General features: G+C 43.6%; 4 protein-coding genes and 1 pseudogene across 5 annotated transcripts in view; 4 read left to right on the forward strand and 1 right to left on the reverse strand.

The window, feature by feature from the left end:
- Positions 1-9,888, forward strand: part of dlgap2a (discs, large homolog-associated protein 2a) — a gene marked incomplete at both ends in the record, with an annotated part of 341,967 nt that extends 332,079 nt beyond the window's left edge. The window contains 5 exons of the mRNA XM_084182088.1: positions 4,326-4,411; positions 4,616-5,058; positions 5,168-5,259; positions 9,073-9,228; positions 9,682-9,888. Of these exons, the coding sequence (XP_084038214.1) occupies positions 4,326-4,411; positions 4,616-5,058; positions 5,168-5,259; positions 9,073-9,228; positions 9,682-9,888 (984 nt within the window). The remainder of the gene's footprint in view (positions 1-4,325; positions 4,412-4,615; positions 5,059-5,167; positions 5,260-9,072; positions 9,229-9,681) is intronic.
- An 8,576-nt stretch (positions 9,889-18,464) lies between these two features.
- Positions 18,465-28,279, forward strand: LOC311145479 (protein CLN8-like). The gene is made up of 3 exons (XM_084181723.1): positions 18,465-18,563; positions 19,175-19,928; positions 25,537-28,279. Exons 2-3 carry the CDS (start codon positions 19,374-19,376, stop codon positions 25,849-25,851), a joined length of 870 nt encoding a protein of 289 aa, XP_084037849.1. The 5' UTR covers positions 18,465-18,563; positions 19,175-19,373; the 3' UTR covers positions 25,852-28,279.
- Positions 28,280-48,704: 20,425 nt separating this feature from the next.
- LOC311145335 (rho guanine nucleotide exchange factor 10-like) lies at positions 48,705-119,554 on the forward strand. Its single transcript, XM_084181565.1, has 28 exons — positions 48,705-48,827; positions 57,456-58,022; positions 59,322-59,660; positions 60,564-60,600; positions 60,759-60,838; positions 61,219-61,275; positions 61,658-61,842; positions 63,464-63,580; positions 64,344-64,449; positions 64,640-64,830; positions 64,940-65,119; positions 65,884-66,000; positions 69,206-69,298; positions 69,656-69,826; positions 72,456-72,601; positions 73,621-73,805; positions 79,269-79,384; positions 79,880-80,007; positions 81,024-81,124; positions 81,675-81,796; positions 81,982-82,068; positions 82,970-83,199; positions 85,569-85,726; positions 91,433-91,575; positions 104,909-105,083; positions 116,996-117,118; positions 117,504-118,050; positions 118,155-119,554. Exons 1-27 carry the CDS (start codon positions 48,764-48,766, stop codon positions 118,025-118,027), a joined length of 4,542 nt encoding a protein of 1,513 aa, XP_084037691.1. The 5' UTR covers positions 48,705-48,763; the 3' UTR covers positions 118,028-118,050; positions 118,155-119,554.
- Positions 119,555-130,347: 10,793 nt separating this feature from the next.
- LOC311145438 (kelch repeat and BTB domain-containing protein 11-like) lies at positions 130,348-134,750 on the forward strand (the record flags this gene model as incomplete). The annotated part of the gene is made up of 1 exon (XM_084181676.1): positions 130,348-134,750. One exon carries the CDS (start codon positions 130,348-130,350, stop codon positions 132,502-132,504), a length of 2,157 nt encoding a protein of 718 aa, XP_084037802.1. The 3' UTR covers positions 132,505-134,750.
- Positions 134,751-134,986: 236 nt separating this feature from the next.
- Positions 134,987-139,076, reverse strand: part of LOC311145336 (monocarboxylate transporter 10-like) — a 5,511-nt pseudogene continuing 1,421 nt past the window's right edge. The window contains exons 5-8 of the transcript in view: positions 138,812-138,951; positions 138,431-138,634; positions 135,340-135,546; positions 134,987-135,127 (exon numbers count right to left, since the gene is read on the reverse strand). The product of the transcript in view is annotated as a monocarboxylate transporter 10-like (transcript). The remainder of the gene's footprint in view (positions 135,128-135,339; positions 135,547-138,430; positions 138,635-138,811; positions 138,952-139,076) is intronic.

Raw genomic sequence — 139,076 nt, forward strand, 5'->3', positions numbered from 1 at the left:
AGAGATGATCAGGCAATCCCTCTCTCTATTCCCTTATCTCCCCTCTCTCTATTCCCTCTATTCCCTCTCTCTATTCCCTCTATCTCCACTCTCTCTTTCCCTGTCTCTATCCCCTGTCTCTATTCCCTCTCTCTATTCCCTCTCTCTATTCCCTCTATCTCCCCTCTCTCTATTTCCTCTCTTTAATCCCTCTCTCTGTTCCTTCTCTCTATTCCCTCTCTCTATCCCCTCTATCTCCCCTCTCTCTATTCCCTGTCTCTATCCCCTCTCTCTATTCCCTCGCTCTATTCCCTCTCTCTTCCCTCTCTATTCCCCCTCTCTATTCCCTCTCTCTATTCCCTCTATCTCCCCTCTCTCTATTCCTTCTCTATATCCGCCTCTCTTTTTCCTCTCTCTATCCCCTCTCTCTATTCCCTCTTTCTATTCCCTCTCTCTATTCCCTCTCTATTCCCTCTCTCTATTCCCTCTATCTCCCCTCTCTCTATTCCCTCTCGCTATTCCCTCTATCTCCCCTCTCTCTATTCCCTCTCTCTATCCCCTCTCTCTCTATTCCCTGTCTCTATCCCCTCTCTCTCCCCCCCCTTCTTTTCCCTCTCTCTATTCCCTCTCTCTATTCCCTCTATTCCCTCTCCCTATTCCCTCTCTCTATTCCTTCTATCTCCCCTCTCTCTATTCCCTCTCTCTATTCCCTCTATCTCCCCTCTCTCTATTCCCTCTTTCTATTCCCTCTCGCTATTCCCTCTATGTCTCCTCTCTTTATCCCCTCTCTCTATTTTCTCTCTCTATTCCCTCTCTATATTCCCTCTCTATTCCCTCTATCTCCCCTCTCTCTATTCCCTCTCTCTTCCCTTTCTCTATTCCCTCTATGTCCCCTCTCTCTATTCCCTCACTCTTGTCCCTTTATCTCCCAACTCTCTATTCCCTCTATCTCCCCTCTCTCTATTCCCTCTCTATTCCCTCTCTCTATTCCCTCTCTATTCCCTCTATCTCCCCTCTCTCTATTCCCTCTTTCTATTCCCTCTCGCTATTCCCTCTATGTCTCCTCTCTTTATCCCCTCTCTCTATTCCCTCTCTCTATTCCCTCTCTATTCCCTCTCTCTATTCCCTCTCTATATTCCCTCTATCTCCCCTCTCTCTATTCCCTCTCTATTCCCTCTCTCTATTCCCTCTCTATTCCCTCTATCTCCCCTCTCTCTATTCCCTCTTTCTATTCCCTCTCGCTATTCCCTCTATGTCTCCTCTCTTTATCCCCTCTCTCTATTCCCTCTCTCTATTCCCTCTCTATTCCCTCTCTCTATTCCCTCTCTATATTCCCTCTATCTCCCCTCTCTCTATTCCCTCTCTATTCCCTCTCTCTATTCCCTCTCGCTATTCCCTCTATCTCCCCTCTCTCTATTCCCTCTCTCTATTCCCTTTCTCTATTCCCTCTATGTCCCCTCTCTCTATTCCCTCTCTCTTGTCCCTTTATCTCCCAACTCTATTCCCTCTATCTCCCCTCTCTCTCTTCCCTCTCTATTCCCTCTATCCATTCCCTCTCTCTATTCCCTCTCTTTATTCCCTCTCTCTGTTCCCTCTCTCTATTCCCTCTCTCTATTACCTCTCTCTTCTTTCTCATTCTCCTCTCTTGTAACTATCGATCTCCACTTGTCTCTTTGCCCATTCTTTCTTACCTCCTCTGCCTCACTCTCTCACTCAGTCGCTCTCTCTCTTTCTCCTTCTCTCTTTCTCTCTCTGTTTCTGTTTCTGTTTCTCTCTATCTCTATCTCTCCCTCCCGTCCTCCCTGTCTCTCTCCCCAGGGAGGGTTTGTTTGTGGAGACAGGTGAGTCTCAGTCACTCAGAGATGATCAGGCAGCCCATCCTGAGTGATGAATGATGATTTTAATTGGCTGAGCTGAATGCCGTGCCGCTCACCGTGGTGCCTTGCTGTGCTGCACGCCACGCTATCCAATCACACCACCCACCGTCTCCCCAAATCTGCTCACTAACGGACCCCTGATTCACCACGCTCCTAATCAAATGCAGAGACAGAATAATAGATAGATTGCTGGGGAGAAAGGCAGAAAGAGAGAGAAGGAAGAGATGGTATGGTGGGGTGACAGAGAGAAAGAGAGACATGGGGTAATGGAGAAGGAGAGGCAGGAAGGCCTGAATTACATTGGTTTTCAAATTGGCTCCAATGTTGTGTGTAAAATACAGAAGCACTTTCGATTAGTAATGGCTGGCAGTGTGAATGTCTACATTTATTGAAACATACCAGACGTGCCGTATGCAACACAAAAATGCAGCAAAACCTCCTACAAAGTTTCCCTTTAAACTGTACAGCTAATATTTGGCCAGTGTGGTAAGATCAATTTAAATTCACCTGCATCGTCACAGACCTCCTGGGCATGTACAGTTCAGTATAATTCACCTCTGGCAGTGTAGCCTACAACCCTATTGATTGGCCCATAGTTTGACCTTTCACCCCTCACCTCAGAAAGGACCACAATCTTAATCCTTAGCCTTTGACCGTTTGGGCGCAGTGTTTTGAGTTTTGACGCCTTATGTTCTGGGGGCAATTATAGTGTACGGTGTCCATATTAGGACAGAGTAAGAATGGATTCTGTAGCAGGATCTTACTCTCACTACCTACCGACTGTAACTCACTACCTACCTTTGTCTCAATGAAACTAAGCCATGTCTGAGTAGAATGCTGATGCCTATAGTTTCCAAAGTTTCCACACCTGTGCTGTGTGTGTATATGTGTGTGAGTGTGTGTGTGTGTGTGTGTGTGTGTGTGTGTGTGTGTGTGTGTGTGTGTGTGTGTGTGTGTGTGTGTGTGTGTGTGTGTGTGAGTGTGAGTTTGTGTGTGTGTGTGTATGTTTGTTTGTGTGTGCATAGCGTGGTGTGTGTGTTCACCAAACCAGGTGTTGCTTCTTTTTTCTGTCTCTGCCAGCACACTTTGAAGCTCCCCTAAATATCGCCCCTCCTCATCCATCATAGAGCAGCAACCCATTCTGTCTCTCTGAAGTGGACTTTGCTTTGTGCCTTTAGCAGAAAGTAATGGAGGTCACCTGGACCAGTAGCGACTCACCGCTGATTACCTTTCTGGTAAAGAAAAGGGGGATTCAGAGTGCTTGCTGCCTGAATAGCAATGTGTCCCTCCATAAATGTCACTGTTTGTACCAGGCTACTCTGCAATGTAACAGGCTTGACATTTTACTAGACATAAGCACACTTCTCTGTTCATTGCAAACCACTTAAAGCTAAAGAGTTATTCATGTGAGTTTGGAGCTGTTAAGGCTTAAGGCTCTCAGACAGACAGGCAGACGTTCTAGTCAGGATCCCACTGTGTGGTCACTCAGTGGAAGAGGATTCAAATGTGGGTGAATATATTTTGAAATTACCCTGCTAATAATAAAGTGTAAAATTAGAGGTCTGCTGGTCTCACACTTGTATTACTCAACAGAGAGACAGCATGTCAGTGGGTGTCACAAGGACTAAATCTAGCTACCACACACCTCTACCTCCCAAATATTACTAGTCCCTGCAGACTGTAGGCTATATGCAACTGCAGGGTAAAAGTTTTGTTGACAGTACATGTAATGAAGCGACAATGTTTTGTTTCTGACTCGGATAGTCACAGGATACATGTTTTTGTGTGTGAAAGAGAGACATACAGCCAGACATACAGCCAGACAGCCAGACAGACAGACAGACAGACAGACAGACAGACAGACAGACAGACAGACAGACAGACAGACAGACAGACAGACAGACAGACAGACAGACAGACAGACAGACAGGGTATCCATAAAGGAAGTGTAGAGTAGCATTACAGTAAGGACCGGGGCTCATAAAGAGGATCAGTGCTGCTAGGGCCATTCAATCAGGATCAGCAACTCTCAGGACAAACAGGGATCAGTCTCTACCATCGTTGGCCAGCACCATCCACCCAGCACCATGCTTTAATGAACACTAACAAAGACTTGTCTGTCGTTCTGTTACACACCACCCTGGGCACACTACACATGATCACACGTCTCCACTCCCTAATCAGGTTTTGTAATGTTTTTACATTTTTTTACTACCGTCCTTGTGTATCTCCAAAACGGCTGCTTGTTGTTGGTATAAATCACTGTGTTGTGTGCTGAGGGTGTTGAAGAACTAGTTGTGTTTGATTGAGTTCTCTGCCTCTGTAAATCACACTGCAGTTACAGTATGTTCTGACAGGCCGCTTACAGTTGAGGAGGAGGCACAGCACGGGACCCAAACCAATAACCCCACAGACGTCTGGGAGTGGTCATAATGAGAACGCTGTTGCTGTGTTATTATGTTGCATTAGGTGGAAGCAGCCACCGACTCGGAGTCAGATACCAAAGGGTCGAGGGAATACCATTCGGTGGGGATCCAAGTAGAAGATGACAAACGGTAAAATTTAGTTTTTCATAGATTCCTTTTCTTTTCCATTTCTGGATTCGTGCTCATCTGTAACAATGGCTTTACTACAGGCCTGGCAGAGTGTGTCGTTATTAAATTCACCACCAGCCTTTCCTCTTTCTCTAACTGTGTGTGTTAGTTTACAATATCCCTTGTTGGCCTGAATGTTTGCTTTCCCTAATCTGTGTGTCACAGAGGGCAGGGCAGGTTGAAGCGCTCCAACAGTGTAACAGCCTCCGTTCAGGCTGACATGGAGATGGAAGGGTTTCCCACCATGGAGGACAAGGGCCTACAGTTTGGAGGGGGTTTCCTAGGGGGGCACTCTGAGCCCAGCACACCTACCCAGTACGGGGTACGCACCGTCCGCACCCAGGGCCTCTTCAGCTACCGGGAGGACTACCGGACCCCCACAGGGCCCCCCAGCCCCCAGCAGACCTCCAGTGAGACCACCTGGCAGCTAGAGCCCCCCTCCCCCAGGGAGCCTGCAGCTTCGTCTGGCGAGTCGGGCCGGGTGTCCCCCGCCTTGCGGAGGGATGGAAGCTGGTTCATGCAGCTGCTCCACGCAGAGACCAAGAGGATGGAGGGATGGTGTAAAGAGATGGAGGCGGAGGCGGAGGAGAACGACCTCTCTGAGGAAAGTGAGTGGGATAGGAGTCAGAATGTACAGTCAATTAGGAAATGTTTTATTCTAAAGAGACTCGCAAGACTTTTAGGTAACAGAGGTTGAGTTAATTTTCTGTCTTTCAGTCCTAGGTAAAATCAGGAGTGCGGTGGGCAGTGCTCAGCTCCTCATGTCTCAGAAATTCCAGCAGTTTTACTGGCTTTGTCAGCAGAACCTGGTGAGTAATGTCACTGAAACGTTGACCCTGTGTGTGTCTGTGTACATACAGTATGTGAGTGTGTTTAAAAATATATATTCACTACCAGTCAAAAGTTTGGACACACCTACTCATTCAAGGGTTTTTCTTTATTTTTACTATTTTTTACATTGTAGAATAATAATGAAGACAAATTAACTTTTAAGAAGGCACACCTGTTAATTGAAATGCATTCCAGGTGACTACCTCAAGAAGCTGGTAGAGAGAATGCCAAGAGTGTGCAAAGCTGTCATCAAGGCAAAGGGTGGCTATTTGAAGAATCTCAAATATAACATATATTTTGATTTGTTTAACACTTTTTTGGTTACTACATGATTCCATATGTGTTATTTCATAGTTTTGATGTCTTCATTATTATTCTACAATGTAGAAAATAGTAAAAATAAAGAAAAACCCTTGAATGAGTAGGTGTGTCCAAACTTTTGACTGGTAATGTATATTGTGCTACGCTGATCTATGAAAGGAAAGAACACAGTTACATGAGCATTCCTGCATCCGCCTCTACTGTTATCATGTCTCTTACATAGAATAGCTTAGCAGTACAAGCCCAACAGGTCAGAAGCTACTGAATTCGCCATAAGAAATCTAGCACTTCTGAGATGATAGCATCTTGAACAATAAGAGACTGTGAATGTCTGTGTCACCAATGATGCACTCACAGCTCTGACTAGAATAATGAGACGCCCGCCGTTTAAATTAAGAACTATCTCCGCAGTCCACTATCTCTTCATACTTGTTTACCTCTATTCTTACTCCTCTTTATTGATCTCAGCCAAATATCCAATATTTGAGATTAAGCCGGTCTGGAGTCATGACAAATTGTATTGCTATTTTTTGCCATATGCAGCAGAAATGGCAGTATTCAGAAAAGACTGAAAAGTGCACAGGGGATTATTTAGTTTGAACTAGTCTTTTATATAGAGATTTTCTGCCTCTATTTCCCAGATAGACATTTTCCAAATAATACAGCATACACTTTCTGAACATGGATTTGAGTCCATTTGAAGAAGTGGTGTCCGGCAAATAAGAAAGAGGCTTAAGGAGATGTGTAATTGTGCTCCATTTGTCTTCCCCCCTTTTCTCTCCTGGGTAACTTAAGCCTGACTTGAACAAGCTTCCAAAGACAGCCGCAGACTCTAGCAGCTTTTTATTGTGGGAGGGGCTACAGGATTAAGTCATACTGGCACAGGCAGGGCTTATATTTCCCAGAATCCTTTAATGTGTCGGGCTTTCTAAACCACAAGAGAATCTGTATTTTAAAAAGCCAAAGGTCAAAGGTCACATAAAAGTTGAGTTGATGACCTCTGGAGTGGTATACCCTGCATGATACACTGCAGTATTGTTATGTGAATTTTTTAACAAACTATTTCAGTTTCTCTGTGCGTCTCCCAAAAGGTTGTAAGTCTTTTGGGATTTAAGTAACGGCCAGAGTCCCGGTCTGCATAGTCAGAGATATTTATTCATTGAGAATTCTGCCATCACAATTTCAGAGTCCATCTTTTATACTCATACGTCATACAAAAAGAAATCCCTCCCCTCTGTAGGCGGGCTGTAGTTTTCCACTCTAAAACTGCTCTACTGACCTTCAGTTCACACACACACACATATACACACATACATACACACACACACATATCCTACTCCCTGCATTACTCAGTTATTGCCGTTCTCCCCTCCCTAAATTGGGAGGCCTCTTTATCTTAGTTTCTCAGTTGTCTTTGTTGTCTGGCCTAACTCTTACTCACATTGCTAAATAGTGGCTCAATGCCATAGCCTTTACTGGTCCTACACTCACACATTTCTAACACAATATACACAGTTTCAGGGTGTAATAATTAGTCATTAATAATTAATCTATCAAGTATACGTATGCTTTTGTGTATTTGTTTGCTTATACTGTCTTCTTTTTGAACCCCCAATATTGATGAAATGAGCCCAGTGCTGTCTTCTGCTATTTCCCCTCTGGGTCTCTGTGTATCTCCCCTGTGAAGTTTAAGACAGAGAGGATAAATGAGGTAGCTCTCTGTGACAGAGTGAAATCTCAGCCTGCCACAGCCTCTCCACACTGCTATGAGTCACCCATCAGGCCTGATCTGGTGCTGTGCATTCTGAACACTACCTCAGTGCCCCCCCTCCCCCACACACACTCCCTCTACTTCCAGACCTGCCCCACCACTCAGGTAGTATTCCTGGGTTGCATGTTTCGTCACAATATTGTTTTGAATATTCGTTTTGAACTGATGCCCGACTGAACATTCTACTCAATGCATCGTCAATGACAGCTGATAAAGATTTCTTCAAAAGTGCATTACAGTGGCTTGGAAATACAATGACATTCAAAAAGAGGCAAATAATTAATAGGAAAACCTTTTGTCATCATTTTCATGTTACCAGATTGACTTTAGTATAACGTTAGCTAGCAAGCTAAGATTGAGGGGAGGCCACCGGATTTTAGCTGGCTAATGTTAGCATTGCTAGCTATTTTTGACGAACTTTGCTAGCTAATGACAACATTGCCATCTGTCTAAAGTAAATTTGACGGCAAAGTTGTTTCCGACTAAATATTTGACTACTTTAGCAATGTCATCGTATTTCCAGGCACTGTAGTGTAATTTAAACGAAACAGTAGTTAGCCTCCGTCCAGAATGACTGGATTTATCACCACTTTAGGGCACCACTATGACGCCGCCGATAGAGTACGGCTTGAGAACGTTCATAACAATGTCATGACGCGACCGAGTGACGGGGGTGCAACCTATCAATCCGGCAGCCGAATACTTTATGAATTATAGAACTACCAAAGCTTTACCTGGTATGTATGTACACGTGTACTGTAGCTCTTTGCACCACTTTATAGTGATAGTGGCCTAAACTATTGCGTTAATAACATGCAATTAACCTTTACCATGTACAGTACATGTAGTTCTGAACACTTAGTAAGTACTGCTTACTCTTTTTCCTTTCCAAGACCTTCCACTATATTAACTTCATTGTAATTCAAAGAGTGACCCAGGCCTTTACTTCAGAGCCTATATATTTAGATCTACATTCAGAATGCAGCAGTCTGAAACTCCCCCAGACAGTCGGCTGTGATATTTTTGTGCCCTCCAGCCATCCAATATATGGAGCACATCAAGTCACTGAATTAATGGGGGGAGATGGTGAGCCGGGGTCCAATGGGATGCTATGGATCTTATTTCTCAACTCTTAACTTCATAACAGAGTTGGAGATATGGATTTAGGCTATAGTCTCACTAGTATCATCTGTTGTGTCAATAGTGTGTCTGAGACACTGGCGCTCCAGCTGATTGGGACTCTGGCCGATGTGATGTGATGAATAAGACTGACTGGCAGTGAATGAAATGTGAGCCCTCTTCATGATTTCCCATCCTCAGGGGGGTTAGGAGAGATTGCCATGGATCACATTTTGTTGTGGCTCATTTCAATGAAGTGTCCTCCAAGTCCTGTAGTCTAACCATGAGATGACGATTGGAGAAAAACCTGAAATGATTGTCTTTTTGAAGTTTGACCTTCCTGCTACCATAACTTTGCTGAAACTGTATTTTTATAAAAAAAATTATATACCATAAATCCTTGCAGTTTCCTCTGTTGAGTTCTGATAAGGACATCTAGTGGAAGTTATCAGAAGTGCAACAAATAACTTACAGTCTAAAGCTTCACTGTTTTTACAGTGAACATAGAATATGATCTTGGTCTCAGTCTTAAAGTATCTGTAATTCAGGCACTGATGTGATCATCTATAACCCCTTGCAGGACCCCAGTGCCATGCCCCGCCCCACCTCTCAGGACCTGGCTGGATTCTGGGACCTCCTGCAGCTGTCCATCAATGACGTCACCACCAAGTTTGACAAGCTGCAGCAGATGAAGAACAACGACTGGAGGCCCTTAGAGAATAGCCCAGAGAAGAAGGTGGGTAGCACTGAGGTATAGAGAATACAATATATTCTTATTCTGTTGTCTATGGTGGGTAGTCTCAGTGACTGGTGAGACACATACACAGAATTAGAATCATTGTATTTCTATGGAAACAGATACAGCTACATAACGCACAGTCAGAGCCTTATTAGAGAGAGATGTGAGATTACTCAGAGCCACATTGTAGTAGTGTGGAGTGGTGCTGTTCGGTATGTGAGGTCAAATGCTTAGTTAAGCACCACTGGGTGTCATTGACATGGTGCTTAACTATGCTGATTTATACCACTGGGTGTCATTGACATGGTGCTTAACTACAATGATTTATTTTAAACCACTCAAATGGATGATATGTCAACTACTGCTTATACATGTTGAATTACAGAATAGTTTTTGATACAGTTCAGATTTTGGTTGGTCTAGTTCGTCTCTCTTTCTTCCTATGTCCAGTTGCCACCTGTCGTACCAAAGAAGTCCATGATCGGGAAGAGAGGCGTGACGCGGGAGAAGTCCCTGGACCTTCCAGACCGCCACCGCCAGGAGGCACGCAGGAGGCTCATGGCGGCCAAGCGTGCGGCTTCCTTCCGTCAGAACTCAGTGTCAGAGAGAGCAGACAGCATCGAGATCTACATCCCTGAGGCCCAGACTCGCCTTTGAGAGGATGGGAACAGGGGTCAGGGGTGAGGGGCGTCTCCCCCCTCAGACTTCCCCTCAACTAGACTCTCCTTTAACTAGCCTTTTTCTAGACTATCTACTGTACACTTCCCTCCTTTATCTGTCTCCTCATGACTTCACTGTCATCATCTTCTGAGTTCATCTCCACTCCTCGCTAAGTACGATATCGCAGAACCCCCCTCATCCATTACCAAATATGTATTAGTAAATATATATCTAAGAATTGGTTCATCATTGGTTTATCTTCTCCTTGGTTTTCCCATTATTATTATTTTTTGTTAGTTTAATAGTGTTACATGACGGAATACACAACTCCAAAAGCTCTCATTGAATCATCCTGGAATGGTATATCTGTATTTTTCAAAATTTCCAAAGTGCAGCTTTGAAACCTACCAGCAACTAGAGAGAATACAAACCCGGTTACAAATTGATGACTCCATGAAACCCCTGCAATTATCCTACTTTTGTTTCCAATTGTGTTCATAAGCTAACAAACACACAAAATGATTCAAGTGAACCTATTTGAAAGTGCGGTGCTTGAAATACCTCAACTGTGCATACCACACTGTAGCTTCTGACCAAGGGGCAGGTCATCCTTGTCTGAAATGTCTGTTTTGTGAAGTCACAGTAAGCTCTGGTTTGGTCAATGTTGTCAATGTTGGAAAATGCAGCTTTCTACCAAGTCAGGTAGAGGTCAAAGGTTCAAGTGAGCCTCATGGTAGAACATTTTATTTAAAGATTTCTGAATCAAGCTCATTACCTTTCTCCATTCCAGACTATCCCCTAGAGTTCCCGATACTGTTGACATTTCACATGTAACGACATTTACTTGAAGCAGACAACATGCACATTTTTTAAGAAGATAATTTCATTGCAGTGGGGGAAAAAATGCTGTGGAAGGTTTGCATAGAATAATGCACTTTTGCACTTCTTATAATTCTCTGTATTTCAAAGGGAAATGTACAAAGTTCACAACAGTATTGTTGTATTTGGATTGCAAGGGACTAAATTAATATTCTTAATCACATGGTTGATTTTTCACCTCGTCTCTCCATCCCTTCCTACATATCATGTTGCATCAAAATAGTACTTTTGTCATTTTTTCAAACATCTATCCCTTCCCCTAGCTGTCAACCCAGTAATAACAGTTTCTAAACAAACAACACTCAAACACACAGAAGTGACATAGTTTCATTGATTAGAACACAGCTTGAACAGTCTTGGAGACCATTTTCTTTTGTTGATTATCTACCAGACACGTGCAGTGTGTGACTGTTTCACGTTATTACCTTGTAACGGTTACTCCAAAAGGTAAATACCAAATCAAATCAAATTTGATTTGCCACATGCGCCGAATACAACAAGTGTAGACATTACAGTGAAATGCTTACTTACAACCCCTTAACCAACAATGCAGTTTTTAAGAAAATATGTTAAGTAAAAAATAGATAAGTAAAAAATAAATAAAAAATAATAATTAAAGAGCAGCAGTAAAATAAAATAACAGTAGGGAGGCTATATACAGGGGGTACCGGTACAGAGTCAATGTGCGGGGGCAATGGTTAGTCGAGGTAATTGAGGTAATATGTACATGTGGGTAGAGTTAAAGTGACTATGCGTAAATAATAAACAGAGTAGCAGCAGCGTAAAAGAGAGGGTTGGGGTGGGGTGGGGTGGCAATACAAATAGTCTGGGTAGCCATGATTAGCTGTTCAGGAGTCTTATGGCTTGGGGGTATAAACTGTTAAGAAGCCTTTTGGACCTAGACTTGGCGCTCCGGTACCGCTTGCTGTGCGGTAGCAGAGAGAGTAGTCTATGACTAGGGTGGCTGGAGTATTTGATAATATTTAGGGCCTTCCTCTGACACCGCCTGGTATAGAGGTCCTGAATGGCAGGAAGCTTGGCCCCAGTGATGTACTGGGCCGTACGCACTACCCTCTGTAGTGCCTTGCGGTCGGAGGCCGAGCAGTTGCCATACCAGGCGGTGAGGCAACCAGTCAGGATGCTCTCGATGGTGCAGCTGTAGAACTTTTTGAGGATCCATGCCAAATATTTTCAGTCTCCTGAGGGGGAATAGGCTTTGTTGGTGCCCTCTTCACGACTGTCTTGGTGTGTTTGGACCATGGTAGTTTGTTGGTGATGTGGACACAAGGAACCTGAAGCTCTCAACCTGTTCCACTACAGCCCCGTCGATGGGAATAGGGGCGTGCTCAGTCCTCTTTTTTTTCCTGTAGTCCACAATCATCTCCTTTGTCTTCATCACGTTGAGGGAGAGGTTGTTATCCTGGCACCACACGGCCAGGTCTCTGACCTCCTCCCTATAGGCTGTCTCATCATTGTCTGTGATCAGGCCTACCACTGTTGTGTCATCTGCAAACTTAATGATGTTGTTGGAGTCGTGCCTGGCCATGCAGTCATGGGTGAACAGGGAGTACAGGAGGGACTGAGCACGCACCCCTGAGGGGCCCCCATGTTGAGGATCAGCATGGCAGATGTGTTGTTACCTACCGTTACCACTTGGGGGCGGCCCTTTTGGAGTAACCATTACAAGGTAATAATGTGAAACAGTCCCAGAGTGAAGAGATATGAGGGAAGAAATGTATCCAGCAATTTGATTTAGTGACTAATGCTTTTTGATCCCCGGCTGATAGCAAAGACATGGCAAATGTGAAGTTGGAGAGACTGAGTTGTTGAGGATGGTACTGTAGGGAATATGAGTCAATGTTACACTGGGGTTATTTTCCCCTCACTCAGCTCAGACTTGCAATCCAGGGGCCTAATATGATACTGTGATGTAGAAGTGGAGGGGACTGTAGGGTCCCTGGTTAATAATGGCAGTGACCAGGGTTTGGATCAGTTCCCATAAGAGGCTAGAGGAGTTCTGAAAAGCCTTGGGACTGGAGTTGTTGGGGTGAGGGATGAGGTGTGTTGATTTGAGGGGCTCTCTGTCTGATACTGTGCACGGTAGTGGAGACTAAAAACGTCATTACTCATGATGACAGGCTATCACATACTTGAAAAACTCTGAAACCCCTCTGCTGCTATAGGATATGGTAAAAGTCATATTACACCGATAGCCACAAGGCTGTGTCAGCATTGCCAGTCTCATTGTCGTTGAGTTATCTAATGTTACCAAGACATCAGTCATCAGGACAGGCTGATTCTGCTGCAGACTGATGTCTATTTGAGGTTGTTTAACTAATATACCTTTATTGGTTATATTTTGGGGTTATGAACCAAGTCAATGGTGTTGCTTTTTACTCCGTCGATCCAGTACTGGTTAAACAATCAATGCAACACTTACAGTAGCACTCTCTTATCTAATTGATACAATTCAAGTGTAAATTATCTATTTTTGTGACTGAGAAAATTATGATTGTTTAGATTTGCTAATAGGCTGCCTACGCCTGTCTTCTATTGTAACTGGTGCAGAGAGAGAGAGAGAGAGAGAGAGAGAGAGAGAGAGAGAGAGAGAGAGAGAGAGAGAGAGAGAGAGAGAGAGAGAGAGAGAGAGAGAGAGAGAGAGAGAGAGAGAGAGAGAGAGAGAGAGAGAGAGAGAGAGAGAGAGAGAGAGAGAGAGAGAGAGAGAGAGAGAGAGAGACAGAGACAGAGACAGAGAGGGATTCGTTATATTGCAGTCAGAGTACTGTAATGTACCTTTCAGCAGACTGGAGTCCCTTTGTGTCCTGTTTGTATTGGAGGAACGGTCTTGTTTCGGCACTTTGCTGACGGCTTCAGAAACATGGAGTGACTGGAGGGTCACCGCGCCTCCAAGTCCACTCGCCTATAGCTCCGCAGAGACATAACCCAACTGTCACCCCCTTAGTGTCCTCCAGTCACAGTGTCCCCCAGTCACCCCCAGTCACAGTGTGGCTCAGCAGGGACTCTGACACACACGCACACGTGAACACACACACACGCACACGTGTACACACACACATACTGTTATCTCTGTCATCCTAAAAGATAATGTTTTGATAGCCTTGTCCTGGGGGTCAGTTCAATTATAGAAGTTTGGAAACAACACAAATCAGATGGACATTATGACTTGTATTGCAGCATATCACAGTTGGTTGCAGGATACAGAAAAGGGTTGGATTTCCTTTCAAAATCATATCATTTAATCTTTACCTCATATTTGAATCAGTTATCTTTCTCTTCCATGGCTTAATTTTGTATAGTGACAAGTTAGCGAGTGTGAATGTAGAAACATTCCTTTCCATTGTAAGTGAAGGTCTAGCTTCTGTCTGCATAAATCTATCTGAGGGATGTGATGTCATATCGTTGGAGGGAGGGAACCAACCTAGCCAAAATTACAGTGCTGCAGCTGTAGTGCACCATTGTCTGTCCCGTAGGAAGCCAGGATCTCTGTTGGCAGGTTAGCGATGTTCCCCTGCTGTTCCTACAGTTGTACGCAGACAGACGTGCAACAGTGGCAGAGAAAGACTCACACTGACACATGCTGACCTAGGGGAGGCTGGGGTCTCTGCTTTGAAGTCTAACTGCTGTTGTTCTATCATGCTGCGAGGCTGTTCTGTAGTTATAGAATCTGACAGTGGTGGTGGGCTTTTCTCATATACTGCAGTATGTGGTGACAGAGAAAAGGGCGCTTACGTAAGTGTCATCCCTTAAAGGTCCTTGGAAAGATCAACCAGACAGCCTCAAAGGCCATTGGAAGCAAAAGTGCTGATGATTGTACTCTACTGCCTCTACTGTTGAGGATGACAGGGTAAAGTACATGGTGATCACAGCACTGTATGGATTATATAGATCCGGTTTGGCTCCATATCAGCCCTGGCATCCCTGGAGGATACACACTCTGACATGAGCTCTGCTTCTTTTACAGTGTGTCGCTGAAATGACAGAGGTGTGTGTGTGTGTACTTATATGCAAATTCATCAGGGTTGGTGTGTGTGCGTGCAAGAGTGTGCGTTTGCTTCTATGAGTCTCTTGTTTGCTTTGATGGGACAGCTACTCTACTTTGGTGTTTCCTCCTCCACTCTACAGTACCATTTCCAGTTGGATTCCATCCAGACAACCCTCAATGCTCATAGAACCATTATGAATGGTGACATGGCCTAAGGTATGACAAGTAGCTCAGGCAGCGAGCTAGCAACTCACATTGAAAGCTCAAATTCAATCTAAACACAATGGCTTTAGCAGCATATTCATGCATAGCTTAGATTTTTTCAATAGTTTTTATGTCTGTGTGATGAGTGTTTGAAAGATTGAGGAAATGAAAAGTTGAATACAAAAATGTACAAGAAGGATCGGAGGAGTTATAGTGGATGTTCAGTATTGAAAAGCAGGCTGCATATTTTTTACTACCATTCCATTTATGAGAATAATTATTTCTGTACTCTGCATTTTAATTACTCATTACAGAGTTACATTTTATACATTCCACTACCAGTGCCATTTATAGAATAACAAATTGTGCCATATTCTAAAATCGTATTCTCAATCCTGCCACAGACAACCATTGGTTCTCTACTGTTGGTTAACCTTAGACCAGATCTATTTAGGGTAAGCTCCCTCTCTGAGCCCGGTCCACTGTTACAAAACTGTAACCAATGGGTTGTATTTCTCTTTATCTGGCTACATTTGCTATACTTGATCACTTGTAAGTATAACAGTACCAATTCAGTCCATTAGATGGCCCCCAAGTTCTTTTTTCGGTTATTAATGTATCATTATTTTTAACATGGGATTTATAATATTGTTTCCCCTTGATTTGTTACGCCATATCCTTTCCATGCCCACATATTGTTTCCACTGCATGTCCAAATGTGTAACCCTTGCAGAACACACACAACCAAACAGATCCAGTCTATCAGCTATAACCAGCCAAACAATGCAACCGTTGTGTTCTTCCAGGCTTTAATGTCTATGGGACATTGTGTTAGCTGGTTTGGTTGAGGGTATAAAATGGCTGCTCATTGGGCATGAATTCAGAGGGAAACAAAGTATCTGGTAAATGTGGCATGTAGTTTGTTTTACATTTTATTTTATTTTGTCATCTTCATTTTGACTTCAGATAAAACCGTCTGAAACTGATACCACAGATAAAAGTAGTATTTTGTTTAGCTTCATTCTAATGAAGGCAGCAGAAAAATAACTGCCATATTCTTTAAGAAAATGTGGAACCCCCACCTACTGTAGTTTGCCTCTCTCCCCAACATGATGTATCAGTGTCTAGGACAGTTCCTCTTCATCGATGGCCACACTACTTGTTTGGCCTTGTTTTGTCTATCTGCTTTGGGACCCTAGTATTTATGAGGGGTCTTTTTTTTGCCACATTGTGGAGAAAATACGAAGATGACACACTGATACACCACTTCCTGGATCTCGGAATGTGAAATGACTAGACAAATTCAAAAGGTAGTTGTTTAGCTAAAAACTATTTTCATCTCTTGTATATCATATCTATAGTGAGGATGAATATAATGCCAAATATTCTTTATTTGTAAAGAAATATATATATATATATAATAAATATATTAATATATGATATATGCCTCATTGAAACATTTTTTTTGGGCTTTTACTCGTGTTTTGTTATCAATTTGTTCCTTTGTTGGGGTTATTTTGAAAAGCTGTTATGATAGCATGCAAAATACTGATACTGAATGTATGATTAGTTTATTCATAGTCTTTTTGTATTGACACTGTTACATTGATATGTGTATTTATTCACCTGTTTAGAAAAGATGCATTTATATATGTTTTATATGTTAAAATGTTTACTGATTTTGTCATTGTTATTATTTTTAAATCTCTGTTATTTTAAACACATCACAACTGTATTTCTGTATTTTACTAAATTTTTTGGAAATGAACACTTTGAAGATTTTGCCTCTTAAAAGTAGTTTAATCATTGCTGATATCATCTGATGTAAATACTTCTGCAATTACATTTTTTGATGAAAAACATTTAAAAGTTTGAGAGGGACTGGGTGGTGTCTCATTATTTGCTTTTCTTCACTCCATGTAAACTAGTAAGTAGGCTACTGCATGCAGTGTAATTCAATAATTCACTAATTACTGAACTATATGATAACAATATTTTGTCAAAGGCTGGATAACTTAAACCTCAAAACGTTGCAGATGAGATGCCACCACATAAATTAGGGATTAATAACATTATGTTCTCAGGGCCAATAGAAACACAGTAATACACTTGCCTGAGTAGTGTTGACCAATAGGAGAGCATGGAAACTCATAGGGCGGGATTTCCTGTTTTCTTGCCAGCGACCAAATTGATCCCAGTGTCTGCACTACAGGTGGAGATGGGGGATATGCCATTGCAGATTAGGAGACAGCAGCTGGCAATGAATTATTGGGTCAACCTACAGGGACATGGGGTGTCTCATCCTGCGAAAGGGATTTTACAGGCATGCTGGGAACATGAGCGAAGACAGAATATGAGCTTTGGGTGGGTGGGTAATACCCAGACGAAGGAGATGGGACTGTATGGAAGGGAGTTTAGTCCAACGGTAGCTATTCCTGTAAATCCACCATGGCTACTCCTGCCTCCAGTAGTTGATCTAGAAGTGTTGGAGAGACTACAGAAAGATAGGGAGGGTGTTGATCCATCTGATTTGTTTAAGAGATGTCTGGATACTGTGTATCAGGATTTTTTGTGGCCATTTACACAGATGGTTCAAAAGATCAAAGGACAGGACGTACTGGGTCAGCATATGTAGTGCAGGAATGTGGGGTGGAAGTCAGGAAATGTATTACAGATCATCTGGCTGTATATACGGCGGAGGTTATGGCCATACTGTTGGCCCTGCAGTGTTGTGGAGGAAGTCAAGCTGGACAGAGTAGTTATTTACTCTGATTCATATGCAGTGTTGAGGGGTCTCCAGTCCTTTAGCTCACGTAGCAGACAAGACCTGCTTTATGAGGTGCTACAAACCCATGGCAGGATTAGACAGATGGGTATACAGATAAGATTTACTTGGTCCCAGCCCATGTGGGGGTGGAGGTGAACGAGGCAGTTGATGTACTGGCTAAACAAGCACTTAGTAGTGGGGATGTTGATGTTATAGTTTCAATGAGCAAGGCAGAGGCAAAAAGCCTGATATGGACAGTGATGGTTCAGAGATGGCAGGAGCAGTGGAATAGAGATACTAAGGGCAGGCATTTATTTCAAGTACAGACGAAAGTCGGGGAGGGGAGGACGGCAGGAAGGGACAGAAGAGAGGAGGCTATTTTTACTACAGTATTGCTACAGTATGGGCAGTATCAGAGAGAAAGAGAAAGGCTGAGATCTAGTATGAGGGAGAAGGCGATACAGGAAATTAGTTTAAAGAGTATATTGAGTAGAACGTCATTAGATATAGTCTCAAATATTTTGTTATCTTTTTTAAGAGCAACGGGGCTCCCTATCGCTGGCCCACACACCAGTACAGTAGGTGGCAGTAATGCACCATAACATTGGATGCCAACCGCCGATAAACCCCACCAAAGAAGAAGCAGAAGCAGAAGAAGAAGCAGAAGAAGAAGAAGAAGAAGAAGAAGAAGAAGAAGAAGAAGCAGAAGCAGAACAAATTCATAACAAATTCATAACAAGCCCGTTGCTGATCGGATGGAATATCTTCTTTGATTTCACAGTCCAACAAACTGATGTTTGCCAAGAATGAACGAATAAGGTAAGTAATTATTCTTGCTACAATGGCGATGAGTAGGCATATATGTTGGCTAGTTAGCTCGTTAGCCAAAGCCACAAACAGTCGTTTGTTTGTTTTGTGTCAGGACATTCTGTTCTGTTACAGATGAGAAACAGCATGCAATAATGTTGCAGCAAAGGTATCGCAATTGTGCCTGAGTGGACATTTTTTACAGTGTAAACAATGGTGCAATGTTTCAGATTTTAGTAAACTGGCCTCTGTTTTTCTCTGCCATGTATCAACGTATCTAGCTGATTTAGCCACGTTGTTGCATTTATCAGATTGAATTTCACTTGACACACCATGGTCAGACGATTTTCCTCGGGGAAAAAAGGTGCCCGATATCTTATGTTATCGTCTGTCAAACGAAAGAAGGTGTGAAGTCACTCACTTCTCCTTTCTTGTGCCTCTGTGTTATTTCAAACAGACAGAAGTTAACACACCGACATCACTTATCTTGGGTCAACAATAACTGATCATGTTTTTGGCTAGGTATAGAGGGTAATGTTTAAACGCCATCTAGCAGATGTTGACATGTCATAACTATTTTATGAACATTGACCAATGTGTTTTGGCTTTCATTCCTTTTGCAGGGTGGTTGGCTTTAATTCCTGTCTGTTTTCCATGAGTTTGTCTACAACTCCAGCACCTGCGGAAAGTACCTGGATGTGCCTATGTTCTTCAGCTTTTGTGGTTGATGACTAACCAGTAACTAGTCCTTTCAATGATCACCGGGTCACTCAACTCTGAGACCTCCCAACAGACATCATCCATCCACTCACACAAACTAACATGACCTCCGAGCAGGCCAGCACCCTGCATGCATTCAAGGGCCCCGGCGACCCCAGTCCGGGCTACTTCTCCTGGGGCCTTCGCTTCCAGGTCATCGGCCTGGGTTTTGCCTTCTACACGGCCGTGTTCCTCCTCTCCCACCTGGTGTCCACGGCTCTCTCTCAGACCTACCGCTCTCTGCTGGCTAAGGAGAAGGTGTTCTGGAACCTGGCGGCCACACGGGCTGCGTTCGGCCTCCAGAGCATGGTGGCGGGCCTACGGGCGCTGACCGAGGACTCGGCCATGTCCAGGGACAGGGTCAGAGGTCAGGAGGACTGGTCTTGGTTCACTGTGCTCACCGCCACAGGCTTCTTTCTGTTTGAGAATGTGGCGCTGCATGCCTCCAGTGTGGTGTTCAGGTCCTTCGACCTCCCCCTGGCTGCCCATCATTTCTTTGCCCTGTCAGGGTTCGCTGGGGCGGTGGTCTGGGACTCACTAGGACATTACCTGCCCATGGTCACTCTGCTGCTGGAGATGAGCACACCCTTCACCTGCATCTCCTGGATGTTACTAAAGGTAAAGGAGTGTTTGTGTCTGTCTGGTGCCTTTCATCATATTCTCTATAAAGTATGTTTCTGTTTTGTAGTTGTTGATTGACTCCATTTGTGACACTGTACTGTTTTTTTATTTAACCTTTATTTAACCAGGTATGCCAGTTGAGGACAAGTTCTCATTTACAACTGCGACCTGGCCAAGATAAAGCAAAGCAGTGCAATAAAAACAACAACAACACAGAGTTACATACAGTGAGGGGAAAAAAGTATTTTATCCCCTGCTGATTTTGTACGTTTGCCCACTGACAAAGAAATGATCAGTCTATAACTTTAATGGTAGGTTTATTTGAACAGTGAGAGAGAGAATAACAACAAAACAATCCAGAAAAACGCATGTCAAAAATGTTATAAATTGACTTGCATGTTAATGAGGGAAATAAGTATTTGACCCCCTCTCAATCAGAAGGATTTCTGGTTCCCAGGTGTCTTTTATACAGGTAACGAGCTGAGATTAGGAGCACACTCTTAAAGGGAGTGCTCCTAATCTCATCTTGTTACCTGTATAAAAGACACCTGTCCACAGAAGCAATCAATCAATCAGATTCCAAACTCTCCACCATGGCCAAGACCAAAGAGCTCTCCAAGGATGTCAGGGACAAGATTGTAGACCTACACAAGGCTGGAATGGGCTACAAGACCATCGCCAAGCAGCTTGGTGAGAAGGTGACAACAGTTGGTGCGATTATTCGCAAATGGAAGAAACACAAAATAACTGTCAATCTCCTTCGGCCTGGGGCTCCATGCAAGATCTCACCTCGTGGAGTTGCAATGATCATGAGAACGGTGAGGAATCAGCCCAGAACTACACGGGAGGATCTTGTTAATGATCTCACGGCAGCTGGGACCATAGTCACCAAGAAAACAATTGGTAACACACTACGCCGTGAAGGACTGAAATCCTGCAGTGCCCGCAAGGTCCCCCTGCTCAAGAAGCCACGTATACAGGCCGTCTGAAGTTTGCCAATGAACATCTGAATGATTCAGAGGAGAACTGGGTGAAAGTGTTGTGGTCGGATGAGACCAAAATCGAGCTCTTTGGCATCAACTCAACTCGCCGTGTTTGGAGGAGGAGGAATGCTGCCTATGACCCCAAGAACACCATCCCCACCGTCAAACATGGAGGTGGAAACATTATGCTTTGGGGGTGTTTTTCTGCTAAGGGGACAGGACAACTTCACCGCATCAAAGGGACGATGGACGGGGCCATGTACCGTCAAATCTTGGGTGAGAACCTCCTTCCCTCAGCCAGGGCATTGAAAATTGGTCGTGGATGGGTATTCCAGCATGACAATGACCCAAAACACACGGCCAAGGCAACAAAGGAGTGGCTCAAGAAGAAGCACATTAAGGTCCTGGAGTGGCCTAGCCAGTCTCCAGACCTTAATCCCATAGAAAATCTGTGGAGGGAGCTGAAGGTTTGAGTTGGGTTTTGCCACCAAGTACTAAGTCATGTTTTGCAGAGGGGTCAAATACTTATTTCCCTCATTAAAATGCAAATCAATTTATAACATTTTTGACATGCGTTTTTCTGGATTTTCTTGTTGTTATTCTGTCTCTCACTGTTCAAATAAACCTACCATTAAAATTATAGACTGATCATGTCTTTGTCAGTGGGAAAACGTACAAAATCAGCAGGGGATCAAATACTTTTTTCCCTCACTGTATGGAATAAACAAAATGTACAGTCAATAACACAATAGAAAATCTATATACATGTGTGCAAATGTTGTAAGTTATGGAGGTAAGGAAATAAATAGGCCATGGTGCAAAATAATTACAATTTAGTATTAACACTGGAGTGATAGATGTGCAGAAGATGATGTGCAAATAGAGATACTGGGGTGCAAATGAGCAAAATAAATAACAATATGGGTATGAGGTAGTTGGGTGGGCTAATTACAGATGAGCTGTGTACAGGTGCAGTGATCGGTAAGCTGCTGTGACAACTGATGCTTAATGTTAGTGAGGGAGATAAGTGTCTCCAGCTTCAGAGGTTTTTGCAGTTCGTTCTAGTCATTTGCAGCAGAGAACTGGAAGGAATGGCGGCCAAAGGAGGTGTTGGCTTTGGGAATGACCAGTGAGATATACCTGCTGGAATGCATACTACGGGTGGGTGTTGCTATGGTGACCAATGAGCTAAGATAAGGCGGGGATTTGCCTAGAAGTGATTTATAGATGACCTGGAGCCAGTGGGTTTAGCGACAAATATGTAGTGAGGGCCAGCCAACGAGAGCATACATGTCACAATGGTGGGTTGTATATTGGGCTTTGGTGACAAAACGGATGGCACTGTGATAGACTACATCCAATTTGCTGAGTAGAGTGTTGGAGGCTATTTTGTAAATGACATCGCCGAAGTCAAGGATCGGTAGGATAGTCAGTTTTACGAGGGCATGTTTAGCAGCATGAGTGAAGGAGGCTTTGTTGCGAAATAGGAAGCCGATTCTAGATTTAATTTTGGATTGGAGATGCTTAATGTGAGTCTGGAAGGAGAGTTTACGGTCTAACCAGACACCTAGGTATTTGTAGTTGTCCACATATTCTAAGTCAGACCCGCCGAGAGTAGTGATTCTAGTCGGGCGGGCGGGTGCAAGCAGCGTTCGATTGAAGAGCATGCATTTACTTTTACTAGTGTTTAAGAGCAGTTGGAGGCCACGGAAGGAGTGTTGTATGGCATTGAAGCTCGTTTGGAGGTTTGTTAACAGTGTCCAATGAAGGGCCAGATGTATACAAAATGGTGTCGTCTGCGTAGAGGTGGATCTGAGAGTCACCAGCAGCAAGAGCGACATCGTTTAATATAAACAGAGAATAGAGTCAGCCCGAGAATTGAACCCTGTGGCACCCCCATAGGGACTGCCAGAGGTCCAGACAACAGGCCCTCCGATTTGACACATTGAACTCTATCTGAGAAGTAGTTGGTGAACCAGTCGAGGTAGTCATTTGAGACATTTGACAATTTCGGCGGCTAATTTTTTGAAAGAAAGGGTCCAGATTGTCTAGCCCAGCTGATTTGTAGGGGTCCAGATTTTGCAGCTCTTTCAGGACATCAGCTGTCTGAATTTGGGTGAAGAAGAAGGGGGGGGGGGGCATGGGCAAGTTGCAGCGGAGGGTGCAGAGCTGGTGGCCGGGGTAGGGGTAGCCAGGTGGAAAGCATGGCCAGCCGTAGCAAAATGCTTATTGAAATTCTCGATTATCGTAGATTTATCTGTGGTGACAGTTTCCTCGCCTCAGTGCAGTGGGCAGCTGGGAGGAGGTGCTCTTATTCTCCATGGACTTTACAGTGTCCCAAAACTTTTTGGAGTTAGTGCAACAGGATGCACATTTCAGTTTGAAAAAGCTAGCCTTTGCTTTCCTAACTGATTGTGTATATTGGTTCCTGACTTACCTGAAAAGTTGTATATTGCGTGGGCTGTTCGATGCTAATGCAGTACGCCACAGGATATTTTTGTGCTGGTCAAGGGCAGTCAAGTCTGGGGTGAACCAGGGGCTATATCTGTTCTTAGTTCTGAATTTTTTGAGTGGGGCATGCTTATTTAAGATGGAGAGGAAAGACTTTTGAAGAACATCCAGGCATCCTCTACTGACAGAATGAGGTCAATATCCATCCAGGATACTTATTATCATAGCTTATTCATTTTTTTATAGTTCAGTTGTTTTACTGGCGGACTAGACATAGAAAGCACAGATGGATTTCAGTTCCCCTTTTCTGTTTACATACTCGACACTGAGACCAGCACCTTGACATGATTTGCAACGGTGATAAATGTACAGATGGCCATTCTGAGAAAGGGGAATTTCTAAGGAGAAATAGACCCAAGTCACATGAGATTTCACATGTCACTTTTGTTCTATTTCCCAAGATGTTTTACAGTGCCTTCAGAAAGTATTCACAAAGTGGGATTAAAATGGATTTAATTGTCACTTTTGGTCAACGATCTACACAAAATACTCAACTGGCGACAGGGGTCAGCCCGCAGGCACCCGGCCCGCTACAAGGAGTCGTTGCTAGAGCGCGATGAGCCAAGGAAAGCCCTCACTGGCCAAACCCTCTCCTAACCCGGACGACGCTGGGCCAATTGTGGGCCGTCCTATGGGACACCCGGCCACGGCCGGTTGTGGAACAGCCCGGGATTGAACCTGGGTCTGTAGTAACGCCTTTATCACTGCGATGCAGTGCCTTAGACCGCTGCGCCCCTCGGGAGGCCCTCAAGACGATTTTAAGTCAAAATTATAACTAGGCCACTCAGGAACATTCAATATCATCTTGGTAAGCAACTCCAGTGTAGATTTGGCCTTGTGTTTTAGGTTATTGTCCTGCTGAAAGGTGAATTCGTCTCCGTGTCTTTTGGAAAGCAGATTGAACCAGGTTTTCCTCTAAGATTTTGCCTGTGCTTAGCTTTATTCTGTTTCTTTTTATCCTAAAAAAACTCCCTAGTCCTTGCCGATGACAAGCATACCCATAACAGGATGCAGCTACCACCATGCTTGAAAATATGAAGAGTGGTACTCTGTGATGTTGGATTTGACCCAAACAAAACACTGTATGAAAAAAAAAAAAAAAGTATGAAAAATGTATGCACTCACCAACTAAGTCGCTCTGGATAAGAGCGTCTGCTAAATTAATATGTAAATGTATTCAGGAGAAAAAGTTAATTTCTTTGCCACATTTTTTGCAGTATTACTTAAGTGCCTTGTTGCAAACAGGATGCATGTTTTATATTTCTATTCAGTACAGGCTTCACTCTTTTCACTCTGTCATTTAGGTTAGTATTGTGGACAAACTACAAAGTTGTTGATCCATCCTCAGTTCTCTCATATCACAACTATTAAACTCTGTAACTGTTTTAAAATCACCATTGGCCTCATGGTGAAATCCCTGAGCAGTTTCCTTCCTCTCTGGCAACTGAGTTAGGAAGGACACCTGTATATTTGTAGTAACTGGGTTTATTGATACACCATCCAAAGCCTAATTAATAACTTCACCATGCTCAAAGGGATATATTCAGTGTCAGATTTTGTATTTATTTTATTTTTACACAGTTACCAATAGCTGCCCTTCTTTGCGAGGCTTTGGAAAACCTTCCTGGTCTTTGTGATTTGAATCTGTGCTTGAAATTCACTACTCAATTGAGGGACCTTACAGATAATTGTATGTGTGGGGTCAGAGATGGGGTAGTCATTCCAAAATCAATGTTAACTACTATTATTGAACACAGAATGAGTAAATGCTACTTATTATGTGACTTGTGAAGCACATTTTTACTCCTGAACTTATTTAGGCTTGCCATAACAAAGGTGTTGTATACTTATTGACTCAAGACATTTCATTTTTTATTAATTTAGAAAATGTTCCACAAACAAAATTAGACTTTTACATTATGGGGTATTGTGTCAGATCAGTGACACAATCTCAATTTACAAAATGTAGAAAAGGTAAAGAGGTGTGAATACTTTCTGAAGGCGCTGTACATTGTTATAGATGACGAGGACCCCAAACACTGTGACAGTCTTTATCCCCTGCCCAATCAGTACATTTCCTTCACTAAGTATCCCTCTTCTCTCCCCTCCAGGCTGGCTGGGCGAGGACCCTCTTCTGGAAGGCCAACCAGTGGGTGATGATCCACATGTTCCACTGCCGCATGGTGCTCACGTACTACATGTGGTGGGTGAGCTGGAGCCACTGGGGGGAGATGAACATGTACGTTGCCCTGCCTCAGCGCATCCTCTTCTATACCGGCCTGGCCCTGCTCACAGTGATCATCAACCCCATCTGGACACACAAGAAGACCATGCAGCTCCTCAACCCTGTCGACTGGAACTTCAGCAACAAGCCGCCGTCCAACGGCCCAAGTGGGGAGCAGGAGGAAAAACCTCATGCGAGATAAACGAGCCAAGAACTGTCAGCCTGTTTGGAGAGTTATGGGGCTCTTTTACTATGCTTGTAAAGGAGATTCATTTCTCACGAACTCTTTAGCTTTTAGTGCTTGAGGTTTTTTGAAGATTAAGTTGAACTAAACTAGTGTGTTTTAAAGGTTCTCAGTACAGGTTTTAGGTCTGCTGTGTCTCTACAAGATGTGGATGAAAGGGCTCTTGGTCTTTGGAAGAAATGTTATATTTACATTTACGTCATTTAGCAGATGCTCTTATCCAGAGCGACTTACAGTTAGTGAGTGCATACATTATTGTTATTTTCATGTATTAATTTTTTTCATACCCCCCTCGTGGGAATCGAACCCACAACCCTGGCGTTGCAAACGCCATGCTCTACCAACTGAGCTACATCCCCTGCCGGCCATTCCCTCCCCTACCCTAGACGACGCTGGGCCAATTGTGCGCCGCCCCATGGGTCTCCCGGTCGCGGCCGGCTACGACAGAGCCTGGATTCGAACCAGGATCTCTAGTGGCACAGCTAGCACTGCGATGCAGTGCCTTAGACCACTGCGCCACTCGGGAGATAATAAGTCATCTTAATAAGTCATCATTATAAGTCATCTTACAGTTTTATAGTCTTTGCCTGACCCCTATGCCTTTGGTTAAAATTTGCTGTTTTGGTTAGTGTTGTTTTATTGCGAGGGAGTGCAGACGAACAGGGAGAAAGGTATATTATTGTTCTGTTTACTCTGTTCAGCTTCCAGCAGCAAGGTGTGAATGTGTTAGTTGGGGTGTTGGCTGGTTTGAAGTGCCCTGAGGCACCAGTGGTGTTTGCATTTACTGGTACAGTGTGTGTGGTCACTCAACCACTATGTGCTGAGCACAGACAGGTCCATGAGGCAGCAGATTTACTTGCCGAGAAGAAACACAGTGACAGACTGGGTCATTGGATCTGGCAGATGAGGAAAGTCTCACAGCTTTCAAAGGTCATTGGAAGGCAAGCAACTTTTTTCTGTATCATAAAAAAAATGCTTCCTGACTTGTTTGAGATTAGACCGTAATGTGTGCCGGTAGTGTTGCATGCTCTAATTGAATCTTTATCAATTCTTCTCATCTTGAAGAAATGGTTCCTGTGCTCCGTGGCTGTCAGAGTAGTATCTTTGATAGTGGGGTTGACTTGACTCACGTAGACTCTAATACTAAGACAGTGGATGGACGCTAACGGAGCTGTGAGAAGCATTGCTGTTTTCAAAGGATGCACCGTAGGGAGTAGACTAATAACAAGCACCACCGTGCAGGCCAAACAGACGGGCATGTCGCTTCCCTTTGTAATGGAACTACTCTCTCTACCACTGATCTGCCTGAAAACGAAGTTAGGGGATCATTCTTTACAGTCTCCTTTATGTTACGTATCTCACTGGACCTTCTGTATGCCTGCAAATTAGTCTTGAGTGGACAATTAAATCAGGTTCATTCAAGAGTCACGTGAGATGGAGTGAGTGAGTTTGAACCCTTATCCTGGTCATTTGTGTACAAAGATGTATTTCATGAATATTCTCATGGAAAATTCAGTCCTGCAGTCTAGCATTGAGTTCTTTGGAGTCAACTCGCCCACATTGAACTGCATCCAGACCGCCTTACTGTATTTCACAAAGGCTCTCTTGACTAAATGTACAAATGGAGAGGCATGGAAAACATAGAAATAGAATAAGAATCTCAATGGTTGGAACAATTGTATTTATGACACCAAGGCCTTTTGGTTGGTTTAAACAAGTTTTAATATGCATAGGTTCATGTTATGTCCAATTCCATTAAAATGTATTGCATTAGAAATTTTTATACAAATCAGTATTACATTACAGTCCCAGATCCTAGAACTCAGGCTGTTGGTTATACATAATAAGGGATGACACAAGTCATTTACATGGGAAAACCTCAACAACATCATGACAGTATTTTAGCATTCTTAATAGCTGATGTCAGACTCAGAGGGTAAAGCCCACACTGAGGAAAAGGGGCCATAGGCATCTTCTCTTATGTTTAGTTTTCTTTTATATTTTTTATTACAATATTATTTTATTCAAATTGTTGCAGGACTGAGGGCCTTTATAGACATAATTAACCTAAACTTTACTAGTTTTACTAATATTTTGAATTCGGGTTGTATTATTACAGTTATGAATTAAAAAAGTATTGCTGTTCGGTCAAAACTTTTGACAGTGGCACTCATAACACCATGGTGATACAAGTAATGTGGCATTGGTCACCTTTAATGGGAAGATGACTACTTATCAAGGGTGACAAGTCATTGTGGCACAGTTCCATTTGTTTCTCTAGTCCTTTCCCCTAGGTCCTAGCCTATGGCCTAGCCCTTCTGTGTTCTTTATGGTTTCTAGACATGATGTATGTGTGTGTGTGTGTGTGTATATGTATATATATATATATATATATATATATATATATATATATATATATATATATATATATATATATATATATATATATATATATATCATGTTTTTCCCCCAATTATTTTCTACTTCAGTTTCAACTATTGAAACTTTTCTGAACTTAAATTGGCACAGTGTTGGATTTCCTTACTTAAATATATTTTACATTTCTTCTCAAGAAACCATTATGTTATGCACACTGACACATGGGTACTGTCAGACTGTCTGTCACAAATTATTAACTATAACATGAAATGCCAATAAAACATTTTAACACCAGCAGTATCTTGTAGTTTAGTAGAAAATGTATTTTATTTCTGCCTAAACCTCTCACCTACAAACACCTCGTTATATCATGCAACATTACATTTACATTTACGTCATTTAGCAGACGCTCTTATCCAGAGCGACTTACAAATTGGTGCATTCACCTTATAGCCAGTGGGATAACCACTTTACAATGTTTTTTTTTTCTTTCTTTGGGGTGGGGTAAGGGGGAGTAGAAGGATTACTTTATCCTATCCCAGGTATTCCTTCAAGAGGTGGGGTTTCAAGTGTCTCCGGAAGGTGGTGAGTGACTCCGCTGTCCTGGCGTCGTGAGGGAGCTTGTTCCACCATTGGGGTGCCAGAGCAGCGAACAGTTTTGACTGGGCTGAGCGGGAACTGTGCTTCAGCAGAGGTAGGGGGGCCAGCAGGCCAGAGGTGGATGAACGCAATGCCCTCGTTTGGGTGTAGGGACTGATCAGAGCCTGAAGGTACGGAGGTGCCGTTCCCCTCACAGCTCCGTAGGCAAGCACCATGATCTTGTAGCAGATGCAAGCTTCAACTGGAAGCCAGTGGAGTGTGCGGAGGAGCGGGGTGACGTGAGAGAACTTGGGAAGGTTGAACACCAGACGGGCTGCGGCATTCTGGATGATTTGTAGGGGTTTAATGGCACAGGCAGCGAGCCCAGCCAACAGCGAGTTGCAGTAATCCAGACGGGAGTTGACAAGTGCCTGGATTAGGACCTGTGTAAAGCAGGGTCGTACTCTCCGAATGTTGTAGAGCATGAACCTCAGGATTGGGTCACCGCCTTGATGTTAGCGGAGAACAACAGGGTGTTGTCCAGGGTCACGCCAAGGCTCTTCACACTCTGGGAAGAGGACACAACGGAGTTGTCAACCGTGATGGCGAGATCATGGAACGGGCAGTCCTTCCCCGGGAGGAAGAGCAGCTCCGTTTTGCCGAGGTTCAATTTGAGGTGGTGATCCGTCATCCACACTGATATGTCTGCCAGACATGCAGAGATGCGATTCGCCACCTGGTTATCAGAAGGGGGAAAGGAGAAGATTAGTTGTGTAATATATAAATCAAACATGGTGTAGGTCAGCGAGAGGTGTGCTTTACCAAGGTAGACAGAGATGCTGGAAGTAGCTGTTTATTTTAAATTGTGTAGGAGCTAAAGTCTACGATTGCATAAAAATCTGTCGTCACTTTGTCTCCTCCTATTCATAAAAACAGGAAATACTTGGGAGGTTAAAAAACGATATGGTGGAAGCTCATTAGGCTGGCTTTCACTGTCTGTTCGATCAGAGCAATGAAGGAGAGGACACGAGGAGATTACCGATTTTGTTAACGAAAAAAAACCATTATGTAACATAATTGCTACACTGATTTCTCTATGCTCTTCTTATTGGCATTGCCCCACTCACTGTGGAACAACACAACAACAAGATCACCTTCAGGGAACTCTAATACTTTTTTGTAATTACATCTTTCTTTCACATAATGACCAGTATAATTGTATGAAAAAAACAATGTTTTGAGAAATCCTCAATCAAAAATGTATAGTTATGAACAAGTTTTAAGTTTTGCATAACATGTCCTATATTCGAACTCTCAATTTGATCATACAGGTATGTTTTCAAAATGGAATCCAATGCAATGAAGAAGAGGACAGTAGAGGAAGACATGATGTAACACACTTGCTGCATTCTTCTGTTACTGGATTAACCAGAATAATACTAACTTTCTGGAGGAAGCAACTGATTGCTCCCTGCTCTTCTTATTGCTGCTGATACTGCTGATACTGTTGATACTGCACTCCATCTCTTCTTGACATTTGAGTACCTGTCCTTTTCATTTTGCTGAAACACTTCTGTGTTTCCTGCCACCATCTCCTCTATCTTCTCCAGCAGTTCAACCCTGTTCTCATTGATGAGAACATGATACCTGTTTCCACATTTCTCAACAAGCCACTGGAGGGCCTTCCCTTCACTCTCAATGTGCTGCTCAATGGTTGTGTCTCCCAGCCGGGCTCCATGAGTGAACAGCACTATAGTTTGACTTCAGACTCTCTCACTGAGAAGATCCAGGTGTTCCTCTACTACTCTTTTGTGTTCCTCAATTAATGAAGAATCCACTGCTATGACCAGAAGGAGAGTGTGGGGTCCTGGAGGACACAGAGACACACTGAGCACAATCTCCTGTTTAACCAGCTCAGGCGTCTTCTCTACAGGGAAATTCTTCAACCAGCCTGGAGTGTTGACCACAGTAACCTGCCTCCCTGCTACTTCTAGTCATCGTCAGGTCAAACTCTGCCCAGGAAGATGTTTCCTGCTGAACTCTTCATGCTATATCTATTTCCTAGAAGCACTATCCTCAGCTCTGAGAGATGGAGAGAGTCACCTGTCATAGAGAGAGATATTTCCACTCTGTAAAGGAGTTTATTATACATAGAATGTAAATTGTAGACATTGTTATGTGTTTGTTTGCCATTTAGGTCATCTCTACCTAAATGGCATTTTATTGTCTGTATATCTTCCCCTCTCTCTTTTCTTGTGCTGCTTAACATTTGTACCTTCACAGTCTGCTCTACCGTGTCACACTCAAAACAAAAAGTACATTTTTCAGGAGTGGTCTACCCATTCATTATGTAGTGATATGAGGGAGTGTAATTCTGTTAATCTCTAGTTGTGTGTGCACAAACAACCAAGTCTGATTTCCTCATTACACTCAGATCTTGTTTGATAAGTGAGGGGCAATAACAACAAAAACCATCCTGCATTATGACACTCGGTCTGCTCTCTTTCACAAAACCTGCATTTTGCATGATTTTGCAGACTCTCAAAAAGCTACTGGTGAGCAGCTTTTACTCGTACCTGCAACTATGCAGGTTAGTGTGTTGCATCACTGTAGTTGGTGTTTACTGCACTGCAACACAGTTGAATAATCAAAATGCCCTAAACAGAGACTGACAGAAACTCACCCATTCTGTTTCTGCACCTTCATCAGTCCCTGTTTTGCTCTCTCTTCTTTCTTTCTCTTTTCTGTATTCTCCAGTATCTCTCTCTTTATCTCATAATGTCCTCTGTTTCCTGTCACCATCTTCTCCAGGAGCTCTGTGACCTGAGTGACATCACCCTTGTTCTCATTGTTGAGGACATGATACTTCTTTCCACATTTCTCAACAAGCCACTTGAGGTCCTCCTCTTCACTCTCAATATGCTGCTAAATGGTTGTGTCTTGCAGACAGTCCCCATAGGTGAACAGCAGTATAGTGTGACTCCAGACTCTCTCACTGAGGAGCTCCAGTTGTCTTCTACTGACGTTCTGAATTCCTCAGTGAATGAAGCATCTAACCGTATGACGAGGAGGAGAGTTTGGGCTCCTGGAGGACACAGGACACACTGAGCATCATTTCCTGTTTAAGAAGCTCAGGAGTGTTCTTTACAGGGAAATTCTTCCACCAGCCTGGAGTGTCGACCACAGTGACCTGCCTCTCTGCTACTTCTCCCTGTCTCTTCACAGTGACCTGCCTCTCTGCTACTTCTCCCTGTCTCTTCACAGTGACCTGCCTCTCTGCTACTTCTCCCTGTCTCTTCACAGTGACCTGCCTCTCTGCTACTTCTCCCTGTCTCTTCACAGTGACCTACCTCTCTGCTACTTCTCCCTGTCTCTTCACAGTGACCTGCCTCTCTGCTACTTCTCCCTGTCTCTTCACAGTGACCTGCCTCTCTGCTACTTCTCCCTGTCTCTTCACAGTGACCTGCCTCTCTGCTACTTCTCCCTGTCTCTTCACAGTGACCTGCCTCTCTGCTACTTATCCCTGTCTCTTCACAGTGACCTGCCTCTCTGCTACTTCTCCCTGTCTCTTCACAGTGACCTGCCTCTCTGCTACTTCTCCCTGTCTCTTCACAGTGACCTGCCTCTCTGCTACTTCTCCCTGTCTCTTCACACACTGAGTAGTCGTTGTCAAACTCCTCACTGCCCAGGATGGTGTTTCCTGCTGAACTCTTCCCACTATATCTATTTCGTAGAAGCACAATCCTCAGCTCTGAGAGAGCGAGAGAGAGAAAGAGAGATTTTTAGAGTTTAAATCACTTGTGGAAAACCATTGATTTCAAAGTTAAATAAACCATACAACTGTATGTACAAGGACTACTTTTAACAATTTACATTGCATTTATTTTACAAAAACACGTTTACTGACAGAACTGTGCAGATGCAAAGTTTCGTAGCAGAATTTCGGTAAACAGATATCTCTTGCTTAAATATGGGGATGTTTTTACTATGCTAATTAGATTGACATGTGTCAATCGAATGTAGGGTGTTTTAATCTCAGCATGACCAGTGAGACTATCCACTTGAAGCATGATGCTGTGCACAATGAATTTAATGCAATATGTAATGTTATCCATGAGATGGTGCTATAGGATTAGATGAATGCTCAAGGCCTCTTGAATGATCTCAGTGATGGGTGCTCACTCATTCCAGGCAACTCTAGGGGTCCAATATGGATGATGGATTAATTTGTGGTATTTTGCTGATGTAAGGGGAGCTGTCTATGACCTCATTTAATGTATTACAGATTTTGGATTATTGGTTTATGGAGAGGCTTGGCACTCGGGGAAATCACATTTTTGTCTAGACTAGATGGACATCAGCATGGAGTTAATAAATTGTTGGGAACAGGTCCTAATCCAGGCACTTGTCATCTCCCGTCTGGATTACTGCAACTCGCTGTTGGCTGGGCTCCCTGCCTGTGCCATTAAACCCCTACAACTCATCCAGAATGCCGCAGCCCGTCTGGTGTTCAACCTTCCCAAGTTCTCTCACGTCACCCCGCTCCTTCGCACACTACACTGGCTTCCAGTTGAAGCTCGCATCTGCTACAAGACCATGGTGCTTGCCTACGGAGCTGTGAGGGGAACGGCACCTCCGTACCTTCAGGCTCTGATCAGTCCCTACACCCAAACGAGGGCATTGCGTTCATCCACCTCTGGCCTGCTGGCTCCCCCACCTCTGCTGAAGCACAGTTCCCGCTCAGCCCAGTCAAAACTGTTCGCTGCTCTGGCACCCCAATGGTGGAACAAGCTCCCTCACGACGCCAGGACAGCGGAGTCACTCACCACCTTCCGGAGACACTTGAAACCCCACCTCTTGAAGGAATACCTGGGATAGGATAAAGTAATCCTTCTACTCCCCCTTAAACATTGTAAAGTGGTTATCCCACTGGCTATAAAGTGAATGCACCAATTTGTAAGTCGCTCTGGATAAGAGCGTCTGCTAAATGACGTAAATGTAATGTAAATGGGAATTGTTTATTAATTCAAACAAGAATAAATACTTTTGACTTCAATGCAATGTTGACTCTGTGAACTTACCATAGACCTATAGAATTCACGCATGTGTGAAGAAATCAACAAATGAGTATGTATGTTTGTGTGTGTGTGTGTGTGCGTGTGTGTAGTACCTCAACTTCAAGTTTGACGTGGCAAAGTCAGTTTATGATTAGACTGTAAAGTTGGAATACTTCACACTGATAGGGACATGAAATAATATACACCAATAGTGGATAGTGGATCATTTGAAAGACAGTTTGTAAGTATGAGATTTGTATGCTTCTCTACATCCACACTGATGAAGGACTGATGCCCAGCTGGGGGAGCCGCCTAACTGATCACGTGGTACACACTGGAGCGCATGTACTTCTGCTGCGTTCATAACCAAGTAGCAAGGTGGTAGAGGTCATCATGTGGAAGAAGTCGTAGCTCAGTGACGATAGACGAGTTTTCCACTAGTAATTACGAATTGGAGGGGCATTTAAGTGGTAAATACCACCTTCCCACTTGGTTATCAACGCATTATAAATCCGAGGAGGACCTCAGGAATGTGATTGAGGGCCTCTTGAGCCAATTAAGGCTTCGCACCGCATCTCCACCAATGACTGAGAAGGAGGCGAGGTCTTGGATGGAGTCAGATTGCATTGGGAAAAGTTTGGTTAATTTCAGTAGATAAAAAACGAAAAAGGGACAATTAATTTATAGGAGCAAAATAAGTTCATCCTCAATGTTTGACAGGGATTTGTTTGCACATATTTACTGTGGAACTAGGAGAAATAACGATATTCATCAGGATTCGAAATATGGTGAGTTCTAGGTGTTGTGGAAAATATTCCCGAATTTCAAGAATGTTTGAAAGTGGAATGTCATTTTTATGATTTACAATACAGTAAATAACCAGTACATTATGTTCAGCTGTATTTGGACGGTATGCAGCGAGTGGAAGACATCTAACTTAGATGTTTTCTCTGCAAACAAAGTGAGTGGTCGTTCGTCCGGTTGCGCTGTTATAACGTGGCGAGTTGTCTTTGCCAGCATGTAACGTTATCGGTTTGTCAATTCAGAGGCGGGTGTCTCATAATAATGTATCCTTGTGGGTTCTATTAGTTCGGCTACTATTGTAAACCTTTATGCTTGGAAACATGCAAGGACAATACAAATGAATGTATAATTGTATCTTTCTCATGCACACAGTCTTTAGTCTCTCACGGATTTCAATGTACGAAATTGGCAGGAACGTGGTTGTCACACCAATGACAAACTTGTGATGAATTGCTAGATGTTGTGTACAAACTCAATGCCGAAAGTTATGGTGCCCCTCTGTTCATTTTCAAGGGTACATGTGCATTATATTAAGATAGATTGCATAGTATCAAGTGCAACCTAAATGTAATTATGATTTTTATCCACTCCTGACCAAGACAATTAAGACTTGACAATATAAACAATACTTTCCATCAGAGTTATCACAGGTTCACTGTTTATTACTGAGTATAAACTAGTCTATAAACTAATAAACCAGGCTACTAATTATAAACTCTTTGTGAATCATAAAGTAGTTTTCTGTAGCAGTACTGTATAATACATTACCCTTTAGATTCTGATTAAGTCTAGTTTATAGATTTTTAGACTAGTCCAAAATAGTATTGGAATTCTTGAAAGATCACCAAATATAGCCAAACGTTGTACAGTGTATCATGAAGTTTGATTAAAACAGTGACTTCTTCTTTAGAAAGTGTTCCAGAGCACTCACCCCCTAACTCCATTTCAACAAATTCACTTAGTCATGTATAGCATTCCTCAATAAAGCAAGTGCATGACTCCAATTAACTGAAACTTTCTTTGGTAACACTTGTATTAATCAGAAAAGTCTAATTTTAATCAATCTGTTTGGCCAAGTTGTTAGAGTAGCCTGCCACCACGTCCGATCAAACAGTATTCCAGGAATCTATGCGCCTCGGGCCAGGCTGCTAAAAGATGGTTTAGATACGGTGAGCGCTTTGATCTGCTCTTGTATTGTCTGGCTCCATGCTTGTCCAGTTCACTTTGCATCAGCATGGGGGATAGAGTTTGGAGCCTGTGAGATTTGTACACACTATTGGTAATTCGCCAGGTCACTTGGCTGCTGTGAGTATAGATGCCCCCACCCCCGGTAATGACTCCTAAAAAGGGGTCTCTGGTATTTGGGGAGTGTGAGGACTCTTGGCTGTACCCAGGTCTACTGCAGTAAGTGGTTCTCTTGCTGAGCAGTCAGGTGAAGTGAACCCTAGGCCTGTAGACAGCATGCTCTACTATGTATGACACTTCCTCCTGTAGAACAAACACCACAGGTACATCACCATCATGCCCTAAACTTCCATCTTTATTTTGGCTCAGCAGCTCTGGTTACTGGCTTAGCCTTGCATGCTAAGAATGAAACCATAACTCCTTCAGCATCCCACCTAGTTTGTCCTCAGCTTCATACCAGAGGGTTTATTTCAGATTGGGGAGCCTCTGTTGCTGTTCTTTTCCTGGTTGTTATTGTCGCTCACAGATGCAGCTGGACAGAATCACTAATTTCCCAAAGTTTGTGTGTCGGGTCTGTAAGTCCATCCAGTGGGTAGGGGCTTATGGGAAAGCCTCAGAGTGTCTGGCGGAGGGTGAGAGTCAGGCCAGAGTACATAGCAGTCTGCAGAGAGGAGCATACTCCCAATTTTTCAGAGGACTGTGCGATCATGCACTAAATCCTCCCATTCACCACTGAGGAACCACTGAGATGTAATGTGGATCAACACATCGCACAGCCATAGCTGGGTGTGAAACTGACTGACTGGGACTTCCTTCCTTCGTTCCGGAGGTGGACATGGGACATTTGTCACCAAAATACAGTACCAGTCAAAGTTTGGACACACCTACTCATTCAAGGGTTTTTCTTAATTTTTTACTATTTTCTACTTTGTAGAATAATAGTGAAGACATCAAAACTATGAAATAACACATATGGAATCATGTAGTGACCAAACAAGTGTTAAACAAATACAAATATATTTTATATTTCAGATTCTTCAAAGTAGCCACCCTTTGCTTTGCTTTGCACACTCTTGGCATTCTCTCAACCAGCTTCATGAGGAATGCTTTTCCAACAGTCTTGAAGGAGTTCCCACATATGCTGAGCACTTGTTGGCTGTTTTCCTTCACTCTGCGGTCCAACTCATCCCAAACCATCTCAATTGGGGTGAGGTCAGGTGATTGTGGAGGCCAGGTCATCTGATGCAGTACTCCATCACTCTCCTTCTTGGTCAAATAGCCCTTACACAGCCTAGAGGTGTGTTTTGGGTCATTGTCCTGTTGAAAAACAAATGATAGTCCCACTAAGCGCAAACCAGATGGGATGGCGTATCGCTGCAGAATGCTGTGGTAGCCATGCTGGTTAAGTGTGCCTTGAATTCTAAATAAATCACAGACAGTGTCACCAGCAAAGCACCCCCACACCATCACACCTCCTCCTCCATGCTTCACGGTGGGAACCACACATGCGGAGATCATCTGTTCACCTACTCTGCTTGTGTTTCTTGGCCCAAGCAAGTCTCTTCTTCTTATTGGTGTCCTTCAGTAGTGGTTTCTTTGCAGCAATTCGACCATGAAGGCCAGATTCACACAGTCTCCTCTGAATAATTGATGTTGAGATGTCTGTTACTTGAACTCTGTGAAGCATTTATTTGGGCTGCAATTTCTGAGGCTGGTAACTCTAATGAACTTATCCTCTGCAGCAGAGGTAACTCTGGGTCTTCCGTTCCTGTGGCGGTCCTCATGAGAGCCAGTTTCATGGTTTTTCGAAGTTCTTGAAATGTTCCGGATTGACTGACCTTCATGTCTTAAGGTAATGATGGACTGTCATTTCTCTTTGCTTATTTGAGCTGTTCTTGCCATAATATGGACTTGGTCTTTTACCAAATAGGGCTATCTTCTGTATACCACCCCTACCTTGTCACAACACAACTGATTGGCTCAAACGCATTAAGAAGGAAAAAATTCCACAAATTAACTTTTAACAAGGCACACCTGTTAATTGAAATGCATTCCAGGTGACTACCTCATGAAGCTGGTTGAGAGAATGCCAAGAGTGTGCAAAGCTGTCATCAAGGCAAAGGGTGGCTACTTTGAAGAATCTCAAATATAAAATATTTAACACTTTTTTAGGTTACTACATGATTCCATATGTGTCATTTCATAGTTTTGATTTCTTCACTATTATTCTACAATGTAGAAAATAGTCAAAATAAAGAAAAAACATGGAATGAGTAGGTGTGTCCTAAAGTTTGACTGGTACTGTATGTATTTACCAGCTGTGAACATCTGTGTTCAGAATTGGACTCGAGGTGTGAAGCTTGTAGTTCCTTTGTCAATATTACACACAAACCACACTGGACACGTTGTGTGCGCGAGTGTTGCGAAATAAATGTACACACACTTTATTCAATCATTTGACCCACACTGCTCGCGCACATGAACGAGTGTTTGTGTAGCCAAGCGCTAAAGTAGAACTTGGTTTTATTTTAGATGCTCCACGCGCTGCAAGTCAAATAAAATAAATAAAATAATCAAATAAAATTGTATTTGTCACATGCACCGAATACAACAGGTGTAGACCTTACCATGAAATGCTTACTTTCAAGCCCTTAACCAACAACGCAGTTCAAGAAATAGAGTTAAGAAAATATTTACTAAATAAACTAAAGTCATTTTTTAAATAAAAAGTAACACAAGAAAATGACATAACAATAACAAGGCTATATACAGGGGGTATCGGTACCGAGTCAATGTGCAGGGGTACAGGTTAGTCGAGGCAATTGGTACATGTAGGTAGGGGTAAAGTGACTATGCATAGATAATAAACAGCGAGTAGCAGCAGTGTAAAAACAAAGAGGGGGGGGTTGTCAATGTAAATAGTCCGGGTGGCCATTTGATTAATTGTTCAGCAGTCTTATGGCTTGGGGGTAAAAGCTGTTAAGGAGCCTTTTGGACCTAGACTTGGCGCTCCTGTACCACTTGCCGTGCGGTAGCAGAGAGCACAGTCTATGACTTGGGTGACTGGAGTCTTTGACATTTTTTTAGGCCTTCCTTTGACACCGCCTAGTGTATAGGTCCTGGATGGCAGGGAGTTTTGCCTCAGTGATGTACTGGGCCGTACGCACTACCCTCTGTAGCGCCTTACGGTCAGATGCCGAGCAGTTGCCGGTGATGCAACCGGTCAGGATGCTCTCGACTGGTGCAGCTGTAGAACCTTTTGAGGATCTGGGGACCCATGCCAAATCTTTTCAGTCTCCTGAGGGGGAAAAGGTGTTGTCGTGCCCTCTTCATGACTGTCTTGGTGTGTTTGGGCCATGATAGTTTGTTGGTGATGTGGACACCAAGGAACTTGAATCTCTTGACCCGCTCCACTACAGCCCCGTCGATGTTAATGGGGGCCTGTTCGGCCATCCTTTTCCTATAGTACACGATCAGCTCCTTTGTCTTGCTCACGTTGAGGGAGAGGTTGTTGTTCTGGAACCACACTGCCAAGTCCCCTCCTTATTGGATATCAGGAAGATACAAACCCAAGTGGATGCTTGAAAGACAAACAAGGAGAGATGAATCAAAGATAACTAACTAAAAACAAACTAGGTTTCCCTTTTTATCTGTGGATTATTCGTTGGAGTAGAGAAACTCACGATTTTGTATGACTCCGGGTCAAAGTTGTAGGTATTTTAAACCTGCGTGTCATAATCATGTCTGGTGTGGATGGACAAAATCAACATGTGCACGATGACGCACAGGCGTGGCCGATGTAGTCAGCATGTTAGGGTGACTAACAAAACTCCTAAACACTATCTCCAGTACCAACTCTGAAGTCCGCATAATGTGTATTACTGTAAATGACTAAATACTATTGCTTCACACACTGACCTAGTGTTCTGTACTTCTGAGGACATGTTGGACTCTCTCGAGGCCCCAGTCTGCACTGGGTGGGTGGGGACCCTCTTTCTGAGTGACTGTGGCTGTTGTGATGGCCTCTGTCTTTAATGGGACGTTACATACTGTAGCAACTCCAGTGGTACACTGTCATTTTGCCCAACAACTGCTGTGTTCAAAGGCCTAGACTGGGAGGGTTAGCCTATTTAGAAGGGAATGATTTCATCCACCTCTTCTGTGAAAATGTGTCAAATGAGTAAGATGGCTGGCCTTGCTTAGATCGTATTGGGAGACACAAAAATCAAGTAAAAAGGTATTCTGTATTTTCAGAAAAGGTCTACCGTATTTTCCGCACTATAAGGCGCACCGGAGTATAAGCCGCAGCAGCTAAATTGAATGATATTGAATGTGTACATATATAAGCCGCACTGGACTATAAGCCGCAGGTGTTTTAATGTTTAATTACCATATGTAAGGGTTCGTGCACAGAGGGGATTGTCGGGAAAGAGACAAACTGTCTCGCTCTCGTAATGTCTGTCTCTTGCTCTCGTTCTGTCTCTCGTACCACACTCGGTTCCACTTTTACTTTTGCGCGCTACCTGTCTCACTCTTTTCCGGCCTCCAGCTTTTCCTGCTGGAGCCCGCCGCTTAAAGGTGGGTGGCGCGGACCGGTCATAGAGCCCATAGAGTTAAAGTTGGTGGACTGTAACCTGTAAAATCCATAGATTTAGGAGGTCTTCTAGTGGCCGTTAGCTGTAAAAATCCATAGATTAGCCGCACCATTATATAAGCCGCAGGGTCAAAAATTTGGAAAAAAGGCGCGGCTTATAGTCCGAAAATTACGGTACTTTAATATTCTGCCAGAGGTACTCTTTCTAAAGGTTAGTCACATCCTTTAAAGCACTATCTGAGGGAGGACAAGGTCTGACATGCACTGCAATTTGTCAAAAGCTTGCTGTGTTCTTCAGTGATGGGTGTGTGTTACCTAGCACTGTTGATGACACCACAGGAGTGGATCGCTGCTGTTGTTCTGGACTACACTTCAATTTGGGGATCTCTGATTCATACTCATTCGCAGTGTAGACACTCAATAGTGCCTGATCCCTCCACGTGTCCAAATGTCTATACACCAGGGACCTACCCTAAAAAAGCCAGTGCTGCTTTAACCCTAACCCCAGGGCATGCTATTGAAGTGTATTTCCCACACCCGACACCCATATAGTGTAATTACAGCTGCTGATGTGAAACGCCATACTGCTCCTCTAGCTTAAATTGATCCCTGCATCTAGGCCAGCTAACATGTCAGAGGCTTTAGAAAGCAGCTATGAACATGATATTCAGCTAGGCAATGGTATACATTGAGTTACTGCTAACTTGCTCTGTAGATCTATTTAATTTCACCTTATGGACCCTTATTTCACAGTGTATGCAAACTGCTCTGCTATATCATCTGTTATTGCTGACAAATTAGCATCCCTAAAGTGCGTTGCAACTCTAGATTTCTAATGAGATAAATATCCAATATCCTTTAAGTTCCACTCCTTGAGGGCTGACAGACTGCATGCTGCTCTCTCATCCTCTCTCTCACGGTGGTGTTCCAAGCGCTCCTCCTCAGCATGTCATAAAACTGGCTCTGCCTGGGCCCTTGTCAACACACACAGACAGAGAGAGATAAATACAGAGAGGGGAGAAGGACAGAGAGAGCCTGGCCATTTTAGTATGCTGCAGGGCACTGTCCTCCCCAGCACAAGTGTCTTTGTCATCCCTGCCTGTTGAGTATAATGGACCACTGATTACAGTAATGCTGGCAATGGGAGATCATGACACACTGCCAATAACACAGCCATGCAGAGAGCCCAAGAAGGTGTGGGTGGGTCTGTGTGTGTGGGTGGGTCTGTGGGCTTGTATTACTATCCTCGTGGGTACCGGAAGTCCCCACAAGGATAGGACAATTCTCTCAGGTCCCCACGAGGAAAAAGGCTATTTTAGGCATAGGAGTTAGGGTTACGATGAGGGTTAGGGAAATAGGATTTTGAATGGAAATCAATTTTAGGTCCACACAAGGATAGTAATACCAAATGTGTCTGTGTCTGTGTGGAGAAGGAGAGCTGGGCCTAGAGGATTCTCTCTGCTCTCTACTGGTGCAGATGTGCGCTCCAAAGCAGGCTCTGGGTTTTGTTTGTGACTGTCGTACAATTTATAGAATGCCACTTCTCATTTAAGAGCGTTTCAGATGTTTTTGGCTTCATACAAGTATCAAAAATCTGCTTTGTAGCCTGGCTGGCTGCAGTCTTGGTTTAAAGTCTCCTAGATTGAGCTTTTATTATTATGTAGTAGTGTACTGTATGTATACGTGATAATTCCTCACGCTTTGAGAACATGTTTATTATCATGACTGGTGTTATTACCAATGCTTTAGTGACAATTGTTGTGACTGCACTGTGAACACACTGGGAACAAAACGGCAGCATTATCTGCAGGCCCTAGATGACAGTTTTTCTGTCTGTGCATAGCTAACTACAGCGGTTTACCTGAGTGTTGCTGACTTGTAAAGACATGCTTGGCCAAGTCTGTCATCAGATGGTTCTCTTTTTTCACCCTCTGGTGTCTACAGACCAGTGGCGGCCACTGATTGTCTGAATACCCGGGGCACGAAGTGGTTGGAGTTGTCGACAAAGCAGCATGACAGAAATATGATACCAAGTTTTCGAACTACTGGTAGTTTCTTTGAGAAGATGTATAAAGCGATCTGTGCATTTGAGCAACAGCATAAATACAGCTATCTCACTCACTTTTGCATTCAAAAACAGAATGACCACTGTTGCACATGCTGCCACTGTTTTGAACAGATTATATTATATTATTTAGAACGAGCAGTCAGCTCACGAACGAATGAGTGCACCAGGGAGAATACAACAAGCATGCAATAAGTGAAAGCACATTATCTGGAGATACAGTAACTGGAGATAGCTAACTAACATAATGTCGCAAAGCATGATGCGCTAGCCAGTAAACTTTCATTTTGAATTAACTTCATATTGAAAGACTTGAAATTGGCATGGGAGCTAACTGGCTAGCAAGCTACCAGCTAGCTGCTTATTCAAGGTAGATAACTGGTTCATTTATCCAAAATATCCAAACTATTTGTTTCTCAAAATTACTGTAGTTGGCTAATTCATTTGATCACACCTGGTTTTATGCTGTTTTAGTCCACACAACATGTCACCCTGTCATCTACAGTACAACCTGTTGAACAACATGGGGGGAGGGGGACAATAAGCCACCGTCCTACCAGATCCATGATGAGAAGGTTCTAGCTAGTGTATTCCTCTATCCTTCGACTCTTGTTTGACGTAGATGTCTGGTTTTAGGGCTGTCCCCGACAAAAAAATAATCTTGGTCGACCAGCAGTCGTCTGTTCTTTCAACCAATCGACTGGTCCACGTTTTCTGTGTATTTTTCCATATATAGACACACCCTATGTGTTTTTAATAAAATCAACTATATGTAGGCTGCTGAGCTTGTCTGATGCTTTAAGCACACTGTGATTTAAATAATTAAGACACACAAATAACTCGAGGGAGCCAGAGATCAAGATGGCCTAACCAGAAGGAAAAATCTGTTCCCGAACCACCACCTCCCGCTGCTGCTGGCCTTCGCAGATTCTGCCATTATGTTCCTGAAGTTGTTTCATTTATTTTATAGTAAAGTCTTCGTATCTCAAAATCATTGTAATGTGTTTAATAAAAATTATATCTAAATGAAAATTATACATCTAAAAGTACATTGCCAACTATGTATAAATAGCCTACATAAAGCCAATAAATGAAAACATTGCACACTGAAGGTAGAAAATATCCTGATAAAAATTAATCACATTGGCTACCCATGGCCTATCTGCAAGGAACTTGAAACATTGTATCAACTATCAACTTGGTCCAGCCCAAAGCTTGTGCTAACAAACTTGCAACATTGTATAAAATATCCTGGACCCTCAGGGTTTTCCAGCCCTGAGCTGAGCTCCGGCGAGACACAACTGTAGGCTATTTTGTGCAAGGGATAAGAAGTAATCAGGTAGGCCTATTTTATGACGTTTCCACCGGATCAGAACATTACATTTTTTCCCCCTTTCATGCTGAGTGGTAATCGAAAGGGAGAGCGCTGGAAAGATTTTTCAAATAGGCTACATTGAGGAACTATTGTCATTCTCAATGGATGTAAATACAGACTTTGTTTACTTGCTGTTTGAGGTGAAGAAAAAATTACTTTGAGAAGCTCCACAGTTCATTAGTGGTGGTGAGTTAAGGCGATCAGAAATACTATCACATCCCCAAATGGGCACATTTATAGGCCTACATTTATAAGCCTACATTTATAGGCCTACATTTATAGGCCTACATTTATAAGCCTACATTTGCACGCAGGCCAGGTAGCCTAGGTCTACTTGCGGAATCAGGTATGCGTCCTTACTCAACATTGACAGGAGCGCTCCAAACAAAACACAATTAATAAATTGACAACTCGTAAATAGAATGAAATAAACCAAAACGTATTTCTCACAAGTGTAGCCTAGGTTGTGCGCTCTGCAAACAACGTGTCCATTACAGTAAAAGACTGTAATAATAATATTTGTATTTATTTAATTATGGTAACCAAACAAACCTTGTAGATGACAAATGATGGGAATTAAGGGTAAATGTACTACTGGTGATATTGGTGTGCCATCCCCACGGCCTCCGCAATGGATTAGTCCACTGAGACAGGATGTGCCATAACATTTAATTTTTGTTGTTGAAACTGCTCAACAATAATTTTTTAGGTCGACCAACTGCCTATCGACCAAACAATCGACCAGTCGACTAAATGGGGTCAGCCCTATCTGGTTTATCAGGTCCCAGGCTCCCATTATTATTTATTTACAAGTTCATTACAATTAGCTTTTTGCTTGTACCTGATAGAGCAGATCTAGTCTCACATGCGGAACTAAGCCATCTGGCGCGAGAGACATATTGGGAGGGAGACTAGAGCAGACCCAGAAGTTCTGACTGAACGCACATTTGACCGCCCCAGGATGGTCCATTTACTTTGTGCTGTTATAATTTATGCTAGCAGTTCCCCCTCATAGCAAATAACTGGCTAAACAATTCAAGCAATGTTCGCAAGGCTTATGAGCCTGTGGAGGCGGAGCTGCTGCTGCTGCTGGCAGTCTCTGAGGGGCAGAGTAGAGAGTAACTGATCAGCTTGTTTTACACTATGTGTACAGGTAATTGTGTATTTTCTTTGACCAATCAGAAGTGGAGTGCTGCCCCTAACGCCCTAATGGGTGGGCCGCCGCTGGCTCAGCTGCCTGCCTGCCTGCCTGCCACCAAGACCTACTTTAAAGGAATGTTTGGAGGCATCCAATAGGCCTGATGCTGTGTACTAAGCCTAGGGTGCTTACAGACAGACAAGCAGTGAGTGGTTGTATGTATATGAGAGGACTCCCCCCTTCCCCAGGGAACACGGACTAGATGCCACTAGAGGCCAGGCATGATGTCATTTGGCCGAGGTGCGTCTCGTTTCCGCCCAGCAACTAAAAGAGCTGGGAAGAATAATTCTAGGAGTCAACGGGAGGTAAATGGAGGAATCTCCAGACTTTTTAAAAAGCTGTAATGTCATTATGAGAAAGGCTGTCTGTCTGGACTTAAGTCTGTTGAGTCCTACATTTTAAGGATTTCTGTAAAAATGAGACAATAGGTTTCATTTAAACGTCACGTTAATCAAATAGAAGACATGGGCCATCAGAATAACCATATTAAAGGTATTAATTTGGGAAATGTTTAATGCCAGAAAGGGATGTATTTATCTTTCTGCTTGAGGAAGCCCAGAGGATGAGAGCACACCTGATTGCTGCATTTTGTCTTTACCCCCTCCCTCCCTGCCTCCCTTCCTTCCTCGGTCACAGCTCATACAGTACTCCTGAGGATAGCAATGATGAATCGTTTTATTAGCCAAATTAAGGGTGTATCCCATTCTTTTAGGATTTTTATACGTGTCTAGATCTGTCCAGTTAATCACGTCTAGTTCTTAACTTAGGCCAGTTATATTTTGTCTCCAGGACAAAGATATTCTACCTGACTGTACTCTCTGACATACAGTACAGAAGAAAACGCTGGTCTTGTGGTGTTCACATCCACTGTACTGTACTGCCCTGACCCCGTGCTGCTCTGTACTCTGGGTGGAGACAAACAGAGGAGCTGACATTATTCATAGACAAAACAAGCTTTGAGTCGCTTGTAAATGGTTTAACTTTTGGCTCTTGTTGGCATCAGTGGAATGGAGCAGTATTATTCACAGATTATTTTATTGTACTGTAAGCTTGTTTTATTATGGTGTGAATTGAATTTGAGAGCAGAAGATCTGTAACAGTATGGAACTCACTAGAACTCTACAACGAGACCTCTTATTTTATGGAATGACATCACTGCTATTTCGCCCACCCTTGAGGGGAGACTGACAGACTAGTTGTATTTGATAGAAGTAGGCTAATGCAGGACTTGTTGACCCACTTCAACCTAAACTTGAAGTTTATTTTGTTTGATCTTCCATGTGTCCATTATCTATTTGTCAGACAGTGGAAGAATACACTGTCTCTCTGGTCTCATGTCTGTGCATGTCAGTGAGTTTCCTGCCTTAGCATGCATGTGACATTTCCCACCAGATGTAAAATAAGCCCGCTGTTGTTAACCCCACCCTCACTTTGACCCCTGACCCCATATGCCTCTGCAAACCTGTCACTCTACCCTGTATCTGTCAGCAAATATTATGCCTTTTACAGGCTAAAAAGTATTGATCTGTAATGTGTACATGTGAACAGTACTGTACATGCAGAAGTTTATTAGAAAATAATGTTACGCTAGCCTAGAATAAGCAAACTATATTTCATACATTCTACTGAACATCAGATAACAGCTGTTTGCAATGAATAATTGTAGCTGTTATTTACATTGAGTCATTTCCAGCTCTCATCAACAAAAACAGAGTCTAATTGACAACTGGATTATTTGTAAACTAAATGGGCCTAGTTATTCTGTGAGGAAAACTGGCTTTAAAACAATGAAAACAACTGCTAAATTTGGACAGCTGTTATCAGATGTTAATTAGAGTTGAACCTTGTAGCCGTTAACCCTGGGTTATTGCATGAGTGATCAGAGGGTGTTAAAGGTACGGTAGTAGATTATTGACTATCACTATTTGAATCAACAGGTGACCAGCTGCTTGAGAGCAGCATGGAAGCCTGAATCTAAGCCTGCTTTGAATCCTAAAGGAAGGGATGTTGAACACTCACGCAAACACACACACACACACACACACACACACACACACACACACACACACACACACACACACACACACACTGGTAATGATGACCTCCCAGGGTTTTCTGTCTCCATTCGTTTTCAATCTTCCCTGCAACCTGCCCAGTCTGAAACTGCGAGGAGTAACGTCGTAACCTACAGTGGCTTGCGAAAGTATTCGCCCCCCCCCCCCCCCCCCCCTTGGCATTTTTCCTATTTTGTTGCCTTACAACCTGGAATTTAAAATTGATTTTGGGGGGATTTGTATCATTTGATTTACACAACATGGTGTCAATGGTGTCCTTTAGTAGTGGTTGCTTTGCAGCAATTCGACCATGAAGGACTGATTCACACAGTCTCATCTGAACAGTTGATGTTGAGATGTGTCTGTTACTTGAACTCTGTGAAGCATTTATTTGGGCTGCAATTTCTGAGGCTGGTAACTCTAATGAACCTATCTTCTGCAGCAGAGGTAACTCTGGGTCTTCCATTCCTGTGGCGGTCCTCATGAGAGCCAGTTTCATCATAGCACTTGATGGTTTTTGCACCTGCACTTGAAGAAACTTTAAAAGTTATTTAAATGTTCCATATTGACTGACCTTCATGTCTTAAAGTAACGATGGACTGTCGTTTCTCTTTGCTTATATGGACTTAGTCTTTTACCAAATAGGGCTATCTTCTGTATACCCCCCTACCTTGTCACAACACAACTGATTGGCTCAAACGCGTTAAGAAGGAAAGAAATTCCACAAATTAACTTTTAAGAAGGAACACCTGTTATTTGAAATGCATTCCAGGTGACTACCTCATGAAGCTGGTTGAGAGAATGCCAAGAGTGTGCAAAGCTGTCATCAAGGCAAAGGGTGGCTATTTGAAGAATCTCAAATATAAAATATATTTTGATTTGTTTAACACTTTTTTGGTTACTACATGATTCCATATGTTTTTTTTCATAGTTTTGATGTCTTCACTATTATTCTACAATGTAAAAAAATAGTAAAAATAAAGAAAAACCCTTGAATGAGTAGGTGTGTCCAAACTTTTGACTGGTAGTATAGATTGAATGGTTGTAAAGATGGGGAGAGGTCTGTCCTTAATAAAGTTATGCTCTGCTTTTTTGACACCACACTCCAAAAAGCAAGTCCTGTAGGCTCTAGTTTAGTCTTACCTTGTCCGGTCATGTGTTCGAGTGCTGTAAGGAAAGACATATAGTGAGCAATATGTTTGGAACATCAAATCGCATTATCGAATCTCAATACATATAGAATGAAGAGAATTGTGAGAATCGCAATACATATCGTATCGGCACCGAAGTATCGTGATAATATCGGATCATGAGGTCCCTGGCAATTCTAAGCCCTAACTTATACCATGTGACCTTACCAGGCAAAACTCTAGTTAGGCTAAAACTTGGTCATGATGCCCGGAATACCTCTGGACCAGGTGATGCTTAGGAACATTCTTCTATGCTTAGCTAATTGAATAAGTGTACAGTATATCATAGCGTGCCACCTCTGACATTCCTCCATGTGTGTGTTTCCTCCAGGGCTATGTGTGAGTGTAGAGGACCACCACCACCACCACCAGGCTGCTGAGTGAACCTGTATGCCCAGAGAAACAGCACCCAGTATGGACATCGTGGAAGACTTCCCTCCCCCGCCTCCTGAAAGTAAGTAACGCCAACATCCTCCTCTCCTCCCCTCTTTCTCGCTCTCTCTCTGACTCAATCTCTCCCAGCTCTTGTAAATCCCCCCACAGCCAATGAGAACACATGCTCTGTTTATTGTTTTCCATTCTGAGATGAGTGTGAGGCGCTACTTGGTGATGTCATTATGTCATGTCCGTTGGTGGATTTAGCTTGTCGTCCTGAGATGTTATCAGACAGTGACCGTCTCTACTTGTCCCTTTGTTACTCCCAGTGCAGTATGTGTATTATTGTTAATGTTTTTGAGTAGTCAGCTAATGTTGCTCAAACTAACAGGTCTTAAAGGCTGTTTTGGCTGATGATGATGGGGATCTATGTATAATTTTTCCGCTAGTCCTGTTGATGGTAACAGGTTTGAAAGGTCTGTTTCAGCTGACACATTGATGGTCAGTTTAGCTCCCAGAGGGCCTTTTCATGATGGGCAGAGCATGTAAACAACACATTCCTCTCCTCTGGAGCTCGTGGGCCATGGAACGAAGGAGTGAGGAGGAGGAGGACGAGGACAAGGAAGAGGAGGAGAAATGTGCCACAACTGCGAAGGGCAGACAATGTGCCTCAGTATCCAAGCCCTGGTTGAATATTGCAGCATCAGGCACACACACACACAAACGCACCGCAGGGAATGGAGCAGGCCAGAGAAATGCCTAGTCTCCAGCTGGGCAGCCACTTGCCTTGTTGCCATGGCGATGCTGGAGCACATTGTAAGCCAGTGACTCATTGAGCGGAGCAGTGTGGCGGAGCGGAGAGGAGGCACGGGAACAGAATCCATATTGTGGTTATGAATTGACAATGGGCGTTCGGGACAGGCCTAGTTCTCTCTCTGTCTGTGTGTGTGTGTGTGGTGTGTCTCTGTGTTTGTGTGTCTGTGTCTCTGTGTGTGTGCTAGCTAGAGAGAGTATTGGGCAGACTGCAGGCACGCACATTCTCACAGCACCAACCATCCATGGCTTCATCATTTACACTCGATCGTGACCAAATTATGGAATGGGCAATTGAAACGAATAATCTGTTCAAGCTTTTATACGAACCCTGTTACATCACATCCAGCTCTGCTTTACTTGGCCCAGCCTGTGCGTCAGAGAGTGGAGACGCACAATAATGAATATTCATCCCATGGCTCAGCAGTGAAACAGCCCTCCAGGCAGTGGCTAGCTGTGCCTTATCTTTCTAACTGGTCCAACACAGCTATTCATTATCACAGGTGGGAACAGCAGATAACACCTATTTCCAGGTTTTCCCTCCTAATGTTCTGCTCTAGCGCATTCATAGTTTAGTTCGGGGTGTACATAGAGGTCAGAGGTCACAGTTAAACCCAATAGCATAGTCACAGACCATTGTCATAACTCCAGACTAGAACACTTCCTGTCAACCCCTTAGGGAGTCATGATGGGTATTTAGACTAAAGGGCTCACAGTGCTGTAGAGCTTCAAAGCCTTTTGGGTCTCTGAGTGGTTGGTCTGTGTATCAGAAAGACCGTGGGTAAGGACATATTTAGGCCTGAGGGGTTAGTAACTTATGAGTGATGTGGTTGATGGTTAGTGGGCTTAACCTGTAGCCTTACTTACCCTTGTGTATTTATATTAGACAGTGTTGTTTCTAGTAATGGCTGTCTAAATGTCAGCTTAGAGTTTACTCAATCAAACAGGAAGTACTTAGCCAGGACAGGAAATTGAATTTATGTGAATGGGGGTCAAAAGGAAAAAGGTGTCCGTCTATACTGAGAAATCTTAGTAGGAAATCTTCTCATATAGAAATCCAAAGGGGGATAGGAATTGTTACCTCTGGTTTGGTCATTCCGGAAATTGGTCCAGAACTTGGGAGAGAAAAGGGAATTTTCCTTAGTTTCTTAGCAGGAACAGTCAGGATATGAGAGTTTACCTTGGTTAACCTAGTCGTGGGGAAACTTGAATCCTGAGTAGTGTTTGTACTGGGACTGAGTGGCGTGAGGAATCTGTGGTATGTTTAGGAGCAGAGGTGTGCCAGTTTCTGTTAGAAACGTCCGCCCGGGCCAGGGAGGTAAAGTAGCAGTCTCAGATGGGGTTGTGACCTCCTAAACTGGAGCTCCCGCCTCCCATAGGGAAACTGTGGTATAGGAATCTGGATCCAATAGGAAGTCCATGTACTTGGACTCCTGTAGAGAGAAGGGGATGTTTGAATGGGCTGAATACAGAGCATTCCTTTAATCTATTCCACTGATGAATTCTGGCTGTGTCACCTTCTGTGAACCCTTTGCCAGCATTCCAGTAGGGATTCTAATGTTATGGCTTTTTATCTTTCTTTAGGCTACATACTTTCCTCTCCTTTTTACACCCCTCTCTCTTTATCTGGCCTATTTCACCTCCTTTATTCAGTATGTCAGTTCCTCACTCCCCTCCGCTGTCAGAAAGTACCAGAGATGTGCTCTCACAATGCCTTTCGAGATTTGATTTGACAGGTCTTTTCCTACGCCTTACACAATTGTGTCAGTCGGTGTCCTCAATCTGTCACACGTACAGCTGAACAAACACCCTGTTACTAAACCAACACACCACCCTCCCAAAGGAACCTCCATATAGCAGTGAAAAGAACAATAAACTGGAGAGCGAGATCAGGTTGCCTCTAACCCAATACCTCTGAATGAGGTCTATGGTAGGACATTTACATTCCATATGCATCCTCAGCACAGTTTAGGTCAGAGAGAGAAAGCCACCTCACATAGTGTTTTATGGACCATGCTTCACCCACATTCTATTGTAGCTGAGTCAGAACCTAGTCATACAGGGATGCCTGGGCCTCCTCTGGAACACTAGTGCTACATCTCAATAGTATCAAGTGGCTTTCTTTCCTCATCTCTATTCCTTCATCAACATTGATCTGAAATTAGATAAGGAAGGAAAGCCAGTTTGGATTATTGAGATGCAGCCCAGGATTCATGGGAAACACAGTTGTTTTCCTGGTCATTGGGGGTGTGACAAAACTGTTTCCTGTTTGCCTAATTGCATCGTGTGGATGATGTTAAAAATATTTGTTGGTCTGATGTGATTAATAAGGAGCATCCAGACGCTGCATTTTATGCATTTATGAAATTGCTTCTTCAGATTATTGATAAACTTGCACCTGTTAAGAAACTGACTGTTAGAACTGTTAAGGCTCCATGGATTGATGAGGAATTGAAAAACTGTCTGGTTGAAAGAGATGGGGCAAAAGGAGTGGCTAATAAATCTGGCTGCACATCTGACTGGATGACTTAATGCAAATTGAAAATTATGTGACTAAACCTAACAAAAAGAAGAAGAAACTGTATTATGAAGCCAAGATCAATGATATAAAGAATGATGGGAAAAAACTTTGGAGTACTTTAAATGAAATGATGGGCAGAAAGACAAATTAAATCAGATGGCTTATTCATCGCAAAACCATTTGATGTTGCCAGTTTTTTAATGATTACTTAATTGGCAAAGTGGGCACATTTTAGGCAGGAAATGCCAACAATGAACAGTGAGCCATCATACTCATGCATAGAAAAACAAATAATGAAAGAAAGCATTGTAAGTTTGAATTTTGTAAAGTTAGTGTGGGTGAGGTGGAAAGATTATTGTTATCGATCAATAATGACAAACCTCCTGGCATTGACAACTTAGATGGAAAGCTACTGAGGATGGTAGCTGACTCTATAGCCACTCCTATCTGTCATATCTTTAATCTGAGCCTAGAGGAAAGTCTTTGTCCTCAGGCCTGGAGGGAAGCCAAAGTCATTCCGCTACCCAAGAGTGGTAAAGTGGCCTTTACTGGTTCTAGCAGAAGACCTATCAGCTTGATGCCAGCTCTTAGCAAACTGTTGGAAATGTATTTTGACCAAATACAATGATATTTCTCTGTAAACAAATTAACAACATACTTTCATGCTTATAGAGAAGGGCACTCAACATGTACTGGACTGACACAAATGACTGATGATTGGTTGAAAGAAATTGACAGTAAGAATATTGTGGGAGGTGTACTGTTAGATCTCAGTGCAGCCTTTGGATATTATTGACCATAACCTGTTGTTGAGAACTTGTGTTAAGGCCTTTCAACCTCTGCCATATCATGGATCCAGAGCTATCTATCTAATAGAACTCAGAGGGCTTTCTTTAATGGAAGCTTCTCTAATGTCAAACATGTAAAGTGTGGTGTACCACAGGGCAGCTGTCTATGCCCTCGACTCTCTTCTATTTTTACCAATGACCTGCCACTGGGATTAAACAAAGCATGTGTGTCCATGTATGCTGATGATTCAACCATATATGCATCAACAACCACAGCTAATGAAGTCACTGAAACCTTTAACAAAGAGTTGCAGTCTGTTATGGAATGGGTGGCCAGTAATAAACTGGTCCTGAACATCTCTAAAACTAAGAGCATTGTATTTGGTACAAATCATTCCCTAAGTTCTAGACAGCTGGATCTGGTAATGAATGGTGTGGCTGTTGAACAAGTTGAGGAGACTAAATTACTTGGTGTTACCTTAGATTGTAAACTGTCATGGTCGAAACATATAAATTAAATGCTTTTTTGACACCACACTCCACAAAGCAAGTCCTGCAGACTCTAGTTTTATCTTATCTTTGTTGTCCAGTCATATGGTCAAGTGCTGCAAAGAAAGACCTAGTTAAGCTGCAGCTGGACCAGAACAGAGCTGCACGTCTTGCTCTTCAGTGTAATCAGAGGGCTAATATAAATACTATGCATGCCAGTCTCTCTTGGCTAAGAGTTGAGGAAAGACTGACTGCACAGTTTGAAAGATATGGCAAATAGTATTCAAACCGGATGGACATCAGAAATAGATGGGAGAGGTTGAGGGGAGAGGAAGGACAGGAGTAAAAACAAACAAAATATAACTATTGTAAAATGGACCGTGTCCATAAAATGTATAAAGTATGTATAAGCTGGAAGTAGAGGCCTAAGCGTTGTTCTTCACTAGTTTATAATAATAATAATATAATATGCCATTTAGCAGACTCTTTTATCCAAAGCGACTTACAGTCATGCGTGCATACATTTATGTGTATGGGTGGTACCGGGGATCGAACCCACTACCCTGGCGTTACAAGCGCCGTGCTCTACCAGCTGAGCTACAGAGGACCACAGTTTACTCCAATTAGGGGAGGGGTGGTAGGGTTAGAAAGTAATAAAGGAAAATATATTTGAAAAAAAAGATATGTATGTATGCATGTGTATATGTACAGTTGAAGTCGGAAGTTTACATACACTTAGGTTGGAGTCATTAAAACCAGTTTTTCAACCACTCCACAAATTTCTTGTTAACAAACTATAGTTTTGGCAAGTCGGTTAGCACATCTACTTTGTGCATGACACAAGTAATTTTTCCAACAATTGTTTACAGCCAGATTATTTCACTTATAATTCTCTGTATCACAATTCCAGTGGGTCAGAAGTTTACATACACTAAGTTGACTGTGCCTTTAAACAGCTTGGAAAATTCCAGAAAATGATGTCATGGCTTTAGAAGCTTCTGATAGGCTAATTGACATCATTTGAGTCAATGGGAGGTGTACCTGTGGATGTATTTCAAGGCCTACCTTCAAACTCAGTGCCTCTTTGCTTGACATCATGGGAAAATGATAAGAAATCAGCCAAGACCGCAGAAAACAAATTGTAGACCTCCACAAGTCTGGTTCATACTTGGGAGCAATTTCCAAACGCCTGAAGGTACCACGTTCATCTGTACAAACAATAGTACGCAAGTATAAACACCATGGGACCACGCAGCCGCCATACCGCTCAGGAAGGAGACGTGTTCTGTCTCCTAGAGATGAACATACTTTGGTGCGAAAAGTGCAAATCAATCCCAGAACAACAGCAAAGGACCTTGTGAAGATGCTGGAGGAAACACGTACAAAATTATCTATATCCACAGTAGTAAAACAAGTCCTATATCGACATAACCTGAAAGGCCGCTCAGCAAGGAAGAAGCCACTGCTCCAAAACCGCCATAAAAAAGCCAGACTACGGTTTGCAACTGCACATGGGGAAAAATATCATACTTTTTGGAGAAATGTACTCTGGTCTGATGAAACAAAAATAGAACTGTTTGGCCATAATGACCATCGTTATGTTTAGAGGAAAAAGGGGGTTGCTTGCAAGCCGAAGAACACCATCCCAACCGTGAAGCACGGGGGTGGCAGCATCATGCTGTGGGGGTGCTTTGCTGCAGGAGGGACTGGTGCACTTAACAAAATAGATGGAATCATGAGGAAGGAAATGTATGTGGATATATTGAAGCAACATCTCTAGACATCAGTCAGGAAGTTAAAGCTTGGTCGCAAATAGGTCTTCCAAATGGACAATGACCCCAAGCATACTTCCAAAGTTGTGGCAAAATGGCTTAAGGACAACAAAGTCAAGGTATTGGAGTGGCCGTCACAAAGCCCTGACCTCAATCCTATAGAACATTTGTGGGCAGAACTGAAAAAGCGTGTGCGAGCAAGGAGGCCTACAAACCTGACTCAGTTACACCAGCTCTGTCAGGAGGAATGGGCCAAAATTCACCCAACTTATTGTGGGAAGCTTGTGGAAGGCTACCCGAACGTTTGACCCAAGTTAACCAATTTAAAGGCAATGCTACCAAATACTAATGGAGTGTATGTAAACTTCTGACCCACTGGGAATGTGATGAAAGAAATAAAAGCTGAAATAAATCATTCTCTCTACTATTATTCTGACATTTCACATTCTTAAAATAAAGTGGTGATCCTAACTGACCTAAGACAGGGAATCTTTACTAGGATTAAATGTCAGGAATTGTGAAAAACTGAGTTTAAATGTATTTGGCAAATGTGTATGTAAACTTCTGACTTCAACTATGTATTTATATGTGTGTATGTACAGTACCAGTCAAAAGTTTGGACACACCTATTCATTCGAGGGTTTTTCTTTATTTTTACTATTTACTAAATTCATGTAGTAACCAAAAAAGTGTTAAACAAATCAAAATATATTTTATATTTGAGATTCTTCAAATAGCCATCCTTTGTCTTGATGACCGCTTTGCACACTCTTGGCATTCTCTCAACCAGCTTCATGAGGTAGTCACCTGGAATGCATTTCAATTAACAGGTGTGCCTTCTTAAATGTTAATTTGTGGAATTTCTTTCCTTCTTAATGCGTTTGAGCCAGTCAGTTATGTTGTGACAAGGTAGGGGGGGTATACAGAAGATAGCCCTATTTGGTAAAAGACCAAGTCCATATTATGGCAAGAACAGCTCAACTAAGCAAAGAGAAATGACAGTCCATCATTACTTTAAGACATGAAGGTCAGTCAATACGGAAAATATCAAGAACTTTTAAAGTTTCTTCAAGTGCTGTCGCAAAAAACATCAAGCTCTCACTGGAAAGGAAGACCCAGAGTTACCTCTGCTGCAGAGGATACGTTCATTGGAGTTAACTGCACCTCAGATTGCAGGCCAAATAAATGCTTCACAGAGTTCAAGTAACAGACACATCTCAACATCAACTGTTCAGAGGAGACTGCATGGATCAGACCTTCATGGTGGAATTGCTGCAAAGAAACCACTACTAAAGGACACCAATAAGAAGAGACTTGCTTGGGCCAAGAAACACGCGCATTGGACATTAGACTGGTGGAAATCTGTCCTTTGGTCTGAGTTATTTCATAGTTTTGATGTTTTCACTATTATTCTACAATGTAGAAAATAGTACAAATAAAGAAATACCCTTGAATGAGTAGGTGTGTCCAAACTTTTGACTGGTACAGTATGTAAATTGTAAAGTATTTTGTTTGTAATGTATTTTTCGTTATGTGTTGGACCCCAGTAAGTCTAGCTGTCGCCAATGGTGTCGGCTAATGGGGATCCTAATAAATCAAATCAAATATATTATTCGGCTCCCGCGTCTCAGTTAGTCATTGGTTTCCTTGAACAGAAAGTAGCATGTAAATTTTTCACTCTGTCATTAGCTTGTATCAGCAAGACCTTCTTGTGCACAACCTCTTATGTACATTATAAGTAAAGCATTTGTTTTGTCGTAACATCACCATGTTGCCATAATATTTTCCATAATGTTTGTGTAAAGTGGGCTATCTGATGTTGTGTTGGATCAATGCGCAAATGTTCTTCAGTTCATTGAATCAAATCAATAATTTGCTTTCAACATTGTAATGTAACTACCGGTAGTTGTCTTACATTACGTTTGGATTGAATTAGCTAAATGATATTCAGCTTCCTGTATTTTTTATTCTAGTATATCATTTAGCCAGGGTTCAATTGAAAACATAGACGCACCCTTTTTCTAATTACAAACCTGCATTTGGTGAAGTCATTTATATTTCACTTAGTAGAGGGTCTCAACTTGACCCACCACCCGCTTTGTGGCTATGAATAGACATTGGTGGGGGCAGGCTTCGGTGACCTCACATTTTTGGAGAGAAGGGAAAAGTCAAGCCACTACTGTGAATAACTACATTTGAGCATAATGATTAAACTTCAATTATTCTACTTCCATATGTCTCATGTTCTCTCTCTCTATCCAAAGCCATACATAGGTAAGCTGTATTTATCGGACTCCAGCTCTCTCTTTTCTCTCTGTGATTAGTGTTGGCGGACGAGGTGCCCTATGCGGATGAAGAAGAGGGGGAGCAGTTTGAGTTTGACGACAGTGGGGATGAGGCCCCTAAGGCAGACCGGCCGCCCCTTGCTCCTCCAGCCCCAGACTACAGGGCCCAGGGCCAGGCCCAGGTCAATGGTGTGGCCCTTCACCCACAGCAGGAAGGACCATACCCCCAGCCCTCCAACCCGGAGCCCCCAGCAGCTGCAGCGACATCTGACACAGCTCCAGTGGCAGCAGCACCGGAAGCTCCAGTAGCCATGGCCACAACAGACACAGTGGCAGCAGCACTGGAAGCTCCGGTAGCCATGGCCACAACAGACACAGTGGCAGCAGCACCGGAAGCTCCAGTAGCCATGGCCACAACAGACACAGTGGCAGCAGCACTGAAAGCTCCGGTAGCCATGGCCACAACAGACACAACAGCTCCAGTGGCAGCAGCAGAAGTGGACAAGGCTTCATCAGTCCCAGTCCCAGCTGACACAGACAGTGATTTACCCCCTCCTCCACCTCCAGAGGACTCCACTCCTGTAGGCACAGACTCTGTTAACACAGGTTAGTGAAAACAACTATTCCGTTTTCTTCTTTAGCACCTGGATGTCTGAGGATGGATCCTCTGTCTCACTGTAGCCTAAACATACACAAATAATGTACCACCACAACCATATCATTGCTCCACACTGAGTGGGCGCTGTACAGTAGATGGTGTCATGCAGTCCATCCTAAGCACATGTTGTATTACCTCATTCTGACACATGCTCCATGTCAGGCTGGAATAGACATTAGTGTAGTGGAGCCCTGCCTGTCTCTCTCCTGACGCCTGATATCACTGGCTGGCTGGTTCAGGGTGGCTCCTGACATTCATCACACACAGCTTGACTCCACCAGGACACTACCACTCTCTCTATCAGACTCTGTCAGAGGAGAGAGGCCCACCCTACTACCCCATCACCCCAGTTAGACTCACCCCACATTTCAACTAGAGACTCCAACAACCTCTTGCGAACACATACATTCCAAGCTCTTTCCTCTCTCTAGCACTCACTGCCCAAGTTGCTGTGTCTCTCCCCCTCTGACAATTACAACCCAGTCCAATTGCGAGTCCAGGCCCCTCTCCTCTCCAGTGGCTGACCAGTAGTGTTTACCCTGCAGCTTATGTGTCTGTAGTGGGTGTATGGTGATTTATCTCTTCTGACCCCAGGGCCTGAGACGAGCTCTCTATCTATCTATCTATCTATCTATCTAATCTCTCTCTCTCTCTCTCTCTCTCTCTCTCTCTCTCTCTCTCTCTCTCTCTCTCTCTCTCTCTCTCTCTCTCTCTCTCTCTCTCTCTCTCTCTCTCTCTCTCTCTCTCTCTCTCTCTCTCTCTCTCTCTCTCTCTCTCTCTCTCTCTCTCTCTCTCTCTCTCTCTCTCTCTCTCTCTCTCTCTCTCTCTCTCTCTCTCTCTCTCTCTCTCTCTCTCTCTCTCTCTCTCTCTCTCTCTCTGCTGTAAAACAGTAAAGACACTCCTGTCTGATTGATTGAAAGCTTAAGAGAGGGAAGGCTCACAGGCTGAGATTTGAAGTAGTGGCAGTTAAATGTTTATCTACCTGCTGTAAATCACAGTATTCTTCTTCAGTGTTCTGCAATGATCGAAAGTTGGAGTGCTTAGTCACCTAACCAATGATAGACATGATGTGGTATCATCAAATTCCGCTCATGGAATTTTATGGCAGTACTTTTTAGTATTTTGCAATTGTGCAAAGTAATCTGATAACAAATTAGTTCCAGCACATTCAGAGCAGTGTGTAGCTGTGTTGTATTGATGGGGATCATTTGGGGCTAACAGTACTGTGTGTTACATTTCCATTGCAGATAAGGAAGTGTCCAGTGATGACCCTCCCCCAGCCACCCCCAGGACCACCTCCCAGAAGAAAGTCAACCCCTACTCTGTGATTGACATCACCCCCCTCCAACTACAGCAGCTGGAGCAGCAGCATGGGCCCGTCGCTTCCTCACCGGTTGAGAGGGTGGGAGGAGAGGGGGAGAAGGAGGGTGAGGGCCAGGATGTTCCCCCCGCCAGCCCCCCCTGTGTCCCCCCGGGCTACTCTGTGCCCGTGCCCTGTGGGTACGCCACCCCCTCTGGTGTGCCCCTCATCACGCCAGCCTACACCACGCCCGTCATCATCCGACACTTCTCCGTGGACGAGGACGGTAAAGGAAGAACACATCAATGGTGGAAATATGTAGAATTAGAAGGATTTTAACAGCCATTCCTACCATTCCTTCTACTCTGTTCTGCATTCATATTGCAAACCTCAGACTATCATGATGTGATGCGTTTGATATAGTGTTCCTACAATGAACAGAGCACTGAAAAGTAGGAACAGAGCACTGAAAAGATGTGGTGGGCACTGTTCAAACGTCTCATTCAATCTTGTTAGTGGAATTCCCCCGTCCTCTCCCCCTTCTTCACCACTGACTTTGGGATGAGAGGCCATGACACATGCATGCTCTGTACTCCCAACAAATATTTCCTCTCCTTTCTTCGCATTTTCAATGTTTTCCTAAAACCTTGCCTCAGGAAGTGGGGACTAAATTTAGCCGCTCGCTAAACTCTGTGTTGGCTTTGAGGATTTTCCTGTTTTCTCTTTAATGTTACAGTAGTAGTTAAATGTGTGCCTTGGCCAGTCTGAGGGGAAATTGCAGTGTAATTAAGCTACTCAACATGTCACAGAGGGTCACTCCTATTTTATAGTATTTTAAAAGGTATATTCTACAGTTGAAATGTTATCACATTGACTGATTGTTCCAATATACTGTAAGGCTTTTCTGTTGGAAATATTCTGTGACATGTAAGCCTATCATTGCGGATAATATGTGAGAATGTATTAGATATCAGTTTATCATTGCCGTTTTTTGAATGAGCAATCTAATCTGAGGTCCTTATCAATCAATTTCAGGTCTTTATTTTTATCTCTTAAATGCAAGTTTAGTTTCAGTGGTGGCTGCCCCCTGGTGGCAGTACATAAGGTTTAGCGCAAACTGCTAATTGTATGTAATGTTAGGGAAGGAGTCATCAGTGTTGATTTTTGTTCTCTCTCTCTCTCCCTCCAGATACTGTGGTGGGGACAGGCAACATTTCTGTTGACATGTGAGTGACTCGCCTGCCAGGATCTTTCTTCACTGATCTGCTTTATCTCATCTAGACTGGAGTTGATCTGCCAGAATTTGTGATGAAGTGGATTCTTGCTTATTTGCGTTGGAATAGCAGATGGTTATGATTTCTCTATTTTATTCAAATGTCTGCAGTGAAGAGTATCCTGCCATCAGAGAGGAGGATGCTTTGTCTAAATGGGTGTCGGACCCTGCAAACACAGCCTGGATGGAAAGTAAGTACTCATCCTCTTCTCATTTCCCAATGAGAAATACCTTTCTGCAATTTTCTGTTTATTTTACTTTCCTGTTTCCATTTGTATTTACCTAGTTTATACATTTTGGTCTGCTTGGAACACAACAGGACAGGGATTGTAAGGTTCTGAGTCCATCCTGAATCTGTCCCGTTCACAATGCATGACTACACAGTGGTGTTCTTTTTATTCTTGACTCAAGTGAATTTCCAGACACTTCCTTCCTCTAGCTCCTTTTGAGGAACCGGGCCCTTGTGGGGTCTCTCCTCTTGACTTCCCTGAGACTGAATCCTGTCCGTTGTGTGAAGATTTATTTCAAATTGAGACCTTGTTAATTCAAACATGGTTGCGTTGTCATTTAGATCCAGATGAAGTAATTTATGATGATGTGCCCAGAGAGAACTCTGACTCCACTACAGGTTAGTGCTGTATTCCTTATTTTTTGTCTTTCTATTCTGTCTTTCTTTCTTTCAGTTTTTCATTGTACTGTCGTTCCTCTTTTCCACAGCGTCAGGGTACTTCTGCATATTAATGTCTTTACCTCTTTTGCATTTATAAAACATAATGTACTGAAATTATTCATCAGATACATTTTATGTGCCCTTAAGCAAACTGTGTTAGGCTATACAATGTTCAGTTGATGCACTTGAAATGGCATATAGAATTCATGCCAAGGAATCTGATCTAAATATGGTCAGGCTAACTTACTGTATGTGAATACAAATTGCACCATAAAATATATTTCACCCTGATTTGAATGCTGTTCCCCTTGATTTTAACCCTTTCCCTTCCATCCCTCAGAGCCAGACGAGATGATCTATGACGATGTGGAGTTAGGAGAGGAGGGCTGCGGCAGCTCCCTGGACAACGGTTGGAGCTCCAGCGAGTTTGAGAGCTATGACGAGCAGAGTGACGGGGAGGGCCGCGGGGAGAATGGCCTGCCTGACGCCTTCATGAGAGGGAAGCCCCCACAAAGGAAGACCCATGTGTGTAAACTAAACACCTTACCCCCTCTGTCTACAGACCTGTCCGTCTGGGGAGGGAAGAGAAGGGTGAAGAGGGGGAATATACTATGCTAGAGGAAGGGGATTATATGTACTATGGGGAGTAGAAGATTGAGAGAGGATATTTACATTTTTACATTTACATTTTTAGTCATTTAGCAGACGCTCTTATCCAGAGCGACTTACATGAGCAATTAGGGTTAAGTGCCTTGCTTAAGGGCACATCGACAGATTTTTCACCTAGTCGGCTCGGGGATTAGAACCAGCGACCTTTCGGTTACTGGCACAACGCTCTTACCCACTAAGCTACCTGCCGCCCTATGAAGGATATGTGTCTCATCTGGATTCACCAGGAGATGCACAAAGCTGCAGATGGACGCCACAGAACAACAGACTCTAAAGAAGGATACACTCTTAGAAAAAAAGGTTATATCTAGAACAGTGGAGGCTGGTGGTAGGAGCTATAGGAGGACGGCCTCATTGTAATGGCTGGAATGGAATTCATGGAACAGTATCAAACAAATCAAGCATATGGAAACCACATGTTTGACTCCGTTCCATTTATTCCATTCCAGCCATTACAATGAGCTCGACCTCCTATAGCTCCTCCCACCAGCCTCCACTGATCTAGAACCTAAAATGGTTATTTGGCTGTCCCCATAGGAGAACCCTTTTGATTCCAGGTAGAACCCTTTTGGGTTCCATGAAGAACCCTTTCCACAGAGGGTTCTACCTGAAACCAAAAAGGGTTCTACCTTGAACCAAAAAGGGTTCTCCTATGGGGACAGCCGGAGAACCCTTTTGGAACCCTTTTTTCTAAGAGTGTCGTTTATATCAGCATCTTGAACATATGAGGAAGCAGAAGCAGTGGCACACAGTGAATGTATAATAAAATACAATATCCAGTTAAACAGAAGATGAGTAAATATTTGACATCCTCATATTTAAAATGAAAAATACTTCAGCTAATGTTAATACACATTTTTATACACTAGGATTATTCTTGTCTTCCGGCTGCACATGTTATTACTAAGCTCTCTGTAATATACAGTTCATTTGTATATTTGGTTTTGAATTGAACGGCCTGCTTGTTCTTTCAGCCCAGAGGTCTTGCCAGGGAAGTCTCAGTGTTATAACTCCGCTGGCTGCACAAAGTGACTGCTTGGCTTCTGTGGCAGAGATTGGCCCTGTTAAAGGTAGACTCAGCGAAGTGACATTGCCACGAGCAGCACCGCAGATATTGCGATGAGCGAGATGCAAGACTTTCTCAGAGTCATGCATAGTATCTGCGCATGTGAATGTTCGCTTCACGCTGTTAGAGCGTGGTAGGTACGGGACCAAAACAGCAGAGAAGGTTAACCTTGCGCTTCAACGCTCTTAGTTGTTTGCTGAAATTGACCCACTAAGCTTTGTGCATCTACATCATATCGCTGAGTCTACCTTTAAGAATAATATGTGGGTCGGGAGACAAAATATGGGTGAGGAGGCAATGCCTTAGCTGTGGTGAGGGTGGGCGGATTGGGGTGAGGGGCATGATCTTCTCTGGCTGACCACCTTCAAAGGATCCGTCTGGTAACGCGTCAAATGCTCTGCTTTTGTTTAGCTTTCTCAAGATCTGACACGCTTGAAAGAACTCTATGAGAAAAAGATGAAAGATCTTATGGCAAGTACAGTGGGAACGGTAGAGCTACAGCAGATAAAACAGAAACACGAGCAGAAGGTAAATGTCCTCATCATGGTCGGTGTCTGTCTTCACCCTCCGCTAGACAAAATAGAGCCTCCTCAACCTCCTTAACCTCTCCCTCACTGTGTCTCGCACCGACTGATTCAGACCTAGTTTCCCTTCATCCTGCTCTTATGTCTGGTGGTGAGTTTGTCTCTACTGCATTGACATGTGCCAACTGTATGGGTGTTGAGGCAACTGCATCTCCTAAGTGACATGCCTTTAGTTCTACAGCGTACTGAGACACCAATGCAGCTGAGTTGTGTGTAGGCCTGGACAGGAGGTCCGTACAGGTTCATTTTAGTCCACTCATTGAATAATGATGCTACAGAACATTTTCAAACAAATCTATAAAAAAAAGATAGAGTTATGAAGTTATACTTTTCAGCAGAGGGTTGTAGCAGTCCAGGTAAATCTTCTGAGACCCTACCCTGGCTAATGAAAGAGCCTCTAAACTACTGACATTCCCTATTTACAGGTCTCACATAGAGAGATTACAGTTAAGTACACGTCACTTCTAGCCCTTATGCATTTGTGAAAATCCTTTAATTTAGATTGACTCAGTTCAGCTGCTGTCACAGTTGCTGTCTTGCTCTGGTCCACCCTGCTCTCCCTGAGGTCCTGCTCCTGTATTTACATGAGCTGTCATATTCCCTTCTCTTCTAACACAGTTCCTATATCATCCCCTAAGAACTTCAGTAGCATGCTGTTCTCTCTGTCTGCTCTGAGTGCTATTTACTGTTGTTGATGCTACCTGAAGATGCAAAAGCTGGTGAAGGCAGCGAGAGACGGGACCAAAGACGGCTTGGAGAAGACCAAAGCAGCAGTGAAAAGGGGACGGTCGTATATCAAGACCCACTGTCATGGTAAGCGTAAGAACAGAACATGGACTATGGTTCTTAGTGCACACTAGTCAGTTAATTACACTAGTGTATCTGGGATAAATTGCAAGCACTTTACATTGTAACAGAGGAATCATCCACTAACAATGTGTATTAACCTCCTGGGTGATGCTGATCTGATTTAAGCTGACCTCCTCTCTCCTGTTTATCTCAGAGAGGAAGTCAACCTGTTTTGAGGATGAGGAGTCGGAGCTCTTCATCGAAGTGGAATGCTTCAACATGGAGCCAGTGCTCAGTCCCGTCCCTGAAGGGCTCTCACAACAACAGGTGGTGAGGAGGTGTATACTGGGCTCCATATTAGAGAGTGAGAAGAACTATCTTGATGCACTGAAGCGGATTTTAGAGGTATGTTATTTTACAGTTTATACATTTCATATAGAATTTCTCTGATTTCCTCCAGGAAAATATTTCCTACCACCCACATCCTTATAATCCTTATCCTCTCTCCTATCAGCAATATGAAAAGCCACTTTTGGAGATTGAGCCCAGGTTGCTAAGCGATAGGAAGCTGAAGGTGACGTTCTATCGTATCCGGGAGATTCTCCAGTGCCACGCCCTGTTCCAGATCGCCCTGGCGTGCCGCGTGGCCGAGTGGGACAGTCTGGAGATGATTGGGGATGTCTTTGTAGCCTCGGTGGGTTGGTGGACAAGTGTAGGAAGGATTTAGTGCTGGGGAACCTACTGTAGGAAGGATTCAGTTCCTAATGTTTCACTTTTAAGATGGCTGGAAGAGTAAACCATTTGACAGTGGTCATATGGTCAAAACTAGTGGACAGAAACATTCCTTTACTCACACAATATCCTGTACTGTGCTTCACCATTGAACACAACACTGACTGAAGCGATAGTGAAAGTTTACCATGACTCATTAGTCCCATGACTGCACACACACACACACACACACACACACACACACACACACACACACACACACACACACACACACACACACACACACACACACACACACACACACACACACATAGCTGCACTGGGTTCTTGGAGGAAGTGCTCCACCCTGGTGTCTCCGCTGCCTAGCAACCCGGTCAGGGGTCTTCAAACAAAGACTCCCCCAGTAACCCCAGTCCTCCCTCTTCCTGAGGTTTTTACTGACCCCTAACCCCTGGCACCACAACACAGGAGCAGGACACAGCATATGTTACCCATGTGCTGTGTGCCTCCTTCCCTACTGTCCTCCCTCTCTTATCCCTTGCCAGAAACACCCATCATAACACACTGCCCAACTAACAGCTTATTTTGGCCCTAGGAAGCCCCATTCCTTTGTCTGGATCCAGGTTGATTCCATTCCTGACTGTGATTGTATTGGACTCGTATGAGGTGTTAATGGCTTGCTCTCTCCCCTTTCTGTCTCTCTCTCTCTATATATCTGGGTCCCAGTTCTCCAAGTCCATGGTGCTGGACGCCTACTGTGAGTATGTGAACAACTTCAGCACAGCCATGGCGGTGGTCAGGAAGACGTGTGCCTCCAAACCCAGCTTCCTAGACTTCCTCAAGGTCAGTCAGAGCACCACTGTAAATATACAGTTGAAGTTGGAAGTTTACATACACTTAGGTTGGAGTCATTAAAACTTGTTTTTTCAACCACTCCACAAATTTCTTGTTAACAAACTATAGTTTTGGCAAGTCGGTTAGGACATCTACTTTGTGCATGACACAAGTAATCTTTCCAGCAATTGTTTACAGACAAATTATTTCACTTATAATTCACTGTATCACAATTCCAGTGGGTCAGAAGTTTACATTCACTAAGTTGACTGTGCCTTTTAAACAGCTTGGAAAATTCCAGAAAATGATGTCATGGCTTTAGAAGCTTCTGATAGGCTAATTGACATCATTTGAGTCAATTGGAGGTGTACCTGTGGATGTATTTCAAGGCCTACCTTCAAACTCAGTGCCTCTTTGCTTGACATCATGGGAAAATCAAAAGAAATCAGCCAAGACCTCAGAAAAATAATTGTAGACCTCCACAAGTCTGATTCATCTTTGGGAGCAATTTCCAAACGCCTGAAGGTACCACGTTCATCTGTACAAACAATAGTACGCAAGTATAAACACCATGGGATCACGCAGCCATCATACCGCTCAGGAAGGAGACGCGTTCTGTCTCCTAGAGATGAACGTACTTTGGTACGAAAAGTGCACATCAATCCCAGAACAACAGCAAAGGACCTTGTGAAGATGCTGGAGGAAACAGGTACAAAAGTATCTACAGTGGGGAAAAAAAGTATTTAGTCAGCCACCAATTGTGCAAGTTCTCCCACTTAAAAAGATGAGAGGCCTGTAATTTTCATCATAGGTACACGTCAACTATGACAGACAAAATGAGAGAAAAAAAATCCAGAAAATCACATTGTAGGATTTTTTATGAATTTATTTGCAAATTATGGTGGAAAATACGTATTTGGTCAATAACAAAAGTTTTTCAATACTTTGTTATATACCCTTTGTTGGCAATGACACAGGTCAAACGTTTTCTGTAAGTCTTCACAAGGTTTTCACACACTGTTGCTGGTATTTTGGCCCATTCCTCCATGCAGATCTCCTCTAGAGCAGTGATGTTTTGGGGCTGTCGCTGGGCAACACAGACTTTCAACTCCCTCCAAAGATTTTCTATGGGGTTGAGATCTGGAGACTGGCTAGGCCACTCCAGGACCTTGAAATGCTTCTTACGAAGCCACTCCTTCGTTGCCCGGGCGGTGTGTTTGGGATCATTGTCATGCTGAAAGACCCAGCCACGTTTCATCTTCAATGCCCTTGCTGATGGAAGGAGGTTTTCACTCAAAATCTCACGATACATGGCCCCATTCATTATTTCCTTTACACGGATCAGTCGTCCTGGTCCCTTTGCAGAAAAACAGCCCCAAAGCATGATGTTTAAACCCCCATGCTTCACAGTAGGTATGGTGTTCTTTGGATGCAATTCAGCATTCTTTGTCCTCCAAACACGACGAGTTGAGTTTTTACCAAAAAGTTCTATTTTGGTTTCATCTGACCATACAACATTCTCCCAATCCTCTTCTGGATCATCCAAATGCACTCTAGCAAACTTCAGACGGGCCTGGACATGTACTGGCTTAAGCAGGGGGACACGTCTGGCACTGCAGGATTTGAGTCCCTGGCGGCGTAGTGTGTTACTGATGGTAGGCTTTGTTACTTTGGTCCCAGCTCTCTGCAGGTCATTCACTAGGATTTTTGCTCACCGTTCTTGTGATCATTTTGACCCCACGGGGTGAGATCTTGCGTGGCGCCCCAGATCGAGGGAGATTATCAGTGGTCTTGTATGTCTTCTATTTCCTAATAATTGCTCCCACAGTTGATTTCTTCAAACCAAGCTGCTTACCTATTGCAGATTCAGTCTTCTCAGCCTGGTGCAGGTCTACAATTTTGTTTCTGGTGTCCTTTGACAGCTCTTTGGTCTTAGCCATAGTGGAGTTTGGAGTGTGACTGTTTGAGGTTGTGGACAGGTGTCTTTTATACTGATAACAAGTTCAAACAGGTGCCATTAATACAGGTAACGAGTGGAGGACAGAGGAGCCTCTTAAAGAAGAAGTTACACGTCTGTGAGAGCCAGAAATCTTGCTTGTTTGTAGGTGACCAAATATGTATATACACAGTAAAACGAGTCCTACATCGACATAACCTGAAAGGCGGCTCAGCAAGGAAGAAGCCACTGCTCCAAAACCGCCATAAAAAAGGCAGACTATGGTTTGCAACTGCACATGGGGACAAAGATCGTACTTTTTGGAGAAATGTCCTCTGTTCTGATGAAACAAATATAGAACTGTTTGGCCATAATGACCATCGTTATGTTTGGAGGAAAAAGGGGGTTTCTTGCAAGCCGAAGTACATCATCCCAACCGTGAAGCACGGGGGTGGCAGCATCATGCTGTGGGGGTGCTTTGCTGCAGGAGGGACTGGTGCACTTCACAAAATAGATGGCATCATGAGGAAGTAAAATTATGTGAATATATTGAAGCAACATCTCAAGACATCTGTCAGGAAGTTAAAGCTTGGTTGCAAATGGGTCTTCCAAATGGACAATGACCCCAAGCATACTTCCAAAGTTGTGGCAAAATGGCTTAAGGACAACAAAGTCAAGGTATTGGAGTGGCCATCACAAAGCCCTGACCTCAATCCTATAGAAAATGTATGGGCAGAACTGAAAAAGCGTGTGCGAGAAAGGAGGCCTACAAACCTGACTCAGTTACACCAGCTCTGTCCGGAGGAATAGGCCAAAATTCACCCAACTTATTGTGGGAAGCTTGTGGAAGGCTACCCGAACGTTTGACCCAAGTTAAACAATTTAAAGGCAATGCTACCAAATACTAATGGAGTGTATGTAAACTTCTGACCCACTGGGAATGTGATGAAAGAAATAAAAGCTGAAATAAATCATTCTCTCTACTATTATTCTGACATTTCACATTCTTAAAATAAAGTGGTGATCCTAACTGACCTAAGACAGGGAATTAAATGTCAGGAATTGTGAAAAACTGAGTTTAAATGTATTTGGCTAAGGTGTATGTAAACTTCCGACTTCGACTGTAGGTCTTTTTTAAAATATGCTCTTGTGAAAATACAGAGATACAGCTGTGCAGAATGTGATTTCAGACTGAACAAAAGTACTTTGTGGTGCTGTATTGATTGTCCTGCACTGCATCAATCAGTAATCATTGATTGTCCTTCTCTCTCTCCACAGCATCGTCAGGACACCAGCAGTGACCGGGTCACTCTCTATGGACTCATGATGAAGCCCATCCAGAGATTCCCTCAGTTCATTCTGCTGCTGCAGGTATCTATTTCACTGTAACGTCCACACTTAGCTCCTAGAATAAATATTACACTCATCTACCAGCAGAGTGTGCCACATACTCACTACCAAAGAGCTCTGTTGTTAAAACTGCACTACGCAGGGAGATTGCTGTGTAGTGTGCATACTCTTGGGAAATCATTTCTGCTCCAGGTGCTTCAAATTATATCCTCACACATAATTGTTATGACTGAGGATAATCTTTAAGACTGCCCATTGGCCTTCTGAAAGAAGCTGAATAGTTTTAAACTGCCACTGTATGCCACTGTAGAGATGATCTGGATATGATCTGTGCTCTGTAATATTCTGAATGTGTTATCTCTCCATGCTGTATGGCAGGACATGTTGAAGAACACCCCAGCAGGTCACAGTGACAGGCTGCCCCTACAGATGGCCCTGACAGAACTGGAGACCCTGGCTGAGAAGCTCAATGAGAAGAAGATGGAGGCTGACCAGCGCTGTGAGATCAGACACATAGCCAAGGCTATGAATGAACGCTACCTCAACAAGGTATTGCTCTGGCACACACACACACACACACACACACACACACACACACACACACACACACACACACACACACAATTACACTCACTCACACCATCACACACACACACACAGTTTTGTATAACTAACCTTGTGGGGACACACAATTCATTTCCATTCAAAATCCTATTTTCCATAACCCTAACCTTATCCCTACAGTGCATTCGGAAAGTATTCAGACCCCTTGACTTTTTCCACATTTTGTTACGTTATAGCCTTATTCAGAAATTGATGAAATATATAATTTTTTCATCAAACCACACACAATACCCCATAATGACGAAGTGAAAACAGGTTTTTAGAAATTTGGAGTCCACCTGTGGTACATTCAATGTATTGGACATGATTTGGAAAGGCACACACCTGTCTATACAAGCTTGTAGCGTCATACCCAAGAAGACTCAAGGCTGTAATCGCTGCCAAACAAAGTACTGAGTGAAGGGTCTGAGTACTTACATAAATGTGATATTTCCATTTTAATTTTTCATAAATTTGCAAACAAAAATAAAAACCTGTTTTTGCTTTGTCATTATGGGGTATTGTGTTTAGATTGGTGAGGGGAAAAAAACACAATTTAATCCATTTTAGAATAAGGCTGTAATGTAACAAAATGTGGAAAAAGTGAAGGGGTCTGAATACTTTTTCGAATGCACTGTAACCCTAAACCTAACCCTAGCTCCTAACACAAATTCTAACCTTAACCCTAAACCCCCTAGAAATAGCATTTGACCTTGTGGGGACTAACAAAATGTCCCCAGTTTGTTTACTATTCTTGTGGGGACTTCTGGTCCACATAAGTATAGTTTAACATGTCCACACACACCATTGATCTTCTTCAGACTATAGGGGTTCAGTGTATGTCCTCTATTACTTGATGATATTTTAATGTTTAAACAGATTGTTTCTTCTGTTGTGTGGGTGTTGAGGCCTTGACTGTATATGCTTCACATTCTTTACTGAGAATCCAGCTATCCACAAATCTGGCAATATATAGGAGATGGCTCAGAGCCTGATACGGAGGCATAACATCAATATTCCCTACTGTATAATTATTTGTCTGTTTGTCTGCCCACGAGCAAACAGCCACCCCATGGCATCTATATTTTATGGATGTGTATATGCTGCAAAGTGCATTAACTGTAACTAAAAGCACACTTATCTGTAAACTGTATGTGCTTATAATAGTATGTGTACAGTCGTGGTCAAAAGTTTTGAGAATGACACAAATACTAATTTTCACAAAGTCTGCTGCCTCAGTTTTGATGATGGCAATTTGTCTAGGTCCAAAAGGCTCGTTAACAGCTTTTACCCCCAAGCCATAAGACTGCTGAACAATTAATCAAATGGCCACCCGGACTATTTACATTGACACACAAGAAAGTCCAGTAAGCGCCAGGACCGTCTCCTAAAGTTGATTCAGCTGTGGGATCAGGGCACCACCAGTGCAGAGCTTGCTCAGGAATGGCAGCAGGCAGGTGTGAGTGCATCTGCACGCACAGTGAGGCGAATACTTTTGGGGGATGACCTGGTGTCAAGAAGGGCAGCAAAGAAGCCACTTTTCTCCAGGAAAAACATCAGGGACAGACTGATATTCTGCAAAAGGTACAGGGATTGGACTGCTGAGGACTGGGGTAAAGTCATTTTCTCTGATGAATCCCCTTTCCGATTGTTTGGGGCATCCGGAAAACACCTTGTCCGGAGAAGACAAGGTGAGCGCTACCATCAGTCCTGTGTCATGCCAACAGTAAAGCATCCTGAGACCATTCATGTGTGGGGTTGCTTCTCAGCCAAGGGAGTGGGCTCACTCACAATTTTGCCTGAGAACACAGCCATGAATAAAGAATGGTACCAACACATCCTCCGAGAGCAACTTCTCCCAACCATCCAAGAACAGTTTGGTGACGACCAATGCCTTTCCAGCATGATGGAGCACCTTGCCATAAGGCAAAAGTGATAACTAAAAACATCGACATTTTGGGTCCATGGCCAGGAAACTCCCCAGACCTTAATCCCATTGAGAACTTGTGGTCGATCCTCAAGAGGCAGGTGGACAAACAAAAACCCAAAAATTCGGACAAACTCCAAGCATTGATTATGCAAGAATGGGCTGCCATCAGTCAGGATTTGGCCCAGAAGTTAATTGACAGCATGTCAGGGCGGATTGCAGAGGTCTTGAAAAAGAAGGGTCAACACTGCAAATATTGACTCTTTGCATAAACTTAATGTAATTTTCAATAAAAGCTTGTAATTACACTTCAGTATACCATAGTAACATCTGACAAAAATATCTCATAACACTGAAGCAGCGAACTTTGTGAAGACCAATACTTGTCATTCTCAAAACTTTTGACCACGACTGTATATTCTAAACTAACTAAATGGTATCTTCATATTAATTTCACCCTTGACACGGACCAGACTAAAAAGCTATACTAAGATCAGACACTGCTTCCCCGCAATATCTAGAGTATTTATTTCTATTTTGGGGAGTACCATAAATGTACATTGACATAAATCATAAATGAACCTTGGGGAAGACCGTTGAAGCCATATATTGCATCTGACCTCTGCGTATCTCTCCCTTATCCATCAGCTCCTGAGTAACGGCAGCCGCTACCTGATTCGCTCTGACGACATGGTGGAGACGGTCTACAACGACCACGGAGAGGTCATCAAGACCAAGGAGCGACGCCTTTTCCTGCTCAACGACGTGCTCATGTGTGCCACACCCAACGTCCGGTAAGACCCAAAGCACCAGTACCAGACACAGTACTCACCCTGGCCAGGGTTTCTACCCACAGATGGAGCACCCTCTCTGGGTATGATTCTGATCAGCTCACAGTGGAGGAGCCTGTGTCCTGTAATTATACTGTGCCTCAACACACTAGCTACTGGCTACTGGCTCTGACATGAGGATCTATAAGCTTTATGAAGAAGTAGTAGTAGTAGTAGTTTATAACATTTTTACAAGTAGGCTGTACTTGGCAGCTAAAAGCTGCATTGCAGTACACAGCACATACAGGTAAACAAATCTCAAGGTGCTTAAAAAGAAAAACAACTGGGCCTCCCGAGTGGCGCAGCGGTCTAAGGCACTGCATCGCAGAACTAGAGGCGTCACTACAGATCCGGGTTCGATCCCGGGCTGTGACGCAGCCGGCCGCGACTGGGAGACCCATGAGGCGGCGCACAATTGGCCCAGGGTCGTCCGGGTTAGGGGAGGGTTTGGCCGGCTGGGATGTCCTTGTCCCATCGCGCTCTAGCGACTCCTTGTGGCGGCCCGGGCGCCTGCACGCTGACTTCGGTCGCCAGCTGTACAGTGTTTCCTCCGACACATTGGTGCGGCTGGCTTCCAGGGTTGCAGCGATGGGACAAGACTGTAACTACCAATTGGATATCACAAAATTGGGGAGAAAAAGGGAAAAAACTAAACAAAAAAATTGCCCAAAAAAATTTGTCCAAAATATGAATGACATGAGTAACAAATGGAGCGACAGTCAATAAATAGCTCTAAATTGAGCAGGTGCAGGTGGTGAACAGGGGGAGCTGAGCAGCCAGATCATGTCGTCCGGGGGCAGGAAGATACCTCAAGGTGTCTTTCAGCCCGCGTCTTCTCCGTGCGGTAGGACACTTGTAGAACGAGATCGGTGCAGTTAGTTTTTTATCTCCCCATACACTCACTCAGGATACAGTACACTCATAACTTTGGAGGAATGCGACATAGTCAAATCAAAATGCCTGTTCTTCTCCTCTGTATCCAGGTGCAGTGTTGATGGCAGTGGTAGTGGCAACGCCGCCCTGGGTCAGAAGTTCCTGCTGAAGTGGAGTGTCCCTCTGAGCTTTGTGGACGTAGTAGAGTTTGGCTCCAGTGAAGACATGGGCGACAACAGCCGCTTCACCCCCCAACCCCACTCTGGAGAGAAAGTGGTCATCAATGCCAAACCAAGTACGTCCCAATGATTGGCAACCACAGAGATCTGTCACAGGGGTCTGCCTGTAACCTGCTTAGTATTGGAATAAGAGTATGATGTGGGTAAGATGTAGTTTAGTGGTCTAGTGCCCCCCCCCCCCCATTGAGGCCTTATTTAAGTGATATTGCCCGAGAAGCCGAGACGAAGTCGAGGGCCGGCAAACCGTGCCAATTATCACTTTTATACAACGGGTTACCAACATATTCAAATAATGATTTACATATTTTCATTAAAAACGTTATTTTGATGAATTTATTCATACTATTTCATCCTTCCACAAGATATAGTCCCGACACAAATCTAGGATTGCTACCCAAGCCGGCTGGTCGTTCATTCTATTGGTTCGGTTGCTAGAGACGCGACCCAGTCGTTCGTTCTAAATGTTCCATTGACATACTGGCTGGCAACATTCTTATCCCTTGCTTGCTAGCTAGCCAACTACGTCTAATTTACAAAAAGTGCAGCCAGAATAACAGCAAAGTAGCTGCATTTGCATTTGTTTAAGCCGTTTTCTAGAGACATTTATTTGGACACATCCATAACAATGAGCTAATGAGGCGTGATTTCGTCTGGCATAGAACATTTGCTCACTAGTCAGGACACTGTTGTTCAGAGGCGCTAGCCATCAACACAGAAAGACTGCAAATTAGCTGTACTTCGTTTATTTTACCTTTTTTCAATTGACATTTCTTTGGTATATATCCATAAAAATTATGCCAGCTGATTCATGATTTCGACTGGTTGAGAAACGCTGCCTGCCTGTCTGTCTCGTCCCGACTCCCGACACGTTCATTACTATGGGACAGCTGGAGATCGAATTTGAATATTGAAACAATGTTGCAAATGTTGGAGAGACAGAAAACGAAATGTTAGTCTTAAAGAAACATGCTTACATGCTTTTTATAGTGGAGATCAAGTTTATAAATTGCTTGGCTGGGCTGATGAGACAGTGGATTGCGCAGTCAGATGGAACAGAGTAAATAGGCATTTTAACGTCATAGATGTAGCCAGTGGTAACTTGTGGAATAGACACTGGCTGGAATGCGGTTTTAACCAATCAGCATTCAGGATTAGAACCACCCGTTATATAAATTGAAATAATATGTCATTAATCTGCACAGTGGCTGTACAATGCATATACAGTACAGTACAGGCAGCAATACCTTGTTTTCTGCTGTGTATAAAATCAATACCAATGCCTCTTAGTGCTGATAATGCTTCAACACCCCCCCTGAAATATTGATGAGTTCTAGATGATTACTGTAATTAAATTAATCACTGATGTTACTGTTGGATGAATCATGGGGGGCTTTCCCTCTCAGATTATAGCGTTGCAGGGCCACACTCAATATCAAGGAGCAAAAGTTGCTTGTATATTCATTTCAGACACCCCAACGACAAATGTTTAGCCATCATTTTCTGTGTGCCAGGCTTTCCCTCTCAAACCACTGAGAGACGTTTTAAAATAGTTCCAGAGAGACTGTGGTGGTTAGTCTTTTAAGCAGCCAGCTCCACTCTCTACTGTATGCAGGGTCACTGACTTCACTGTTCCCCTGGCCTGCTCTGGCAGCTGCTCGGCACGGCCGCTCCTTTAAACTCCTTATTGGAAACCATGCTACCATCATAACCAGACTGTATGATTTGTGGTCATAACCAGGCAGTTGCTTTTTTTAGTAAAGAACATTCACCCGTACTCCTGATTACCAACCAGGCGTGGGTAATGGGTAATGCAACGTTACATTAGTGTGCTTTTCATTTAGCTGGTGTTCAGGTGGTGACAGCAGTACACCCACTGGGGAAGGCATGGTGGATGCTGTAATAACTATGGAGTAACTATGTTATTGTATGCTAGAGGTTCTGAACGGAGGTGACAGTAGTTTCCTGTGTGTGGCAGGCTGTGACTGAGCAGACATTACCACTGCGCCGTTACACCAAGCCCTCTGATGCCGGCTTCTGTCTAACCCCTCTGTGGTGCTAGTGTGATCTACTCCAGTTGTGTGTATAAAGCCAGAGATACTCATTCTATGAAAAAGTGCTATGAAAAAGTATTTGCCCCCTTTCTAACATGGTTCCAGTAATGCCTGGCGAAAACCAAACTCTGCATTCCACAGTAAGAACATCATACCAAAGGTCAAGCGTGGTGGTGGTGTGATGGTTTGGGGATGCTTTGCTGCCTCAGGACCTGGACGACTTGCCTTAATAGAAGGAACCATGAATTCTGCTCTGTATCAGAGAATTCTACAGGAGAATGTCAGACCATCCGTCTGTGAGCTGAAGCTGAAGCGCAGCTGGGTCATGCAGCAAGACAATGATCCAAAACACACAATCAAATCTACATGAAAATTGCTAAAAAGCAACAAATTGGAAGTTTTGGAATGGCCTAGTCAAAGTCCAGACCTAAGCCCAATTGAGATGTTGTGGCAGGACTTGAAACGAGCAGTTCATGCTTGAAAACCCACACGTCACTGAGTTAAAGCAGTTCTGCATGGAAGAGTGGGCCAAAATTCCTCCACAGCGGCGTGAGAGACTGATCAACAACTACAGGAAGCATTTAGTTGGAGTCATTGCAGCTAAAGGTGGCACAACCAATTATTGAGTGTAAGGGGGCAATTACTTTTTCACACAGGGGAATTGGGTGTTGCATAACTTTGTTTATGAAATAAATGAAATAAATATGTAATTGTTGTGTTATTTGTTCACTTATGTTCCCTTTATCTAATATTAGGTTTTGGTTGAAGATCTGATAACATTCAGTATCACAAATATGCAAAAGTAGAGAAAATTAGCACTGTATATATATATAGTTGTAATACCGAGGGTATGGCCTACTGTATACAGACGTTGAGCCTCTGATTACAAATGGCTTTATAGTGTAATAGCCATGCCCTTTGACCCACATGCTGAGAAGAGGATGACAGTGTAGCCTGTAAATGGATGTCATTGTGCGTAAGCCTTTGTTATTTAAGAGTCCATTAGTGATGTACTGTACTGCTCTCCATCCATATTGTTAAAGCACAGGACCCTGAGTGAAGTTGACCATATGGGCCATTCCTTTTAGATTTTTCCCTCTCATCCTCTTACTCACTGAAATGCCCTTTCCTCTCTTCCCTCCCCTCCACTACCAACTGCCACCTTCATCCCCTCTCCTCCCCGAAGCCTCTTACCCACTCACCCACCCGCCACCTCTCCATCTGCCCTCTAGTCCCAGCCACAGACGGCCTGATGGGGCTAAAAACAGTCAACTAAAGCATCTGGACCCTGGGCTGACAGACAGACAGGCATGCATATTCCTAGCCAGCTGTCTAGTCCTGACCTTGGTTAGACCCCTATACATACATCCAGTAACCTATTGCCCTTAAGAGATCCATATGGACAGGACAGCAGTCTGGTTCAGCTCAGTAATGTTAGCTAATTACATTGGACATGGAGCTGGAATTGAAAACATGACAGTACGGTATGGTCATTTTTACCTGACAGAAATGGATCAGGCCATGTCAACCCCCCCCACCCCATATTTTTTCTATGACCCATATGATTTCTTTAATACTGATGAGATTTTCCTCCTAGTTAGTCCTCTCTGTGTGTCTGTTCTGGCCAGGCATTTTACGTGGAAAAAACCCCACTCTCAGCTTCTCTCCCTCTCTCCATAGTCCAGTATGTTCCGCCAAAGCAACTGGTGACCTGCCTACTAGAGGCAATAAAAAGACGGTCCAGCGTATGATGTCACAGTTCCCTGTGCTCTGCTCTGCTCTGGATGTCTATTTGCTTACCTCATGTCTGTTGTACTCAGCTTAGCTAATTGGGACCACCAGAAGAGATGGGTCAGTTACATTGGCAAAGACTTTCAAACAATAAACCGTGACCCTTTCTTCTTCTAGCTGATGTGGCACTAGTTCAGGTCAGAGCCATAGATGATTGACTGCTCTACAGGTCAGGTTCAGCATGGCCAGAGTGCTTGTCCATGGCACTCGGTCTCATTGTGGCCTATTATCATTGTTTGTCAGAGCATATAATATCTATAGTCATAGAGATGAATCATGGCCTGTAGAATTCCCATGGATGACAAGCCAACAAGCATGACTGAAGCTTATTCAGTGATTCTGCCCTGACCTGGTTCCAACCACACACAGACATCATTAAGACAGATGAGGCGGGAATATTTTAACTCCATTAGACAAGACAATTAGCTCAATAGAACAGAAACCACATCACATTTTAACATGTTTCAGAAGCTAGGACAAATTGTTATTTTTACCATACACTTGAATATACCTGAATATATTAATAAGTGGAATGATATCTTGGTACATGATGAAGAGAAAGTCCCTGAATTAGCTTCTGTACGTAAACGTACAATCTGAAGTAGCCAGTTCTGAATAACTCTTTCTGTCTCCAGTGTGACCACCACCTACGTGAAGTACTTAATGCAGTGCAAACAGAGTGGAAGTTTCTCTGAGTGTCCTCTCTTGGCAGCCCTGGGGAAGAATGGAGCGGTTGCCATGGAGCTGGAACACTACGGCAGTGTGAAGGGCCATTATAGACCCCACAGAAAGTAGACTGGCAAAACCAGAGGGAGCTCCAGGAATCCTGGCGCCAGAGATTCCCATTCACATTAACCCCCTCCCAGTTCCAATGTGCTGCCTTATGAGAGTGGTAGACCACGTTTAAGTTGAAAAGTCATATGGTGAAATCATCTTTAAGAGCTTCCCTGCTTACTTGTTAGCAGACAGTACCATATGGTGCAAATCATACCGTATGATGACTTGTTGGCAGGCCTGTCTGAAAGACGAGGAGGGTCCTCCTCTCTGTGCTGCAGGTTTATTTGAGTTACAGCCTTGAGAGAAGGCTATGTGCTGGCAGAGCCTACAGGGGCCTCTCCTCTTTCTCTCTCGGAGGAGTCTGGCTCTCTGTCTGTGTCTCTTCCTGATATACAGGCTGAGCACTGACAAACAAAGCAGCCCATTGTCCCGAGCTGGACGCACAGAAACACAATAATCACTTACTTCACTGGGCCGTTGGTTCGGTTAGGCAGGGCACATCTACAAAGAAACACACACACACACACACACCCGCGCGATAGAGGGAAGTTTGAACCCAGGAAACTCAAGTACACACACTCTCTCACACACACACACACACACACACACACACACACACACACACACACACACACACAGTTCAGAGCCATGCCAAGTTGGGAAACAGACTGACTTTGTCTGGCAGTATGTCTTATCTTACCTCCTGCTTTCAATGCAAAATAATTGCCCTTGAGATTTGTATGGCTCATATTGTTGGGTCAGTGGGTTCAGATGGGATATGGGCTCAGCTTTGTGAATCACAACTTACTTCTTTTACCAACTTTGCTTGGTAATAACACAGTTCTCTGTTGACAATGACATGATCGTTTATTGACCTGTTGTCATTGTCTCTCCTCCCAGATAAGCTGTACATGGGTCCAGGCCAGCTGTACCAGGACCTGCAGAACCTCATCCACGACCTCAGCCTGGTCAACCAGATCTCCAGCATGATCGGAAGCCTCAAGGGAAACTACCAGGTGAGCCGCATATATCGCTGCATTCATTTCAAGGCTTGTTTTCTGCCTGTGAGAATACAAGTATATTATTTGGCTGTGTATAAATGTGGCCTGAGGTTTTGATATGGGGTCCCCATTCTGTCATGTCAGGCTGTGTGTGTGTGTGAGCTCTGGTGCACAGTAGTTTCCACAGACAGTGCTGTGTAGTGCTGAGCTGTGAGACTCAACTAGCCAGTGTTAGTGATGTGTCTGTCTGAGAGTGGTGGGGGAGCAGAGACCAGGCCAGAGGCACACAGAGAGACATGTGTCTCACACACACAAGACAGAGGGGGGCTTTTGTGGTCAATTTGGAAGAGCTGGTGTGTGGAGTCAATCTCTGCTCGCCCAATGGGATGATTGAAAGCTGTAATAGATCTAGCACGCATCTGACGTTATGGGGCTATGGTATAAGCAGTGTCTTGTGTTAATACTTTATCTGACTCTCTCTCTCTGGCTCTTTTTTCTCCCTCACTGTAGAACGTTAACGCTACGGTGGCCCATGATTGGGTGTCAGGTCTGCAGCGTCTCATCCTGAAGAAGGAGGAGGAGATCCGGGCTGCAGACCGCTGTAGGATCCAGCTGCAGCTGCCTGGCAAACCGGACAAGTCAGTGTCTGACACACACCACTGCTGTCTCTCACACACATAGACCTCACACCCACCACACCGCTGTCTCCCTCTCACTCACTAGGTTAGGCCCCTATGTCCTCACTCCCTCACTGTCCCCTCTCACCATCCAGGAATGAGCACAGAGTGTTACCATCACGGTGGATAAACAACTTTAATTTTGTTCTAATCTGATCTCAGGGGTATGATTGAGTCTGTTAGAGCGCTCTGCTTTCTGCTGTGGATCAGTGTGTTTTAGCTCCTCAGAGAAGACAGTGCAGCTGTTTCATCAACTCATTACTATAGGAGAGTGCTCCCTCCCTCCACATGGTCCCTCCTGGACCTAACCGGCACCTTGTTTACTCATGCTGACCCCTCACACCCCAGGGCATCACGTTTAGAGATACAACTCTGCTGCTCTCATTCCTCTCTGATCCCCCCATCTAAAAACAACACACTCCAGAGAGAGAGAGACAGAGATGGAGAGAGGGAGTGAACGGGAAGTTGCATGCCAGAGAGATCCTTCTGTGATGTGGTATTTACGTTGGCTGTCATTAGCTGTTATAATCATCGTTGTCTTCAATTATTCACAGCCCTGTCTGCTGTCAGAGAGCAGGATCACATGTCCCTTCAGCTGTTAGGGTCATCTGACAGCACTGTGTTGTTCCTCTGTGTAATCTGGGGATGTGGGAGATATGTAGGCTGTATTCAGAATCAGGATCACTGAGCAGTTGCATAAATGTTTGAAAATAGAAATGATGCTGAAGTGAATGTTAGGAGGCAGAAAAGTAGTGCACTGTAGGGGTTATTGACTTGAAATAAAATCAATGTTCATTCACTCCTACCATACCAACATGTTTGAATACACCCCAGTGTTCAATCTCAATGCACTGTGGGCTCTGAGCAACACACTGTATAATGGATACTGTCACTGTATCAACACTGCTCTCTCTCTCTCGCTCTCTCTACTGTATCATATCTCTCTCTCTGTCTCTCACTCTTTCTCCTCTGGGCAGGTCTGGCAGGCCCACATACTTCAGTGCAGTGTTCAATACATTCTCTCCGGCCATCAAACAGTCGTGGATCAGTAACCTGCAGATGGCCAAGCTGGCTCTGGGTACGTCTACTCTGGCCTCAGTCACAATCACAGACCCAATGCTCTGTCTGTTGACATTGGATACTTTGTGTTCCCTATTGCTTCTCTCCACTGCCTCTGTCACTTTGTAGTTCCATAGAACACTGTAGTAGTTGTATGCAGAGGGACTGCCTCTCTGCTCTTTTTCCACTTGTAAATGTTTCAAACTGCCACTGGCTTCGTGGCTCACTTCCAAATTTCAGGTTCAGTTGCATAGCAATGGGTATTTAAAAATCAATGTTTACTAAGCGAATATCATTAGTTCAAATTCACTTTTCCAGTTCTGTGGTCTCCTGACTGTAAAATGGATCATTAAGTTATAAAGCCTGAATCTGGTGTGTAGATTATAGAATCAGGTGTTATGTAACATATTTGGAAATGTAATATTTACCGGTTTGAATTTAGGATCACTCCACACTGGACATAGTGTTCCTCTTAGAAATTAAATTACTCTGGTAGGGACTGTTTATGTGTGTGTTTGTGTGTGTGTTTATGTGTGTGTTTGTGTGTGTGTGTGTGTGTTCGCTAACAGAGGAGGACAACCTGCAGGGCTGGTTCTTTGCGGAGGATGATGGTAACCAGATCAAGAAGCAGAAACATCCTCTTCTGCTCAAGCAGATGCCTGTGGTCATGTCCAAACTACAGGAGTTCAAGGTTGGCCTCCCCTCCCCCACACAGCCTCTTTCTCTCTGAGCCATGGGCAAAGTTAATGGCTCCATGTACAGAGTACACATCCCATGACTGTATGAATCATTTGTTACAATGCCATGTAGGAAACTACTACAAACTCCATACACATGTGATGTGAAAACTGTGTCTGTTCCTTCTGTCTCTGTCAGGTGGAGTGTGCCGTCCATAACCCCGAGCCCCACATCAACATAGAGAGCACAGCCGACACCCCTGCTCTGGGACACGGCTGTGTGTGGGTGAGGACACCTGGATGTTTTATTTTCTAAAACATATACCTTTATGATTTGTACAGTATGGACACCCATGTGCTTCATTGCATAATAACAAATGTATATTATATCAATGATCGCTTATGTTTCTAGCCAGAGCCAAGTGTTGAGAGTAGACATCTTACTCATCATCAGCTATAAAAAAAAAAAAAAAAGCTTTCTTCCACTCACACTGAGATTTACATGAATAATTGAACAGAGGCCCTTTCATTCATTAGTGGTATGTTTACTGTATGAATCAGTTTACTCCACTTAGTGCCTCTTAGCTGGGCGGCGCACAATTGGCCCAGCGTCGTCCAGGGTAGGGGAGGGAATGGCCGGCAGGGGATGTGGCTCAGTTGGTAGAGCATGGCGTTTGCAACGCCAGGGTTGTGGGTTCGATAAAATAATGTATGCGCTAACTGTAAGTCGCTCTGGATAAGAGCGTCTGCTAAATGACTAAAATGTAAATGTAAATGTATTTACTTCACAGGGATAAAACATTCACAATACTATGTCTCCCAATGTCCTCCAGTGATTGACTGTTCCCATTCTCAATGAAAGCAAACACTTTTTTCTATTGTAAATGACTCACTGTTGGCCTGATTGAGAGGGCCATTATGTCCCTCTACGCTCCTATTGGTCAGTCTGCTGTGCAGCTTTCTGCTGGAGTGGTTAAAAGCATTGTAAAGGTTTGTTGTTGTGATTGTTGTTTTTCAAACTTTCTCCATTTTATCACAACCCCTTGAGGGATGAGGTCAGAATTGAAAAGCTCTGTAAAAGGTTTTTATTTCCTAGCTGGGGCATAGAATCTTTCCTGGTCAGGTCATGTGGACAGGAAAAACTCCTGTCCCTCCTCCTAAATGTTACTACTCTTATCCCTGTTCAGGTGGCGAGCTGCACCAACCAGATGGGTCAGATAGCCATCGTGGCCATGCAGAACTCTAGCCCCAAAGTGACCGAGTGCTTCAATGTGGAGTCACGGATCCTGTGTATGGCCTACGTACCCATGGAGCAGAGGACCCAGGAGAACGGGGAGGGGAACCCTGAAAATAAACACTCCTCAGCGGGGAAGACCAGTGATACCCCCACGGTCTGTCTGGGCATGGAGGAGGGCAGGTATGTGTGGTTTTACATCCACAAGCCTAATTAACAAACTTACTATAAGCCTACAACTGGTCTTCAGCTCAACTGCAATACACAGGGATCCAAATAAATCAACTGATTTAGTGATTTGATTGAATTATAATTTCCTCTTACAGTGCATTCGGAAAGTATTCAGATCCCTTGACTTTTTCCACATTTTGTTACGTTAAAGCCTTATTCTAAAATTGATTAAATAAATGTTTTTCCTCATCAGTCTACACACAATACTCCATAATGACAAAGCGAAAACAGGTTTTTAGAATTCAGACCCTTTGCTTTTATTTCTTTTTTTGCTAACATTTCTAAAAACCTGTTTTTGCTTTGTCATTATGTGGTATTGTGTGTAGATTGATGAGGAAAACAATTTAATAAATGTTAGAATAAGGCTGTAATGTAACAATGTGGAAAAAGTCTAGGGGTCAGAATACTTTCCGAATGCACTGTACAGTTGAAGTCGGAAGTTTACATACACTTAGGTTGGAGTCATTTAAAACTCGTTTTTCAAGCACTCCACAAATGTTTTGTTAACAAACTATAGTTTTGGCAAGTCGGATAGGACATCTACTTTGTGCATGACACAAGTCATTTTTCCAACAATTGTTTACAGACAGATTATTTCACTTATAATTCTCTGTATCACAATTCCAGTGGGTCAGAAGTTTACATACACTAAGTTGACTGTGCCTTTAAACAGCTTGGAAAATTCCAGAAAATGATGTCATGGCATTAGAAGCTTCTGATAGGGTAATTGACATAATTTGAGTCAATTGGAGGTGTACCTGTGGATGTATTTCAAGGCCTACCTTCAAACTCAGTGCCTCTTTGCTTGACATCATGGGAAAATCAAAATAAATCAGACAAGACCTCAGAAAGAAAATGGTAGACCTCCACAAGTCTGGTTCATCCTTGGGAGCATTTTCCAAATGCCTGAAGGTACCACGTTCATCTGTACAAACAATAGTATGCAAGTATAAACACCATGGGACCATGCAGCCGTCATATCGCTCAGGAAGGAGACGCGTTCTGTCTCCTAGAGATGAACGTACTTTGGTGTGAAAAGTGCAAATCAATCCCAGAACAACAGCAAAGGACCTTGTGAAGATGCTGGAAGAAACAGGTACAAAAGTATCTATATCCACAGTAAAACGAGTCCTATATTTACATTTTTAGTCATTTAGCAGACGCTCTTATCCAGAGCGACTTACAGTTAGTGCATACATTATTTTTTTTATTTTTTCATACCCCCTGTGGGAATCGAACCCACAACCCTGGCGTTGCAAACGCCATGCTCTATCAACTGAGCTACATCCCTGCCGGCCATTCCCTCCCCTACCCTGGACGACGCTGGGCCAATTGCACACCGCCCCATGGGTCTATATCAACATAACCTGAAAGGCTGCTCAGCAAGGAAGAAGCCACTGCTCCAAAACCGCCATAAAAAAGCCAGACTACAGTTTGCAACTGCACATGGGGATAAAGATCGTACTTTTTGGAGAAATGTCCTCTGGTCTGATGAAACAAAAATAGAACTGTTTGGCCATAATGACCATCGTTATGTTTGGAGGAAAAAGGGGGTGGCTTGCAAGCCGAAGAACACCATCCCAACCGTGAAGCACAGGGTGGCAGCATCATGCTGTGGGGGTGCTTTGCTGCATGAGGGACTGGTGCACTTCACAAAATAGATGGCATCATGAGGAAGGAAAATTATGTGGATATATTGAAGCAACATCTCAAGACATCAGTCAGGAAGTTAAAGCTTGGTCGCAAATGGGTCTTCCAAATGGACAATGACCCCAAGCCTACTTCCAAAGTTGTGGCAAAATGGCTTAAGGACAACAAAGTCAAGGTATTGGAGTGGCCATCACAAAGCCCTGACCTCAATCCTAAAGAAAATGTGTGGGCAGAACTGAAAAAGCGTGTGTGAGCAAAGAGGCCTACAAACCTGACTCAGTTACACCAGCTCTGTCAGGAGGAATGGGCCAAAATTCACCCAACCTATTGTGGGAAGCTTGTGGAAGGCTACCCGAAACGTTTGACCCAAGGCAATGCTACCAAATAATAATTGAGTGTATGTAAACTTCTGACCCACTGGGAATGTGATGAAAGAAATAAAAGCTGAAATAAATCACTCTCTACTATTATTCTGACATTTCACATTCTTAAAATAAAGTGGTGATCCTAACTGACCTAAGACAGGACATTTTTACTAGGATTAAATGTGAGGAATTGTGAAAAACTGAGTTTAAATGTATTTGGCAAAGGTGTATGTAAACTTCCGACTTCAACTGTATGTGCAGAATATGATCATATAAAATGTTCCTCTCTTTTGTCTTCCTCTGCAGCATCATAGTCTATAAGAGCAGCCAGCGATCCAAGAAGGTCCGTCTCCAACACTTCTTCACCCCAGACAAGTCTACCGTGACCAGCCTGGTGCACAAGAAGCAGTGTTTATACACTGGCCTAGTGAACGGCTCAGTCACCATCTACTCCAGTGCACAAGGTGAGGCCTGTTCTGAAGACTGTCTGTCTGTCTGTGTCTGTCTCTTAACAGTTGATTTTTGTTACGTTTAATTTAAATAGGTATACTATACGATGGTACTAGCTAAATTGGCTTAACCAAACATAAAATACGAATTTATTAGAATTAATAGGTGTGTTTATTTTACAGTGCATTCGGAAAGTATTCAGACCCCTTGACTTTTTCCACATTTTGTTACGTTACAGCCTTATTCTAAAATTGATTAAATTGTTTTTTTCCTCATCAATCTACACACAAAACGGAAATATCACATTTACATAAGTATTCAGACCCTTTACTCAGTACATTGTTGAAGCACCAGCGATTACAGCCTCAAGTCTTCTTGGGTATGACGCTACAAGCTTGGCACACCTGTATTTGGGGAGTTTCTCCTATTTTTCTCTGTAGATCCTCTCAAGCTCTGTCAGGTTGAATGGGGAGCGTGGCTGCACAGCTATTTTCAGGCCTCTCCAGAGATGTTCGATCGGGTTCAAGTCTGGGCTCTGGCTGGGCCACTCAAGGACATTCAGAGACTTGTCCCGAAGCCACTCCTACGTTGTCTTGGCTGTGTGCTTAGGGTCGTTGTCCTGTTAGGTGAACCTTCACCCCAGTCTGAGGTCCTGAGTGCTCTGGAGCAGGTTTTCATCAAGGATCTCTGCACTTTGCTCCGTTCATCTTTCCCTCGATCCTGACTAATCTCGCAGTCTCTGCCGCTGAAAAACATCCCCACAGCATGATGCTGCCACCACTATGCTTCACCGTAGGGATGGTGCCAGGTTTCCTCCAGACGTGACGCTGGGCATTCAGGCCCAGAGTTCAATCTTGGTTTCATCAGACCAGAGAATCTTGTTTCTCATAGTCAGAGTCCTTTAGGTGCCTCTTGGCAAACTCCAAGCGGGCTGTCGTGCCTTTTACTGAGGAGTGCTTCCACCTGGCCACTCTACCATAAAGGCCTGATTGGTAGAGTGCTGCAGAGATTGTTGTCCTTCTGGAAGGTTCTCCCATCTCCACAGAGGAACTCTGGAGCTCTGTCAGAGTGACCATCGGGTTCTTGGTCACGTCCCTGACCAAGGCCCTTCTCCCCCGATTGCTCAGTTTGACCGGGTGGCCAGCTTTAGGAAGAGTCTTGGTGGTTCCAAACTTCTTCCATTTAAGAATGATGGAGGCCACTGTGTTCTTGGGGACCTTCAATGCTGCAGACATTTTTTGGTACCCTTCCCCAGATCTGTGCCTCGACACAATCCTGTCTCGGAGCTCAACAGACAATTCCTTCAACCTCATGGCTTGGTTTTTGCTCTGACATGCATTGTCAACTGTGGGACCTTATATAGACAGGTGTGTGCCTTCCCAAATCATGTCCAATCAATTGAATTTACCACAGGTGGACTCCAAGTTGTAGAAACATCTCAAGGGTGATCAATGGAAACACGATGCACCTGAGCTCAATTTCGAGTCTCATAGCAAAGGGTCTGAATACTATGTAAATAAGGTATTTCAGTTTTTTCTTTGCAAACATTTCTAAACCTGTTTTCACTTTGTCATTATGGGGTATTGTGTGTAGGTTGATGAGGAAAAACCTTTATTTAATCAATTTTAGAAAAGGCAGTAACAAAATGTGGAAATAGTTAAGGGGTCTGAATACTTTCCGAATGCACTGTATATCCAGGTAGGTTTTTCTGTGTTTATTTGAAATGGTCAGATCTGGAAAAAGTAAACTTTTGCTTGCTACTGTGCGTTCAGTCCAACCAATAAACATGAATAGAGGAACAGATTCAGCCATTCAGCCTCTCTTGGAGGAAGACCATGACCTTTTCTCAACTAGACAGTTGACGGGAAATGGGGTGATGCTGGGTTGCTGGGTAGACTCACAGAGAGGCTGTTACGTTTGTGTGTTGACCCCGTCCCTGTGGCTTCCAGGGCTAATCACCAGTGTGTCCAGTGTATTAACTCTGCTCCAGGGCCTGGGCCTCTCTCTGAGGCTGGCTGGCTGTAATAGGGCTCACAACGGTCTGTCTCCATGGAGCGTGGCCTGGTTGCCTGGGAGAAGTCGATAATCTTCTAGCTAGCGCTGACCTATTTAATATCCTGATAGAGCTAGCACACTGACAGACACACAGTTCTCTCTCTCTCTCTCTCTCTCTCTCTCTCTCTCTCTCTCTCTCTCTCTCTCTCTCTCTCTCTCTCTCTCTCTCTCTCTCTCTCTCTCTCTCTCTCTCTCTCTCTCTCTCTCTCTCTCTCTCTCTCTCTCTCTCTCTCTCTCTCTCTCTCTCTCTCTCTCTCTCTCTCTCTCTCTTGGTGCTTGTATCCATGTCTGAGTCTCTTTCTCTCTCATAGTATGAAAACACTTGTTTTTGAAGGAGTAAAGTGCATTTAGTCACAGCAACATGACCACATTAAGACAGGATGGTGAGACGCTACCATTGCCAAAGGCTTGCTTAATTAATTGTAGTCTCATCATGACTCAGAACTGTAGTCGCTCTAGGAAAGTTCTTGAGGTTTTTCTCCATCACTGGAGAAAAACAGCATCAGAGAAGAGATGGAGGTACACTGTAGTTATCCATTTTCTCTGTGCCTTGCAGATCTGTCTGTCTCTATGTTGGTATTGGTGCCTGCTCTGCATGACACTGGTTCTCTGTGACACCAGTTGGTCATTTTATCTCATTTCTAGCTCTGAGGTCCAGTTCAGAGATGATTAAATGCCACAGAGTGTCAGGTGGTTTTATTCTTACATTTCAGTCAGCTACTTATTTTGATCTGTGAGAAGTCAAGCCAGCCAAACATTGACTTCAATGGAAAACGAAATCCAGTCACCAGTTGGGGTTCAGCCTTGCTCCAACTACATTCCCAGCTAAGTCACCATCAGAGTATTTATTTACATATCCGGATGTTGTGAGAAGGAAACGTGTGGAAAATCCCTGTTCGAAATCCAGGTTGAGTAAATATGCCTTCCGTCCAACTACCGGGCAGGCTGTATCATATCATGCTGTGTGAGAGAGGGATAGAGGATATACCTGTATCCGCTAGAGGGGAAAGTAAGAAGGGAAAGTATCCTCCTGATCCTCAGCCAGCTCAGTAAAGCCAGTAAGGGAATGTTGCAATGCTGAAGGAATGTCCACTTTGGTTCCACAGAATGTCACTGTTTTCATGTAACTTCTTTCCTCTAAACATCAGATTATTCCTTTGTTCTCCATGCAGCAGATTCTATTATATAGTATATCAGAAATATTGCGTTTGGTTTGACTGAATGGAAAATCTGAGTTGGTGACAGCCCTGTTCTCCGCTATTATTTGGCTCCCTCAATGTTGTCACTGAGAGACGAGATGGAGATACACTGTAGTTATAAATGACAATTGAAAGTGTTGTTATTTAATTTGCATACTTGTTCTTCTACATGTGTGACAGAAAAGTGTTTGTGTCCCAGCTCAAGTTTGAACTTGAAATGATGAATCATCCTAGCTTCAGTGGTGAAACTTGTGCATCCATGTCCTAGCTAATGCTCTTCCAGTGCTTTTGTCACACTGAGTGGGCTCACAGATGCTATAAGCATTTACATTGAGTGTACAAAACATTAGCAACACCTTCCTAATATTGAGTTGCACCCCCTTTTGCCCTCAGAACGTCCTCAATTTGTCAGGGCATGGCTCTACAAGGTGTCGAAAGCGTTCCACATGGATGCTGGCCCATGTTGATTCCAATGGTTCCCAAAGTTGTCATGTTGGCTGGATGTCCTTTGGGTGGTGGACCATGGTGGACCAGCGTTGCAGTTCTTGACACACTCAAACCGGTGCGCCTGGCACCTACTACCATACCCCGTTCAAAGGCACTTAAATCTTTTGTCTTGCCCATTCACCCTCTGAATGGCACATATATCCATGTCTCAATTGTCTCAAAGCTTAAATATCCTTCTTTAACCTGTCTCATCCCCTTCATCTACACTGATTGAAGTGGATTTAACAGGTGACATCAATAAGGGATCATAGCTTTCACCTGGATTCACCTGGTCAGTCTATGTCATGGAAAGAGCTGTTCCTAATGTTTTGTACACTCAGTGTATATTAGGATCCCATTTCCATTTGAAAGGAACAGCAGCAGAGAAGGAACCATAAGAAGTAACCCCCCCAGTATAAGCCTAAATAGAAAACTGTCATTTAAGTTATGAAACGTGTTTTGACAAATAAATCCTTTCACATTGATAATGCCATCATCATTAGGTAAGTCGAAAGAAATAATAATATAGCAAAATGGCACTGCATGCTAGAGTTGCAAAGCCTGCAGACTCATATAGTATATGGCACTATCTGTATGGCCACAGTTCCACAGCTTGAGTTCCACGTGTTTAGCTCTGCTGGGGCTGTACTCTGCCTGCCTGTGGCAGAGTGATTGTGGTAGGTCTTGTCACACTGCAGTAGGCACAGCCCTATCTGAATCCCCAGCCAGACCTATTCTGTCACACTTGTTCTTCTCTTTGTTTATGTGTGTGAATGGCTCAGCAGAGACCGCATGCCATCACCAGCCAGTCAAGGAATAAGGACATGGCATGTAACATCTCTACATACTGTATATTTTGTTATCATAGTGCAAGGTTTTATGCCTTGACGCTTTGTTTTCCTTTGGTTATCTTTTTGGCAGCATGTCTTTCAGTATGAGATTTATATCTATATGTAGATCTATCTACTATTCTGACACACACACACACACACACACACACACACACACTGCAGTCTGATTGGATGTTCCCAAGAAGTCACATTGACATGATGGAATGTGAAAGAACTGGTTTTTGTTGACACGCTGCAACCGAGGAGAGGAAAGTTACATAAGACTGACTGGGAGGGAGAATGATGTTTAAACACAGTTTTAGTCTTGTACACTTTAGCATTTCTCTCTCAATCTCTCTCTGTCCTTGTTACACACACACACACCTTGGGATTATTATAATAATAAACACAAAGCAGTGTCTGTAATCCACCTTAGCCCGTACTTCCCTAGTAATTACTATACCCCAGAAAGAATCTCCCCACTCCTCCCGGTATGGCACCACTCCCTTTGTCAGTTCCCTTAAACAAACACAATTGGTGAGTCCTCTAATGTATCCTGTAGTAGATTGGCTTAGCTAGTTGGGGGTCTGGAGGAAATGAACTCCTTATTCAGAGTACTTCTGAGCTCCTTGAATTTTGTTTAAGGATTTAATCCTACAATTTCTCCCTACACTTCTATGTGTTCTCGATCTGTTGCAATCGGGTTCTAAACTGAGGGAGAAAGATGAAATGTGTTAGCTATATTTATAATGTACTCTGTGTTGGGTTTTCAGTACCCAGTGTTGGGTTTTCAGAGTGCTGTCCTGGGCTCCGTAGCAGTAGGCAGGCAGCAGTATGTAGGATGTGTGTGGGTTGGCTCTACAGACGACTAACGCCTCTCAGTACATCTATATTAATTGTGAAACCTGTGAAATCATCAATGGCCTCTCCAGCGTTATGAGGATCAGAAATGCAGATGACATTTAGAGGGGTTTTCTGCAGCTAATGCATGCATAATCTGAACGACCATATCTAACAAACACATTCATATTCTTGCATAGGGATAGTTGGTCCACTTTAGTTTTTGGTTCTTCCAGATTTGTAGTGATCTGCCACTGTATTGCACTTGTAGCAGATTTGTATGAAGTGTATGTGTATGCTTGTGTTTCAGATGGCTCGTGGAATCCAGACTCTCCTAAGGTGCTGAAGCTGGGGGTTCTGCCAGTGAAGGCCATGCTAGCTGTGGAGGAACACGTCTGGGCTTCCTCTGGAGGACAAGTCTTCATCATCAGCACTACCACACACACTGTGGAGGTATTTAACCCATCTCTAGCCAATCTCTTTATCTCACTTACTGTATGGATCCCTGCCTCCCCCTCTGTCTCATAACTTTTGATCTGGAGGATGGGTCCCATGACTGCACAGACACAGACACACACACGCGCGCTCACACAAACGTCAGAGGTACTGTATCTTTCCGATCTCTAATATCTTATAAATGTCCCCTTTCCTTTCTCATGTCTAATCTATATCTGACCCAGTGTCTCTGTGTTGTTCAAACAGGATACTGAGGCTCCGGTGTGAGAGACAAAGCACAAATGAAATATCCTAGCTGGTTCCCAGGTTTATGGGAAAGTCACGTAGGACACACTCATGAGGTGGTTTAGAGACAACATGTTTTATTACAGTTCAACTGCTGCAAAGTGGGGTGGCCCAACGTGCAGCTCCAATATAATATTCAAATATTATATTTAAAGCCCTCTACAAAATGACATCAAGAGGTCTTCTCATTGCATTATACAAATATGTAGGATTTGAATATGAAGATTGTGATAACCTCTGAATGACCTCTTGATCTGTTCGTTTAACTCTTATTAAAATGGAAATGATTTGTCCACAACTCATTGGTGTTGCAGAGATGTGGGTGTTGGTGCATTCATCACATTTCTGTTCTAAGACTCTACCATCCCACACCATGCATCTGCTCTGCTCTGTCTCTCTGAGGCATAGCTGGTTCTGGTAGCTTTACTCGTAAAGATACAGCGCTATCAAACTGTTGATGTTGATACTTTATATTGCTCCCTGATATTAACTGGCAAACCACCAGAGGAGGTATGGTTAGATTAGACCAGGGATTCCCAAACTTCTTTGGCCCACGACCCCATTTTGAAATCTGAAAATTCTCACAACTCCAACCATGTGAAATAAAATTATGTAATTAACAGCTGATGTTAACTTTTTTAAATTGGAGCTATGGCAGTCAATTGCAAAACATTCTAACAGTATTTCTGATTGTATTCTCAACTCATCATCATATACTTTAAATGTGGGGCTATGACAGTCAATTGCAGTTTAGTCTGACATAATTTCTCTTATCTCACCACCGCTAATGAGATGGGTGTGGCTTGATGCTTGTCGCGTCTGAGCTTCTCAAAGTCAGGGGGTGTGGTCGACAGCGCACACCTCATCTCTCCTGTCACATCCAACCTGAATCTGTATTTTTTTTTATGCAGACGAGAATACTGAATCAGCGTACTCCTCCATAGTGACCCGTGAATGTGTTGTCTGCAGCATTCGGTCACATTACAGCTCGATCATCTGTTCGATTTCACTTACCGGCATGTCAACTGAGCCATGATCACAGTCAAACGGATTTAGCTGATTCGGTCACTCATCTATATAATTAGTTTGTATTTCCCCTGCATGCTTACGTTCAGTTTGTTCAGTTTCCCAAATACAGTGGGGAGAACAAGTATTTGATACACTGCCGATTTTGCAGGTTTTCCTACTTACAAAGCATGTAGAGGTCTGTAATTTTTATCATAGGTACAATTCAACTGTGAGAGACAGAATCTAAAACAAAAATCCAGAAAATCACATTTGTATGATTTTTAAGTAATTAATTTGCATTTTATTGCATGACATAAGTATTTGATACATCAGAAAAGCAGAACTTAATATTTGGTACAGAAACCTTTGTTTGCAATTACAGAGATCATACGTTTCCTGTTGGTCTTGACCAGGTTTGCACACACTGCAGCAGGGATTTTGGCCCACTCCTCCATACAGACCTTCTCCAGATCCTTCAGGTTTCGGGGCTGTCGCTGGGCAATACGGACTTTCAGCTCCCTCCAAAGATTTTCTATTGGGTTCAGGTCTGGAGACTGGCTAGGCCACTCCAGGACCTTGAGATGCTTCTTACGGAGCCACTCCATAGTTGCCCTGGCTGTGTGTTTCGGGTCGTTGTCATGCTGGAAGACCCAGCCACGACCCATCTTCAATGTTCTTACTGAGGGAAGGAGGTTGTTGGCCAAGATCTCGCGATACATGGCCCCATCCATCCTCCCCTCAATACGGTGCAGTCGTCCTGTCCCCTTTGCAGAAAAACATCCCCAAAGAATGATGTTTCAACCTCCATGCTTCACGGTTGGGATGGTGTTCTTGGGGTTGTACTCATCCTTCTTCCTCCAAACACGGCGAGTGGAGTTTAGACCAAAAAGCTCTATTTTTGTCTCATCAGACCACATGACCTTCTCCCATTCCTCCTCTGGATCATCCAGATGGTCATTGGCAAACTTCAGACGGGCCTGGACATGCGCTGGCTTGAGCGGGGGGACCTTGCGTGCACTGCATGATTTTAATCCATGACAGCGTAGTGTGTTACTAATGGTTTTCTTTGAGACTGTGGTCCCAGCTCTCTTCAGGTCATTGACCAGGTCCTGCCGTGTAGTTCTGGGCTGATCCCTCACCTTCCTCATGATCATTGATGCCCCACGAGGTGAGATCTTGCATGGAGCCCCAGACCGAGGGTGATTGACCGTCATCTTGAACTTCTTCCATTTTCTAATAATTGCGCCAACAGTTGTTGCCTTCTCACCAAGCTGTTTGCCAATTGTCCTGTAGCCCATCCCAGCCTTGTGCAGGTCTACAATTGTATCCCTGATGTCCTTACACAGCTCTCTGGTCTTGGCCATTGTGGAGAGGTTGGAGTCTGTTTGATTGAGTGTGTGGACAGGTGTCTTTTATACAGGTAACGAGTTCAAACAGGTGCAGTTAATACAGGTAATGAGTGGAGAACAGGAGGGCTTCTTAAAGAAAAACTAACAGGTCTGTGAGAGACGGAATTCTTACTGGTTGGTAGGTGATCAAATACTTATGTCATGCAATAAAATGCAAATTAATTACTTAAAAATCATACAATGTGATTTTCTGGATTTTTTTGGGGATTCCGTCTCTCACAGTTGAAGTGTACCTATGATAAAAATTACAGACCTCTACATGCTTTGTAAGTAGGAAAACCTGCAAAATCGGCAGTGTATCAAATACTTGTTCTCCCCACTGTATGTCTGTTACATAGGCAAGGAGACATATTTTCTTTTCATTACACAAAGTCAGTTTTTTCATCCATTGGGAATGACAACAATTCCTCTCTCATTTAGAAAAATCTTTCCAACACTTCCCCTCAATAACCTCAATTTTTTAACTAAAAATAAACAACTGAAATATGCTTTTACATAAGTATTCAGACCCTTTACTCAGTACTATGTTGAAGCAACTTTGGCAGCGATTACAGCCTTGAGTCTTCTTGGGTATGACGCTACAAACCTGGCACACCTGTATTTGGGGAGTTTCTCCCATTCTTCTCTGCAGATCCTCTCAAGCTCTGTCAGGTTGGATGGGGAGCGTCGCTGCACAGCTATTTTCAGGTCTCTCTAGAGCTGTTCGATCGGGTTCAAGTCCGGGCTCCGGCTGGGCCACTCATGGACATTCAGAGACTTGTCCCAAAGCCACTCCTGCGTTGTCAGTATGAAAAATGTATGCACTCACTAACTGTAAGTCTGCTAAATGACTAAAATGTAAATGTAAAAATGTGTGCTTAGAGTCGTTGTCATGTTGGAATGTGAACCTTCGCTCCCCAGTCTGAGGTCCTGAGCGCTCTGGAGCAGGTTTTCATCAAGGATCTCTCTGTACTTTGCTCTGTTCATCTTTCCCTTGATCCTGACTAGTCTCCCAGTCCCTGCCGTTGTAAAACATCCCCACAGCATGATGCTTCCACCACCATGCTTAACCGTAGGGATTCAGGCCAAAGAGTTCAATCTTGGTTTCATCAGACCAGAGAATCTCGTTTCTCATGGTCTGAGAGTCCTTTAGGTGCCTTTTGGCAAACTTCAAGCGGGCTGTCATGTGCCTTTTACTGAGGAGTGGCTTCCGTCTGGCCACTCTACCATAAAGGCCTGATTTGGTGGAGAGCTGCAGAGATGGTTGTCCTTCCGGAAGGTTCTCCAATCTCCACAGAGGAACTCTGGCGCTCTGTCAGAGTGATCATCGGGTTCTTGGTCACCTCCCTGAACAAGGCCCTTCTCCTCTGATCGCTCAGTTTGTCCAGGCGGCCAGCTCTAGGAAGTGTCTTGATGGTTCCAAACTTCTTCCATTTAAGAATTATGGAGGCCACTGTGTTCTTGGGAACCTTTTAATGCTGCAGACATTTTTTGGTACCCTTCCCCAGATCTGTGTCTTGACACAATCCTGTCTCGGAGCACTACGGACAATTCCTTCAACCTCTTGGCTTGGTTTTTGCTCTGACATGCACTGTCAACTGTGGGACCTTATATAGACAGGTGTGTGCCCCTCCAAATCATGTCCAATCCAATTGAATTTACCACAGGTGGACTCCAATCAAGTTGTAGAAACATCTCAAGGATGATCAATGGAAATAGGATGCACCTGAACTCAATTTCGAGTCTCATATCAAAGGGTCTGAATACTTATGCATTTCTAAAAACCTGTTCTGTGATCAGCTCTTTTGCCGCCAGTTGCTCTCAGTGTATCAATTATAGCTCAGTGGGTGTATCATACAAAGCATCTATACGGCAGAAGGGAGACACATTCATAACTAGAATGCAGAGGCCTGCTCACCGTCCCGTGATAGATGGAGCACCATCTGTGCAAAAGCCTACCATTTGATCCCATGGAATTTGATTTTTGGCAATATAGCCACGCGGCATCCCCTGTGCCGTTTCATCCTCGGGAATCGTGAGACCGAAAAATATGTCCTTGTGAATAGCATCCCCCGACATTTAGCGAACTAAATTCAATGCATCTCAGCCCTCACAGCTAACCTCCATTTGGAGAGAATAAGGTGGGGAGTTTTTGTCGTTCAGTCAAAGTTTCCTCTTGATTGCTAGCTATAGCATCAATTCTTAGTTTCAGTGTTATCTGACAAAGGTATGATGTGAGTTTCTGTGCCTCTGCCTCCCACCACATTGTTTTCACCATATCAATTGCGGTCGGTAATATCAAAGTCTGCAATAGTGTATGGCTTCATAGCGAAGCGGGCTTAGCCATTCACCGTGGGAAGGATTCAAGTGCAACGGTAAAGTGCAGCCTTTTCCTATGATTTAAGGGCACTCTCTGGTTGAATTTTAACTTTTAGATTTGAATAATTTTCATTTAGATTTTTAAGGTTACATTACAATGAGTTTGAGAGACAAAGACGATATTAGATATATATATTACTTTTTTTACCAGGATTTTGGAAATTCTCAAGCGACCCCATTTTAATATCAGGTGACCCCACATGGGGTTGCGACCCCTAGTTTGGGAACCGCTGTATTAGCAACTTTTCAACTACTTTTTAGCTACTTTGCAAATCAAATGAAATCAAATTGTATTTGCCACATGCGCCGAATACAACAGGTGTAGACCTTACAATGAAATGCTTACTTACAAGCCCTTAACCAACAATGCAGTTTTAAGAAAAATAAGTGTTAAGTAAAAAATAGATAAGTAAAAAATAATTAAAGAGCAGCCGTAAAATTAAATAACAGTAGGGAGGCTATATGCAGGGGGTACCGGTACAGAGTCAATGTGCGGGGGAACAGGTTAGTTGAGGTAATATGTACATGTGGGTAGAGTTAAAGTGACTATGCATAGATAATAAACAAAGAGTAGCAGCAGCGTAAAAGAGGGGGTGGGGTGGGGGGAACAATGCAAATAGTCCGGTTAGCCATTATTAGCTGTTCAGGAGTCTTATGGCTTGGAGGTAGAAGCTGTTAAGAAGCCTTTTGGACCTAGACTTGGCGCTCCGGTACCGCTTTCTGTGCGGTATAAGAGAGAACAGTCTATGACTAGGGTGGCTGGAGTCTTTGACCATTTTTAGGGCCTTCCTCTGACACTGACTAGTATAGAGGTCCTGGATGGCAGGATGCTTGGCCCCAGTGATGTACTGGGCCGTACGCACTACCCTCTGTAGTGCCTTGCGGTCGAGGCCGAGCAGTTGCCATACCAGGCAGTGATGCAACTAGTCAGGATGCTCTCGATGGTGCAGCTGTAGAACGTTTTGAGGATCTGAGGACCCATGCCAAATCTTTTCAGTCTCCTGAGGGGGAATAGGCTTTGTCGTGCCCTCTTCACGACTGTCTTGGTGTGACTTGAAGCTCTCAACCTGTTCCACTACAGCCCTGTCGATGAGAATGGGGGCGTGCTCAGTCCTCTTTTTTTCCTGTAGTCCACAATCATCTCCTTTTGTCTTTATCACGTTGAGGGAGAGGTTGTTATCCTGGCACCACACGGCCAGGTCTCTGACCTCCTCCCTATAGGCTGTCTCATCGTTGTCGGTGATCAGGCTTACCGCTTTTGTGTCGTTGGCAAACTTAATGATGGTGTTGGAGTCATGCCTGGCCATGCAGTCATGGGTGAACAGGGAGTACAGAAGGGGACTGAGTACGCACCCCTGAGGGGCCCCGTGTTGAGGATCAGCGTGGCAGATGTGTTGTTACCTACCCTTACCACCTGAGGGCGGCCCGTCAGGAAGTCCAGGATCCAGTTGCAGAGGGAGGTGTTTAGTCTCAGGGTCCTTAGCTTAGTGATGAGCTTTGAGGGCACTATGGTGTTGAACGCTCAGCTGTAGTCAATTAATAGCATTCTCACATAGGCGTTCCTCTTGTCCAGGTGGGAAAGGGCCGTGTGGAGTGCAATAGAGATTGCATCATCTGTGGATCTGTTGTGGCGGTATGCAAATTGGAGTGGGTCTAGGGTTTCTGGGATAATGGGGTTGATGTGAGCCATGACCAGCCTTTCAAAGTACTTCATGGCTACAGACGTGAGTGCTACGGGTCTGTAGTCATTTAGGCAGGTTACCTTAGTGTTCTTGGGCACAGGGACTATGGTGGTCTGCTTGAAACATGTTGGTATTACAGACTCAGTCAGGGGCAGGTTGAAAATGTCAGTGAAGATACTTGCAAGTTGGTCAGCGCATGCTCGGAGTACACCTCCTGGTAATCCGTCTGGCCCTGCGGCTTTGTGAATGTTGACCTGTTTAAAGGTCTTACTCACATTGGCTACGGAGAGAGTGATCACACAGTCGTCCGGAACAGCTGATGCTCTCATGCATCAGTGTTGCTTGCCTCGAAGCGAGCATAGAAGTAATTTAGCTCGTCTGGTAGGTTTGTGTCACTGGGCAGCTCGCGGCTGTGCTTCCCTTTGTAGTCTGTAATAGTTTACAAGCCCTGCCACATCCGACGAGCGTCTGAGCCGGTGTAGTATGATTCAGCCTTGGTCCTGTATTGACTCTTTGCCTGTTTGATGGTTTGTCGGAGGGCATAGCGGGATTTCTTATAAGCGTCCGGGTTAGAGTCCCGCTCCTTCAAAGCGGCAGCTCTACCCTTTAGCTCAGTGCGGCTGTTGCCTGTAATCCATGGCTTCAGTTGGGGTACGCACGGTCACTGTGGGGACGATGTCATCGATGCACTTATTGATGAAACCAATGATTGATGTGGTGTACTCCTCAATGCCATCGGAAGAATCCTGGAACATATTCAAGTCTGTGCTAGCAAAACAGTCCTGTAGCATCTGCGTCATCTGACCACTTCCTTATTAACCGAGTCTCTGTTTGTTGAGTAAAGGTGGTCTAGAGTTTTTTTTTTTTCTCTGGTTGCACATTTAACATGCTGGTAGAAACGAGGTAGAATGGATTTAAGTTTCCCTGCATTAAAGTCCCCGGCCACTAGGAGCGCTGCCTCTGGATGAGCATTTTCCTGTTTGCTTATGGCCTTATACAGCTCATTGAGTGCAGTCTTAGTGCCAGGATCAGTTTGTGGTGGTAAATAGACAGCTACGAAAAATATAGATGAAAACTCTTGGTAAATAGTGTGGTCTACAGCTTATCATGAGATACTCTACCTCAGGCGAGCAAAACCTCGAGACTTCCTTAATATTAGATTTCGTGCACCAGCTGTTGTTTACAAATATACACAGACCGCCACCCCTTGTCTTACTGGAGTCAGCTGTTCTATCCTGCCGATGTAGCGTATATCCTGGCAGCTGTATGTTATCCATGTCGTCGTTCAGCCACGACTCGGTAAAACATAAGATATTAGAGTTTTTAATGTCCCGTTGGTAGGATATCCTTGATCGTAGGTCATCTATTTTGTTTTCCAATTATTGTACGTTGGCTAATAGGACTGAAGGAAGAGGCAGATTAACTGCTCACCTTCGGATCGGATCGTAACATACAGTGGGGGGAAAAAGTATTTAGTCAGCCACCAATTGTGCAAGTTCTCCTACTTAAAAAGATGAGAGGCCTGTAATTTTCATCATAGGTACACGTCAACTATGACAGACAAAATGAGAATTTTTTTCTCCAGAAAATCACATTGTAGGATTTTTTAATGAATTTATTTGCAAATTATGGTGGAAAATAAGTATTTGGTCAATAACAAAAGTTTCTCAATACTTTGTTAAATACCCTTTGTTGGCAATGACACAGGTCAAACGTTTTCTGTAAGTCTTCACAAGGTTTTCACACACTGTTGCTGGTATTTTGTCCCATTCCTCCATGCAGATCTCCTCTAGAGCAGTGATGTTTTGGGGCTGTCGCTGGGCAACACAGACTTTCAACTCCCTCCAAAGATTTTCTATGGGGTTGAGATCTGGAGACTGGCTAGGCCACTCCAGGACCTTGAAATGCTTCTTACGAAGCCACTCCTTCGTTGGCCGGGCGGTGTGTTTGGGATCATTGTCATGCTGAAAGACCCAGCCACATTTCATCTTCAATGCCCTTGCTGATGGAAGGAGGTTTTCACTCAAAATCTCACGATACATGGCCCCATTCATTCTTTCCTTTACACGGATCAGTCGTCCTGGTCCCTTTGCAGAAAAACAGCCCCAAAGCATGATGTTTCCACCCCCATGCTTCACAGTAGGTATGGTGTTCTTTGGATGCAACTCAGCATTCTTTGTCCTCCAAACACGACGAGTTAAGTTTTTACCAAAAAGTTATATTTTGGTTTCATCTGACCATATGACATTCTCCCAATCCTCTTCTGGATCATCCAAATGCACTCTAGCAAACTTCAGACGGGCCTGGACATGTACTGGCTTAAGCAGGGGGACACGTCTGGCACTGCAGGATTTGAGTCCCTGGCGGCGTAGTGTGTTACTGATGGTAGGCTTTGTTACTTTGGTCCCAGCTCTCTGCAGGTCATTCACTAGGTCCCTCCGTGTGGTTCTGGGATTTTTGCTCACCGTTCTTGTGATCATTTTGACCCCACAGGGTGAGATCTTGCGTGGAGACCCAGATCGAGGGAGATTATCAGTGGTCTTGTATGTCTTCCATTTCCTAATAATTGCTCCCACAGTTGATTTCTTCAAACCAAGCTGCTTACCTATTGCAGATGCAGTCTTCCCAGCCTGGTGCAGGTCTACAATTTTGTTTCTGGTGTCCTTTGACAGCTCTTTGGACTTGGCCATAGTGGAGTTTGGAGTGTGACTGTTTGAGGTTGTGGACAGGTGTCTTTTATACTGATAACAAGTTCAAACAGGTGCCATTAATACAGGTAACGAGTGGAGGACAGAGGAGCCTCTTAAAGAAGTTGTTACAGGTCTGTGAGAGCCAGAAATCTTGCTTGTTTGTAGGTGACCAAATACTTATTTTCCACCATAATTTGCAAATAAATTCATAAAAAATCCTACAATGTGATTTTCTGGATTTTTTTTCCTCAATTTGTCTGTCATAGTTGAAACAGTGCCCCCACTGTATAGTACGTTTTGCAAATTCATATCATCCACAAATTAATACATACCATACGAAACGTAACATATCATACTAAATGGAGTGTCTTGAATTTACACAGAACAAAAATATTAAAAAAAAATATATATATAAAAAATATATAAAAAAATATATATATATATAAACGCAACCATGTTTCATGAGCGAAAAGAAAAAAATCCCAGAAATGTTCCATAAGCACAAAAAGCTTATTTTGCTCAAATTTGGTGCAGATGAGTATTTCTGTCTGTAATAAAGTCATTTTTGGGGGAAAAACTCATTCTGATTGGCTGGGCCTGGCTCCCCAGTGGGTGGGCCTGGCTGCCAAGTGTGTTATTTCCTTATATGAACTGTAACTCAGTAAAAACTTAGAAATTGCATTTTTAGTTTATATTATTGTTCAGTATACATACAGAATAATATGAAATGCTCTGAGACCAGGTTGAGTTATCTATGTTTCTAGGTTACTAATTCTGTTTGGCCCAATATCTGTGATGTCACCTGCACTTGGCTTGGCTCTGGTTTAATTGTGTTAGAGAGGTATAGTGGAACCTGGGAGGGGTCTCTCTCACAGCTTGTCCCCCTCGCTCCCTCTGCCCCTCACTCCCTCTGCCCAGGCCCGGAGCGTTTGTGGGGTTCCCTGACTGTCCCGCCACAGTCCGGTTCACCAGCCCCTGCTGTCCGTCCTGGAATAGCAATGCTCCGCCTCCCCTCCTCCAGCACGCAGTGACTCATAATCCCGTTAGCTTCATTAAGCTCATTACGGGACTAACTGCCTGTCTCTCCCCAAGGCTTACACCCTGGAACCTACATGGGAAAAGAGTGATGGAGAGAGTGAAAGAGTGATGGAGAGAGAGAAAGAGGGGCAGACATAAAGGGAAAGAGTGGGAGAGACTGAGGTGAAGAGGAAGAAGAGAGACGTGTAGAAAGGCAGGAGGGACGGCGAGACAAACAAAGAAAGGGGTCAGAGGGCGGCAAGAAGGAAGAGATTGAGGCTAGAGCAGGTTAAAGGTCACCTGGGAGGTTCACTGACACCCTACCTGAACTTGTTGTCACTACTGGAACCCTGATGCGAGGCCAAGTAGAGTTTCCGTTCATTAACAGGGTTGAGGAGGGAGGTCCCATGCCCCACAGCTGACAGCTGTAGTAAAGGGCCTCCAAGGTACTGGGCTGAGAAAATCACAGTGAAATTACTTAAAACAACAATATCCACGATATATATAAACACTGCTCAAAAAAATAAAGGGAACACTTAAACAACACAATGTAACTCCAAGTCAATCACACTTCTGTGAAATCAAACTGTCCACTTAGGAAGCAACACTGATTGACAATAAATGTCACATGCTGTTGTGCAAATGGAATAGACAACAGGTGGACATTTTAGGCAATTAGCAAGACACCCCCAATAAAGAAGTGGTTCTGCAGGTGGTGACCACAGACCACTTCTCAGTTCCTATGCTTTCTGGCTGATGTTTTGGTCACTTCTGAATGCTGGCGGTGCTTTCACTCTAGTGGTAGCATGAGACGGAGTCTACAACCCACACAAGTGGCTCAGGTAGTGCAGCTCATCCAGGATGGCACATCAATGCGAGCTGTTGCAAGAAGGTTTGCTCTGTCTGTCAGCGTAGTGTCCAGAGCATGGAGGCGCTACCAGGAGACAGGCCAGTACATCAGGAGACGTGGAGGAGGCCGTAGGAGGGCAACAACCCAGCAGCAGGACCGCTACCTCCGCCTTTGTGCAAGGAGGAGCAGGAGGAGCACTGCCAGAGCCCTGCAAAATGACCTCCAGCAGGCCATAAATGTGCATGTGTCTGCTCAAACGGTCAGAAACAGACTCCATGAGGGTGGTATGAGGGCCCGACGTCCACAGGTGGGGGTTGGGCTTACAGCCCAACACCGTGCAGGACGTTTGGCATTTACCAGAGAACACCAAGATTGGCAAATTCGCCACTGGCGCCCTGTGCTCTTCACAGATGAAAGCAGGTTCACACTGAGCACATGTGACAGACGTGACATAGTCTGGAGACGCCATGGAGAACGTTCTGCTGCCTGCAACATCCTCCAGCATGACCGGTTTGGCGGTGGGTCAGTCATGGTGTGGGGTGGCATTTCTTTGGGGGGCCGCACAGCCCTCCATGTGCTCGCCAGAGGTAGCCTGACTGCCATTACGTACCGAGATGAGATCCTCAGACCCCTTGTGAGACCATATGCTGGTGCGGTTGGCCCTGGGTTCCTCCTAATGCAAGACAATGCTAGACCTCATGTGGCTGGAGTGTGTCAGCAGTTCCTGCAAGAGGAAGGCATTGATGCTATGGACTGGCCCGCCCGTTCCCCAGACCTGAATCCAATTGAGCACATCTGGGACATCATGTCACGCTCCATCCACCAACGCCACGTTGCACCACAGACTGTCCAGGAGTTGGCGGATGCTTTAGTCCAGGTCTGGGAGGAGATCCCTCAGGAGACCATCCGCCACCTCATCAGGAGCATGCCCAGGCGTTGTAGGGAGGTCATACAGGCACGTGGAGGCCACACACACTACTGAGCCTCATTTTGACTTGTTTTAAGGACATTACATCAAAGTTGGATCAGCCTGTAGTGTGGTTTTCCACTTTAATTTTGAGGGCGACTCCAAATCCAGACCTCCATGGGTTGATACATTTGATTTCCATTGATAATTTTTGTGTGATTTTGTTGTCAGCACATTCAACTATGTAAAGAAAAAAGTATTTAATAAGATTATTTCATTCATTCAGATCTAGGATGTGTTGTTTAAGTGTACTTTCTGACTGATACCATTAGAACAGAGACAGGGACTGTTGATGTAAAATGCCCTCAGTCATATTTGGCTTCGTAATAAGGGAGACCAAGGCAAGGCAAGTTGATATCAAACTGTGGATCTGTGAGAAGCATACACCACTTTCCTCAGAGCTCATGTTTTGACTAAAGTTGATGTCGCTATTGTGCCCAACAATCATGTGAATCAAAACACAATTACCACCTTTCTGATGTTTACGATTATGACACTTGGAGTAACATGGTGGATAATTCAATTCTGTCTTGTATAATTTATTTATGGTTTCTCAAAACAATTCCTAGCCATAACAGTCAGTAATAATAAGATTAGCTCTACTGTTTAAACTCTACCATTACAAGGAGCATGGTGGATGTTGACATACAGTACATGGCTCAGCCTCTTAGCAGGCTTACTGTCAGTGTGTTGTCACAGCTCAGACAGAACAGTACAGATGATCTCCTGTCTGTCTCCACCCTCTGTTATCACTGGGAACGTTGTATAGTACCTTATGGCCACTCCTCAGTGACTTAGTGATGTGTACATATACTGTCATGCTAAAGACAACCATGTAAAAATGCATTTCCTGATCATATAAGGACACTGCGATAAACCCTTTGATTTGAGATTGTTAAAGAGCTATGATTCTTTCTGATTGGTGGCTTAGTAGGGTTTGTTTCCCACTACTCTAAAGATATACAGTGGTGTGCATGCTAATGTTTACTCTCAAAGCAATTGAAGAACTGAGCGATGCAGTATATAATTTCCCCTCTTCCTGTCTTCCTCTCTCCTCCTGTCAGAGGCAGCTGGAGGCCCACCAGGAGGAGGGCATGGTGGTGTCCCACATGGTGGTGGCTGGAGTGGGCATCTGGATAGCCTTCAGCTCTGGGTCCACCCTCAGACTGTTCCACACGGAGACCCTGGAGCATCTACAGGACATCAATATCGCTACGCCTGTACACAACATACTGGCTGGTAAGATACATGATAACATTACCACACCTGTACACAACATACTGGCTGGTAAGATACATGATAACATTACCACACCTGTACACAACATACTGGCTGTTAAGATACATGATAACATTACCACACCTGTACACAACATACTGGCTGGTAAGATACATGATAACATTACCACACCTGTACACAACATACTGGCTGGTAAGATACATGATAACATTACCACACCTGTACACAACATACTGGCTGGTAAGATACATGATAACATTACCACACCTGTACACAACATACTGGCTGGTAAGATACATGATAACATTACCACACCTGTACACAACATACTGGCTGGTAAGATATAATTATCACCATTGTCACACAAGATACTCTAGTATAGTAAGACAGACATTATTGCCAGCCCTGAAAACACATTGTCTCTAACAAAGTAGAACACAGCATCCTACAAAAATACCCATTCAACACCACCCACCACACACTCAAAGGTGAACCTCACCTTCAGGATATCAGCATACAGCAGCACTGTTTCCATCCTCAGCCCACAGTACTGTGATTTATAATACAGATTCAGTGATACTGTGGCCTTATCAACTCTGCACAAACCACCAGCACCCATGTCATTTTGTTCTCTCTGTGTGTCCTCCAAAGTCATTGATTGGATCCTTATGGTGGACTGGGAATGAACCGTTTATTTTTTTAGCAAGAACAGAGCAGTCCTCTCAAAGTAGAAATTGATTATTTTTGACAGTCAGTCGTCATGTACTTGTGTGTTTTTCTCCAAATATCCAAGGGCTGCCTGGCTCAGTGCCTGTCTGTAGAAAGATCACAGTCCGGTGTGTGGATAGATATAGAACACTGTGTGTGTCCTCTGTGGTTGTGTTGTGACAGGTTGGACATATTTTGGTCCTCTTCTTCAAAGGGTCCTGGAGTAGACAAAGACCTGGGAACCTCTCATTCTGTTCCTTTATTGGACCATCACTTCATTTGACATCATCAAACAAAATTCGATTTTGATATAGACGGAGTGTACAAAACATTAGGAACACCTTCCTAATATTGAGTTGCACCCCCCTTTGCCCTCAGAACAGGCTCAATTCATTGGGGCATGGAATCTACAAGGTGTCAAAAGCGATCCACAGGGATACTGACCCATGTTGACTCAAAAGCTTCCCACAGTTGTGTCAAGTTGGTTGGATGTCCTTTGGGTGGTGGACCATTCTTGATACACACAGGGAACTGTTGAGCGTGAAAAACCCAGCAGCGTTGCAGTTCTTGACACAAACCGGTGCGCCTGGCACCTACTACCATACCCCGTTCAAAGGCACTTTGTCTTGCCAATTCACCCTCTGAATGGCACACATACACAATCCATGTCTCAATTGTCTAAAGGCTTAAAAGTCATTCTTTAACCTGTCTCCTCCCCTTCATCTACACTGATTGACGTGGATTTAACAAGTGACATCAATAAGAGATCATAGCTTTCACCTGGATTCACCTGGTCAGTCTATGTTATGGAAAGAGCAGGTGTTCATAATGTTTTGTACACTCAGTGTACCATTGTTTGTGGGGATTTGTTGTTCCTTTAGTCTGTTCTCTATTAGCATATGTTTTGGGTATAGGTGAGGGTAGACATGTTTCACCTGCCTTGAGGAGTTGTCTCTTTCCTGCCACATTACACAATAATGTTGCCAGATGGACCGTCTTTAAGTGGTGTTGTTTGGAGGTTTACTCTTTAGAAGCTGTTACCAATGGAGGCTGCACCAGGTGCTTATCAGTAGGTAGAGATACCTTAGTATCCTGTCACACAGAGAAGACTGAGAGAGTCCAAGATCAAGTTAGCTCAGTAGGAGTATAACATGTTCTGTGGTCAATGTTGCAGTTAAAACTGTTTAGTCATGAAGGGTGAGTAGAGATCAGTCAGACTTTGTAAAACTCCTTTGGGTTGGATAAAGGTTCCCAGTCCACAGTAAGCTGTGTTTTCCCCAGCGCTGGGCTTGGAGTTTTGGGTAATACCCTCTGGATCTAGGGGGGTGTGTGGCCATGAAGACAGCCAACAGGAGTTGTGTCTACAGTCAACATACTATAATAACAGTGTGTATTTAGTAAGAAGTAATAGTACCCCCTGTGTGTCGCAATCCCATGCCAGCGCTATGATGTATGTACAGTGCATTCAGAAAGTAGTCAGACCCCTTTACTTTTTCCACATTTTGCTACATTACAGCCTTATTCTAAAATGGATTAAATAGTTTTTTCCCCTCATCAATCTACACACAATATCCCATAATGACAAAGCAAAAACAGGTTTTTAGAAATTTTAGCAAATGTATTAGAAATAAAAAATTGAAATATCACATTTACATAAGTATTCAGACCCTTTACTCTGTACTTTGTTGAAGCACCTTTGGCAGCGATTACAGCCTCAAGTATTCTTGGGTATGATGCCACAAGCTTGGCACACCTGTATTTGGAGAGTTTCTCCCATTCTTCTCTGCAGAAGGATCAAGGATCTCTGTACTTTGCTCCGTTCATCTTTCCCTCGATCCTGACTAGTCTCCCAGTCCCTGCCGCTGAAAAACATCCCCACAGCATGATGCTGCCACTACCATGGTTCACCGTAGGGATGGTGCCAGGTTTCCTCCAGACGTGACGCTTGGCATTCAGGCCAAAGAGTTCAATCTTGGTTTCATCAGACCAGAGAATCTTGTTTCTCATGGTCTGAGAGACCTTTAGGTGCCTTTTGTCAAACTCCAAGTGGGCTGTCATGTGCCTTTTTACTGTGGAGTGGCTTCCGTCTGGCCACTCTACCATAAAGGCCTGATTGATGGAGTGCTGCAGAGATGTTGTCCTTCTGGAAGTTTCTCCCATCTCCACAGAGGAACTCTGGAGCTCTGTCAGAGTGACCATCAGGTTCTTGGTCACCTCCCTGACCAAGGCCCTTTTCCCCCGATTGCTCAGTTTGTCCGGGCGGCCAGCTCTAGGAAGAGTCTTGGTGGTTCCAAACTTCTTCCATTTAAGAATAATGGAGGCCACTATGTTCTTGGGGACCTTAAATGGTGCAGAAAGTTTTTGGTACCCTTCCCCAGTTCTGTGCCTCGACATAATCCTGTGTCGGAGCTCTACGGACAATTCCTTCGACCTCATGGCTTGGTTTTTGCGCTGACAACTGTGGGGCCTTATATAGACAGGTGTGTGCCTTTCCAAATCATGTCCAATCAATTGAATTTACCACAGGTGGACTCCAATCAAGTTGTAGAAACATCTCAAGGATGATCAATGGAAACAGTATGCACCTGAGCTCAATTTCGAGTCGCATAGCGAAGGGTCTGAATACTTATGTACAGTTGAAGTCGGAAGTTTACATACACTTAGGTTGGAGTCATTAAAACTCGTTTTTCAACCACTCCAAAAATGTCTTGTTAACAAACGATAGTTTTGGCAAGTCGGTTAGGACATCTACTTTGAGCATGACACAAGTAATTTTTCCAACAATTGTTTACAGACAGATTATTTCACTTATAATTCACTGTATCACAATTCCAGTGGGTCAGAAGTTTACATACACTAAGTCGACTGTGCCTTTAAACAGCTTGGAAAATTCCAGAAAATGATGTCATGGCTTTAGAAGCTTCTGATAGGCTAATTGACATCATTTGAGTCAATTGGAGGTGTACCTGTGGATGTATTTCAAGGCCTACCTTCAAACTCAGTGCCCTTTTGCTTGACATCATGGGAAAATCAATAGAAATCAGCCAAAACCTCAGAAAAACAATTGTAGACCTCCACAAGTCTGGTTCATCCTTGGGAGCAATTTCCAAATGCTTGAAGGTACCACGTTCATCTGTACAAACAATAGTACGCAAGTATAAACACCATGGGACCACGCAGCCGTCATACCGCTCAGGAAGGAGACGCGTTCTGTCTCCTAGAGATGAACGTACTTTGGTGCGAAAAGTGCAAATCAATCCCAGAACAGCAAAGGACCTTGTGAAGATGCTGGAGGAAACTGGTACAAAAGTATCTATATCCACAGTAAAACAAGTCTTATATCGACATAACCTGAAAGGCCGCTCAGCAAGGAAGAAGCCACTTTTCCAAAACCGCCATAAAAAAGCCAGACTACGGTTTGCAATTGCACATGGGGACAAAGATCGTACTTTTTGGAGAAATGTCCTCTGGTCTGATGAAACAAAAATAGAACTGTTTGGCCATAATGACCATCATTATGTTTGGAGGAAAAAGGGGAATGCTTGCAAGATGAAGAACACCATCCCAACCGTGAAGCACTGGGGTGGCAGCATCATGCTGTTGGGGTGCTTTGCTGCAGGAGGGACTGGTGCACTTCACAAAATAGATGGCATCATGAGGAAGGGAAATTATGTGGATATATTGAAGCAACATCTCAAGACATCAGTCAGGAAGTTAAAGCTTGGTCGCAAAAGGTTCTTCCAAATGGACAATGAGCCCAAGCATACTTCCAAAGTTGTGGCAAAATGGCTTAAGGACAACAAAGTCAAGGTATTGGAGTGGCCATCACAATGCCCTGAGCTCAATCCTATAGAAAATATGTGGGCAGAACTGAAAAAGCGTGTGCGAGCAAGGAGGCCTACAAACCTGACTCAGTTACACCAGCTCTGTCAGGAGGAATGGGCCAAAATTCACCCAACCTATTGTGGGAAGCTTGTGGCAGGCTACTCGAAACGTTTGACCCAATTTAAACAATTGAAAGGCAATGCTACCAAATACTAATTGAGTGTATGTAAACTTCTGACCCACTGGGAATGTGATGAAAGAAATAAAAGCTGAAAGAAATAATTCTCTCTACTATTATCCTGACATTTCACATTCTTAAAATAAAGTGGTGATCCTAACTGACCTAAGACAGTGAATCTTTACTAGGATTAAATGTCAGGAATTGTGAAAAACTGAGTTTAAATGTATTTGGTTAAGGTGTATGTAAACTTCCGACTTCAACTGTAAATAAGGTATTTCAGTTTTTTTTTTTTTTTTATAAATTTGCAAAAATGTGTGTAGATTGATGAAGATTTGTATTTATTTAATCTATTTTAGAATAAGGCTGTAACGTAACAAAATGTGGAAAAAGTGAAGGGGTCTGAATACTTTGTGCGTGCGTGCGTGCGTGCGTATGTATGTATGTATGTAGGTATGGTGTTCTTTGGATGCAACTCAGCATTCTTTGTCCTCCAAACACGACGAGTTGAGTTTTTACCAAAAAGTTATATTTTGGTTTCATCTGACCATTTGACATTCTCCCAATCCTCTTCTGGATCATCCAAATGCACTCTAGCAATCTTAAAGACGGGCCTGGACATGTACTGGCTTAAGCAGGGGGACACGTCTTGCACTGCAGGATTTGAGTCCCTGGCGGTGTAGTGTGTTACTGATGGTAGGCTTTGTTACTTTTGTCCCAGCTCTCTGCAGGTCATTCACTAGGTCCTCCCGTGTGGTTTTGGGATTTTTGCTCACCGTTCTTGTGATCATTTTGACCCCACGGGGTGAGATCTTGCATGGAGCCCCAGATCGAGGGAGATTATCAGTGGTCTTGTATGTCTTCCATTTCCTAATAATTGCTCCCACAGTTGATTTCTTCAAACCAAGCTGCTTACCTATTGCAGATTCAGTCTTCCCAGCCTGGTGCAGGTCTACAATTTTGTTTCTGGTGTCCTTTGACAGCTCTTTGGTCTTGGCCATAGTGGAGTTTGGAGTGTGACTGTTTGAGGTTGTGGACAGGTGTATTTTATACTGATAACAAGTTCAAACAGGTGCCATTAATACAGGTAACGAGTGGAGGACAGAGGAGCCTCTTAAAGAAGAAGTTACAGGTCTGTGAGAGCCAGAAATCTTGCTTGTTTGTAGGTGACCAATATAACAAAGTATTGAGAAACTTTTGTTATTGACCAAATACTTATTTTCCACCATAATTTGCAAATAAATTCATAAAAAATCCTACAATGTGATTTTCAGGATTTTTTCTCTCAATTTGTCTGTCATAGTTGACGTGTACCTATGTTGAAAATTACAGGCCTCATCTTTTTAAGTGGGAGAACTTGCACAATTGGTGGCTGACTAAATACTTTTTTCCCCCACTGTGTGTATGTATGTATGTATATATATATATATATATATATATATATGTATATATATATTAGTGTTTAGTTACCCTCTATAGGTTGCTCCATCAATTGATGCTGTTACCATAGTAACACACTTATTGCTACAGAGTCCTTTAACTTGGTGAAATCATAGCTACGTTGTTTGAGTATTGCCACGTTCACATGCTATCGGAAACTCGGAACCTCTGGGAAACTCGGGATCATCTTTCTACAACGACTAAGCAAGTAGGAAATGTCAAGAGTTTTTCTAGTTCCGACTAACACGTGAACGCGGCATAATGTTAAGCAATCTGTTTGACAACTTCTGTTTGACCTCATTGGTAGTAAAGCTCGCCTCAAACATCACAACGGGCCAAATAGTCGGGAATGTGATAATGAAACAGACGAGAGTCTGAGGATCAGAGACAGCTGTGTTGTGAATAGTAATCCGCTGTCAGAGCTCTGTTCTACATCAGTCTATAGAGGAATAGTCATAATCTCTCTTCTATCTGTAGCTGGTGTTTAATATTACTACAAGAGCGCAGGTTTTTTATTAGAGTTTTGGGGGTTGATCCTGTATATTGTCAGTTGCAGCTGTTGGCCCCCTATCATCAGTTCTACTATAGTAAATGGAATACTGTACAGCCAGCCTTGTTGTTATAAGGGGTTTGGGAGGTTTGTCGGGTATGTTGTGATGAAGGGTTTATATCCAGCTAGTTACAGTTGTCCACTTTTCCTCTCTGACGCTGTACAGTATTTTGAAGATACCGTCCAGTCGACTGTTTTGATTTCAATTTGTATTATTTTAAGCTTGACTCTGCCATGGAGTGTTTCTTTTTATATAGTGACAGCTGCTGTGGCTCTGTGTGTGTGTGTGTGTGTGTGTTTGTTTTGTGGTCACCAGTAATGACTAGCCTACAGGAACACATCACAGTCTCCTTTTAAAAGCATAATAAACAGTGCTATCATTAGCTGAGTTCTGCCCATTGTTTAGAAGCCCTAGACTGTGTGTACATAGTTGAGTATTTTAGGGGCCTCATCCATTATTACCATAAGGTTTTGTGTACCCTATAAAATATTTACTTTGGAATTTCATCAAAGAGAGATTAGCCACAACAAAGTACAACATATGGGAGTCCCATAATATTTGATAACTAATTTAAGCATTCTAATGTAATGTATTTCATTACAGTAAGGGACACCATAATTGGCCTGACAACTCAAACTTAATTCTTCCTCTGATCTATCGTTCGCTACATACTTCAGTCTGAGACTGCCATCATTGAAGTTATTTGTGGTGAAGTCAAAATGAAGGGGTGTTGTACAAAACAAAGTCATCAGCAATTGGATAATCTCTAACCAATCAGAGTATCAAAGCCAATTAAGAATTTTCGAAATGTCGCTTTACCCACGTGTGTTCTGGCTCTGGACCGACCCATTGTTTTCTGGGACCAATCAGACAGTGTAGAATGGATTTCCATTCTATAAATCGCCGGGGAGGTACTCGGATCCAGACTCATTGCGGAGAAGAAACGAACGTCCGTAGGCGTGGTGTAGCGATTGGCCAGAGCAATGAGTTTGGGTAGCCAGGCAATACCATCATATCATGGCTTCAAGTTGCACAGTAAACCTTGTTAAATCTTGGCATATGTCCCATCATGCATGCTTTAGTTGCATATTCAATAGTGCTTTGGTATTTGATTAGGCAATTTAATCAAGTCTTGCATAAACATAAGGGTCTCTAAGGGATTACTTTGTGGTTGTTTGTGGAAAAGCAAGAGAGTACACTTTCATTCAGCACAGCATGCTTTGAATATCCAGTCAGTAACTTACCCTACCCTGCACCTTCTGAGAAACTCAGCCCAACACCCAGTCCTGATGTTGAGCAGTAGAATGGCTTTTAACAGAGATGTGAATGATAAAGCCTGTCTGGATTACTTATTAACTAATAAGAGGCATCAACCACAGAGGAAGTTTCTCTGAAGGAGAGACCTCAGACCAGCGACTTGAAATACTTCCTCCTCTAGGCCAAGCCTGTGTGCATCACATTACGGTCTGTGTGTATTACCAAAGAGCTGACTTCCTCTGATAACAGCAATGGGTTAATGCCCTATCTACAGTATCTCTCTGTCATGGTACTCTGTTTGTTTTCCTCCTTTAATCTCTTCCAGTGGACCATCCAACTGATCCAACCCCCACTGTACCACCCTGCCAGTTCTCGTCAACCACGGTCTAAACTAGCGGCCTGCACAGGCTAAACATGTGCATGTGATTTGTCAGGGCAAGTTCAGATTTCTCTCCGTGGAGGGAGTTGTATTGTATGCCCCTGCAAGCCTGGATTTGGCTTTTCCACAATGTTCCACCTTGGCACTTATTTAATTGTTGGCAGCTGCTCTCAGATTGATTGACTAGGCCAGAGAATGTGTTGTTTCTGCAGAGCCTGCTGACTCTGACTGTAGGACCATTCAAGTCGTTTGGATGCAAGAGGATGGGACGATCAATACCTGTTTAGAGTGGAGGGTGATGGATGCTGGGACTTTATATTCTCTGCATCGCTACATCCTGATGTACTTGAGTTATATTTTTCAGGCTGAAGAGGTGACTCCAGATGCACCCCTACATACTGTGGGAACAAACTACAGGAACACAGACAGACTAACTACATACTATTTGTGTATTTAGAGGGTTTCAGAAGTCCAATGGGTATTTATGTGAACTAGTTTTCTCAGCAGTCTTTAGTGTCTGAGACCCTATTGCAGACCTCCTGCAATGTGTCTTGTTTCAGGAAACACAGGTTCAGACAGGGGGTTCACAGTTGCCGGAGGGGGTTCACAGTTGATAGCATAGAATTGAGTGATTGAGTGTGAAATGTCCTCAGTGTTCAAGGTGGGGTTGTCCTCCTCCTCATGCTAGCTCATGTTGGAACGATTCCTCATAAATCCTTTGATTGCACTGAGGAATTCCTCACAGGTATTTCGCATAACTGTGGTCGCTTTGGCTGTAATTCGGTTTTAGCTATGTCCAATTGAATTTCATAGTGATTTCTCAAACACATGCTTTGGTGATTACTTACGATACCTCCTCTGCCCTTCCTTAACCCTTTACCGGGTTGGGTTTGGTCAATTTCAATTTGGAAAAACTTTCTGAAAACCTTCCAAAAACCACCCTCCAAATACAGTTTGTTCCCACGCTGTGTCTTTGATGTTCCCTAGACCAGTGTTTCCCAACTCCTCGAGTACCCCTGGCCCAAACAGCACACATTTTTGTTGTAGCCCCGAATAAAAACACCTGATTCAACTTGTCAAGGGCTTGATGATTAGTAGTAGAATCAGGTGTGCTTGGCCGGGGCCACAACAAAAATATGTACTGTTGGGGGTACTTTAAGACCGGAGTTGGGGAAACACTGTCCTACACTCTTAGAAAAAAGGGTTCCAAAAGGGTTATTCGGCTGTCCCCATAGGAGAACACTTTTTGGTTCCAGGCAGAACCCTTCTGGGTTCCATATAGAACCCTCTGTAGAAAGGGCTCTACATGGAACCCAAAAGCGTTCTACCTGGAACCAAAAGGGTTCTTTCTACCTGGAACCAAAAAGGGTTCTTCAAATGGTTCTCTTATGGGGACAGCCGAAGAACCCTTTTAGGTTCTACATAGCACCTTTTTTTCTAAGAGTGTAGAGGATGAGTCTGTAGTGAGTGCAGGAGAGGGGTGTCCGTATCAGCGGCTTTGTCTGGCCTGACCTAAATACCCAGCCATGTGGACACTAATGGGGACAAACATGTGGAGCCAGTAAACAACACCTCCAGCACCTTCATCACCACGTTGGCCCTGGGACTGCCTGGAGACAGAGGCCTGGAGACAGAGGCCTGGAGACAGAGGCCTGGAGACAGAGGCCTGGAGACAGAGGCCTGGAGACAGAGGCCTGGAGACAGAGGCCTGGAGACAGAGGCCTGGAGACAGAGGCCTGGAGACAGAGGCCTGGAGACAGAGGCCTGGAGACAGAGGCCTGGAGACAGGGGCCTGGACACAGGGGGAGAGACTGTAGTGCTATATTTGTATTTATTATGGATCCCCATTAGCTTCTGCCAAGGCAGCAGCTACTCTTCCTGGGGTCCAGCAAAATTAAGGCAGTTATACATTTTAAAAATACAATACATTCATAACAGATTTCACAACATATTGTGTGCCCTCAGGCCTCTACTCTACTACCACATATCTATAACACAAAATCCATGTGTACAAAATCCATGTGTACATGTGTGTATAGTGCGTATGTAGCCTCTCTGTCTCTGGTTCCAGACTTTGGTCTGATATGAACTATCTCTTAGTGAGATAGGATCAGTGTTTTATATCTAACCCACCCCACTGCTAGTGTAATATCAGTGTAGTGTACTGTAGGTCATATGTTTTCTATCTGCACCACCTGCTGTAATCCAGCGTGCTAGTTGTGGGGGATAAGTGCAGATCAAAGCAGACCTCTGGTGTGGGATCAGGAACAGGCCCGGTCCGTGTTGATGCTGGTTCAGGTTTATTTTGGTTTGGCCTATGGGTGGGGAACTTCAAATATTATGAAAGGAGAAGGTCGAGAAATGTACCCCAGTCTGTGTGTTTCTGGTAATCGGGGGCCCTCATTATAAGCACATGTGCGGCGATGGGTTATGCTGCTCTGTTCTCTGCTGGATGGGTAGTTTAGTGACTAAGACTGGCTGGCTGAGTCTGGCTGACTGGCTAGCACTGTAGACTCAGGACTGATGTTCCTCAGAGGGGTGACCTCTGGAGGAGCTAGGGGTCAGGCAGAGAGATCAGCGGATGATTTGGCCAAAGCCCTGGGGAATAATGGGAGGGAGAGGACTCAGCTACACAGCTCTAGCTGCAGTGTATGATGGGTAATGCCACTCACAACTGGAGCCTTGACAGACTTTCTCAAACAGTCATACCATACTCCGTCCGTAATGACGGTTTTGTCAAAATGCATTTGCATTAACAATTATTGGCATTGTTAAACATGTTACGGGTATTCTGGACATTTGTCTGTTCACTCTTTGCAGTGCTGCTTGTTCCCATAGTAACGCTTATTGAGGAGTGCCAAGTTCCACATAATAAGTCACTAAACGTTGTTCACTAGACGACACAATTTATCACCTCCTCTAAAAGGTGCTGTTAGCGTAACAATTACTGTGTTTACAGTATAAAGTGACATTTCATACTGAATTGATTCGTGACAGGGGGAGGACCGGACACACACAGCCCTTTCTGTCCCAGCGCGCGCCAGGCTTTCTGAATAGAACCACAGTTGCTTGCTTAATTACGACATTACGGTTCACTCATTCTCGATTTACATAACACTTTTGTGTTTGTTTGTTTGACTCAAAGCGGACTATAATGGTGCTCTTTTTGGTGAAAAGAGCTGTTATTATTTTTGCTCCTCTTTCGGTTGCCGGGACACCATTGGCTGTTAAGCGGTATTGCCATAGTAACCTCCACACACACTAAGCAGAAATACCTCCCTCCCTGTTACTGTCCCTCGGCTCGCTGGAAGGGGCACATTAACTGTGTTCTTTCTCATTTCTAGGAGATTTCTGAATGTAAATACCTACTTATCTCCTACTGTGTTAAGCCTGACCCCAGAAATCGTTAAGGTCAACTATTAACTATCAACCTTTTTTTCATAACTTGAAAAAAACCACTGTTTAGAACGTTTTGTGCAATACTACAGCCCCCTGGATTACTGCTCCAAACAACAGAATTGAACACAACCTCTGCAGATTCAGTATTGATGTGTTGGTTCTATTCTGTCTATAGGGAACCAGAGGGTCTCAGTCAGCAGTCTGCTGGTGTGTCATGGTCTGCTGCTGGTGGGGACCAACCTCGGGGTGACAGTGGCCCTCTCTGTCCCCAGACTACAGGGAATCCCCAAGGTCACAGGTGGGTGCATCTTCCCTGAAGATTATTCCAGATTATCTAAAACTCCCAATGAGGAATTATATGGCAATCCATCCATTTGGTGTCATAGTTTGGGGGTAAAGGAAGGGATTTGGGAACCAAGTGCTTTAAGGACTTTGCCATTGTAACTGGAGCACAACATAGGTTAATGGGCCTCAGTCATTATCCTTCAGGTCCCAGCCCTGCCTTCTGTCTCTTAATTGATATGACTCAAAGCCAATTTCCGTGTGCCTCTGGTCTACAGAATTCTTAGTCTCTGGAGGCTACTGCTAAAAGCGGGCAATTTCAAACACATATGTAGTTACTAACAGTATTTTCCAGTAACTTTATATGGAGTAATGTGTGTCTGGATATTTGGCTGTCGTAGGACGGGGCATGGTATCCTTCCACGCCCACCGCGGCCCAGTAAAGTTCCTCACCATGGCAGCCGCCGTGTGCAACCGGCCCTCCGGCAACCCAGGCAGCCCAGGCAGCAGCCTACCTAGCCAGCCAGGGGACACCCAGGACAGGGAAAAGGCCCAGGCCTCCCCACCTCCAACCCCAAGCTCCACACCCGCTCTGGCTCCCACCCAGGGCCAGGGAGTGTGGTTTGGGGAGGCAGGCTGCACCTCCATGGCCATCCAGGACTCCCTGTCGTCCTCTTGTGGCTCCCTGGCTCTGTCCCAGGGCTCTCTGGAGCACGGGCCCGAGGACGGGGCCATCTATGACCTGGTCAATGATCCGGCCCACCACCAGAGGGGCAGGAGGGTCCAGAAGGTGAACGTCAGCTCTCTGCTGGTGGTGTCGGGTGGGCTGGGTCACCACAGGGTCAACAGGAAGACCAAACAGTCCCGTCAGGAGGAGACTGTGTCCACCATCATGGTGTGGCAGATCCCTCTACTCAACATGTGAGAGACCTAGTACAGTGCAACAAGGTGAGTGGGGCCGTAGTCACTGTAGTAGTCAATAGTGTTAATGGTTTAATAACCACTCACACGACAATAGTAATAATCCTGTCATTCTCTCACTTTCTCCTCAGACTGAGGATGCTGCAGGTCCTACTTGAAGTGAGTAACACTCGACTAAGTGACACTTGACTCCAAAGGATATCCATTAATTCCCATGGTTGTCTGGACTTTGGGATCAATCAACTCAACTATGTGTCTTATAATGAGAAATACTCCAGAGGGCATTACATGAATAATGGCAAGAGTTTCTGATATCTCCCACCCAGTGACCTTTAGCCTTCTGTTCATGTGGGACATTCCCATTGGGTAATGGGTACTAATGGATCAATACAATCTAACCACTTAATAATGGCAACTGACTTTGCTTACAGCATTCAATACCTGGACCGTTAACAACGTGGTGGAAGACGAATTCAATGAAGAGAACATGAATATGTAGAAAAACCACTGAAATGTCCTTAATGTTATTCTTATTATGTTATTTTCATAGAGGACCAATGAAATGTTACTTGTCTTCAGTTGTTATAACATGGCTAATATATTCTGTGTTACTGAGACATTGGGCCAGATCATCAGTGTTGATGACACAATAATTGTATCTGGGCTAATCACGTAGACAGACATCAGACATTCCCATTTTCCTATGTGGACAGAGTTTGAGGAAAGCCGGGCAAGGTGACTTTTCATCTCTGTTGCTTTGAACAATGTCTACTATGACACTTCCACTGTTAGGAACAGGCATTCTTTGGGGCCAAAGCCTTCTTATGAGCATCTCCATTGGCCAGTCTATGTTCTATAAATTGGGTCTGTTAATAGATATGTTAACTTGTTTGTTATTGGGTCAAGGAGAGATCCTTTGTCTGCAATGGTGCCCTTATTTCATTGGTACACTGAAGCTTAAAAGTGTCCTTATGTTGTCATCAGGAGGCTATGGACTGTGAGTGGGTGCTGATATGAGGTATGATGGGACTTCCTGGCTGGCCAGGTTTCCTGTAGATCCTAAATGGAGGGAGAGTCGCTAACTGTTACCAGATTAAAATAAGGGGTTGCTACTTGCCCAAATACATTTTTTGTCACTAAAGGATATTTAAAAAAAATGAATCTAAAGCGTTATAATTGTGTCCCATTTTGTATGTATTCTGTTGTGTATATTAACAAATCTATACATGTTTTATTCAGCAGCTTTGTGTATGTTGTATTTACAAACTGTCGATTTGTTTTCATCTAGTTTAATGTATGCATGCTCAGCCTGCTCACCTAATTTCAACCAAAAACTTGCACTATTTCAAATATGCTGCCAGTATGTATAGCCTCGGTATTTGGTCCAATACCAACTCTCCACACCGAACAACAAGGTTATTTATGTCAGGGTTTCCCAAACCGTCTTCATGCTGCCCACATAGTGTAACACAATCATGTTCAAATGTATTACTGTATTATCTATCTTAGCAAAAATAGATTCTAGAAGTTGAAGTTCAGTGTCCCTGCCTTATCCAAATGATTCCCCTTACGTCATATTTTTCCAGTAATATCTTATACTGTAAACACATGTACTGTATAGTGTACCCAAACATTTTCCATAGGATGTCTAATTTATCTAATGTCCTGATGACTCTTCTGTCTTGGGGGTAAAGGTCAACCAGAGTCTAAGTAGGCAGCACCTCCGTAACACACAGTATCTAGGGCCCTGCTTTTTGCGCAATCATGTGACACCTGGATTTTAACTATTATTTAAAGCTTTTTCATCAAACTGTCCCCTTTTCTTTTTATGTCAGATGGTCCAGCACCATCCTCAGACAACTGCTTTCATTCTTGGTGTAATTCAAATTTCTCGATTAGGCTTCAAATACAGGCTAAAATCTTGCCATGTCACATGATTGCGCAAACAGTAGGGCCCTATCACCACAGAGCAATCCCAGGGTTGTGTCCTGTCTGACTGTGTTGTCATTCACACTGGGAGACAGCCTTGACTTACACACACACACCGTTTGTTTTCCCTGACCCTGCATGGTATCCATGGAGACTGTCCATGATCCGTGTCAGCATGGCTGTGTGTGAGTGTGATTTCTCTCCTCACAGCGTGTTGTGTGTGGCATGTCTGCTCCTCAAGATAATACTGAGGGACAAACATGCATTATATTCTGAATGGAAGGAAGATAGTGAATCCTTAAATGGAGTGGATTTGTTTTGTTGTGGCTATGGCATGCTTTCTCTCTGTGCTCTCTGGGTTCATCATCTGTCCCAGGCAGGAATGCTGCAGTTTAATCCATGGCGCTGATTGTACTATGGTGCCCTTGTGTTGGCCCAGGGTGGCTCCTCTATTTTTATACACTATATATACAAAAGTATGTGGGCACCCCTTCAAATTAGTGGATTTGGCTAATTCAGCCACACCCGTTGCTGACAGGTGTATAAAATCGAGCACACAGCCATGCAATCTCCATAGAAAACATTGGCAGTAGAATGACCTTACTGAAGAGCTCAGTGACTCAACGTGGCACCGTCATAGGATGCCACCTTTCCAACAAGTCAGTTCGTAAAATGTCTGCCCTGCTAGAGCTGCCCCGGTAAAGTGCTGTTATTGTGAAGTGGAAACGTCTAGGAGCAACAACGGCTCAGCCGCAAAGTGGTAGGCCACACAAGCTCACAAAACGGGACCGGCGATTGCTGAAGTGCGTAAAAATTGTCTGTCCTCGGTTGCAACACTCACTACCGAGTTCCAAACTGCCAATGGAAACAACGTCAGCACAAGAACTGTTCGTTGGGAGCTTCATGAAATGGGTTTCCATGGCCGAGCAGCCGCACACAAGCCTAAGATCACCATGCGCAATGCCAAGCGTCGGCTGGAGTGGTGTAAAGCTCGCCGTCGGCTGGAGTGGTGTAAAGCTTGGACTCTGGAGCAGTGGAAACGCAGATGCCAAGAGAACGCTACATGCCACAATGCATAGTGCCAACTGTAAAGTTAGGTGGAGGAGGAATAATGGTCTGGGGAAGTTTTTCATGGTTTGGGCTAGGCCCCTTAGTTCCAGTGAAAATAAATCTTAACGCTACAGCATACAATGACATTCTAGCCGATTCTGTGCTTCCAACTTTGTGTCAACAGTTTGGGGAAGGCCCTTTCCGGTTTCAGCATGACAATGCCCACGTGCACAAAGCAAGGTCCATACAGAAATGGTTTGTCGAGATTGGTGTGGAAGAACTTGACTGGCCTGCACAGAGCCCTAACTCAACCCCATCGAACACCTTTGGGATGAATTGGAACGCTGACTGCGAGCCAGGCCTAATCACCCAACATCAGTGCCTGACCTCACTAATTATTTTGTGGCTGAATGGAAGCTAGTCCCTGCAGCAATGTTCCAACATCTCGTGGAAAGCCTTCCCAGAAGAGTGGAGGTTGTTATAGCAGCAAAAGGGGGACCAACTCCATATTAATGTCTATGATTTTGGAATGAGATGTTCAACGAGCAGGTGTCCACATACTTTTGGTAATGTAGTGTATGTACTTCAGAAAGTATTCACACGCCTTGACTTTTTCCACATTTTGTTGTGTTACAGCCTGAATTTAAAATGGATTTAGATTTTGTGTCACTGTCCAACACACAATAATCCTAAGCGGAATAATGTTTAGACATTTTTACAAATTCATAAATGTGAAGCTGAAATGTCTTGAGTCGATAAGTATTCAACCACTTTGTTATGGCAAGCCTAAATAAGTTCAGGAGTAAAACTCTTAGTGCAATAATAGTGTTTAACATGATTTTTGAATGACTACATCGTCCCCACACATACAGATAATTGTAAGGTCTCTCAGTCGAGCTGTGAATTTCAAATACAGATTCAACCAAAAGACCATGGAGGTTTTCCAATGCCTTGCAAATAAGGGCACCTATTGGTAGATGGGTAAAAAAACAAAAAAAACAGACATTGAATATCCCTTTGAGCATGGTGAAGTTATAAATTACACTTTGGATGCTGTATCAATACACCCAGTCACTACAAAGATACAAGCATCCTTCCTAACTCAGTTGCCGGAGAGGAAGGAAACCACTCAGGGATTTGACCATGAGGCCAATGGTGACTTTAAAACAGTTACAGAGTTTAATGACTGTGATAGGAGAAAACTGAGGATGGATCAACAACATTGTAGTTACTCCACAATACTAACCTAAATGACAGAGTGAAAGAAGGAAGCCTGTACAGAATACAAATATTCCAAAACATGCATACTGTTTGCAATAAGGCACTAAAGTAAAACTGCAAAAAAATGTGGCAAAGAAATTAACTTTTTTTCCTGAATACAAAGTGTTATGTTTGGGGCAAATCCAACACAACATATCACTGAGTACCACTCTTCATATTTTGAAGAATGGGGGTGTCTGCATCCTGTTATGAGTATGCTTGTCATCGGCAATGACTAAGGAGTTTTTTTTTGGATAAAAATAAATGGAATACAGCTAAGCACAGGCAAAATCCTTGAGAAAAACCTGCTTCAGTTTGCTTTCCAACAGACACTGGGAGACATTCACCTTTCAGCAGGACAATACCCTAAAACACAAGGCCAAATATACACTGAGTGTACCCCTTTTTGCCCTCAGAACAGCCTCAATTCGTCGGGGCATGGACTACAAGGGGTTGAAAGCGTTCCACAGGGATGCTGACCCATGTTGATTCCAATGCTTCCCGCAGTTGAGTCAAGTTGCTGGATGTCCTTTGGGTGGTGCACCATACTTGAAACACTCTGGAAACTGTTTAGTGTGAAAAACCCAGCAGTGTTGCAGTTCTTGACACACTCAAACCGGTGAGCCTGGCACCTACTACCATACCCTGTTCAAAGGCAATTAAATATTTTGTCTTGCCCATTCACCCTCTGAATGGCACGTCTCAAGGCTTAAATTCCTTCTTTAACGTGTCTCCTCCCCTTCATCTACACTGATTGAAGTAGATTTAACAGGTGACATCAATAAGGGATCATAGCTTTCACCTGGATTCACTTGGTCAGTCTGTCATGGAAAGAGCAGGTGTTCCTAATGATTTGTCCACTCATTGTACACTGGAGTTGCTTACCAAGACGAGTGGCCTAGTTACAGTTTTGACTTAAATTGGCTTGAAAATCTGGCAAGATTTGAAAATGGCTGTCTAGCAATGATCAACAACCAATTTGACAGAGCTTGAAGAATTAAAAAAAGAATAATTTGCAAAGGTAATTCTAACATGTATTGACTCAGGGGTGTGAATACTTATGTAAATTAGATATTTCTGTATTTCATTTTCAATACATTTGAAAAAGATTCTAAAAACATGTTTTCACTTTGTCATTATGGGGTATTGTGTGTAGATGGGTGAGACATTAAAAAAAAAAAAAAATTGAATTCAGGTTGTAACAACAAAATGTGGAATAAGTCTAGTGGTATGAATGCTCATTTTAACCCTGTGATGAAAGTGGTTGTTTTGCTGGTTTTTAACAGTTTCTATTCTCACAAATTTAAGGGAAGCACTCGTTTGTGCATTGTTTTTCTCTATTCCATTTGGGTCATATTTAGCATTTTTGCAAAAGTCAGATTTGCAATAATTTGAAAGACTGGCCTGAGGGAGTGAGGGAGTGAAAGAGACTGGCCTGGAGACTGGCCTGGCCTGGAGTGAGAGAGACTGGCCTGAGGAAGTGAGAGAGATGCTAATGTACAGTCCTTTCGGAAAGTATTCAGACCCGTTGACTTTTTCCACATTTTGTTACATTACAGCCTTATTCTAACATGTATTTTAGAATTTTTTGCAAATGTATAAAAAAAAAAAAAATACATTCAGTATTCAGATCCTTTGCTATGAGACTCGAAATTGAGCTCCGGTGCATCCAGTTTCCACTGATCATCCTTGAGATGTTTCTACAACTTGATTGGAGTCCACCTGTGGTAAAATCAATTGATTGGACATGATTTGGAAAGGCTCACACCTGTCTATATAAGGTGCATGTCAGAGCAAAAACCAAGCCATGAGGTCGAAGGAATTGTCCGTAGAGCTCCGAGGCAGGGTTGTGTCGAGGCACAGATCTGGGGAAGGGTACCAAAAAATGTATGCAGCATTGAAGGTCCCCAAGAACACAGTGGCCTCAATCATTCTTAAATGGAAGAAGTTTGGAACCACCAAGACTCTTCCTAGAGCTGGCCGCCCAGCCAAACTGAGCAATCGGGGGAGAAGGGCCTTGGTCAGGGAGGTGACCAAGAACCCGATGGTCACTCTGACAGAGCTCCAGAGTTCCTCTGTGGAGATGAGAGAACCTTCCAGAAGGTCAACATCTCTGCAGCACTCCACCAATCAGGCCAGACGGAAGCCACTCCTCAGTAAAAGGCACATGACAGCCCGCTTGGAGTTTGCCAAAAGGCACCTAAAGACTCTCAGACCATGAGAAACAAGATTCTCTGGTCTAATGAAACCAAGATTGAACTCTTTGGCCTGAATGCCAAGCATCACGTCTGGAGGAAACCTGGCACCATCCCTACGGTGAAGCATGGTGGTGGCAGCATCATGCTGTGGGGATGTTTTTCAGCGGCAGGGATTGGGAGACTAGTCAGGATCGAGGGAAAGATGAACGGAGCAAAGTACAGAGAGATCCTTAATGAAAACCTGCTTCAGAATGCTCAGGAAATCAGACTGGGGCGAAGGTTCACCTAACAGGACAACGACCCTAAGCACACTCCCCAAATACAGGTGTGCCAAGCTTGTAGCGTCATACCCAAGAAGACTCGAGGCTGTATTCGCTGCCAAAGGTGCTTCAACAAAGTACTGACTAAAGGGTCTGAATACTTATGTAAATGTGATATTTCAGTTTTTTTAAATATATTTTTTATATATAAATTAGGGGGGGGGGGGGGGGACGGAACGGACGACGGACGATGACAATTTAATCAATTTTAGAGTAAAATGTGGAAAAAGTCAAGGGGTCTGAATACTTTCCGAAGGCAACCATAGCCCATGGTTTACAAGGCAGGTTGAAGCAATGTTCTTCCTTTCAGACTAAACTATTATGGGATGTTGTAGCATACCAAGCAGAAGGCAGTAGCCTAGTACATTTTAATGTGGACACATTGGTCTTTAGAGTTACAGTACCCCACTAGGGGAAACACAAATGTGTCCGTTTTCTAGTGAACAGCAGACTTGTTACCGGTTGGGTTGCTTTTGAAGTACAGTGGCATGGAATTAAAATCGGGGCGTTTGTATAAGAGGCGGTAGTAGGGTTTTACCAATGACAGGCTTATAACGCTCGCAGGGGCTCAGATCGCTGAGTTTCCCTCGTGGCAAATCGCGCACAAGGCATGTGAAGGAATGTCGCATCTTCACCTCGGGTTGCCTCCAGCAAACCCTACAGATGGGGATAGCCATGTCTGTGTGTGTGTGTGTGTGTGTGTGTGGGGGGGGGGGGGGGTTTAATACTGAGAGGGGGTGTGGTCTACTCTAGATCAATAACCGTCGTACTGTAGTCTACTGTAAAAGTCAAAACAGAGTCGGAGCAGCGGAGACAGAACACTGATCCATGCTGGATTGATTTTAATCCATGTATCGGGGAAATCCGACATTTGATGCTCTATGCTTAGCTCAGACGCACCGTAGAGCTGCAGGAGGAAATTGGCGACATATTTGTTGTGGATAGGTACTCTGAAAGACTGAGGCCTGTAATAACTGTTTGCGTTTTGTTTCGGACAAGACGTAGCTACAGCAGATTTTCTCTTATTGAGTTTTGAAGGAATAACAACGATCCATTTATCCGGAGACTATTTGTCCTGGAGCTTAATTAACAAGTGATATGTCTCTAATGGACGTGGAATGAAGGACTTTTCCACATTAACGAAATGTCCTCTATATATGAGGGAAAAGACAGCCGTCTTGCATTTGAGGTTCTCCTATATTCAGGATTGGGGGTACCTTGCATAACTGGGCTTTGTGTGTGAGAGAATGATGAGAGCAGTCCATTGAACTGCGCTGCCTGCATCTAAAGACGTAAGTTGGCTATCCTATAAAAATAATAACATCAAACCGATGTTTTATATTAGTCTAGATGCAGTACCATTTCCATCATTAATGACGATTTAGCCTAACTGTAAATTTAGTCTGGAATAATTGCATGTGTTTCAATTAGGCTGTATTGCGCACAAGGTTCCCAATTTCCATTTCTTAACATTTCATTGTGATGAATAAATATATTAATCAATTTTTATTAACCTATGACACAATTTGACAGCGTAATGTGCGCTTGGACGGATTTCCTTATCCTGCCTTATCATATTCAAAATGAATCTTATCTAGCAGGCACTAAAACCGTTGTGAAGCAAGCAAGAATAACTTAGTACTTCCGGAATTTTGGAATCCTTCAGAATAAGAGTCCCGTTCTGTATACTTGTTTTGTTTATTTATTTTTTTGGGGGGGAGGCCGGTAGAGCAGCTTTAAGATTACAGCTACAGTATATTGTAGGTTCTATCAATTTCATTGTTTGCATCATTTCTAAGCCCCCTTATTTTTTTTTATATGTTTTATTTTCACTACTTTTTTCCCCCTACCATGCCATCCCTACCCTAATTGGAGTAAACCAACAGACAACAATACTTCTACCACAGGAGGCTAGTGGCACCTTATTTGGGGAGGATGGGCTCGTGGTAATGGCTGGAGCGAATGAGTGGATTGGTATCAAATACATCAAACACATGGTTTGATGCCATTCCATCTGCTCCGTTCCAGACAGTATTATGAGCCATCCTCCCCTCAGCAGCCTCCATTGACTTCTACTGCTACTTACATCTATTTCGCTCACATCTACGGTACCTGTAGTTAAATAATTATACATATATTCCTAACTTCCTCTTCAAGTGCTGGATTTCTCCCACAGCGGCCAATCCACCATTCATTCTGATCTTAACTCCAACCTTCCAAGGTCCACGGTCTTTCCCAGTATAATGCCATTTTGCAACACATCCCTCCATTTTACTATGATGTCTTCTGAGGGTCCTGAACCTCCCTATTTGTAACATTTCTACCAATATTGCCCTAAATATAAATACTTTGCCCAAGAGTATAATTATATTTCCCAGACTGATAGTGTTTTTTCAGATCCCCTAACAATACAGTGTGCAGGTCCATCTGAACCCTGATATTATGACATAACAACCATTCCTGGACCTGACTCCAAAAGCGAGCCACCGATGGCCAGTACCAGAAAATATGTTCTATTGATTCTGTTTTCTCGTGGCAGAGTCTGCACAAAGCTGACTGTTCAATGCCCCATGTATTGAGCTTTCTTTTTGTAGCAAGTATTTTATATAATAGCTTAAATTGAAACAAATGGATTGATGTGTCAATTGGTTTTTAAAATGTCAGTTCATAGACCCGATGCCAAGGTATTGGGACATCAATCTGTTCCCAACTGACTTTAATTGTATACGGTATTGCTGTCAAACCTTTTGACCTTAAGTAAAACTGATACTTTTTTTGATTTATACTAATCATTTAAGCCATTTATTATTTTTTAATGGGTGGCAGAGAGACTAATTATTTAATTTGTTCTTTAAATAATTGTCTCTTCCAATTTTGTGGCAGAGCCACAATTAGTTGGTTATCATTTTGTGTTGAGCATACACCTCCATACACTGTTAGTTGTTCTTGTTTACAATGTCCTTCATAAATATTATACCCTTCTTGTAAAACTACAAATGTTCTCTATCAGTATATTGTTTAGCCATATTATTTGCTGTAATATTAGATCTGCCTTTTCTTTTTATTTATTGATTTATTTCACCTTTATTTAACCAGGTAAACCAGTTGAGAACAAGTTCTCATTTACAACTGCGACCTGGCCAAGATAAAGCAAAGCAGTGCGATAAAAACAACACAGAGTTACATATGGGATAAACAAAACGTACAGTCAAAAACACAATAGAAAATCTATATACAGTGTGTGCAAATGTAGTAAGTTATGGAGGTAAGGCAATAAATAGGCCATAGTGCAAAATGATGACAATTCAGTATTAACACTGGAGTGATGTGCAGAAGATGATGTGCAAATAAGAGATACTGGGGTGCAAATGAGCAAAAATAAATAACAATATGGGGATGAGGTAGTTGGGTGGGCTAATTACAGATGGGCTGTGTACAGGTGCAGTGATTGGTAAGCTGCTCTGACAACTGATGCTTAAAGTTAGTGAGGGAGATAAGTGTCTCCAGTTTCAGAGATTTTTGCAGTTCGTTCCAGTCATTGGCAGCAGAGAACTGGAAGGAATGGCGGCCAAAGGAGGTGTTGGCTTTGGGGATAACCAGTGAGATATACCTGCTGGAGCGCAGACTACGAGTGGGTGTTGCTATGGTGACCAGTGAGCTAAGATAAGGCGGGGATTTGCCTAGCAGTGATTATAGATGACCTGGAGCAAGTGGGTTTGGTGACGAATATGTAGTGAGGGCCAGCCAACGAGAGCGTACAGGTCACAATGGTGGGTAGTATATGTGGCTTTGGTGACAAAACGGATGGCACTGTGATAGACTACATCCAATTTGCTGAGTAGAGTGTTGGAGGCTATTTTGTAAATGACATCGCCGAAGTCAAGGATCGGTAGGATAGTCAGTTTTACGAGGGCATGTTTGGCAGCATGAGTGAAGGAGGCTTTGTTGCAAAATAGGAAGCCGATTCTAGATTTAACTTTGGATTGGAGATGCTTAATGTGAGTCTGGAAGGAGAGTTTACGGTGTAACCAGACACCTAGGTATTTGTAGTTGTCCACATATTCTAAGTCAGACCCGCCGAGAGTAGTGACTAGTCGGGCGGGCGGGTGCAAGCAGCGTTCGATTGAAGAGCATGCATTTAGTTTTACTAGCGTTTAAGAGCAGTTCTGGAGGATGAAATTGAAATTGTAGCCAACTCTGTATGAGGAGCATACTTTAAATAGGGATCCATTGTCAGTCCACCAAAAATGTAAGGTTATAAATTGCAAAAAGGCAAAGAGCCCACTTTTAAAGATAGAAAATTGTGTACGATGCAATATGTATGTCCAATATGAAAAAAACTATTGGATTTAAGCCAACTGGCCAATCTTTTTAAGGGCCGCAAAATGAGCACCGACGCTCCTCTGGGTGTAAACAGTTTGGATTTGGAAACCACAAGTGCTGAGTAGAATGGACCCTCCTTTTACTGCGACACAACGTACAGAAAATGGTGTACGGTGCAATATGCATGTCCAATATGAAAAACGTACTGAACATCATGCAATACGAATGGGCTAATTAATAATACATTTTAAAGTGTTTTCTAAAGTTGATTATTATAATTATAATAATTATTGTATTATTAATATTGTTATTACTATTATTATTAATAGTTGCATTTAAATAATGTTTTGTTATTTGTATTACTGTTGTTACCATGATAACTATCTAGTAATCATTACTTTTAATGCTGTTAACAATAATGTCAGTGCTATAATATTATTTGTGCTATATAAGGCGATTAACTTTTTTCCCTTTTTCAAATTGTTGAAAAAAAATCTAAGTCTGCTAAAATTTCCTCATAAAATGTAACTAATTTCAACCCTTTGTATTTTTTTTTTATTGCGGGACTTTTATTTTGAAGGGCAATCGCCGAGGTCAAGGCCTTATTCTTGCTAGGTCTTGCTTATTCTTGCTGGTGGAATGGAGGTGCCACCGAGCATGCGCCTTAAGTGTCCTTCTCCCACGACGGTCGTGATAAACATAAATAATAGGTTAGGATGATCATCCAGTAGGTCATGTGTGTTAACTGTTAATATCTACAATAATTCACTTGGTACTCAATTCACACTGTCTACACTGTCTAATCTCTTTAATAGCACTAGAATTAATACTTTCCTGCACAACAAGTGTCAAATGTGCAATTAGACCATATAATAATATCTATATAATTAAAAAATATATATGTTTTCACTAAGTTTCTTTTACAATAGAGTTTAGTACATTTGGAGAAAACATAAAAGCTACTCCATAAATCTCTGTAGATATGGCAAAGTAGGCTCCATTTGTTACTTGTGGAGTAAGGGCGCCCCTCAGAGTTTTCCAGTTGCATTGGCAACAATTTACATGTTTTAGTTCTTTGAAACGTTCATGTTTCAATATATATTTCTCTTCTCCCCTAAAGTGCCAAATAGGTTCAAGGGACAAGACCTGCCAAGATCTGTTGGAGTGATTCCAGAAGACTGTGTTGGATTCTCCTCACTATGATCACTGACGATCTGGACTACCACTAGCTCTGATCAGACAGGATGAATGACAGACCGAGACAGAGAGGAGGGGTGCACACGGTGGAGGCAGATGTCATCTTTCACCACCCCGTCTGCTCCGACCTCCTCTCCTCCCCCTCGTATGAGGACGGGGGTGTCTGTCCCCTCCCAAGGAAGCAGGAGGGGAACACTAATGCTCCAGACCTGGGATTCGTACTGGACAACCAGGAATTCTGTCAACAGAACACACCAGTTACAAAGGAGTACATGTTGGATGGTGGTACGGTGATTGGGCATCATCACTTTGACCGTCCACAGGGTGATGGATCACATATCTCAAATACAGATCAGTTTCACATTACTGATATTTCTCATCAAGCACATACATCTCACATACCCAAGCTTGATGCTGGTAAAGACCAGAACTGTACTCATGGCAGAAATGGTATCAGTGAGGATATGAATGGAGCGAGGGCAAAAGTGCCCTGCAATGTGGGTCCTTCTCTATGCTTCAAGGGAGATGCCAGAGAGGAAGTGGAAGGGTCCCTGACCCTCTGCAGAGAGAGCATAGTGAGGAGTCAGTGTCACATCACAAATGTCACCGCCTCCCCGGAGCAGGGGACCGCTGCGCCTGACACTCATTGTATCACCGTGGGCAACCAGCCAACCAGACAAGAGCTGGGGCGCTTCTTCAGCCACAGCTCTCCCACAGAATATGACACATTGTGTGGACAGTCAGGGCTTGAGTCGAGCCAAGGATGCAGGGGCAGTAGTGGCCATGGTGGGGTCAGTAACACAATGCCTAAAGAGGAGCCAGATTTAGTGATTGAAGTCGGTGGCCAGAAAATCAGTGTTCACAAGTCTGTTCTGGCAGGGAAAAGTGACTATTTCAAGGCTCGTCAGTCAAGAGACATCCTGAAAGTGAAAGGGCTGAACTACAAGACCCTGACCATCCTGATAGACTATATCTACACCTCTCGGATGAATATACACAAGGGCAATGTGGTAGAGGTGATCACAGGAGCTAAGATCTTACAGATCCCATGTGCCGTCCAAGCTGCTATGGACACCATGTCAGAGCAGGTCACAGCAGAGAACTGTTACGAGATTCTAACTATCGCCAAGAAGCAACGACTCAACGAACTGAAAGAGACGGCCTATCGCTTCATGAGTGACAACTTCCTCCAGATCCTGCAGGACCCAGCGGTGTACGGGCGTCTGACGGGGTCGGAGAGGGATCTGGTCCTGAAGAAGAGAATGGAGGGGAAGAGGTCCCTGATGGTCGCTGAGATCAACGATGTGTTTGACCGTGTCGGGAGCCGACCTCAGAGTCGGTGTAACAGTCGACCACAGAGCCCTCTGTCCGTGGCATCCTTCGAGGAGAACCACATGATTTACTACTTCAACGAGGCAGCCAATGACTGGAGACCTCTGACTCTGATGCCAGAGGACATTAACACTAAAGGCTGTGGGATCTGTACCATGTACAACTACCTGTTTGTGGCCGGTGGGATAAAGGGATTTGGGGATAAGGGCAAGGTCTCAGACAAGGTATTCTGTTACAACCCCATCTCTAACCGCTGGAGCGAGGTTCGACCACTCAACCAGGCGCGGTCGCAGCTCAAGCTAGTGTCTATGGAGGGTAACTTGTACGCCATAGGAGGGGAGTGTTTGTTCACAGTAGAAAAATACGATCCTCGGACTGATAGATGGACCACTGTGGCTCCCTTACCCAAAGGGGTGTTCGCTGTGGCCCATGAAGCCACCACCTGTAACGGAGAGCTCTACGTCTCTGGAGGATCTCTGTTCTACCGTCTCCTAAAATACCACCCTAAGAGGGACGAGTGGCAGGAGTGCCCCTACAACAACAGCAGGAAGAAGTCAACCGACATGGTGGCTCTGAAAAACTTCATCTACAGGTTTGACGTCAACCGTGACCAGGGGGTCACTGTGTTCAAGTACAACACCATAGTGAAAATGTGGCACGACTGCGCATCGCAGTGGCAGGGCAGCCCTTTGCCGTTCAGGTGTGCCGTCATCGGAAACTGCATCTATTGTGTGAACAAGACTCAGACTCTGCAGTTTGTAGTGGAGGAGGACGGCTCTTACTTTGTAGAGGAACCACTGAAGCCACCACTGGAAGCTAAGGGCATACTGTTCCCTTTCATCCTCAGTCTGCCTGAGAAGACTGACAGATGAATGTGATGTGACCATGTATCACTGATGCTACATTACAGAAGCCCATCAATGTAATATAGTGGACTTTAAAATAAGATGAACATTTTCCAGCTTTATTTTCTCCCTGTCCAGTGTACCTACTCGTAATGGAATGTGTTTCTTTGCATGGCGAGTTTACAGGACAAGCCTTAACAAGGACTACTTTTACATGTTGAATGAGTGCAACCAGAAATGCATGACTGTACATAATGAGATAATGACACATACTGTATAGTAGTTTTGTTGTTTGTTGCATTTCCCTGTGTTCAGTTTGTATTGTGCACTTTTGTAATTGAAGATAGTTAGAATAGATATTGTTTTGAATATTGTTAGCTGGCTGGTGGCTTTTAGCCAAAAATCTAACATCAGAGTTGGAATAGTCTGAATGAAGGGACAGTTGAAGTATGTTCTGAGTGAATGACACAGCTGGCACACACAGGTCCTATATGCAAATGAAACAAGCAAACACATAAACAACACAAGGCCTGCTACAGTGGTGATGTCTGCTCTATGAAGAAACAGTGGGAGGGCTATAACATTCACACAGCACCAAGGCCTGATACCAGATCTGCCCTTGACATTACTTCACAAGGCCATTGAACAGCAGGAGTACAATAAGCCACATGTATCTTCTACAATAATTATATTCTACTATTATAGATCATCAATGAATAATGTTGAAGAGCACAATGCAATTATTTATTAATGCATTCCCACTGGGCACACACTGGTTGACTCAACGTTGTTACCACGTCATTTCAATGAAATTACATTGAACCAACGTGAAATAGACGTTGAATTGACATCTGTGCCCAGTGGGTTAGGTTCAAAACCAGTACCCACCTATTCATTCAAAACTACTACCCAACTATTCAGATCCATTAAACAGCCTTCCAGGTTGTGTCAAAGACGACACTCTACCCGCACATATCGTTTTGTGATGTACATGAATCCGAAGGTGAATTCTTGCAGCACAAGAGTGGTGTTTTTAACTGATCCTGGGGATCGGGTTTGGTTACTGAGATTGATTGAAACAGGCCTTAGGTGTGCACTAGTGTTTACAGAATGCAGGATTGAGTCAGCATAGATATGAGGGATGGTGCTCACTGCTTACTGCTCATTCTTAGGCCTAGTACTTTACTATCACATTTACCAAAGACAAAATAGTCTGGTTTTATACAACATATCAAACCCTTTCAGATATTTCACTAAATAAATCTATAGTAAATATATTTGGGTGATAATATCCTAGATCAAAAACACTCTTATGACCTCTCTAAAATTCACACGCAACACTTGTATTAGCAACAATATATCACTGTTGCTGTGAAAACAAGGGCACCACAGTCGCTGCTACTCTGTTCTTTAACATTCTTCAGAGAAGTGAGGAGTCATTTCTTGTATGCAGGACAGGGGAATTTGCCCTTGTCCTACCGATAAGAAAATGCTATTATGTTGTCATCTCCCACAAGTATTTGATGAGCCAGCCAGAAAGACTGTGACCGGCATACATAGTATGTACTTTCGGATACTGTTCAACTGTCTCTCAAGTACTTGACTATTTCATTGTAATTTCTGATGATGAAGCCGTTTGCCCATATTAGATGATGTATATCTACTGTGGTGTGTAGCCATGGCCTGTCAGTTTTATTCCATCTGTTTATAATGCATTTCATCATCTCATCCACACAGCATTTAGTAGGAAGCACACTTTGCATCAACTTCAGCTCAATGTTCATCTGTTCTGCTAAGATATGCCTAATCTTTTTTGCATTTACAATATTGGAAATGGGTCCAATAACACTCCATCTCCTTGCGCTTCATTAGGAATTTGACATATTTGTTTGCTTTTAGCAATAATACATCAATTGGGAGTTATGTTAATCTGTGGGATTTGATTCAGTGGAATTTATTTAGTGAACAAAATGCTACTACCACATTTGGTAACAGTATCCTCGCGAGGCTGTTGTAACGGTTGTGACTGAGTAGATGTGGTTGGACTTATTCGTCTGGTATTTTGCTTGAAAGTACAGTGTTGGTTGAAGGCTTTCTTACTGATAATTAGCATGTTAAATAACAGCTAACAAACTAACTGTTGGATGATGTATTTCAGTCAAAACTAAGTGCTGCAAATAAAATATTTAGTGTCTGAAATAAGTTTCAGTATCATTCGCTATAGTGTGTTTTGAAGTGTGGATGGAGAGGTCCTTATCACTGATTAATTATTATAATTATTGGTACAGAAGCACCAACTACTGCACAATGACTGTAAGTAACACTGTGTCTGTCACAACATCCTCTGCTTGTAATTTCTCTCTTGAATGAAAACAGATTAAGTGACTGTAATAATACCAGTCATAACTGAGTTCTGTATTAATACATTATTGTATTTGCTCCCCTTAGTGAAAATATATTATTCTCTCCTATACAGTGCTGAGGCAGAACGTTGGTGCTGTTGCTGCTGCTAAAGCCGGGTGACTTCAGCAGGTCCTGCTGTCTCGGCATCATCTCCTCTGTACACCTCAGGTCTACTGTCAACAATCTCTGGACTACGAAACGTAGTCTTAGAGAAGTAATTCACGTATCTGGACACTGTTGGCTCCTCCTATTTGACAATTCATTTTGAAATATTATGAGTAAATGTACATTTTATAATTAGGGCTAGAAGTTTTTCCTGACCATAACCTTTTTCTTGGTTAAGTCATGTGGTCAGGGAAAACTTGCACCATCAATAATGTACAATGAAACAAAATATGTTGTTAGATAGATTGCTAACCCTCATACAGAAGAACTACAGTGTAGGTACCAGTGTGTTACCTCAGAGAAAGGAGGCAGGATGTCGGCCCACTGCTTGATTTCCTGTGTGGAGCGGTCGATGGTGACGTTCATGATGCTCTTGCATGTCTGTCTGGTTGAGCGCTTGGCCAGGGGGATGACGGCCAAAACAAAAACAGGCTGCCACGTTCAATGCCCCGGCAACCACAAAGCCCTGGTTGTAGCTTCCTGTCATGTCATTCATCCAACCTGACCGGGACAACAACAAATGTATGACTGAGACTTCAAACAACAAGGGTATGACTGTTACTTTTATCATCATACTACTTTTATGATGTTCTTTCATGCAAAGACAGTGATGCAACCTCTGTCTGCACATCTGCCAAAAAGATGTGTTTGACGTTTGATCCGATTCAGTCATTGTTTGGTTGTACTGACATGGCTAACACTCCTCCAACTTAAGAATAGTGTGAAAGGTGGGTGCGTGATTAGTCCCCTCCTGTACTCCCTGTTCACCCACGATTGTGTGGCCGCGCATGACTCCAATGCCACATTGTTTGCCAGAGACACGACGGTGGTAGGCCTGATCACCAACGACGATGAGACAGCCTATAGGGAGGAGGTCAGAGACCTGGCAGTGTGGCGCCAGGACAACAACCTCTCCATCAACATCAGTAAGACAAAGGAGCTGATCATGAAGGTAGGAAATAACATCTCCACTTCGCTGATCCTCAACACTGGGGCCCCACAAGGGTGCGTGCTCAGCCCCCTCCTGTACTCCCTGTTCACCCATGACTGCGTGGCCAAGCAAGACTCCAACTCAATCATCAAGTTTGCAGACGACACAACTGCACCGCCCACAACCGCAGGGCTCTCCAGAGGGTGGTGCGGTCTGCCAAACGCATTACCGGGGGCGAACTACCTGCCCTCCAGGTCACCTAAAGCACCCGATGTCACAGGAAGGCCAAAAAGACCATCAAGGACATCAACCACCCGAGCCAATGCCTGTTCACCCCGCTATCATCCAGAAGGCGAGGTCAGTACAGGTGCATCAAAGCTGGGACAGAGAGAATGAAAAACAGCTTCTATCTCAAGGCCATCAGACTGTTAAATAGCCATCACTAGCACATTAGAGGCTGCTGCAGCCTATTGAAATCACTGCCCACTTTAAGAAATGGAACACTAGTCACTTTAATAATGTTTACATATCTTGCATTACTCATCTCATATGTATATACTGTATTCTATAATTGTTACGTTCTCCCCTCGGGTGTAGTTCGTCTGAGGAGGAGACGTAAATGCCTGGGCCTGCGCACACAAGGTAAACTAGATGAAGGTGGGAGAAATGTGGTGTGTAATGAACTAAAATAACCAGACAACAACCAGATCTCAAGGTTAGCCCTCGGGGGACGTTTAGTAATGTACTTAAACAAAATATACAACACCCATAAAGAAACAACAAATCAATCAAATAAACCAGGGAAGGTAAGAGAAGGGAATATTTGGGAACGGGGTCCAATTAATGAAAATAAACAAAAGGTCCCTCCTCTTCTACACACCTAAACCTGCCTATCACACTCTAACCCTAACCCACTTTCCTACCTGTTTACCAAAAATACAGGGGTGACACCCGCCCGGCTAACCTAGTGTGTAAAACAATGGGTTATCTACGAGTGAATGTACACCCATGGGCAGAACTACCTTTCCCTTCTCCAGGACCTAGGTAGGGTGGAGTACATCAGGAGGACAGGCTGGAACACAAACAAAGATAAATTAACACAGCCAAATAACAAGTGTCCTCTCCCCTCTTCTTCGAGCTCACATGGCAAACAGGTATACTCTCGTCAATCAGCTACAGCAGCCAGGACTCCGGACCGAAGCCCACCATCGTCAGCCGCAACTCAGCACACCTGTAATGCCCAGAACACACAAACACACTACAAAGGAAAATGGGGAGAAAGAAAAATACGTCACACATAACAATAATATTCTACTGTATCTTAGTCCATGCCGCCCTGTCATTGCTTGTCCATATATGTATATATTCTTAATTCCATTACTTACTTAGATTTGTGTGTATTGGGTACATGTTGTGAAATTGTTAGATATTACTTGTTAGATATTACTGCATTGTCGGAGCTAGAAGCACAAGCATTTTGCTACACCCGCAAGAACATCTGCTAAACACGTGTATGTGACAAATACAATTTGATTTGATTTGATTTGGACTACAGGAAATGGAGGGCCGAGCACACCCCCATTCACATCGATGGGGCTGTAGTGGAGCGGGTCGAGAGCTTCAAGTTCCTCGGTGTCCACATCACTGAGGATCTATCATGGTCGAAACACCAACACAGTCGTGAAGCGGGCCCGACAACGCCTCTTCACCCTCAGGAGGCTGAAAATATCTGGCATGGGCCCTCAGATCCTCCAAAGGTTCTACTGCTGCACCATTGAGAGCATCTTGACTGGCTGCATCACCGCTTGGTATGGCAACTGCTTGGCATCTGACCGCAAAGTGCTACAGAGGGTGGTGCGGACGGCCCAGTACATCACTGGGGCCGAGCTCCCTGCCATCCAGGACCTCTATACCAGGTGGTGTCAGAGGGAGGCCCTAATATTTGTCAAATACTCCAGCCACCCAAGTCATAGACTTTTCTCTCTGCTACCACACGGCAAGCGGTACCGATGCACCAAGTCTGGAACCAACAGGACCCTAAACAGCTTCTACCCCCCCAACCATAAGACTGCTAAATAGTTAGTGCGGGTAGCTATTTGGTTAACTATTTAACTATCCGCATTGACCCTTTTTGCACAAACGTTTTTGACTCATCACATACGCTGCTGCTACTGTCTTTGTCTAGATATGTACATATCTACCTCAATTAACTCGTACCCCTGCACATTGACTCGTGTACATCGACTCGGTACTGGTATATAGCCAAGTTATCGTTACTCATTGTGTATTTATTATTACTTTTCTATTATTTCTTTATTTTCTTTCTCTCTGCATTGTTGGGAAGGGCTCGTAAGTAAGCATTTCACTGTTAGTCCACACCTGTTGTTTACGAAGCATGTGACGAATAACATTTTATTTGGTTTGGTACAATAACATCAGCTGCAGTGAACCTACCAGCGAAGGGCGGCCCCAAGCAGCTGACAGCGTTCACCGTGAGCATGAACCCCCAGGCCATGGGCATTTTCTCTGCCCCCATCAGGTCAAAGGTCAGGACAGGGAGCAGGACGTAGTTGCCAGCATCAGCAATCCCCAGGAACAAGCCAAAGGCTGCCAGAGAGACGTAGGATTTGAGCAGTGGGATCAACATGTACAGCAGACCTGGCACCGCAGGAGGACACACAGGAGGAGACAGGTCTTAGGTTGTGTACGGTCTGCAGCATTCACCTTGTACATTTGACTGGAGCACAGTCGTGACAATAATCGCCACACTCTCTTGTGTTGTATTGCTTTACTAACGGTCATAGTGACTGAGGTATAGGAGTAAGGGCAACCCACCAACACCAAAGACGGAGGCCTGGTTAAAGTACAGCCTGTTGATTCTCTCGGAGTCACAGATCCATCTGAAGATGATCCAGGAACAGCATGATGTTAGTGGCACTGTGGACTGGGATGCCCAGCTGAACAGCATGCTTCACCTAGAGCAGGACACAAACATGTTTGTTTTAATATCCTTGTGGGGACCAAATCATTGATTCCCATTCAAAATCCTATATTCCCTTAACCTAACCCTAACTCCTAATCCTAACCTTAAGCCTACCCC

This window comes from Coregonus lavaretus (assembly GCF_964263955.1).
Source record: "Coregonus lavaretus genome assembly, chromosome: 18".
In the NCBI taxonomy this organism is placed as follows: Eukaryota; Metazoa; Chordata; class Actinopteri; order Salmoniformes; family Salmonidae; genus Coregonus; species Coregonus lavaretus.

Bases quoted from the DNA above. Each gene is read 5' to 3' on its own strand.
- LOC311145335 (XM_084181565.1), top strand. From the start codon at position 48,764: ATGCCCAGAGAAACAGCACCCAGTATGGACATCGTGGAAGACTTCCCT. The intron at 79,385-79,879 runs GTGAGCCGCATA...CCCTCACTGTAG, and splicing joins GCCTCAAGGGAAACTACCAG to AACGTTAACGCTACGGTGGC. The intron at 80,008-81,023 runs GTCAGTGTCTGA...TCCTCTGGGCAG, and splicing joins CTGCCTGGCAAACCGGACAA to GTCTGGCAGGCCCACATACT.
- LOC311145479 (XM_084181723.1), top strand. From the start codon at position 19,374: ATGACCTCCGAGCAGGCCAGCACCCTGCATGCATTCAAGGGCCCCGGC. The intron at 19,929-25,536 runs GTAAAGGAGTGT...TCTCCCCTCCAG, and splicing joins TCTCCTGGATGTTACTAAAG to GCTGGCTGGGCGAGGACCCT.